The sequence below is a fragment of the Centroberyx gerrardi genome, chromosome 8, assembly GCF_048128805.1.
Source record: "Centroberyx gerrardi isolate f3 chromosome 8, fCenGer3.hap1.cur.20231027, whole genome shotgun sequence".
NCBI lineage: Eukaryota > Metazoa > Chordata > Actinopteri > Beryciformes > Berycidae > Centroberyx > Centroberyx gerrardi.
The window spans coordinates 15,911,489-16,039,456 of record NC_136004.1 but is presented as its reverse complement, the minus strand read 5'-3'; the positions used below and the strand labels follow the sequence as shown (position 1 = coordinate 16,039,456).

The 127,968-nt window shown below is 43.6% G+C and overlaps 7 protein-coding genes and 2 long non-coding RNA genes across 15 annotated transcripts; 7 read left to right on the top strand and 2 right to left on the bottom strand.

Moving 5' to 3' along the window:
• Nucleotides 1–10,888: 10,888 nt before the first annotated feature.
• Nucleotides 10,889–12,591, top strand: LOC144539642 (uncharacterized). The gene is made up of 7 exons (XM_078285414.1): nt 10,889–11,000; nt 11,098–11,127; nt 11,214–11,282; nt 11,625–11,679; nt 11,765–11,797; nt 11,903–11,962; nt 12,051–12,591. The coding sequence occupies exons 1-7, from the start codon at nt 10,901–10,903 to the stop codon at nt 12,106–12,108; spliced, it is 405 nt and encodes a 134-aa protein (XP_078141540.1). The 5' UTR covers nt 10,889–10,900; the 3' UTR covers nt 12,109–12,591.
• A 245-nt stretch (nt 12,592–12,836) lies between these two features.
• On the top strand, nt 12,837–18,053 carry LOC144539608 (uncharacterized). The gene is made up of 12 exons (XM_078285170.1): nt 12,837–12,921; nt 13,611–13,630; nt 13,780–13,893; nt 15,378–15,510; nt 15,612–15,839; nt 16,537–16,623; nt 16,887–16,919; nt 17,014–17,046; nt 17,416–17,470; nt 17,556–17,588; nt 17,694–17,753; nt 17,842–18,053. The coding sequence occupies exons 1-12, from the start codon at nt 12,837–12,839 to the stop codon at nt 17,906–17,908; spliced, it is 948 nt and encodes a 315-aa protein (XP_078141296.1). The 3' UTR covers nt 17,909–18,053.
• A 5,390-nt stretch (nt 18,054–23,443) lies between these two features.
• Nucleotides 23,444–24,078, top strand: LOC144539643 (uncharacterized). Its single transcript, XR_013505067.1, has 2 exons — nt 23,444–23,581; nt 23,930–24,078. It is a non-coding gene; the product is annotated as an uncharacterized LOC144539643 (long non-coding RNA).
• A 4,410-nt stretch (nt 24,079–28,488) lies between these two features.
• Nucleotides 28,489–28,971, top strand: LOC144539588 (uncharacterized). Its single transcript, XR_013505034.1, has 3 exons — nt 28,489–28,544; nt 28,650–28,709; nt 28,798–28,971. It is a non-coding gene; the product is annotated as an uncharacterized LOC144539588 (long non-coding RNA).
• A 1,265-nt stretch (nt 28,972–30,236) lies between these two features.
• Nucleotides 30,237–68,434, top strand: pip5k1bb (phosphatidylinositol-4-phosphate 5-kinase, type I, beta b). Its single transcript, XM_071899646.2, has 15 exons — nt 30,237–30,436; nt 42,772–42,874; nt 43,536–43,604; nt 44,281–44,411; nt 47,404–47,521; nt 49,869–50,021; nt 50,701–50,997; nt 59,242–59,444; nt 59,874–59,957; nt 61,069–61,117; nt 61,247–61,331; nt 62,819–62,980; nt 64,239–64,365; nt 66,508–66,631; nt 66,972–68,434. Exons 3-15 carry the CDS (start codon nt 43,536–43,538, stop codon nt 66,972–66,974), a joined length of 1,605 nt encoding a protein of 534 aa, XP_071755747.1. The 5' UTR covers nt 30,237–30,436; nt 42,772–42,874; the 3' UTR covers nt 66,975–68,434.
• A 171-nt stretch (nt 68,435–68,605) lies between these two features.
• Nucleotides 68,606–90,914, bottom strand: LOC139912029 (ceramide transfer protein). Of its 6 annotated transcripts, none has more exons than XR_013505043.1 (18): nt 90,253–90,914; nt 89,898–90,032; nt 87,086–87,202; nt 79,698–79,805; nt 79,279–79,417; nt 78,539–78,625; nt 78,189–78,346; nt 75,564–75,656; nt 75,323–75,409; nt 74,834–74,926; nt 74,322–74,399; nt 73,342–73,437; nt 72,802–72,934; nt 72,569–72,639; nt 72,327–72,455; nt 71,939–72,068; nt 70,557–70,776; nt 68,606–70,364 (listed from the first exon to the last, which is right to left on the bottom strand). XR_013505043.1 is itself a non-coding variant. In XM_071899706.2 (18 exons), the coding sequence occupies exons 1-17, from the start codon at nt 90,340–90,342 to the stop codon at nt 70,649–70,651; spliced, it is 1,872 nt and encodes a 623-aa protein (XP_071755807.1). In that variant the 5' UTR covers nt 90,343–90,914; the 3' UTR covers nt 68,606–70,364; nt 70,639–70,648. The 6 variants fall into 6 exon arrangements, 5 of the variants coding, with proteins under 5 accessions (XP_071755807.1, XP_078141219.1, XP_078141220.1 ...); XM_071899706.2 differs by having other exon boundaries at nt 70,639–70,776; XM_078285093.1 differs by having other exon boundaries at nt 70,639–70,776; nt 78,539–78,622.
• Nucleotides 90,915–92,697: 1,783 nt separating this feature from the next.
• polk (polymerase (DNA directed) kappa) lies at nt 92,698–102,323 on the top strand. 2 transcript variants are annotated; one of them, XM_071899730.2, is made up of 15 exons: nt 92,698–92,910; nt 93,307–93,443; nt 93,857–93,976; nt 94,078–94,230; nt 94,452–94,583; nt 94,955–95,105; nt 95,600–95,821; nt 96,181–96,305; nt 96,498–96,664; nt 96,875–96,907; nt 97,017–97,113; nt 97,887–98,058; nt 98,215–99,381; nt 100,001–100,049; nt 100,224–102,323. In XM_071899730.2, exons 2-15 carry the CDS (start codon nt 93,321–93,323, stop codon nt 100,303–100,305), a joined length of 2,793 nt encoding a protein of 930 aa, XP_071755831.2. In that variant the 5' UTR covers nt 92,698–92,910; nt 93,307–93,320; the 3' UTR covers nt 100,306–102,323. The 2 variants fall into 2 exon arrangements, with proteins under 2 accessions (XP_071755831.2, XP_078141475.1); XM_078285349.1 differs by having other exon boundaries at nt 92,698–92,922.
• Nucleotides 102,324–103,597: 1,274 nt separating this feature from the next.
• Nucleotides 103,598–109,523, top strand: ankdd1b (ankyrin repeat and death domain containing 1B). Its single transcript, XM_071899802.2, has 15 exons — nt 103,598–103,772; nt 104,343–104,443; nt 104,843–104,941; nt 105,044–105,142; nt 105,543–105,647; nt 105,824–105,928; nt 106,124–106,222; nt 106,793–106,891; nt 107,057–107,155; nt 107,355–107,453; nt 107,587–107,685; nt 108,019–108,114; nt 108,527–108,728; nt 109,059–109,190; nt 109,335–109,523. Exons 1-15 carry the CDS (start codon nt 103,598–103,600, stop codon nt 109,388–109,390), a joined length of 1,665 nt encoding a protein of 554 aa, XP_071755903.2. The 3' UTR covers nt 109,391–109,523.
• poc5 (POC5 centriolar protein homolog (Chlamydomonas)) lies at nt 109,489–121,722 on the bottom strand. Its single transcript, XM_078285234.1, has 14 exons — nt 121,669–121,722; nt 121,060–121,143; nt 120,404–120,553; nt 120,251–120,266; nt 119,575–119,664; nt 119,223–119,422; nt 115,835–116,011; nt 115,490–115,594; nt 114,562–114,741; nt 113,636–113,819; nt 111,977–112,104; nt 111,499–111,600; nt 111,079–111,249; nt 109,489–110,921 (listed from the first exon to the last, which is right to left on the bottom strand). The coding sequence occupies exons 2-14, from the start codon at nt 121,141–121,143 to the stop codon at nt 110,787–110,789; spliced, it is 1,722 nt and encodes a 573-aa protein (XP_078141360.1). The 5' UTR covers nt 121,669–121,722; the 3' UTR covers nt 109,489–110,786.
• Between the last annotated feature and the right edge of the window lie 6,246 nt (nt 121,723–127,968).

Genomic DNA, 127,968 nt, shown 5'->3' with positions numbered 1-127,968 from the left:
GCGTAACCCCTTGGTGTTTTGTGTTCCCCCTCTGTTGTCAGCCTGAATAACAGGTCTATGGGCAAATGCAGGTGACGGCCGAAAAGCAGGAAGAAGGGTGAGTACCCAGTTGCCTCATGACGTGTACAATTATACGCATGTACTATCTGGGGAAGGTGCTCTCCCCATCTGTCTTTCTCCTTTTCTTCAAGGGTCCTAAGCATCTGCAAGATGGTCCGGTTAAACCTCTCCGCTGGGTTACCCTGGGGGTGATAAGGGGTTGTCCTTGAGTGACCCACTCCGCTCAATTTTTGTAGTGTCCGGAAGAGTTCATTTTCAAACTCACGACCTTGGTCATGGTGCAGCTTTGAGGGGTACCCAAATCTTGGAATGTAGTCATTGAAAATCTTCTCTGCTGCCGTTTTTCCAGATTTATTGCAGGTTGGGTAGGCTTGGGCATACCTAGTAAAGTGGTCTACTACAACTAAGATATACTGGTAGCCTCCTCTGCTGGGCTCTAGGTGCAGATAGTTGATGGAGACAAGCTCCAGTGGTGAACTGGTGGTTATGTTGGACATTGGGGCTCTCACTTGTGTCACTGGCTTCTTTTGTTTTATGCATGGGCACTGTCTGGTAACATAAGCTTCAATCTCACGCTTCATGTAGGGCCAATAAAACCTTTCCCTTGCTAAGCTGAGAACTCTTTCAGTGCCAACATGGCCCATATCGTCATGTAGGTGTTTGAGGACCATTGGCCTGTAGCTGGCAGGTAAGACTAGCTGACGTCTCCCTGTTGTCCTGCGGTACAGAAGCCCATCTTCAAGCTGGAGTTTTCCCCATTCATGCATCATCTTTCTGACTATGCCAGTTGCATTTCGTCTCATCTCATCTGTAAGTGTTTTGCTTGATTCTTTCATTTTCAGAATCTCACCGATCACTGGATCTGTCCTCTGAGCCTTTTGAAGTTCAGCGAGGTCAATGGCTAGCCCTCCGCTACGTGGCTCAAGCTGGTCACCTTGTGATAGTGCCATGGCAGCAACCCAAGCAATGTCTTGGTTTTTGTCTGCTCTGCAGCCTCCCCATGTAGCAGTGACAGCTTCTCTGGGCAGCCCTTCTGTACACTCTGTTACATACTCGTTGATGTCAAGTGGGCATCACGAAAGGGTATCTGCATCGACCTTGACTTTACCAGGTCGGTACTGTATGTCAAATCTAAAATCAGATAACTCCCCAACCCATCTATGGCCCACTGCGTTCAACTTGGCAGTACACATGACTAGGGCTGGGTATTGGTACTCGATACCTTTAAGGTATCGACAGAAATACCAAAATGCCACCAAAACGTTAAAAAAAAAGTTATTGAATGAAGTACTCTATTGGTATCGGTATCACTTTAAGGGTACTGGTATTGGTACTGGTATCGTCATTTTTTAAACGATACCCAGCCCTACACATGACATACGTCAAGGGATTATTGTCCGTGTAGATGGTAAAATAAGGTGCGTAGAACAAGTAATCCCTGAATTTCTCACAGACTGCCCATTTCAGGGCGAGAAACTCAAGTTTCCCGGAGTGGAGTCTGTAATTCCTTTCTGCTGGTGTGAGGGTTCTCGAACCATACCCAATGACTCTGAGTTTACCATTCTGGCTCTGGTAAAAGACAGCTCCCAGTCCTTTGTCAGACGCATCGGTGTGGAGAACAAAAGGTAGGTCAAAATCCGGATAAGCGAGAACAGGTGGATTCGCCAGCACGTCAATCAGCTTACAGAGGGTCTCCTGATGTTCCCCAGTCCATTCTACTGGTGTTCTGGATGATAACTGTGCACCCTTTCCTTTCTCTCCCTTACGTTTCCTCTGTGACTGCTCGCCAGGTTTTGTCTTCAGTTGCAGGAGCTCGTAGATGGGTTTTGCAATTCTGGAGAAATCCTGGACATATGAGCGATAATAGCTCAGAAACCCAGCTATCCTCCGAACATCTCCAACAGTGGCTGGCGTTTTGTTCCTCAGGGCATACACAGCCTCCAGGTCTTTGGGATCAATGCGTACGCCATCAGCCGAGACCAATCGACCAACATATCTCACCTCCTGCTTAAAAAATTCACATTTGGTGGGTCTGAGCTTGACTCTATGACATTGCAGCGCTCTCAGGACTTTTCTCAGCCCTTCCACATGATCTTCAAAGGTCCGGGCATAGCACAGGATGTCATCCAAATATGGAATGCAACACTCGTCTCGAAGGGAAGTGAGCATTTCTTCCATGCTTTGTTGGAATGCAGCTGGTGCGTTGGTCAATCCAAAGGGTATCCGCACCCATTCGTAGAGACCCCAGGGGGTAACGAATGCGGTCAGGTGATGTGATCCCTCAACCATGAACCCCTGATGGTATGCCTTCCCTTGATCCAGAATTGAAAACCAACTGTTCCCACCTAGAGTATCGGTGAGGTCCTGGATTCTCGGGAGGGGGTGTCTATCGGGTACAGTTCGCTGGTTCAGCAATCTATAATCGATACAGAGTCTTAGTGTGCCATCCTTCTTACGCACACATACGACTGGTGCAGAGTAAGGTGATTTAGACTTCACAATCCATCCTTTCGCTAGAAGGTCCTCGATGTATTCCTTTACCTCCTTGTAGAGGGGTTTTGGAATGGAGGTGTATGACCTCTGGACAGGAGTTTTGTCCTTGAGAGTGATGGACATTTGCAAGGTAGGTACACACCCCATATCGTCATCGTTCCGGGCAAAAAAACCTCCCGCAGCATTTTCTTCACAACTTTCTGTTGCTCCTCATTTAAGTGGCTCACATTCGGATCACAGGGTTCTGCGCTGTTGACCTCCACACTAACTGATGGCTCCTCCGGGTTCAGCTGATCTGTCTGTACTATTTTGGCGATGGGCTCGATGCTCTCCAAGACGGTTCTGTGAGAACAGTGGTTACACATGCTCACACCCCTTTCAACACACCTAGGACAGCCATATTGTCTTGCTGTTTGTTTGGGGACAAGCTTGGTTAGGACGCATTGGCATGTGTGTTCTGGAGGTTTGGTTGCTTTAAAAGACTCAACCACTTTGGTCAGGGCATCAACCTTGGCGCTCAGTTCCTCTATGATTTTATGTTTACTCTTTGCTTTTAAGTCCGTGTGCTTGTCAGCCTCCCTATCAGACTCGAGTTGAGCACTGTGAGCATGTGTTATCTTTTGACGAGAGCAGTGGCCTAGTCTTCGCTGTTTTTCATTCTCTTCACTGGATATTTTGTTCACCTGCATCAATAGCATTTCATCCGACACAGTACAGTCAGACAAGAGTGGCTTGAGTTCATTACGGATATCGTTATACTTGGGGAGGAAGCCCTGATGAATTGTTCGCAAGAACACATTTTGGACTGTGTGGGGCTCATACTCAATATCTGTGCTACCTTGTCTTGATGCAAACATAACTTTCTGTTTCAGTCCTATCATCCGGTATAGGAACTGTTGGGGGCTCTTATGTTCATGCTGCTTGGTGCTCATCAGCTCCTGAAATAACTCGCTGCCGCTCTTTTCACCCAAATGCGAACACATGAAGCTTTTGAGCTCGGCGACGGTTAGGTCATCTTTATTAATGAGCATGTCCTTAAACTGTCCTGGTTTAGTGATGCAGAGCACGCCTTGGATTATCTCACTCTCTGTATGGTTGGCTTTGACACCCTCATCAATCTGCTTACACAAGCTGTTATAACCGATGTCTGATGTACTGTCCCCTACCTGACCCCCATGGATTTTGAATTCTCGCCGCTGCAGAAATGATAGGTCTCTTATGGAGACAACATTATCAGCCATCATGGGTGTGGAGCCTTTTCGTTTGAGGCTATGTACTCTGTCTGGTTCTGTGGCATTAGGTGGTTGAGCTGTCATTGCGGTATGTGTAGGTGGTGGAGGTGGTGCCATTGTAAACTCGACTAGCTTCTTACCCAATGCCTCATAGTTAGCAACTAGCTTTTGGTACTTAAGTGTCTGTTGTCCAGCCCAATCAGCATGAGATGCGTCATCACTAGTGTGTTCTACCATTTCCGGTTGAGTTACTGGGAAGGTATGTGAAGGAGCAGATGGAAATGTATTAACCTCACTCTCTGAGACAATAGGGTGACTCACTTCAGTGGCTACACAACTAGCAGCAAGCTCATTAATAATAATACAGTAACTGAGAAAGTCCCTGGTCCTCTAAATCAAGCAGTGCTTCACAATGTAAATAAGTACATATGTAATCAAAACAACTCTCCTCATCACCCTTAGTTACACTAGAAGAATCAAGATTCGGTACCGGTGTGATGCACTCAACGACTTGAAAGAGTTCATCTGCTGTCAGCGTGTGAATATTTATCTTTATCTTCCAAGTCAGTCTTTTTCTTTCACTGTCATCCATGTCTTTCTTCTCTTCGTTGACTGGAGCGCTTTCAAAAGTTGAGAAATGTTCAACTTTTCCCATAGCAACAACAAATATGGAGAAAGTGAAAGTGCCGGTGGAAATTGGACGTTGTAATAAGTGAATTTCCATTACCGCAACAGCGATCTTAAAGGCAGTATGGATTATACTGGACATGTATTGGACATATCTGGTAAGCCTTTGCTTGTTGCACAACACTGTTCTGTCTGCTAGAAGTGCTAACCAGCTGGTTAGTGAGCTAGCAGCTGCTCAGCTAACGTCAGGTGATGTTGCCGTGATCCGCTTTTTATTTCTCCTCACAAAAAGCTCTCCAGGCAGCGCTTTTTCCACATCAAAAAACGCTATGTGTGAACGCAGGGAGAGTGCAGGTAGGGAGAGACCGACTGAGCCAGTGAAGAAGAAAAAGTACTACTTTCAACCACAATGGCTAACGCAGTACCCATGCCGGAGGGGCACCAAAACAGGCTAATGATCATCATGCACTCGCATGAATGCGACCACGTGAAATTTTAACTCGCACACTCTCAAAAAATGGTCGCATATGCTCATTAGTCCATGGGCTCAGGCCCAAAATTTAATGTACTGGTACCATCTGGGTGGGCAAATTCTAGTTGTGATTTTTTAATTCCTATACATCCCTAGATTATGTTTTGATATGATAGACCTTGCAGACTGGCAGCTTATTAGTGGTTATCCCCTCTTAAAGTATGGACTGCTGTCGTTCAAAACCGAGAAAGTGCCTTCCCTGGAAATCATCTTCCTTTCATTATATCCTCCCTGGGGTGTGTCTGGACTACTGACTGTTAGTATTACATGTAGAAACATCTTCAACAGACATGTCTAGATATACTATACTACATAGTGTCTACTAAATTGGCACGTCTCAGTCAAAAAGAGTTTTATTTGTGTTAATGTGTATATGAACAGCTGCATTCAAAATGTGTTACGACTAGGGTTAGGGTTAGCGTAAAGGGTTAACCCTTTACGCTACAGTGGCTACACTCAGGTTTTCAGCTATAGAATATACAGCGTTGGGACCTGAGCTCTGCTCCCAAAAGCCAGTAATTTCTTCGGCCAATGTCGGTGGAGCAGGGGACCTAAGTCTTAGAGGGCTACGCCTATACTCATAGAATCTGGAGTTATGGTAACATAACTAACGTTCTATTTCGTATAGGCTTTGCCCTCTAAGAGCTGTCGCTATTGGGTTAAGGGCGAAGCTGATGTAGTCAATGCCCACTGAGACACCAAGGACCTCAAGCAGATAACATACACCAGTTCACAACCCTATAATGCGAAACGTAATAAGGCAGGAAAACACCGGCTGTCCCATGATTGACCTCATGTCAACCTTGTGTGGAAAAAAGGCGAGTGATAGAACACTTGCTCCACACAACACTGCCGTTGCAGAATGTGAGACGTTGATTACGTATCGTAATGATCCCTCATGCAGCCCACTAATCTGTGATAATTAGATTGGGGGCGCACCGTTTGGCATGTGCGTAAAAACGCCAGATCTGACAACGCGTCATCTGCGGTCTAGCACGTTTAAGACTGAATGAGTCAGGGAGGACTCAGACACATCGCGCAGATAGAAACGGATGAAAAGGCATGGAGAAGCCCAAGATGCCACTGCGCAGATGTCTGCCACTGCCATCCCTCTGAGAAGGGCTGTAGATGATGACAAGGCTCTCGTGGAGTGCGCCCGGACGCCCTGCGGCGGCTTGGCTCCCGCCACACTGTAGGCTTGTGTGATGGCATCACACAGCCAGTGCGACAGACGCTGTTTTGACAGAGCCGAGCCTTGTGAATGCCCTCTGTAATGAACAAACAGCTGCTGTGTCTGTCAGATGTTTGCTGTGCGCAAAACATACTGAGACAAAGCGCGCACTGGGCAGAGATGGTGAGACGCTTCCTCTGCCTCATTTCTGTGAGGCGGGGGGAAGAACCCCTCGAGGGAAATAATTCTCGACCGAAAGGAGTTTGTTAGGACTTTAGGTGTGAATGATGGATTTGGCTGTAAAGTTGCTGCGCTCCCGTCCTCTCTAATAGAAAGGCAGGACGGCGAGACCGACAGCGCGCATAAGTCACTCACTCTCTTAGCCGACGTCAGGGCTAGGAGGAGTGCTGTTTTCAGGGATAGCATCTTAAGAGAGATTTGGGCTATCGGCTCGAAAGGGGGACCCCCCAGAGCGCGCAACACCAGAGGTAAATCCCACTGCGGAGCTAGAGAGCGTACGACGTTCTGTCATCTGACTCCCTTTAAAAAGCGCTTCACCAAGGGATGCGCGAAAACTGATCTCTCTCCATAGCCCTCGTAGCAGGATGAAATGGCTGCAGCATACGCTTTGATTGTAGATGGAGCCAAATCGTTATCTACCAACGTCTGAAGGTAGGTTAACACGAGAGGCAGAGGACACAACGTGGGATCAGAGCCTCTCTCCACACACCAGCGCTGAAAAGCAGACCATCTACCCACGTAACACGCTGTAGTAGAAGGGGCTCTCGCACCTTGGATAGTGCGCACCACCGCAGGGGGCAGACCTAACCTTTCCAAGCGCTCCGGTTCAGCGGCCAGGCCCACAGTTGTTGGCCTATTACCGGGAGGTGGAGGATCGCACCGTCCAGCTGTGACAGTGCGTCTCTGTGCCATGGGAGCTGCCACGGTTTCCCCGCCAGCAGCTGCACCATGGTCGGGAACCAAGACGCGCTCGTGCGTTCTGGTGCCACCAGAATACCCGCTAGGTTCTCCTCCTGAACGTGCGCTAAGAGGCGAGAAATCAGGGGAACTGGGGGAAATGCATAAAGGAGAGCCAAAGCGGGGGACTTTTGACCGGCGGCTCCTCGACGTACACATCCCCGCCTAAGAGGCTGTGAGCAGGTGCCGGTTGCTCTGCCGGCATCGCTATGCCCCTCAAATCCGCCGCCTGCTTAATGATGTCCAGCAAGTCCAGGAGAAGTCCTTTGGCGGCCGGCATGTGGCTGGCAGATTGGAGCGGAGAAGGAGAGGACTGCAGTAGCGGAGCTCCTTGCCGCGGTGGGGAAGGGGAAAGCCGCAATTGCAGGGCCCCGCCCTCAAGATCAGGCTCCAGGTCTCCCGACGGGGAGACAGGAGAATCGGGAGGAGAGCCCGAGATGGAGGGAGCCGAGCCGGCTGACTCGTGCCCGCCATCGAGGATTTCCTCCGGAATATTCGGGAAGTCATTGCCGCAGAGGATCTTGTCCAGCTCATCGTCCGGAGAGACGGCGCCGCGGTCAGCCCAGCTACCATCGCCGCTTCCCTCCACCTGGAGCGCCGTGAATTGGCAGGAGGCCTGCGGAGTCAACGCTAACCCGGCGTGAAAGGCACCCAGGCAAGCCTCGCAGCGGGGGTGGAGGTCCGACGGCAGGATGTAGCCGATCCAGCAGGCGGTACACAAGCAGACAGCTCCTCTGGCGCGGTGAGATGACTTCTTCATCTTCTTCTTCTTCTTGACTGCTTGATCGCTGAAGAAATTTTGGGAGCAGAGCTCAGGTCCCGACGCTGTATATTCTATAGTTGAGGACCTGAGTGTAGCCACTGTAGCGTAAAGTGGAGGGAAAGAAAATTGCTAAAGAAAATTAGCTAGCTAGCTAAACTAGCTAACGTTACCTCTAAATATGGATCTGGCTGGGGATAAGTTAATTCACTTGAGGCGGTAAACAGTCTGGTTACGTTTTTAAACCTTTTATTCTGTTGATGGGTAGACTTTATCTTTGTTTGAAGTACTTTGAACAAAATTACTTACAAGGGCAAGGCATCTGTCACAGACTAGCCTATGGTCCTAGCAGTCACCAGTCACCAGCCACTAGACTCACTCACTGAACACGCAACTCACGTGCTACAGAGATGCTACAGAGATGGAATCTGGGAAACCTGGACATAAACAAAACCTTCAAAAAGTGTTGTGTTTATGTGTTAATTATTTCAAAAGTGGAGTCGGCTTCTATTAAATATACTGTATATTTTCAATTACATAATTTATTTAGAAATAATTTATATTGGGGGGAAAGAAAACAAGAATAGCAACAGGCAGTGGTGGCCTAAAGGTTAGAGAAGCGAGCTTGTGACCGGAAGGTCGTCGGTTCAGTCCCCCGGACTGGCAGGATAAATCTGGGTGGGGAAAGTGAAAAGCAGCGCTTGCCCCTCCCTCATTACCACCACTGAGGTGCCCTTGAGCAAGGCCCTTAACCCCAACCGCTCCAATGGAGCTGCTCAGTGGCCAGCAGATTAGACTGTGGTTGTACTGATCAGCTTCCAGGTGTGAATGTGTGTGAATGTGATCAGTGCGTTCCTGAAAAAGAGAGCATTGCTCTCAGTGAAACTCCCCTGAATAAATAAAGGTGAAAAAAAACAACAACAACAACAAAATCTCCTACAGGCGCTAATAGGGGAAAAAAACAAAATGTCCAATAAATATGAAAAGCTGCTCCTGTGGAAAGGCTATCATATATTAATTTACTTATATTGACCCTATAAACAATTTAGTATAGGTAAGGTTTTGCCCACTCAGATGGTACCGATATCTGGTCTGGCCCATGGACTACATGTGGGGATCCACCTGGAGCTCTTGCAGTTTGGCGCAGAGGATGTGGGGTTGCATGCAGTTAAAGGCCAAGGAGAAATCCACAAACAGGATCCTGGTATATGCGCACGGCTTTTCAAAGTGACTGTAGGTGGTATGTAATACAGTCATCACCGTGTCCTCCACTGAGCGGTTTTGCCTGCAGGCAAACCGCAGTGGATCGAGGGTGGGGCTTACTTGTGAGAGGAGGCGGGGTAGCACTAGTCTCTCCAGGCACTTTACCAAGACCAATGTGAGGGCCACAGGTCGGTAGTCGTTCGGTTCTTCCTCTTGAACCTCATCTGTTTCTTTCTATAGGTGGAATATCCATATTGAGCGCTGTTACCACAGTCCAATGGGATACTGGGAGAAAGAAACCTTCAGCTCAGAGCAGCAGGAAATGGGGTAAGTTTGTGTCTTGAGTTAAAAGTTAGTGGATGTAAACCTTTATCAGAGGCTGATGTGCTATCCAACATATGAAAGGCTGAGTTCCCTTCCAGGGATGGAACCGTATTTAAGTTTTGATTTAGTTTTGGAGGCAGCATCTGTCATATGTATTGCATTTTTGGACAACTAGTGCAACATATATGTATTTTAATTATTTTGTCCTATCATTAAATAATATACATTTTTAAAGTGTGGTGAATTCAACAGCCATATAATGCTTAGATTACAGTGGCACTAAATGTCCCTCTTCCCTCAGAAGAAAGACTGACAGAAGTGCAGCACCTTTACAACCCAGCTTTTGTCATTTGAACAGGTTTCAGTTTTGGTGGCATTCAAGAGTCATTAAAGCAAATTTCCCTTTCACAGATTTGTACAGGAAACACGCCTGGCAAACAGAGGCAGCGATCCTGTTGTTTTGGTGATAAGCTAACGGTTGTCCTCAAATGAGAAATACAAATGAGAGTCAGAGGTGTGGTAGGGTACAGGGGGGAGAAAGAGATAGTTACAGTTCTGTAATGAAGGTGGGGCGTGGCATTGTTAGTGTGGAGGAGGGAAAGGCTGTTGGTGTTACTGAAAAGTCAGAAAAGAAAGTAACTAGGATGATGACTGCTAAGAAAGTTGATGAATTGGCTTCTGAGAAAGCTGTTGAGATGGTTGCTCATAAAGCTTCCAAGTCAGATGGAGATGGAGTATGGATGGGGTGTAAAATCAAAGTGAGAAAAGATACTGTTACGGAGAGCACTGGAAGTATTGAAGAGGGAAGAGCTGTCTGGGGCAAGAACTGGAGAGAAGGAAGGGGGTGGTGTGAAGACTCAAGTTGATCAAGGTCAAGCAGAAGTAGAAAGAAAAGAGAAGAATGGATTGGTGCTTGAAGGATTGAGCAGATAAAGAGAGGAGGGTAACAAGGTAGAGAATAAAAAGCAAGACAGTGAGGATAATCAAGATGCAGAGAGAAGACTGAAAGTGTCTCCCAACAGGAAACATGGAAGGAAGCATAGACGTCAGCGACAGCAGAAGGCCGAGGGAAGCACAAGATGCTTTGGGAAGATCCAGAAAGTCTTCTCAACACTGATCTCTAACATAAACGGAAGTAGGTTTTTGACCTTATACCAGTTTTAAAATGTGCCCATGTCAACCATCAGAGCTTCTAATTTAGTTTACTTTTGTCTTGACAGCACAATTTTTCATCTTTCTTCTGATGTGTGCAATAAACCAATCTCCAGTCAGAGCAAGCCCAAGTAAGTCTTAATCTCATGTTTACACCAGTCTGAATAATGTATTGAAAAAAGGTTTTGCCTGTTATTTATGTGGCTTATTGATAGATGCATCATGTTGTAGGTGGAAATAGCCCTGCGCCCAAGGTCTTCGCCTGCATGAGTCCAGGATGTGCTGCTAATGTGACTCAAGTATACTGCAGCGATGAACCGATACTCAACAAAATTCACATTCCAGACTGCAAAAGCATTCTAGAGCCCATGAAGGTCTGCAAGTGTGGTGGTCGGGTGTTTGTGGTCCTGAATGCAACTGGTGATTGTGAGTTTGAAGGGGACAGCGGCCATATTGAGAAATATCCAGGTATTCACTTTTACAAGTAGATGCCTTAATTAACCTACAATGTGTGTTCTTTCTATTTAATATCACTTCGTAACTCTTCTCTTGTTTTGTTAACTAGACAGCAACACCACTTCTGCTACTCTCGACGGTGAGCTTTTCCTCTAGATACACATCACATCACACAGGTCATTGTTTTGACTGATCATTGACTGGGGTTTTGCCTTTTGCCTGCAGCCTGTATAACACCATCACCAACATCCAACAATGGTAAAGATTCAGTGGTAGTCATTCTCAGTGTTTTTGGTGAGTGTTTAACACCATTAAATCTGTTACTTTTTCTGCTTATGGCGCATTTCTTCTGCTTTTGGGTTAGCGACTGTTGTCAGTCAGTGGCACATCTTTAAAATCCATGTACTCTATGATATATGTTATATATGTTATATATATGTTATGTTATATACTTGCTTCTGCTCTGTCCTCTTCTGTGTCTTGGGAATGCTTCACCTTTCGCTCACGGCTGCAACGCTTGTCTTTCAAACACTATCCAAACTAAAGATAATAAAGGTGAGATTTAAATTTTATGATGTGGTGCGTGCATCGTGTATTTATACAGTTATCTGAAATATCCATCTCTTGGTTCCACAGGCGGAGTAGGCCTAGTAGTGCTTCTAGGTTGGATTACACACTTCTGTCTGAAAAGGTGCAGTTGACAAAGGTTTGCCACAGACATGTGCCCATGTTATATAATTCGATTAAAATTAAAATGTTTCCCACTTTCATTACAGGCGAAACAAGAGGCAGAGTAGAGAGCCAACAGAGTAAGTAAAATACATAATTATTCACTAAGTTCCATCACTGATAGATTAAACTATGTGAGATCACATTACCAACACTTCTTCATGTTAAATATGAACTTCTTTCAGTGAACCTGCTGAGACTGTAGCCCTAAGAGATGTGAGAACTGCTGGGGAAAACGGAGAGAGGTTTGTGAACATTGAATAAGCAGCATAGCCACAGTATGTGTGTCTGTAGACAAGAAACTCATTCTGGGATGTCATTTTACGCTTTTAGAGAAGCTGCTGGTGGTCCTGGACTGGATGATGCATGCATTCATAACATCCAGGCTTGATTACTGCAACAGCATCTTATATGGTTCATCAAACAATATCCTCAATAAACTCCAATACGTTCAAAACTCTGCTGCCCGCATGCTCACCTCCACCCACCGCACTGACCACATCACCCCTATCCTCCATGACCTCCACTGGCTCCTGATCAAATACAGGATGCATTTCAAAATACTACTCACCACCTTCAAAGCCATCAACAACCTGGCCCTCCCCCTACCTCTCTGACCTCCTCCACCACACCCCTACCCGTCGCCTCAGGTCCGCAGACGCAAACTTACTCCAAACCATCAGGACAAAGCACCAGACCTGGGGCGACAGGGCCTTTGCTGCAGCCGCCCCCTCCCTCTGGAACGCCCTCCCCAGCCACATCCGAAAGGCCAACACTTTGTCATCCTTCAAAAAAGCCCTCAAAACCCACCTTTTCACTCTTGCTTTTGACCTCTACCCTTCTACCCCTCCCTCTCCCTCTTTCCTCCCTCTCGTTTCACGGCTCACATTTTTATATTTCCCCTAATAAAATTGTTTTATCCTGTGCTTGTAAAGCGTCTTTGAGTACTGAGAAAAGCGCTGTAGAAATGTAATATAGTATTATTATTATTATTATTATTATTTAACACAGTCCAACCTCACCTAATGGGACAAATGCTGATCAAGATGGAGGTAAACCCATATCTCATTTTCTGGGTCCTGTTGTTCCTAACATACAGACACCAGCTGGTCAGCATCGATGGTCACTATTCTCTTCAGCCTGTACACTGATGCAGGAGCTCAGATCATCAAGTACTCAGATGACACAGCCATCGTGGATACCAGCAACTCGGAGGGGCGGCTCCGGACTGATTGCAAACTACTTGGACCTCAATGGCTCTAAAACCAAAGAACTGGTTGTGGATGTCCACCGTAATCAGCCTTCTAAAAGTTTCATTGACTGGCACAGACCAGGAGCCACTGACCAGCATCTACAACAGACAAATAGCTTTGGACATTACACACACACACACACACACACACACACTGCTCAACCAATAGTCTCCTCCACTCACGATGCAGGTACAGGGCACTAACACTAGGACTAAGTGAGCCATGTCTAGCTTTGTGACTTCTTCTATCCGGCTAATGAACTGTTACTTTGGCAACTTAGCAGGTACCTCTTATAAGACTTCTTTCTGTTTTGTGAACCCAGTTCTGGTTTCTACTTCCTGAGAATGCAACAACACCTAGAAATATTTGATTTGCTGCAACTGCTTTTTATTTTTTATCCTCAGGGTGTTGTCACCTTTGGCATTGTCAGAGGATGCAAAAGATTGTGGTATTATCATAGCCCAAGGTGGGGGAAAGGTGAGTCACAGATTTGGAAATTGATGCATATTAAACCAAGTTGAATAAAGACACACAGATTCTGAGGCCTTGCTGCAGTGAACTGTCCAGGCAGGTAAAGCCAGCAAAGGTCAGCAAGGCCAGGTGTTCAATATAATACATGATCCTTTCTCAACTTTCTCAGTCCTCACCCTGCGTGCCACGGTATGGCTTCTCAACCTGACTGATATACCAGCTCACGAAACCGGTGCTACCTTCACCTTGCTAACCACTGGTTGTTGCGGTATCCCCACTGCTTGACCGTGTGAGTCAGACGAGTGTAGAAAACAGCACCTGTCTGTCTCTGCCCTCAGGCTTTGATCCCTCTGGCTCTGGAAGGGACAAATGTTGGGAAAGTGAAGGCCTGCCACGCCCTTGCCAAGATCGCCGCTATCTCAAACCCAGAGATCGCCTTCCCCGGTGAGAGGGTAAGAACTACACGACTTCTTTGATTCATTTATCATCATACAGCCCCTGTTCCTATGACAGTGGGGAAAGGGCCACAGCTACAGCCTTCAGTGGAAATGTACTGAGTCTCATCTCTTTCTTCCTGACCTCCCTCTGTCTCTCCACACTTTCTTTCCTCCCTGTTTGTCTTCCTTGCTCTCTCTCTCACTCTCAGAGTCAAATGAGTTTTATGAAATACATGAAAGGTATGAAACACGACAGTATTTCTTGCCTAAGCGAAACACAAGTTAATATGGAGTAACAATAGCAACGATATGTGATTCTATATATAATTATCAGTCTATTAATGAGCAGAAAATGTAATCAATAGAGCAGTCAAATGAACATTAGCCACATCTTAATTTGTTGAAAACATTGTCTTTTTCTATGACCACATGTCATTCAACAGACTCTTGAACATTAAAACCCCCTAGCAGTCATTGCAAGTCATTGAAGTCTTCAGCACGTTCGAGTTAGCGGAGGATCACCCTCTGAGGAAGAAAACAATAATAAATCACCTCCGTTCCGAGAAAAAAGCGCACCACCACCACCGCAGCAGCAGGAAATGAACTAAAAACAACCACAACTCACCCTCCCCTATATAGGCAATCCCCTTCTTCTCATTTCATTCAATCTTTGACATTAAGCGACGAAAGAGCCTTTTTCTCAGCGCGGAATAGACTTGTTTCTTCGATCTTTCCAGGTAAGTAGCTTCTAAGATAAAACAGAAAGCCAGGTCCCGGTCACGCTGCACCTGTGTTTGTCGAGTACAAGTAGCCTAAACTAGGCTATTTACTAACCAGGCTTTTATTGCTTTTCTTGGATTGTAATCCGAGTGGAAATGTAACCTTTTTGGACTCAAACTCACAGCGTCGCAGTAGGTTAATGCTGTGATCCCAAGTGCTTCAAGAATGATCTTGTGTCATGTAGGCTAACTTGTAACTTTAATGCTGAACTTGTTTTAAACTTTAAGTTGGAAATGTAATTGCTTTTTGTTTGCCTGACTGGATTGAACTGGCACTTAGAACTGTTTTAAATGTAAGTTATCACTGTGCTAAGAGGATGGGATGTGACATGCCATGACATGCATGACATGTCATGGCATGTCATGATCTTACCGGACGCCACGGTAAGATCATGGCATGCCATACTAAAAAATATTTTTGAAAATAATTGTATTTTTGGCCGAAATGGTCTCCCTTGGTAGGCTAAGCTGCTGTTAGAACCAGTGTTTCTAGGCACCGCTGCTGAAAATGCGCCAGTTTTTCCACGCACAGAAAAGGAGAGAGAGGATTCCTCCCAGTTCTCCAGAGTTGCCACTCTGTTTGCTTGTGAATATGGTTTAAGCCTGCAGCTGACAATTATTTGTATGTGTTTTAACTCACTCACAGGACTTTTCCTGTGAGTGAGTTTTCCTTGGATAACGTTGAATGCATCATAATTTTATGCTGTGACTTGATGATAGGTGTCCTTCCTCCTGAACCTCATCTGTGTGGAAGAAGAGAGTCTTCATAACATCTCTAATATGAACAGAACAGTCTTTCTTCTGATGTGTGCAATAAGCCTCTCAGTGAGCTCTTCAATCAGAGCAAGCCAAAGTAAGTCTTAATCTCCTGTTTATATCGGTCTGAATAATTTATTGAAAAAAGGTTTTGTCTGTTATTTATGTGGCTTATTTCATAGATGCATCATGTTGCAGGTGGAAAGTCTGCACACAAGGTCTTGGCCTGCATGAATCTAGGATGTGCTGCGAATGTGACTCACGTATACTGCAACAATGAACTGATATTCAACAAAGCTGATATTCCGGACTGCAAAAGCATTCTAGAACCCATGAAGGTCTGCAAGAGCGGTGGTCGGGCATTTGTGAATACAACCGGTGATTGTGAATTTGAAGGGGACAGCGGCCATATTGACAAATATCCAGGTATTCAAACCATTCTTAAAACTTCTGTTTCAGCTGAGTGAGCTAATTCAGTAACTGATTTTAGTTTATAGAAAACAATCACACATTCAACAACTGCTGACACTGGTGATGTTGAGTTAGAACATTATACACAAGCGTCACACCCAGCCAGCCAGACTCACAGCAAGAAGGTCCTTTCTGTGTTGAGTTTGCATGTTCTCCCCATTTTTTTTACCACCCATAGGTGTGAATGTGAGTGTGTTTGAAGTGAGTGTGTATGATGTAGTAGGCTATGGTATATGGCATGTGTATCATGTAGCATGGTGTATGATATGATATGGTATGTAAAGCCTTTTTGAGACATACTTGTGATAAAGGGCTATATAAATAAAGTTGATGTGACCTCATTTTCCTCATCAAAGCTCAACAGCATCATATCCTGTATATTGGTAAATGTTTACCAATAACTCAGGTTATTGGATCTAATATCACTTCGTAACACTTCTCTTGTTTTCTGAACTAGACAGCAACAGTACTAGTGCTACTCTTTTCACTTCTACTCTGGCAGGCAGGTGAGCTTTTCCTGTCGAGTCACGTCACAGTTGTTGAAAGTGTGATTGTCACAGATTATATGAATAGAGGCTAAAGTGTGAGATGCATAAATAAACACCTGGAAACTATAGTGAAAGTAAAGAGCTATGTTTTTTTTTTCTCTAAGGTGGAGATGCTGCCAGCCTTTGTGCCTCTGAGATAGTCGAGCTCCAAAACCAGGAGCGGCCCAGGATCAGCTCTGAGGACATGACAGGTGCAGGGAAAACACTGCAAATGTGCACATGATCACATTGAAGTCATATGGATGTGTAGCTGATATTTTGAGAGTACTTTTGGATAGCTTTTGTAGCCAAGGCCCTGCTGGCCACACTGTAAATAGTTGATAACAGTGTTAGGTAATGTGACTCATATGAACTTGTAGTGAATGAAGCTGTGGCCTATGTGGAATAGAGTGCTGTTGGGACTTTGTAGGTCTCTTTCATTGATCATTGACTGAGTTTTTCCTTTTGCCTGTAGCTCATACAACATCATCACCAACATCAAGTGATGGTAAAGAAAATTCTAAGGTCCTAAAATCTTAACTTGTGTCTCTTTAACTAAATTGTTCCTGTTTGTATAATGAATTAAATATACTTTCTCCTAGATTTAGCAGGAAAAATTGTCGGTGGAGTTTTTGGTGAGTGTTTAACACCATTAAATCTGTTACTTTTTCTGCTTACGGCGCATTTCTTCTGCTTTTGGGTTAGCGACTGTTGTCAGTCAGTGGCACATCTTTAAAATCCATGCACTCTATGATTTATGTTATTCTTTCAATTCTGAAAAATAATATTTCTTGATACAGGTTCCTGCTACAAATCCTACTTGCTTCTGCTCTGTCCTCTTCTATGTCTTGGGAATGCTTCATCTTTCGCTCACGGCTGCAACGCTTGTCTTTCAAACACTATCCAAACTAAAGATAATAAAGGTGAGATTTAAATTTTATGATGTGGTGCGTGCATCATGTATTTATACAGTTATCTGAAATATCCATCTCTTGGTTCCACAGGTGGAGTAGGCCTAGTAGTGCTTCTAGGTTGGATTACACACTTCTGTCTGAAAAGGTGCAGTTGACAAAGGTTTGCCACAGACATGTGCCCATGTTATATAATTCGATTAAAATTAAAATGTTTCCCACTTTCATTACAGGCGAAACAAGAGGCAGAGTAGAGAGCCAACAGAGTAAGTAAAATACATAATTATTCACTAAGTTCCATCACTGATAGATTAAACTATGTGAGATCACATTACCAACACTTCTTCATGTTAAATATGAACTTCTTTCAGTGAACCTGCTGAGACTGTAGCCCTAAGAGATGTGAGAACTGCTGGGGAAAACGGAGAGAGGTTTGTGAACATTGAATAAGCAGCATAGCCACAGTATGTGTGACTGTAGACAAGATACTCATTCTGGGATGTCATTTTACGCTTTTAGAGAAGCTGCTGGTGGTCCTGGACTGGATGATGACAACCCTCCTCCTCAGCCTGACCATGGAAGATGAACCGCAGCAGCCTCACTGCAACGTCTTTACCTCTCTCTTTACTTTTCTTTTGTAACATAGAAGGCATAAGTCCCTGATTTAACAATCGGAGAATAGTAGTATTTATTGTTTGTAGTTAGGATTAATAGTTGTACTTTACAGTAGGTTATATTTATTTTTTCTTCTTTCCTTTTCCTCTCTTTCCTTTTGCCTTTATTACAAGTGCATATGTGTATACAAGTGTAAATGAAATGGTTTTACAATAAACATAACTGTGTGAAATCAAACATCTCTAAACTCTTGGATTCGACACTTTTGACACTTGGATTTTCTGCCTGAAAGCACATACCTCCACCACAACCCCACTGTCCCATGGGTGCCCAAATTTTCTCACCTCAAGGACCCCCAAACAGATACGCATTATGCTTATTTGGTAAGTTTTAGTTGTTGGGATCCCCTGTCCAAGAAGATTTTTTTGTTCTCAAATGATTTAGAGAACAATTAAACAACTCTTTGTTATAGTTTGGGGGAATAACAGTGAAGAGAGGGAAATCTATGATCAAAGTTGTAATAACCTTTAGTGAATTAAATAAAACTTACAATGAAATACAACTATCTTTCATTTTGCTGAGGAACATTTCAAAGCCTGGTGCAATCGGTGCACTGAATCTTCTCTGAGAATTTCTCCCCTGTTACCCAAGGAAATTCTTCTTACTCAGTCAAAACTAACTTAACATAAGCAGTAGTAAACATGTCCTTATGCTAACATAACATTACCAGGTAACTTGTGTCTCAAAGCTCAAGAACTTAATCTTCACAGTATGTTGGTACCTTCTTACAACAGTACTAACAGTATTAATGTAACTGGAACCATAGTACCCTTTAAGGAACCACACTTAGAAAGTAACAAATGCTGTACTTCAGAATAAGGCACATAGGTAGTACCATGGCAAAATATAAAGTGTCTATTCCTGCGATTTCTAACTTAAATTACCCAACCTATTTAACGTTGGTCTTAACAGATAGGTGCATCAATAAGTGTAACGAAAGTTTCTCTTACCCAACACAAAACACAAACACTGTAGGAAATACTGTAGTAACTGAAATTCACATTGTTTTTTTTGTTTTTTTTATAGGGCAGCGATCTGCCTACACCCCTTACATGTCTTCTTATCTTGGACTCAGACCTACTTCATCACATAGTCTTTAGTCCAAGCTGGTGGTTGTCTCTCTCTTTGACGCACAGTTCCTGTTGAAGTCTCTGTCGGGCTGAGGTTTTCCTCTGCTGTGTCAGCCCGTGGTGCTTCCTTAGATCTCTCTGGGCAGAGAGAGAGGCGTGCTGCATTCCACCTTTTTCCATCACTGACTGAGGATGAAGGAGCTCAGCCCAGTCTGTCGTTGCACAGACAAGGGGTCACTGTACTGTGTCTCCCCCTTTCCCACATGGAAAGGCTTGCGCACTCTGACTGTAGCACCAACAGTGACTTTGGGGGGTCTGGCACCTCTCTTGGTGTCCGTGCATTGTTTACTCTTGGCCTGCTGTAAGACAACTCTGGCCCTGACATGTTCATACTTCCCTCTGCCCTTGGGAGGCGGCAGTACATTCAGTTTTGTCCGCATCGGTCTCCCTCTCAGAAGCTGGAACAGAGATTCACCGGTTGTGGCATGGGCCGTTGCACGGTAGCTGTGAAGCATCTCAGTGACCGCAGGCTTCCAGGGTTGTTGGGTTGCTTGCGCAGCTTGAATACTGCCTTTTAGCACTCTGTTAAAGCGCTCAACACACCCGTTAGCCTGAGGGTGGTACACGCTCGTTCTGACGTGCTTGATGCCTCTTTCTCTTAGAAAATCAGCGATGGCAGAAGACGTGAACTGTGGCCCATTATCCGTTGTAATGGTACAGGGATTGCCTTCCCGTGCAAAGACAGAAGCTAGAAATGTCATGAACGTGGTAGTAGTTGCAGTGGGAGTGAAGGCTACTTCCGGCCATTTACTGAAGTAATCAGTGAGGGTGATGGCAAACCTGCAGTCGTAGGCTCCACGTTCAAACGGACCCACAATGTCGACAGCCACGTGTTGGAACGGGCCCCTGGGAAACTCAACAGGTTGCAATGGGGCAGGAGATGTTTTGGCTGTCTTGTCACATGCCTGACAGGTCGCACATGACAACAGAACTGTGTGGACAAGATCATCCATGCGTGGCCACCAGTACAGCTCTCTGAGGCGCTGCTTTGTGCGAACCAAGCCCTGGCGTCCTTCATGAGCCAGGTGTACTGTCCTCTCTCATAGGGACTTTGGAACCACCAGGCGTGTTCCACGGAAGATCAGTGGTGACTCTGCAGCAAGCTCATGTCGCACCAGGAAGTAAGGCTGAACCTCAGTTGGAAGAGACTTTTTCCCCTTAGGCCACCCTGAATGAATGACGTCGTAGTTGTGCAAGTTCAGGATAGTCCTCACATTCAGCTCTGAAATCTGCAAGTGGCAGTGCAGTCAGGAGAGGAGAGATCTCAGCTATCTCTGTGACCAAGTCCTGCTCAGGATCTGCGGCAGGACTGGAGTAGCTGAGGGGAACGCGTGAGAGGCAGTCTGCCATGACGTTCTGACTACCTGGACGGTACTGCATGTTGTACTGGAAGCACATTAGCCTAGCTGACCAACGTGCAATTCTCATGCCAGCTCTGTTCATCCCTTTGGTGCTGAGTAGAGTGGTGAGAGCTTGGTGATCAGTTCTGAGTGTGAATCTGTGTCCCCACACATAAGTCCTCCATCTTTCCACTGCCCATACATAGGCAAGGGCCTCCTTTTCTATTGTGGAGTACTTCCTCTCAGCAGCTGACAGGGTGCGGGAAGCGAAGGCAACAATACGTTCAGCATTGTCTGTATGCAGCTGCGTCAGGACAGCACCCAACCCGTAGTCTGAGGCGTCTGTAGTGATGAATGTGTCTATGTGTTTGTAAACATGAGTTAATTGGAGAGAACGGAGATGACGCAACTCTCTCTCTATATGGCGAAAGAGGATTGTTTTTTTTTTTCTTCCTCAGAGGGTGATCCTCCGCTAACTCGAACGTGTTGAAGACTTCAATGACTTGCAATGACTGCTAGGGGGTTTTAATGTTCAAGAGTCTGTTGAATGACAGGCGGTCATAGAAAAAGACAATGTTTTCAACAAATTAAGATGTGGCTAATGTTCATTTGACTGCTCTATTGATTACATTTTTTGCCTCAATTCTCAACCTCAGCCGTATGAATCTTTTAATGATTTTTTCTTGTACTCCACAGCATGACGGAAGCCTGCTGGAGAGTGCCTGAGCTTCTTTCTCCAAGACACCCACTGCGTTGGGGAGCTCCATGAGGAAGGAACCAGTCTTGGTCCTAAATAGTTCCTCAATTTTGTGAATGAAATCATAGGCTTCTTGGGAGGGATGACAAAGAGCACCTGCCTTGAACTCTTTTAAGTTCACTAAGATGCTGTTTTCTCCAGCAGGACTGTCATCATTGTGCTCTGTTGCAATTTTGCATTTTTCACAGATGCTGGCAAACCTGATGACTTTGTGGACGATGTAGCCTGCGAGATGGAAGAGAATACATTTCTCAGTTTTTGTGAGGTCAGGTGCTGCTCTGTTCACCGCCATCAGCTGTTCCACTCTGACTGACGGAGTGATATTTTGCTCCACTGTGTCCAGGAAGTCTGCCAAAAAGCTACTGTCGTCTTCCTGGTAGCTCCCAGACCTGATGGTGGTGAGGAACTGCCCCACAGATATGATTCTCAGTGCATGATGGAATTCCACTGGAGTTGGGACAGGATTTTTAGACCTCACACAGTTGAATGTATTTTCAAGGCAGTCTTGTGTGAACCTTGACGTTAACACAAACCTGTGTCCTCGTGTCAGCATCTCCTCCTGTATGGCCAAAATTGATGTCGTTGCCATTATCACCCCTGTTTGAACAGGCTTCCAACCTCCCTTTTGACCAATCTTCATCCCACGGAACAGATGGACGATGTCCTGGAGGAAGGTGATGGCCTTTTGGTACTCCTCCATCTTGAGCCTGCTCAGGGCTGTAATTGGATGGCGAGATGACATGAGATCAAACCAATGATCAACTTGCTCCAGGAACCACGCTGTAGTCATGTAGGACAGAGGGCGGTTTTCTTGCTGCACCATGTATTTCAGCCCAGCACTTGTTGCCTTACTGAATACATGTAGAGCAGGACCAACCTTCATCTTATCAAAGTGACTTGGCTCGATGGCTGCAGCTGATAGATGGGGAGCTATTTTTAATGCCATCCCTTCTTGAAAGGTCAATAAGTCCTTAATAGGGACCACTGAAACCTCGTTGGAGAGGAGGTTCTCTTTGTTCACAATATCCTCAGGAATTATGAACACCTGTCCACGGACAAGGGCACTTTTTAGATTTTTTACCAGATGTGGGACATCAGGCATGAAATAGAGCTGCCTGTCTGGTGTTGCCGGATGTGGCGCTGATGTTTTATTGTGGTCGACCCCAAAGGATTTCCACATGGCCCGGTTAGGGCTACCCATGTCGGTGGTGACATCAAGCACATGTAGCCCTATGGATGCTGCCCTCTGTATTATTTCAATAATTATTGGCCTGTACTCTGCTCCATTGGTAGAATTGCCACTGTAATGATATGCCACTACTTGCTTCCACCGTGTTGTGTTTCCAGCCAACATAAACACACAAGCATGTGTTGCTACTCCTGTGTGACCTGGTAAAGTCACATCACCATACAGTTTGCCGGAAAGCATGTGCAACTCCACACTTGGTGTGATTGCCATTTCATCCAAGGTCAACACACACTCCCTTTCAAGGTCTGTCAATCCATCTGCCTTCAGTTTTAGAAAATCAAAGACCTCTGTCAACACACCAGGCTCAACTTTAACACATTGCATCCTTCTTTGCAGGGTTCTTATTCCTGGCAGGGGAACCTGCAATTCCTGCAGGGTCTTGTAACCTGTTGGACCGGCAGCAAAGCGAATTTTTAACGCCTTCTTAATTGTGTCATTGCTCCATTTCGTCCCTTTTGTGGTTAGTCTGCCTAATGCCTTAATTTGGTCTTTTGAAAAAGTTTTCTTTAATTTTTTGTCACTAATTTTCATTGTCTTCTTGAGAGCTGCATTTTCCTTCCTTATTTTTCTTAGTGCCGCCTTTGCTTTTTTAGTGATTTTTTCTTGTCTCTTTAATTTTTTCAATAGATCCAATTGACTGGCTGCTGGCTGACTGGTATGCTGACTGGCTGCTGGCTGACTGGGTGGTGTCAGCTCTCCCTGTCTCTCCTCACTAGCCATGTCCTCTCTTTCTTCACTCTCACTTTCCCTTCTTTTCTCAATCTTTGAAACTGATGTAAGTAGAAGACATGGCACTGTTAATTTTTAAATATTCAAAATAGTATTATATCACTTCAAAATATGAAATATTACTAATTATTAAGAGTTCATACTTACTATACCTGTGTCACCTTTAACACTATAGCTGTGATCAGCAGCTATAGGCTCTATATTTACAGGTCCAGGGGTGCATCGTGGTGCAGGGGCCCTCCTCTTTTTGACCACAGGGCGATGCACAAAGATGGTGGTAACAGCATCTGCTCTCAGCCTAGTCTTGCCCTTTTTGGTCTTGACAAACTGGTCTGCCTCAAAATGTGCCTGTGTTTACTTCCCACACACAACAACTCAGGTTTGTCTACCCACATACACATCCCATAGTGGTTGAATGCACAGTATTAGGGAACACTTTATACTTACTGGACATGTATACACTCATTACATATATAAAAGACAACCAAGAACATGAGACAACTTTATACAAATTAATATCACATCAGTAACTGATGCCACTTGTCATACTTTGTTAAACATCAGCAGCAAAAGCTGTTGATGATCACAACTAATGAAGTTCCATAACTTAAGTTGAGGAACAAAGACCACACCTCATCTCCCAAGGCAATTTCCCATCCAAGCCTATATAGGTGTGTCTAACCCTTTCTCCTCTGTCTTTTTCTCCCTCTCTCACTCTCTCTTTCAGCACAAGAACCACAGGGGGATTCAATGGAGCCTGAAGACTCCCTGCAATGAGACAGCACCCTCACCCTGCACCCTGAGTCTCAACTCCCTGGGTTTTACAAGCCTTTCCCTGTTCCTTATTTTTAATAAACCAAACATTAAGCTTCCCAATGGTATGGTCTTTGTTTGTGAAAAAGTGCAAATGAAGTGTTTGAATATTATTACCTCGCATATTTTTTTGTTGTTGTGATCTTTAGTGATAGTAAGATTGCTCCTGCTGACTTGAGCCAACCATTTTTTTCTCCTCTCCTGTCAGTGGGGAAACCATACATTCGTACTCCTTTCTCCGTGCGATTGGAGCATCCCCATGCAGCACAGCAAACCATGGTGGAGACTATATGCAAGGACAACACGGAGGAAAGGGCACAGACAACCTGCTTGACATGCTATTCATGTTTCTGAGTTTATTAGAGATTTATTTAATAAATTCATTGCGGTAAATAAATGCATAGTAAAAAGACAAAAGATACATAAAACATATATATTTATATGTGTATAAATATGTGCTTTAATGTGTCCTGTCCTGTCTGGATGGGATGTGTTTTGTACCACTTTTTACCCTTTTTAATAAGCAGATTTCTGCTTAAATCATTAAGATTACTTAGGCCCTCAGTTACCATGGGATTACTGAAATCACCATGAATTAAAGAAATGGTAGAAAATTAATCTAATCTGAATTTTGAAACATTCCTTCCCTCCCCCGCCCTTTAAATATATCAATAAACATTAGGATGCGATTGCTCTTGACTACCATACAAGCTTTACTTTTTAAAAAAACATTGATGTAACTACATACACATGTCGGTGTGCTATATAAATATTGTATATAAATATTGTAAATCAATGCATTTATTGACTACTAATTACCAAAAATCGCAGTTCTGTCTCAGTTCAAATTGCCCGCCAAGTACCTTCTGGAACTATCTGAAGCTACGTGAATCACGTGACCATCAAGCATTTTGGACTTCCGTTAACGCAACTGGCTCTGATTGGTTTTACCGCCAGTGGGGTTGGTTTACACCCCACTGGCGGTAAACCAAAAACAACTACAACCTCACGTGTGGAGTGACGTGCCACGCCTCCGCTATATAAATAAGCAATCCCCTTCTTTTCATTTCATTCAATCTTTGACAATAAGCGACGGAAGAGCCGGTCTGTCTTCCCAATAAACTTTTTCTCAGCGCGGAAAAGACTTATTTTTTTGATCTTTCCAGGTAAGTAGCTTCGAAGATAAAACAGAAAGCCGGGTCCCGGTCACGCTGCATCTGTGTGTTTCCCTAGCTGTCGAGTACATTGTACAAGTAGCCTAAACTAGGCTATTTACTAACCAGGCTTTTATTGCTTTTCTTGGATTGTAATCCGAGTGGAAATGTAACCTTTTTGGACTCAAACTCACAGCGTCGCAGTAGGTTAATGCTGTGATCCCAAATGCTTCAAGAATGATCTTGTGTCATTTGTTTTAAACTTGAATTTAGAAATGTAATTGCTTTTTGTTTGCCTGACTGGATTGAACTGGCACTTAGAACTGTTTTAAATGTAAGTTATCACTATGGACTTGAGTATCCCGGTTATGATCGGGTTTTTGAAGTATCCCGTTTTTGTGTTTGCGCATGTAAACATCATATCCCGATTTCAGAAGGATAAGCCCTTATCCCGTGTTTGAGAAACCCGATTATGCTAGCTGGAGTACTCCGAAAGAAACCGGGATACTGTTGCATGTATACATCTTATCCCGGTTTCTGACCGCTGCCCACTACCAAATTATCAACAGTCATTTGACTGTTTTGTTTTGATGTTTGGCCACGTAGTAATGTTTCTTTAGTATTTTCCACCATGACCTGACTTGCTCCACTGTACGTGTTGGGAAACCGGCGTCCTGTAGTAGAATAGGTCAGCATTTTGATGCTTTCTCCCATCTAAACTGCCAAGTATATTTAATTCTTTCATCACCGAAAGACCGGGATACTCAAGTCCATGTAAACGCAGTCACTGTGCTAAGAGGATGGGATGTTAATGATGATATCCTGTCATGTCATGATCTTACCGGACGTCACGGTAAGATCATGGCATGCCATACTAAAAAATATTTTTGAAAATAATTGTATTTTTGGCCGAAATGGTCTCCCTTGGTAGGCTAAGCTGCTGTTAGAACCAGTGTTTCTAGGCACCGCTGCTGAAAATGCGCCAGTTTTTTCACGCACAGAAAAGGAGAGAGAGGATTCCTCCCAGTTCTCCAGAGTTGCCACTCTGTTTGCTTGTGAATATGGTTTAAGCCTGCAGCTGACAATTATTTGTATGTGTTTTAACTCACTCACAGGACGTTTTCCTTGGATAACGTTGAATGCATCATAATTTTATGCTGTGACTTGATGATAGGTGTCCTTCCTCCTGAACCTCATCTGTGTGGAAGAAGAGAGTCTTCATAACATCTCTAATATGAACAGAACAGTCTTTCTTCTGATGTGTGCAATAAGCCTCTCAGTGAGCTCTTCAATCAGAGCAAGCCAAAGTAAGTCTTAATCTCCTGTTTATATCGGTCTGAATAATTTATTGAAAAAAGGTTTTGTCTGTTATTTATGTGGCTTATTTCATAGATGCATCATGTTGCAGGTGGAAAGTCTGCACACAAGGTCTTGGCCTGCATGAATCTAGGATGTGCTGCGAATGTGACTCACGTATACTGCAACGATAAACTGATATTCAACAAAGCTGATATTCCGGACTGCAAAAGCATTCTAGAACCCATGAAGGTCTGCAAGAGCGGTGGTCGGGCATTTGTGAATACAACCGGTGATTGTGAATTTGAAGGGGACAGCGGCCATATTGACAAATATCCAGGTATTCAAACCATTCTTAAAACTTCTGTTTCAGCTGAGTGAGCTAATTCAGTAACTGATTTTAGTTTATAGAAAACAATCACACATTCAACAACTGCTGACACTGGTGATGTTGAGTTAGAACATTATACACAAGCGTCACACCCAGCCAGCCAGACTCGCAGCAAGAAGGTCCTTTCTGTGTTGAGTTTGCATGTTCTCCCCGTTTTTTTTACCACCCATAGGTGTGAATGTGAGTGTGTTTGAAGTGAGTGTGTATGATGTAGTAGGCTATGGTATATGGCATGTGTATCATGTAGCATGGTGTATGATATGATATGGTATGTAAAGCCTTTTTGAGACATACTTGTGATAAAGGGCTATATAAATAAAGTTGATGTGACCTCATTTTCCTCATCAAAGCTCAACAGCATCATATCCTGTATATTGGTAAATGTTTACCAATAACTCAGGTTATTGGATCTAATATCACTTCGTAACACTTCTCTTGTTTTCTGAACTAGACAGCAACAGTACTAGTGCTACTCTTTTCACTTCTACTCTGGCAGGCAGGTGAGCTTTTCCTGTCGAGTCACGTCACAGTTGTTGAAAGTGTGATTGTCACAGATTATATGAATAGAGGCTAAAGTGTGAGATGCATAAATAAACACCTGGAAACTATAGTGAAAGTAAAGAGCTATGTTTTTTTTTTCTGTAAGGTGGAGATGCTGCCAGCCTCTATGCCTCTGAGATAGTCGAGCTCCAAAACCAGGAGCGGCCCAGGATCAGCTCTGAGGACATGACAGGTGCAGGGAAAACACTGCAAATGTGCACATGATCACATTGAAGTCATATGGATGTGTAGCTGATATTTTGAGAGTACTTTTGGATAGCTTTTGTAGCCAAGGCCCTGCTGGCCACACTGTAAATAGTTGATAACAGTGTTAGGTAATGTGACTCATATGAACTTGTAGTGAATGAAGCTGTGGCCTATGTGGAATAGAGTGCTGTTGGGACTTTGTAGGTCTCTTTCATTGATCATTGACTGAGTTTTTCCTTTTGCCTGCAGCTCATACAACATCATCACCAACATCAAGTGATGGTAAAGAAAATTCTAAGGTCCTAAAATCTTAACTTGTGTCTCTTTAACTAAATTGTTCCTGTTTGTATAATGAATTAAATATACTTTCTCCTCGATTTAGCAGGAAAAATCGTCGGTGGAGTTTTTGGTGAGTGTTTAACACCATTAAATCTGTTACTTTTTCTGCTTACGCCGCGTTTTTTCTGCTTTTGGGATAGCGACTGTTGTCAGCAGCCAGTGGTACATCTTACTTTAAACTTTTATGATATATTATACTTTCAATTCTGAAAAATAATATTTCTTGATACAGGTTCCTGCTACAAATCCTACTTGCTTCTGCTCTGTCCTCTTCTGTGTCTTGGGAATGCTTCATCTTTCGCTCACGGCTGCAACGCTTGTCTTTCAAACACTATCCAAACTAAAGATAATAAAGGTGAGATTTAAATTTTATGATGTGGTGCGTGCATCATGTATTTATACAGTTATCTGAAATATCCATCTCTTGGTTCCACAGGTGGAGTAGGCCTAGTAGTGCTTCTAGGTTGGATTTCTGTCTGAAAAGGTGCAGTTGACAAAGGTTTGCCACAGACATGTGCCCATGTTATATAATTCGATTAAAATTAAAATGTTTCCCACATTCATTACAGGCGAAACAAGAGGCAGAGTAGAGAGCCAACAGAGTAAGTAAAATACATAATTATTCACTAAGTTCCATCACTGATAGATTAAACTATGTGAGATCACATTACCAACACTTCTTCATGTTAAATATGAACTTCTTTCAGTGAACCTGCTGAGACTGTAGCCCTAAGAGATGTGAGAACTGCTGGGGAAAACGGAGAGAGGTTTGTGAACATTGAATAAGCAGCATAGCCACAATATGTGTGACTGTAGACAAGATACTCATTCTGGGATGTCATTTTACGCTTTTAGAGAAGCTGCTGGTGGTCCTGGACTGGATGATGACAACCCTCCTCCTCAGCCTGACCATGGAAGATGAACCGCAGCAGCCTCACTGCAACGTCTTTACCTCTCTCTTTACTTTTCTTTTGTAACATAGAAGGCATAAGTCCCTGATTTAACAATCAGAGAATAGTAGTATTTATTGCTTGTAGTTAGGATTAATAGTTGTACTTTACAGTAGGTTTTATTTATTTTTATTTGTTTTTTAGATTTAACGCTCACTTTTTCTCTGTTTTCTTTTGCCTTTATTACGCTATTGCCTTTAGTACTTTAGTAAATGCAGTGATTTTACAATAAGCATGTAACAAATGTGTGAAATCAAATGTGTCTGTTATGCTTCATGAGACAACCTTGGATGTTCTGGTACATACCTCCAGAGATGGGCGGTATCTAAATTAAATGTATTTGAAATACATATGTAAATACATATGTATATTTTGTAATTTATATTTGACTACAGTGAAAAAAATACGATGTCATTTTTATGAAGATACTTTTGGTTGTGGTATTTTTGTGTGTTAAAATAATCAAATTACTTTTCTATAATATATCAGACCAAATGAAATGAGGACTTCTATAATATTCAGATTTCAAGGCACTTGTTTTTATGTAAGGCTTCCTGCCCTCATACTTGATTTCATACTATTTGGTTTTGTTTTTTGTTGCCATCCTCCAACAGGCAGAGATGCTTGTAGGTGAAGAAAATGTTACTGTTGAAACAATGTCAGTGTGTCTCAAATGCATTTTTGCATTTTGGAAATAAAAAATATTATATTTTAAATTAAATACATTTCTTGACACCAGGAATTTGTAATTTACTTTGATACATTTAATGAGCATGTATTTGTAATTTGTAACTAGATATATTTTCATGTATTTTTGCCCATCTGTGTATACCTCCACCACAAGATGAAGCTATTTTCCATTATGTCTAACGGTCCCGAGGCTGCCCAAACTTTCTCACCTCAAGGACCCCACACCCACAGACAGATACACATTATGCCTATTTGATAAGTTTTTGTCCTTTGGATCCCCTGTCTGAGAAGATTTGTGTTATTGTCAAATGATTCAGAAAACAATTAAACAACTCTTTATATTATAGTTGGGGGAGGGGATACCAGTGGAGAGAGGGAAATCTATGATCAAAGTTATAATAACCTTTAGAAGTGAAACAGTGAAACACACCTAACTTTTTATTCCTTTGTATAGCCCCCAGTGGGAGCCATTGCACTACCCAGTTCAGTGGCTCAGGCATGAAAAACAGCACAGTGCAGCGCCGCTTGTGGCCTGCAGGCGGCGTGTGTGAGTCGCCAGTAAATTGTCCCTCCAGGCCGTGTTGGTGCACTGAATGCCATGCTTGTATGTCAAGAGGCAGGGCAGCGAGAGAAACACACACGGCTATTGCTTTCAGTGGAGGAGGACCGTGTCTCTCCGGCAGTGCACAGTCCCAGCCTACGGTGGAAATACACACTGTACATTTTTCTGAGACGCGTTCATCTGCTGGGGATCGATTGCTGGGGGGAAAAGCCTTTCTGGAAGGACTGCAGCAGCCGCTCTGGGGAAACACATTTATTTCTACACGACCATCAGAAAAGAAGACGATTAGCTGGTAAGATTATTGTGAGTTTGACAGGCTGTTATAATAATTGGCTTATGTGATGTGCTCGGCAAAATTATGTTGGGAGTTTTCATGTTATGAGATATATATTTCATATCATGTTTGAAAGTGTCCGCTTACAGTTCCCAGTTCTGGTCGTGACAGGTGGAAAAACTGCAGGTGTGCGCTGAAATTGTTTTGGATCAAGTTGTCTGCTCACAGTCTCTGGTTGGATACAAAGGTGTCGCTCCGTGAAATTAATACAAATTAATTGTATCAGGCCTTCCTCTCTCTTCAACAGTTCTGCAATATTGTAGGGAGCATAGGAGGTGAGCTGTCTTCACCACAGTAGTTGCTCGAGGGACATACCGCTGTGCCTCAGCAAATATCAACTTTTTCATATTTGAATGTAATTGAAATGTTAAGCCATGCCTATAATCGAAATCAGGGTTTTAAATCAATAGAGGGGGACCGTTGAATTCCATCTTTTAAATTGACATGAATTGTGTCCTTGTTGTTATGGAATAGGCTGCTCGTACAACTTTGGTATTGCGCCAAGATGACTGCAGGGCTCTTTAGTGGTACCAGCTGCTGGACATCACTGTGTTGGTTACTTTCTATACCAAGTCTTACCACTGACCTACAAGGAACTGGTATTGCCCAACTGAAGAGGAAGTGTTTTGTTTGTGGTGTCTGCAACTCAGTGTGTTTGTGGTTTCACACGCAATAAGGTGAGAAACAGTGAAATTCTGTCCATAAATGATGGGAAATGAGGCAAGCATGTAAGAAGGTGTTGTGTAACACCGTTTCTGTCTGATATCAGTGTTAGAACAGTGTGAGACAATGGAAATCATTCATTGGCTCCGTGTGTAAAGAATTCCTAATGGAAATCTGACCTTCAGTACATTTTTGTTTGAGGTTATAATATTGTACCTGCTGTTTAAAACACTTGCAGCTGTAAACCTGGCAATAACTTCTTAATAAGTAAGCCTCTGTGCACCTGACCCACACTGAGAAGCTATGCGGACTAGATGTGTGTAGTCATACAGCTGTTGTATCCCTTTGGTACAGCATGTATCGCAGACTATTATCCCCCCAATTATCTACATTATTAGATGCTGCGTTGGACCAGCCTCGCATTTCCCGGCCTGAGCCTCAACACACCTATCACATCATCACAGTTCTTTACAGTAAAGTGCTACATTTCTGCTCCTGGCAGCCAGCAGCCAGGCTCTCCCTCTATCCCTCCATCCTGATCCATCCCTCCACCAAGCGAATCACTGGGCTGCTGCGGCTGTGGAATAGCTTCACCAGAACCGATGAGAAAAAGAGATAAATGGTCATCTTACATGCCGTGCTGGGAGACTGTGAGGTAGAGAGCTGAAAGCTGCTTGATGAAGCCCAACAAGGGTGGTGTCCAGGGAATGATCTGGACTCACTGGTAACCATTCAGTGGCAGCTCACCTGCTGGGCTCAGCGAGTAATTGTGTTTATCTGACATTCGATCATTGTTTTATCTACTGAAACTACTGAATTTTAATAGATAAAATTGTGTTTGTGTATGTGTGTCTGAGCTTGAGAGAGAGAGAGAGATTTACTACAAGTGCTTTGTCATAACGAAGGAAACAGATGACGTTGGTGACATTGGAACTGCTGTGATGTGGTTTTGTGACTGATGTGGGAGAGAGACTTGCATGTTTCTGTTGTTTTCATTTCCTCTTTCTGATGAACTTGCAGATTCAGGCAAGGATGGGAGAATTTGCCCATGAAGCACCATGGCGTATTCTTCCAGTTCAGCCTATTTCAGTATCAGTTAAAACGTCTCGTCACGGGGCGTCCTGGTGGCTCGGTTGACCAACGTGAATCCCATGTATCCGCAACGTACTGGGTTTGAATCCGGCCTGCAAACTGTCTAATAAAGCAAGTTATCCTTCAGAAAAAACTTGTTGTTGGTGTTTTGGTGATCGCTCTGAAAGTGTTTGATCATAGACGCCACTCACTGGTTTGGATCAAGGCGTCATGTCCAGATGATTGCAGAAAATGGATAATCACACAAGCCTGAGCCTCAGACTGGCAGGCTTTGGGACAAGGACAAGGTGTTACAGAGAAATATGAGCCCATGGTTTCCTTGTGAACTTCCTGTTTCCTCCTGATTTGCCTGGGAGGCCGTGGCGTTGGTCTGGCTGGAGCTAGGCTGGTCAGCTTGCCGCAGAGGATGTTTGAAAGGGAAAGCAGCCCATGCAAATCCCCTGCTCTCTCCTTGGGAATAATACCTGAGCTCCAGCGCTGTTCCGTCTGCTGTCCTTGCACTGATATGGTGCTCGCCAGAGTGAGCAGCGTCTGTGTATTATGTAATATTTTCCATCTGAGTAGCAACAGAAGTGCCATAGCACTGTAGAGCCCACACCTCGTCAATGCAAATCATATTCATTCTGTGACTCGTGTTTTTGTCTCCTCTCCTTCCTTGGGCTTTTATTGCTGTGTGATTTAATCAATCAGATTGTTTCTAAAATTAGTAATTGGAAAATTGATTGTGGCTATAAGCATTAGAGACTGGCACTGCTTGTAAGCAGAGGGCCACCTTTTTAATCCAACCTTAGGGCGTCATTTTCCTCCTGAGTTGTTCATGTTTAGCCTACTGTACGGGCTTTGTGTGGAGAGGTGGCCATGCAATCGACAGCCGGAGGGTTTTTTAGTACGATCTTGTGATCTTGGGTCAAAGAGCAGCCTGTGCACCGCGCTCGTGCTGCACTGTGGGATCCATGCAGTGAGAGGACCGTAACAGCCGTATGAGTCTCATTTAAGACAGTTACGCAAGTCAAGTCGGTTCTCTGTAGGTCTCCACTCTCTCTCTCTCTCTCTGACTGATTGACCGATGTGAATGTCCGGATTCCGGGGTGTGGACCCACGCTAGGTCTGGTTGCTTCAAGATGTTCTGATAAAAAGTACCTTACTGTGTTTTGATAATGAAATCAGGCACCTTGTAATGTTTGTGTGTTCAATGTGACCTCCCTTCATGCCGCGGCTGTTCTGATTCCTCTTTCCAAGGCTCCTCTCTCCCTACTGTTATGTTCTAGGTCCAAGTGCTAATGTGCTATGTTCTAGTTGTTATGGGTTGAAAGCATAAAAAAAAGAGTGTTTGTTTTCTTGCTTCCCTAAGCTCCTCATCTCAGGTTAATCAGCACCTTGTCAAACTTTTCATGTTTCCCTTCTCAGCTCATGTAATATTTATGATAACAAGCGTTGTAGTTGCTGCTGTCTTCAGACGAGCTTGATTTCAGTAAAGCAGCAGAATGAGTGACAGAGGAGGGCATTTCAGCGTAGAACGTGGTTAATGATTATTTGTAGGCTGTTTCCGTACAGATTGAAAAGAATATGTGAGAAAAAACTGTGGCACCTGTCTTGTTGGCGTCTGAGGACTTGGATCCCACTGCAACGATTTCTTTCTTTGAGATAATTATTTCAGTTTGTTGTGATTGAACCTGTTTTTACAGTAGCGTGAAGTTCTACAGTATATGCTGGGTTCAGAAGCACTGTTTACAAATCATTTCTGTGGGCAACAATATTAATTGGAGAAATGTTGATGCGGCATAAACCCTAGCTAGGTCAGTTGGGCCCTGTTGTTCCTCTCTGGCCTTGGAGGTTGTGGTCTGAGGTCTGGTTTTGCCTTGGGCCGGGCAATATGACCCACATACTCTACTGACCTGATGAGGTTTAGCCTGCACACCTCTGTTCTGATGTGTTGCACCTCTACCTTAGCACAGCATGGTCTGCTCTGCCTCTGTTATCTGTTCCATTGTGTTCATTCACTGGACAGGCTGCTCTCATGTCAGCACATACCATACAGCGTATACTGTAGATAGCAACCAGGACACAGTCAGGACCTCATAATCAAATGTCTTTTATTATCAGTATCATTATCTTTGCTCATCAGAGGCCATGAAATCAATTAGAAAATAAAAGCTAGAGAAATACCAGGGGCACGTGCGTAAACTGTATGTCAGTTGGAAGAAATGGGTTGGAAATCATCTCCTGAACTCAGTCAACCCCTCGATCCTGTGTTCATATGCTTCAGTAAAGTGATATATGTATGCATTAGCCCTAAAGTAGTCTCAAAATGTAAAAGCATGTGCAAAATTAGTGTTTTCTGTAGAAAAACAGCGATAGGCCTTGGTTGAAAGGCACTTGAAAACTGGTTTCGATGTGGTCTAGACGAAACAAGGCTAGATCAGATAAGGACACGGGTTGATAAATATACTCCACTGTTAAAATCCTTGAAATAAGCCAGTATTACTGTAAAAACGTTTATAGGCTCGGCTTTCCTCAGCAGACCACAACATTGCCCACAGCGTCGCCTGGCCATAGAGCCCTCCCTGTAAATAGACTGTGATGGCAGTGTAATTACGATTGGCCTTCTCTGGTGTGCTCATGCTGAGCGTGAAGAAAGCCCTTGATCACTCAGACTGAAGACGCACATCGACACAACAATCCACATTCGCGCCGCCTTATGTAATACTCAGTGACGTGACCTGACATGTAATTGTCACTCACAGCTCTTTTTCCTTCTGCTGCGCTGTCTGAATTCTTACATTCAGCTGTTTGCACAGAGATATGTTCATCTGGTGAAGGTTGTCAACGAATGCCAATGTCAGGGACTGTTAAAAATGTCCTTTAGTTACGTAACAGCAGCTGAATCTAGATGTAGAATTTCCCAGTTTTATCACTGTGATCTTAATGACCTCCAAAGGGGAGTTTCCCCCCTCCCTGGCCCCGCTGCACGTCGGCAACGGCTTTTCAGACGGTGAAAAATGTCCCAAAGGAGGCCGGCAACTGTGATTGGCTGCTGATGGGACTCCTCTGGATAAGGATTGGTTGGTTGGCGGTTGTTGGCGTCAGGACTAGTTAGTACACATTAGTCTCACAGGAATTCGGATTGGCCGGAGGTTACGATGTTTGTTGTTGTTGTTTGTTGTTGTTTTGGCCCAGCTGAGCAACCCCCCCCCCCCCCCCCTTTTCCTGCCCTGGAAAGGACAAGGCTTGGAGAGGCCCGCAGTGGGGACCCGAGGGTGTTAGAACGAGAGAGGAGGAAGGAAAGAGGACAGGGAATGAAAGCGTTCGACAGCAACAGAGGGAGGGGGAATGAAGACAAACAAGTGGGAGGAGAGAGAAAAAAACTGAAACAGTGGGCAAGATGAAAATGTCTGTCTGTAGAGCAAACAGCTTTTTCTTTCTCTCTCTCTCTCTTGCTCAGCAGCTACCCTCCCTTCTCTCAAGGTTCTGACCTCTGACCCCCATGCTTGTTCACTTCTGAGACTGACAAACATGGCCCAGGCCAGTCCGCAGAGATATGCATATTTAATAATCCCGGCCGTCACCCTTCTGGCTCCAAGGAGAACAAGGGGACCTTGGACTCCAGGGCAGGGCGGAGTAAAGCTGAACTGGGCTTGACTGGGATGGGCAAAGCTCTCTCTCTCTCTCTCTCTCTCTCTCTCTCTCTCTCTCTCTCTCTCGCTCTCTCTGTCATGTGATCATGTTTTCTGTGGGCAGTGATGTTGGGTGCGGAGCCTAGCTTGCGTAGACATAGTTGGTTGAATATAATAAGCCAAAGCCCTCCCTGTCCCTTCTGCTGTGGAGACACTGGTTGTGCTGTAGTATATCTTCCTTTCTGTAAGGGAGGTCTCTCCCTGCCTCCCTGTTTTAGAGACCATTGTCTCTGTTTTCTCTCTATATACTCATCTCTGTGTTTCTCTCTCTCTCTCGTTCCCCCCAGTTGAATCATGTGACTCTCTGGACACAGAGGGCGACCTGCTCCTCACTGCTTCTCATGCAGAGTGGAACTAGAGAGGGACACTCTCTGAATAACAAACACGCAGACCGACTTCTCTAACGCCTCTCTTTCTCTTGTTCCCTCTGGGTCTCTGGTATTCTCTTTCTCTAGTCTCTTCATCTTAGAAAACAACGTATCTTCACTCTGTTTCTGTACATCTACTTGTGATCATGCACAAGCTTTATTACTACAAACGTATTGTTTTGCGTTATTACAGAATCGAATTTGTTCTCTGCACAGGCTGTTCTGCAGAGGAAAAAGGGTTGCGTGATGGTTGCTGTACGTTGCAGAAATCGTAAGGGAAGAAGCCGACTAAATATTTAAAGGCATCACACCTTTTGTTGATATTCTCTTTCTCCCACTGTCTCCCTCCTCTGTCTCTGTCTCCCTTTCCCTGCCTCTGTCTACCTCATCTTTTCCGTTCTCTGTCTTCATGCCACATGTAAAAGGTCATTGCTATCTGTAGCGTAGTCATTAAGCAAACGACTTATAGCTGCGTTCTCAGCCCCGCTCTTCCCCTCCCACCTACTCTCTCACTCTATCTCCATTTGCCTTTGGCGAAAGGTCACATACAGTCCTCACATACGATGAGTTCAAATACGCGCGGAGCCAGTTGCCCAGCCCAGCAGTATATCTCACACATGCACGCCGTCGCACTTGAGACCATCCACACGAACCACTAAAACAGGTATTCAGATTTATGGAGATGTTGCGCTTTGAGCTCGGCACACTCTGTACGCTCTGCACTGTGTGTGACAGCCGGGGACAGTTGCCGTCCTCATTCCCAAGAGCTCCCATTCTTTATGCCTATGTCATGCTTCTCCTCAGAGCGTTGTGTTGTTAAGACATAGATCACTGTGTCCTTTAGACATATAGCCTAGCTCTGTGCACCCCCCCCCCCTCCTCCCTGCCAGCTCTGCAGTGCTGTGTAAGGCCCGGTGTACGCAGACAGGCACGAGGCTACTCTGAAGCTGCAGCACAGCTCGTCCCTCAGAGGGACGACGAAAACAAACACATCTCTTGAGGACGCAGCAAAATGTGGAACAGGACTCACCCAAAACAACCCAAAATAATACCTGCCTCCTTTTGGCGAAGGAACTTTAGAGAGAGAGGAAACAGCGAGGGTGTGAGCGCGTGTGCACATGTACGCGTGCGTGTATGCGTTGGTGGCTGTGTTTGCAAGCTTGCAAAACCTGTATGTGTGTGTGTGTGTGTGTGTGTTTTGACTGGATGCATTTTGGATTCTGTTTACTTTGTGTGTGTGTGTGTGTGTGTGTGTATTTTGTTTTATGAAAAGCTGGTTTAGTGCCTCAGGAGGGTTGGAGGTGCTGCCTTTTTGTCTCTTTGTCTCTTTGGTGGAATAAACATCTTAGAGAGTGATGTGCAGATATTTCAGTCTGACTGAAGCTCTCCTTACAAAGACAGCATCAGTCTCTTTTCGAGCCTCGTCCCTCTGTCCCCCCGCCCCCCCCCCCCCCCCCCCCCCCCATCTCTTCCTACTCCTCTGCCTGCCTGCCTCACTGTTTGTCTGTGAACGATACACAGACATTCTTGAAATATCCGCAACAGCCAGGGGATAAATCAGAATGTTTTGAGGTGGGGGAGGACTACATTTGATTTGGTTATCGCCGTCTATAGGGCTGATCAGTTCTGCCTGGCTTGGGTACGGGAGCCCACACCTTAGATGTTTCATAATGTCAACATGACAAATTTCACAGAAGCAACTATTTTACATGGCTGGGGTAACTGAGCCAATTGTGTAATCGCACTGTCAGTGGGCCCAATTAGGGGAGCGTCGCACCAACACCAAGCAGGGAACAGAGAGTGTTTACACAAGGGTGTCAGCAGGAGAAGGACCGGTGCCCCACAACCTTGGCTGGCTGCTGACACAATTCTAGCCTTACATATGGTTTTGAGACAGTTGACCTATTGTGTACTTTATTAGTACACACACCTACACCCAAAGGACCACAATGGAAATAAGCTCTTGGGCTTTATTGTGTTTTATCCTTTTGACAAATATTGTACAAAGATATGATGCCTTCTGGTGAGGCTGTGCATATATTATTTATGTATATATGTCATATATTTTTTATATTGTCAATAAAAAATTTCAATTCAATTCAATTATTTCTGTATATCTGGCCGTGCCGACTGTGGTCCTGAAATGAGTTTTGATGAAAGAAAATAATAAAAACAACAGTATTAATGATCAGAATGTGTTATCTGACTTCAGTTTTCAGAGTGTTTGTGAGCCGTAGTGAAGGATCAGTGCAGTTAAGTTGATGAAGCAGATCCCCTGCAGGCCCAACTAAGCTGTCTCCCCATGCATCTTCTTGATTGTATCCATCCAAATCCAGATATCTGTGCTTATCTGACATCTCACAGTTGGGGGTTGTGAAGGTCATGAAAGCCCAGCAGTCCGGTCCTCAACCCTCTGCATCGCTGCAACCCGCTATTGATTCTCCATTATGTCTCCAATCTGCTGCAGTAATCCAATAGTATCTGGGGACTGAAACAAAGCAGAGCTGGCCAAAGGAACCTATATGTAGTACTTGGGTCTTCTTTGCCTATCTGCTGCTGATAGAAACTGTATGAGCTGCTGTGGCTGAGATTCATTTTGAATGGCTCACACCCCTGATGTTATGATCAGATGATTGATCCTACATTGTTTTGGTCATTCGTGGGAACTGTCATTTAGAAAACAATTGTGTGCCGTGGCCATCGGGCGGATGGTGATGTGTTTTTTGTTGTTATTACCGCTACACTACCGGATGGGATCAATGAAGAAATACTATCGCTACTACTAAAAATTGAAAATCATTGGACTTGTATTTTCATCGTACGGGGGGACTCAGTTCTGCTTTCAGCAACATCGTTTCCTTGCCAAGACTGCTTGGCTACAGTCTGGCTACGGTTTGACTGGCACCCTTGTTAATATCGCCGAAGCCATGGAGGAGGCATGGCATGAGAGCCGGTGTTTGATCTGCACTCAAGTGTGTTTGTTTGAAGGGTGGTAGAGTTTCTGACTAGGGGGTGGGGAGGAGAGAGGGAAGAGGGTGGTTGAGGAATGGAGAGAGAGGAGGGGAGAAATATGTGAGCATGTGACGATGTGCGAGATTGTACCAAGCCGCGATGAGTTTGCCAAGAAACTTTTGCTGTTGCAACGGTTTTCTCTTGTACCCTTTTACTGGACAGCTACTGTGCTTGTGTGCATGTGTGTGTGCGTGTGTGTGTGTGTGTGTGTGCGTGTGTGTGTGTGTGTGTGTGTGTGTGTGTGTGTGTGTGTGTAAATTCCAAGCTTGACAATTGTGTGAAACGGAGATTGAGCCAGAGTGCTGCCTCATCTTTTTAATACATTCCCCACTCCAGGGAAATTCTCCACTGCTGTGCAGACATAGTGTTGCAGTTTCAACACTCACTTTTTCCATGTTACATTTCACTAATGATGCAGGCAATATTTCTGTCACTTTGCTTCACTTTCACACAGGCACAGAAGCACACACACACACACACACACACACACACACACACACACACACACACACAAATAAATGATATTATTTACATTTAGGTCATTGCTAGGCTGGTTCTGTGCGGTTGTTGTCCAGATCCACGTCGTATTATTGATCGGTTGTATCATTTTGCCCATTTGGTTCTCATCCAGACCACAGCACATCCCCTATCTGCTCCATCTATCATTCAGAGTTATTGGCTTGACAAGATGCATGTTAGAATTTGTAGCACCTAGTAATGTAATTCTGCAAAAAGTGAAAGGTCTCTTTCTAAATAAATTACAGGTTTCATTTTTTATGTGTGTACCTGTGTACAAGTGTTTTCATTTTTCCCTTGTTATGCCATCCTCTTGTGCTAGTGGCATTTGGTATGAGTGTGCTTAACAGTGATAAGACAAGGGACTGATTAGGATGAGTGTCACGTATGAACGAGGGCCATCTGTCTATCCATCCATCCATCCATCTATCCATCCATCCATCCATCCATCCATCCATCCACCAGTCTGTCTGTCTGTCTGTCTGCCTCTCTTTGTTGAGAGGTGAACAACAGTCCTGCAGCTGTGGGCCTCTCATGGATTGTTCTGGAAACGGTCTGTTGGAGCACCGGCTGGGTTGTGGGGTCAGGTGAGAAAGAGACAGAGAGAGAGAGAGAAAGAGAGAGAGAGAGAGAAAAAAGAGAGAGAGAGAGAGAGATAGAGAGAGAGAGGGACCAGCCCTAAACAATCCCCTTCACAATTGACACTCAGACCGGAGCTGAGCAGAGAGCCAGACAGGCCTTCCAGGCTTATTAACATTCCTCAGGTTCAGAGCACACAGCCAGTCTACAGTGTAATGGCTCAGGTGGATAAACACTTCATTACTCAGTTGAGAAGAAAAGCATTCAGATTAATTTCTGATGAAATAGCTCATGGTTGACAACAGGATAGTTCAGTGTAATCAGCAAAGATTCATTTGTTACTAAATGAAACTCTACTCTTGTTTTGTTATGACAATCCTGGCTAAAAACCGTGGCGGCTCTGTATTAGTTATTCATAGTTATTATGCCGTAACCATAATATTTTCATTCCGGGTGAGTCAACAAGTATTGCATGAGCATGTTCTGTGCTTGTTTTACTCCCTTAGAGGGAAACACTAAAGACTGGATATTCTGTTGAAGGTGATAGAGAAGGTATAAATAATGCATACAGGCAAACAAAAAAGACAAATAGCTGCAGCTTCTGCTTTAAGCCCTTGTATGCAGGGAGATGTGCTTTCAGTCAAACAGCATTTGTATTGCTGTTGTCTCTGTGTTTATAGCAACTGAAGAGCATGTGCGCAGATAAGGACTCAGTCGGGAGATAAGAGCTTGGTGTCTGCTACATTCTTTTAATGTCTGTCTCAGTGTGTGTGTGTGTGTGCATGTATCCATCTAAAGATGCATTTGTGGTTTAGAAGGTTACTGTTACATGGCTTCGACATGTTTGGTGCTTTTAGCTCACTGCCCATCTGATAATCCATGAATAATTTAGCTCTCTCTTAGAACATACAGTATTATAATGTAGTTTCCTGGCTGTAGCTGATAGGTCGACGTTCTAAATCAAAGTGCTTGAGACTTTCTCACAGCTACCCACCATTGGCAACAGGTCGCTGACGCCATCACTCTAAATTTAGCTCTTTGTCTCGACACGTGCCGTCGCGCAGTGATGACTTTCCTTCACTTGAGAGGCAGGTGTGTGGACTCAGTACAATAGATCCTGATTGGATTGTGAACGTTATCATGAACATAGCAGCGACTCTAGACTCGCTGGACACGGAGCTGATGATTGGCTCCTGGAGGAGGACATGGAGCTGCAAGCAGGAAGTCGTTGTGTAATACTCAAGGCTCTGAGGCTTGCAGGTGCATTTATATGCAGGTGGTGGGGCTGCTGCAGGCTCGCCACAGCTTACCACACTAACTCCAAATTTTGCCAGTATTTCTCTTAAGCCTCAACTCCTTACTCACCCTCTGTGTCCCTGCTTTTCTCTCTCTCTCTCCCTCTCTCTGTCTCTGTCTCTCTTGCATTCTCGCTCACACACCGTGTCACTCATATTTTATCTGCAGCAACATGGAGAGAAACGGGGAGAGAGCAGGAGAAAACAAGAGGGGGGGAGAGAGATAAGGAGAGGGAGGGAGAGAGAGAGAGAGAGAGAGAGAGAGAGAGGGAGGGAGTAGTGCGGTAAGATTGGTGGAGCGCAGGAGAGGCAGGGAGAGACAGACTGGTGTTTTTGTGGCTCCATAAGGACTTGGTTGTGTGTGAGCTGAGCGGCAACAGCAGGTCACTTTCAGCCCCGGGGCTTTGGGCCCATTACACCTCATTCACACACACTCTGAGGACCTGCAGCCTTCCTGTGTGCTTTATGAGGTGTCATTTATCCCACACACACACACACACACACACACACACAAGAACAGAGCTCTACAATACAGAGAAAGAAGAGTGCTGGAGAGAAGTGAGAAATGAGGAGGGAGAGGAGGAGGAGGAGGAGGAAGGTTCAAGTAAGTTTAAGCAGTGAGCTTGTAACGTCTGCACAGGGTGATTTGTGAAGCGCTGAAGTGACAGTCAGGAGGGGATTGTTTCTCCAAAACAAGACTCTAATAAGGAGAGGTGGGATGGTTACATACACACGGCGGGTGGGAATGTGCAACATACACACACGTGCACTCTAACACACGCACACACACATTCCATGAGTCATGAGTAGCTGTCAAAGCCGAGATCTCTTGCTGCAAGCCAATTCATCAGTGAGGGTTTAGAAATAGACCAAATTGCCTTTCCTATCAGGCGGAGATTAACAGGAGAGAGATGGAATTAAAGTGGCCTCAAAATGAAAACACACAAGCGTATCTCAGTTAATTAAGGCATCATTACCGGTGGACATTTTCGCCTACGTTTTCAACTCGTCACACCGGAGCTTCTGAGCAGCCCCACGCACTTTTTTTGTCCCGTTCCTTCCCTGTGTAACTTTCTGTGTCTGTTGTCTTCCAGAAGTCCCCCGACTGATCCCGACCTCCTGATGTTTAATCAACCTGATGACCAAGCGATGAGGCCCTGATCTCTGTTGTTCTGGCACAGCTTTTCATTAAGCAAGGCAAGTTTAAGCTCTTTTCTTCTTAACCAATCATATAATCTGTTTGGGCATTGCGGTCACCATATTCGTAATGGAAATAGTAATTCTAAGTTTTGCGATTAATAACTGACAGCTGTGCACGACCACACAAAGTTTTGCAATATCACTGAAGTCGTCTTCACGTTTCCCGTCACTATCCAGTACATACCACACATGACCGTGACAGATATTAGCAAGAAAAATGCATATTCCACAGTTGCGCATGGTTAATACGTTGAGACCAGAGACAAAAAGGACTCTGTGGTTTCTATGAATCGAACTGCATTCCTCTTATAACGATAAGGCTGTGATGCAGACTTTGTGATTATGCGTTTTTGCACAAATCAAATTCAAGCTGGTAGTTATTTGGAATTTCCCAAGAATTACTTTGGTGTTTAATGATAGCAGATGAGACCAGATGCACAGACTGACCCGCAGCTTAGTGTTGTTGCACATGGTAAAGTTCTTTATAGAACTGGTGTTAGGGCTTGGGTTATTGCAGAGGGGAGATTAATGAAAGTTAAAGAAACAAGGTGTAGTTGTGTTCATATTGGGAAAACACTGTCTCAATGCAACTACTCATAATCTTTGACTTTATCATAGTAATTTTGGTCTTTATTCCATTACTTTGTCCCTCCGTCAGATGTCAACTACAACGGAAAATGGGATGGGAGGGTCCTGGAACTCGAGCAGAGAGAAAACCTACAAGAAGGTAAAAGTTTAACCACTCATACAAGCGCCTCACTGTACTCTGGCTTGGTTTTATTTGCCTCCTTATGACGACCGTGAAGCTGCCTCCATAACGTTTGCTTTGGAATGCTTCTGTCTAGAGCCAACAAGTCCAAAAGGACTTTACTTTGGAGCCCCCGAGTCACATGAGTCCTTATAAATGTCCGTCCACAGAACATTATGTCCTGACCCCTGCCAAGGCCGGCTGCCAGAGATCAGTCAAGTGCTTGTCACATTTGTTTTCTGGAGTCATTTTATTTTACTTCGGACGTCATTGCTTAAGACAGTTTTTCTTAAACTACAGATGTAACCACTGTTAGGACCCAAAATTGGCTGGATGTCTGTTTCTGGTGTCTTCCCACATGACAACAGTACTAGTATGTTTGTGTCCCGGCCTGTAGAAGCTCTGGGTTTGATGTGCACACAGTGTCACAGGGTTTTTATTAAAATGAGCTGAAATTTACACTGCACAGAAGTCATGTTCTGTATAAATGTCTAGATATATCATTTGTTTTCTCAATTTCGATGCCATCTGATAGGTCTGAAATGTGTAAATAACTTGTCAAATTCCCGTCCAGTCTGCAAATCCTCTTGATTAAGACTTGAATTAGAAGAAGGGCTCATACAGTATTGATGTTCCCCTCTGTTCCCCCGTCCAGACCACGTCTACAGCCCTGAAGGGGTCCATCCAGCTGGGTATCGGCTACACGGTGGGCAACCTGACCTCCAAGCCTGACAGAGATGTCCTCATGCAAGACTTCTATGTGGTGGAGAGCGTCTTCCTGCCCAGGTCAGTGCTCATTTTCATTATTTCCATGGTCATACTTAAGCATACGGCTGTGGATTTCATATAAAATGTGATTATACATTTTCTGAAATATTCAGCACTCTTACAAACTGTCAGTTATTTGTGTAGTGTACGCAGTGTCATCGACATAAAAGTTAGACTTTTACATAAACCCAAGGTCAGTGGACTACAAGAGGCAGTGAGTCAGAGAGCTGCTTCATAAAAACACATTACGTGTAGGTGGCAACTAGCTGCTCTTGCGCTGCTACAATTCCCTGACTCTGCAATGCAAATGAATGGAGAGGGAACAAAGACTAAGCTCGGGCTGTCTGTCTGCTCCAACAGGAGCTGCGCAAATATTGTACGTCTGGATCTTGTATGGAAAAAAAAAAAAGGTTAAAACTGTTTTCTTTGTTTTATCCTCAATGGCATTGGACATGAACTGTAATATCCGGTCCAAAGAAATGACGCTGCTACCAGAAACCGGCACCATCATCACTCATCATCGATGTGAATTTGCTAGTCTTGCTAGTCATGGTGCGTGGATAAAACTATTCTAGTGGATTATCCTTCCAAGAACCTTGAAATCAGCTTACTGAGCGCCTCTTACTGCCAGAGTGCAAAACATACGTCAGTCTGTCAGCGGCCCGTCATCTCCGCTGACTTCATAATTACATCATCAGCTTTACGTAACCCAAAGCACACCCGGGAATTCTTTGAAAGCGTGTGACTTATATACTTATATACATAAATAAACGTACGGCTAATGCTCAGACGCATACTGTATTAATGAGTTCATGCAAATGTCACCCAGATGATGCAGGGTTATCTGTCATTTGGTGTCTGCTGTATGAATGGTTTTGATGTCACGGTAAATATCTCCGCATCTACTTAAAAAATGCCTCATGTTTGGCATAGTTTGAAAAACAAACATCAAGGAAATCAGTGACAATCAAGAAAAAGGTCTTGACTTTCTTTTTCTATATGGACTGCATTCATGGATCATTCCAGTCCGTCGTTAACTCAGAAAGAGAATGGCAGAGTCCTATCGGGGGAAATGCTGTATGTGGTTTAGCTTTGAGATGGAGCAGCAGAATATGCAAACTCTGTATGGTTTATGCAAACCTGGTCCCGGCACGTACATACGAACATTGACCTTTCACCACCATGTTCCTCAGCAACAGCTTAATACTGCGCCTGTCTTGGCGGAGGCCTTACATTGATGCATGTTACTGACCTGCAATAGCTTGTCGAGTCAGTGAAGTATAGGTGGAAGCGAGCTTGTTACATAATCCGCAATCAATGCTCAATGTCAAGTCTTTTCACATAATGTTGAATTAAAAAGAGTTGTTGTTTTCTCCATGGGCGCCTTTTCACTGGGGAAAGACAGCTGAAATCCACTGAGCAAGGCCGCTTGTCACTAGAAATCCGTCACTAGAAACAAGAAAATCACACAAGACACAACAAACAAAACATAATCAGTAGGGGAGGAGAATTGAATGTTTTATGCCTGGCGTCTGATATAACCATTCCCCTCTCTTTCCCGCTGGTTTCTGTAAGTGTTCTGTCATGTTCTGTAATAGCACACAAACACAACCTCCTCTCTGTCTTTTCCCAGACGAGAGCGAGAGAGAGTATCCCGAGAGCGCGGCTTGTGTGACGGAGGGCTCTCAGATGCTTTTATTACCTCCCTCCCTCCCTCCCTCTCCTCCTCCTCTTCTTGATGTTCCTCTCCAGAGGTTTTTCCAGCGTTGTTTGTCCTGTCAGTCTAGTTTTGGACGGCTGGAGATCTCAGAGAGCGCTGAGACTCCCACGCCTGCACTCTGCTGTTTCCTAGCGCAAATATCTCTGACAGCGAGCACGCATCCTCATGTAGGCAGGCACGCACACACACACATAAACACACACATGCCTGTCTGATTAAATTGAATGAAGCATTTCCAGGTGCTGTGTGTCATTAAATGGCTCCCATGTGAGGCCTATTTTACCATCATGGACCGTGGGTCAAGGACTGCAGCGCTGTGCGGCTGTAGATAATTGTTCTCGCCCACACACACTAAACAGAGCAGTCGGATTTCATTCAGGAGTAATCACAGGTATAGTGTTACGCAGCAGGGCCAGACTGTTGCCTGTATCCCATTACTGAACACAACGCCGGTACATAACAACAACACGGTCGCCTCCTTCCCCCCCAAAACAATCCAGAACAATATTAACTAGATTTGGAGTTGCCCTGGAAAACAAAAAAACCTTCATTAACCCACTTCTGATAGGCTTAGGGGCCAATGAGCTTGATTCGAATGTGATGTTATGTGATGAAAGACTTAACAGCTGACTGGCGCTAACCTTGTCAGACGCTCTTACTCCTGTGTCCTGACGCCCGGCCGGGACACAGGTGGGTTACAAAACAGGGTCAGTCTGTGTGAGAGCCGCGCCAGTCTGAGAATGTCAGGTCCCACGGGACAATCGAGCCAACAAAAATGTGGGTTATTGTTTTGTTTTTTTGTTTTTTTTGCTGTTCCCTTTTTCTCTCCCCAGAGCGCCGGGCTCATGTGTTGCAGTGGTGCTGTTTGGTATTGTTTAGAACCAGTAATCAGAGCCAACTTCTGTCTCCAGGCGCGGAACTCAATACAGGCCAGTTTGTCACTACAACACTGGTTGATGCGGGTTCCCATAGATGACTTTACTAACGTCTGTTCACGCCTAGCTGGGTCACATTACGAGGGCCCACTGATGCACTTAATGGAAGTCAATAGCCTAGATGCCCGGGCACGAAGATTAGGTGTTAGGGTTCAGTTTTTCCCCTATTGAGGTGTGTATGTGATCCTTGCTTGGAGAACAACTGTCTGTGTCAGTGACATTGATATCACATGTTTCACTTACATAATGTTGAAGGTTTCCCTCATTTCAGTTAGTGCTGTAATAGTGTATCTAATGTACTATTCTGTGTTTTTGTTTGTCCCGGTTCGGCCTGGTTCTTCATCACGGACATCAGTGAGGGGAGCAACTTGACGCCAGCTCATCACTATCCAGACTTCCGCTTCAAAACCTACGCCCCGCTGGCTTTCCGCTACTTCAGGGACCTGTTCGGGATCAAACCGGACGACTACCTGGTAAAACTGAACCCGTCGGGTCTAGCTGAGACGTGACCAGGTGCTACTAGGGGACAATCATGGTGCTTACCTGTTCCACCTGCACACGTCTACCCAACCTGCACTCTAATAATCTGAATTTAACCTGATTAAGTCAATACTCATGGTAACACCTTAGTCTGATTTATCTTAATCAGAGTAAGGTCTAAGGACTAAGGCACTTAGATTTCTGCTCAGTCAATTTATTTATTTGGCCATGTAAACACCTTAGTCTGATTTCTTTTTTTTTTAAATGTGCCAAAAACGTCACGGAGGAAGTTGACCCAGATGCAACACCAATGTGTTTGTTACATAAATAATAATGCACAGTATATAAAATAATAGTAAACAAGGTATTCTGTAAGCACGTCAATATGATTAACAAAGAATAGCAAAAATATCTGACAAAGATTCTCTGAGATTGAGAAAGCAGCCCGCTCTCTCCCATATTCTATTTAACTCTTTTATTTAATCAAGAAGACCAAACTCTTATTTAAACGAATTGCAGAAATATGGCAGACATAAAATAATGCTCAGGAGGTAATGACCTGAGATGCCGGTTGTCTTCCTCATGAATTAGTTCCCACCGACTGGCTTCTAGTATTCCAACTCGGTGCGTACTTAATCGTGAAGGAATTCAACCGTGGTTTTTATAGAGCGGCGGGCTGGCAACGCCACAACCCAGCTGAGGGGATGGGAGGATGAAAAGGAGGCATAACACTGGGGAGGTGGAGGTATTGGAGGTAATGATTGAGCTAACTGAGCATGCCCTCATTACGAGGGCTTTAATTGGCTCCCATGCTGAATGAAATCAGCAGATGATTCTGTGATTTCCCAGCAGAAAGAAAGATGCAGAGAGAGAGAGAGAGAAAGAAAAAGAGAGAGGGAGAGCACTGTTTGAAGAGATTCATTCAGACCCTGCTGTGTGATTATGTGCAAAGACTTTGTGTACAGAGGCATTTTGGTGATTTGTTTGTTTGTTTGTGTGTGTGTGTTTCTGTCCGTGTCTGGGAATGTTCTATCATTGAACTCCATGTCTAATGCCACTCAGGAGGAATTACTCAAAGAACCCGGTTAGGGCAAATACACTCATTGTCATTGCTAACACATGTACTTAGATGCATACACACGCCTGTAAGTGCTATTCACTGGAGTATACCTCGCCATCATACTCATCCCTGTCCTACGCTTAAGCTTTTTGCTTGGAACAAAAATTAGATTTTGTTTAATCTTGTTATGGCTTCATCATGTCATGTTGCCGTTTTCCTATTTTCCATCCGCCTCCAAGGCATTCAAAATCCCACCAGCTGCATTTTTGTTTTCGAATGCCAAATTCGCTTCTGCATAACTGAGAGACAAAAGGCTCCAGAAGAGAGACGGAGATAAAATGCAACTTCAAGGCAGTAGAGGGGGGATGACATAAGACACAGCAGCTTAGAGGATGTACTCTTGATTGATGTCCTTGAGGTGATTATGAATTCACTCAGACAGAGGCCACAGCAGAGTCTAATTAAAAGAGAGAACACACACACACACACTATCCCGCAGGGTTTCCTGAATGCAAATGCAAATAAACTGCGGATGTGTTTGTGCTGGCAGCTCAACGTGACTGCAGACGGCCATCAGTCAGAGAGTCTCTGGGGGAGTGAGAGCAAATGCCTCCAGTCTCGCTCCTATCCTGCGACCATGTTGCTCTCATAACGCACTGATTAACATCTGAAACCTGCTATTCGCTCCGCTACTCTCAGTCACACTTTGAATCCCACGCTGGGACGATTCAAAGACTTGTATTTATGAAGCTTGCTCTTCATCTGTTCTCTGTTTTTCTCCAGATACACTGCAAAAAATAATCGCTCTTATTGCCTTCGCCAAGGAGGTTATGTTTTTCGCCCCTGTTAGGTAGCTTGTTTGTCTGTCTGTCAGCAGGATATGCCAAAAACCTATGAAGAGATTTCAATGAAATTTGGTGGACAGATAGGCCTTGAGCCAAGGAACACTTGATTCGATTTTGATGGTGATGCGGATCAGGGAATTCCACCATTAGATTATTTTTTTTTAACCATTTTTTTTAACCATCTCTCAACACAGAATATACAACAGATGTCTGTGGTGTCGTTTATTGTGTTTTCCAAATAAACCTGTAGCCATTAGTGTTTTCATGTTGTTTTGGCACATTAGGGCTTCTTGTGTGTCATACATGAGTTTGTGTGTTTTGAGCTGTTGATGTTTTGGATAAGATCTGAGTCTAGTTGTTTGCGAGTGTTTTGACCTCTGCGTCATGTTGTTTGTGTAATGTTGAAGCAGTTTGTTTACGGTTCTCCTCCCTCAGTACTCCCTGGTCAACGAGCCTCTGATCGAGCTGTCCAACCCGGGGGCCAGCGGCTCGCTCTTCTACCTGACCAGTGATGACGAGTTCATCATTAAAACCGTCCAGCACAAAGAGGCCAAATTTCTCCAGAGACTACTACCTGGATACTACATGGTGAGGCGTACTTGAAATCACTTAATACTATCTCTAGGAGTGAGGAGGAGAGGTGGAAAAACTCAAAATAGACTGGATCCCACTGATGAGTAAAAGATGGATGGCTAAAAGTGAAGGAAAGCCTTCCCACCATCCCCATTGTTAAATGTTATTTTTTTTAACATACATAACACACATAACTATAACTTCTGCAATATTTTGACACCCCCATCACCTGTATTGGCTTTATTTTGACATTCTCTGTGTTCATTCTCTAGTGGTAGAATTAAGCTATAAGCCACAAGACGCAAAGCGCTTTATGTTTATTAAACAGCAGTAAAACATAATTGTAATAAAAACATAGCACTAACATTCCATAAGTCTTTTATTTTGAATCAATGCTAATTAAATTATAATAATGATTAAATGGTGTTCTCCGGCCGAGCAATGTAGTCCTCAGACAGTAGCTAAACAAAGTGGTTGCTAAGCGACATGTAAGTATGGGTATGAGTATGGTTTCCAGTTAGCACATTAATATTTAAATACACAGTCATGTTTATCAGGCATTTTACAACGTCTACAAACATGACGCAAATCTCTTTTTCTCTGGAGATTTCCACTGAAGAGAATTTATTAGGAAGAAGCCTAATCCATGTGAATGACACTATCTCTATGTATTTTGATGCTGTTCACCCCACAGAATCTGAACCAGAACCCACGAACGCTGCTGCCCAAGTTCTACGGCCTGTACTGCATCCAGTCCGGAGGCATCAACATCCGGCTGGTGGTGATGAACAACGTGCTGCCGCGCTCGGTCAAGATGCACTACAAGTACGACCTGAAGGGATCCACCTACAAGAGGCGAGCGTCCAGGAAAGAGAGAGAGAAGGCCTGTCCCACCTACAAAGATCTGGACTTCCAGGATATGCACGAAGGCCTGTACTTCGACGCAGAGACGTACAACAACCTGATGAAGACCCTGCAGAGAGACTGTCGGGTAGGTGGAGCCGAGGCTGGATCGGGACGGTGTGTGTGTGTACGTGTGTGTGTGTGTACGTCAATAAATATGTAGACATCCTGTCGACATATTCATTGACGTCTCTGAGGCCTCTGAAACAGCAAGGTCATGTTAGAACAATGAAATGACTGTCATCTCGTAAAGGATAAACACAATAGAGGAAACAAACAACAAACAAGAAATTCTAGATTCCTTAGATGCGGATATAACCGGGTTTGTTGGCTCTGATCTTTTCATTTATTTTAAAACCAGATCAAGTATTAGTAAACATTATCAGATTAGACATGATTCCTCTCTGTTGAAGTCCCATGCCTTCATTCCTTCCCTAAAAAAGCCGATCTGAGCACACACACATTGACATTAGGTCATGTGCCATATCAGAAGTCAGGAAGGGAGACAGATTGCATTTGGCTTGGGAACACAGCAAAGTGAAGGGATTTTAGCGGCCTATGGGAAATCAGCAACCTCGCCCCTTCATTCATGTAACCGATTGTGGAAACACACACACACACACACACATGCGACTCCACAAGCTCACCACATTGTACACACTGGTCCAGGAGAGTGTGCCGCGCATCTTAGACTGGACAAAATGATTGGAGAAAAGGGAACTTTCCGTTTGTCTGCCTGTGTGTCGGTGGGACTGCAGAGTGTTTCCACTGTGTGTTCAGTCGAAGCTCTCAGCCTCCAGCTCCTCGCTGCCCTGCTCCCCGCTCTGCGCTGCTGTGTTTCACTGCATGACAGCTCTCCAAACACTGAATGTGACTCAGACACGGTCCTGGTAGCGTGAGAGACTCGGAGCTCGGTCCAAAGATAGGCCTCCAATCTAAGGCTCGCATTCCTCTCTATTTCAGAGCAGAGGCCGGGAGATTGTCCCGTGGCTCGTCTCGCGGAGCAGGACAGCTATTGTTAAACAGCAGAGACGAGCCGTGCTCTCGTGATCCACCGGGGCTTCATTGCTTTTACAAGATACGTGAAAACGAATAAAAAAGTTACCTGACATGGCACAGAGACTTCAGCATTAGGTATCTATTTTGTCCATCACTATTTTGTCATCAAATTTGACATGAGTGTGTCAGAGAGCCTGTTGAATGATGAGTATATGATGCTGGAGACTGGAAAAACCCTCCCAGGTGATGAAGGATACTGTGACTTTTTTGATTTGTTGACATGATTGCAGACCGCATCATAGGCAAGGAAAAAGTGTCTAGACTTTAAAAAGAGAAAAGAAACTATTTATCTGATTTAACCTCATTTCTACCAGCGATTGATGTGTGATGTGTGCTAGAAAACTAAAAAACATCCCTGAGCTGGAACCATTGAGCCAGTAAAGAGTAGCACAACTGGTTACATTAATAATGGATTGATAACCAGTGAAACATTAGGTAAATAAGATGGCATGGCCACTGTGAAACTGTACAGTAAATGTTTTAGTGATCTAATGTCTTTTTGCCCTGGTAGTGGCTGGTTGATGATGGGCTTTAGAGCAGTCCAGTGGAATACTTCATACCCAAAGCCCCCTGTGTTGTAATCCGGTTTGTTCCGCTTGACATACAGTTACTGCACACAACGCACACACACATGGACACACACCAAAACACACCCAAGGGTCCTCCACTCTGACATTCAATCTGGGATCCGGCCCGCATGTGGCTGGATGTGTGGATCAGTGCACCCGAGAGCAGAGGCGAGGCCCGGAGACCAGGAAGGAAGACTTCCTGCCAGAGTTCCTGCTGGGCCTGCCAACCTGTCAGACCTGGCAACCCTGCATGGGACCATTCAGCTAACAACCTAATGACTTCCATTACACCAGCCTCGGCTTAATTGTTTCGATTTGTAGTGTGTGGGAATAGAAGAATCTTGATGGTTTTATCGCCAAACTGCGATTGATAGCGCATGTAATGGAGTTAGCTGTAATGAACAGCGTGATGCTGTGGGTATATTTAGGCCTGTTAGGTAACAATCCACTCTTTGTGTGTGTGTGTGTGTGTGTGTGTGTGTGTGTCTCTGTTTGTTTTCATGGTGATTCGTCTTTGGGAGACCACTGACACTCATGCAACTAGCTCCTCTCCTCTCCTCTCCTCTCCTCTTCACTCCACTACTCTTTCGTTTGTTTACAAAACTAACTTGCTCTTCAGCTGGAGACTTGTCAGTGGAGAGGCAGCGATGAAGAGGGGATTAAAATGGCCCCGCTGTTTGAAGCCTGAAGGGCCGGCCTCGCTCTTCCCTCTCTCTCTCTCTCTCCTGCTCTCCCAGCCTCTCGCTCACTCATACCTTCCCCTTTTCTCGGTACGTCAGAATGATTCCAGTCAAGGGATAACATCAACTTCCAAGAACAGACTGCAACCACTATCATTTTTGCATATGTTTTTATATGGACTAAATCAAAAGCATTTTCATGAATTACCAGCATTCCACTCTATTAGATGATTTGCATTCCCACCTGTTAAGTCAGACAGTCAGCGGTTAATGCTGGTCACAAGTGTGTCGGCCTCTGGGAGAACCTGGGTCTTGTGTGACAGTGGATTAAGATATGGTCACAAGGGCCGAGAAATGGTAGCTGAGGTCCCTGCGAGGAGCCGTACGTTCAGAAATTCAGACAAACGTAGAATGATCTCCTCGGGATTTGGCCTCTCTCTCTCATCATTAACCATCATGCTGACTCTGTGCATGTTTTCTCAGCGACTTCTTCTTTAAATGTTTTCTTTTTAATGTTTTGTTAAGCAGATTACAGCCAGAATGACATCCTCTCCTCTTGCTAACTCAGTGCTTCTTTAATGTTTAAGCTGGCAACACACACACACACACACACACACACACGCGCACACACACACACACACACACACGTTTACCCTTGCACAAACATGCACAAACATGCACACACATACCACAGTCGTGCAGTGCCTGAAAAGCATGTACCGCGTGTGTGTGTGCCTCTGTGTGTGTGCATGTATATGTGTGTGTATGCATTGTGGGTATGTGTGTGTCTGTACATATGGAAGTGAGACTGTTGAGCAGCAGCTGTTAGCGACTCTGTGCTCTTTAGTTTGTTATTGTCATGGCTTCCTGCCCTCCTGCCTCCTGAGCGGGAAACAAAGTGCCCTCTAAGCAGAATCTCTGTCCATTTCCATGAGTAAGCAGCTAACCCCTCGCCCCAGGAGAGCGCTGCAGGACCAAAACACACGAGAGGGGGGCAACAGAAGGGAGGCGACGGGGGGGGTGAGGGGGTGAGGGGGTGAGGGGGCGCAGGGGGCGAGGAAGTGGAGGGGGGGGGGGGCTGAGGAAGGAGGGAAGGGGATGTGAAAAGGGGGCAGTGTTGTTCCCAGAAAAGTGTATTTAGTGGGGTGGCAAGGCCTCTGAAACATCATTTTTGACTATTATTTGACACTAAAACGCTCAACCGTTACAAATTCATTTCCTTTTGCTGGCCCATCCCACCCAGTCACTGCAAGGGGAAACACTGTGGAAGAGCGTGAGGGGTTATAAGAAACCGAGGGGTTCAGAAGGAGGTTGGAAGGTAATTCGGGATGGTATCTCTGCTATGTGGGTCGCTTGTAGGGGAAATGTAGGGTACGCTCTCTTCCTTTTTGGTGTCCTCTCTCCTTTCCCCTCTCTGTCACTCTGCAGCTCCCCTGATACTCTCCGAATGCCAAAACAACTGAAGACATTAATAATCCATGTAGAGCTCTACTGTAAATCTAGAGAGAGAGAGAGAGAGAGAGAGAGAGAGAGAGTTCATTGTAGAGAGAGTGTGTGTGTGTGTTTGTGTACTGTTTCTGGTATTCTCACTGGCTCTGTGCTGTGTGTGTGTGTGTGTGTGTGTATGTTTGTAACAGAGAACAACATCATGTCCCTGCTGTATTACTGTTACTGTGCAGCAGCTGTCTGACAGACTGACATACAGTAATGATGATAGTGATGCTGATGATGATGTCAAGCTGTTGTGACAGTTTTGCTCACAGCACGTTTGGCAGCGGAGATCTCAACGCCGCGGGGACAGCCCAAGCCGAACTACGTCAAGATACTTTCAGAGCTCCGTTTGAGTGTTCTCGGGAATAATCTCACATCCAGACAAGAACATAAATAAGAAGATTCAGCCAGGCGCACACACGCACACACTTGGTAGGTGGAAAATAATGTGTTGCATAATGGGCATGGAGCAGGCGGTGTGGCCGAACATAAACAACCATTTACTGTATGGTTCCCCCTCCTCAGCCATGTGATCCTCTGAAAACAATGGCTTCTCTCACTTAGTCAATCAACATCGCAAAAGTCAGCCAAGGCTCCAGCAGGTTTCCTAACCACATCCACTACAGTGTATTGTTCCAGTAATGGCTAAAAGCTGAATGTCACACAGAAAGGCTATATCTAACTGTCTAACTGTCATTGTTGTAAAATTTTATGAGTGTGCAGTTATTACGCTATTAAATGTGAAGAGGGTTATATTATTAATATAATCTCTGGTTTTGCTGTAACCGTCTTAGATTCTCTCTGACAACAATATGCAGACAGGAGGTTATCCATTGGAAGTGAGCATGCTAAAGATTCGCCAATGACTTTCCAATATGAATACAGTTGCTACTGTACAAGAGGACAATAAGAGTGCAGCACAATACAGTGCAGTAAGACTACCAGAGAGTTTCTCAAAAGCACTCTGGGAAAGGACAGAGAGTGATTATCAGATCCATGAATGCCAAGTCGATACTTGTGACCTTGTGCAGATTTTCTCATGAAAGTAAGCAGAGACGCTTCCTTACAGTTTGACATGGACAGTGTGCTTGATGTGGCGCACGCGATCCATTAAGACACACAGGTGTTCATTTCCCCAGCTGCTTCAACTGGCTCTATACCAAAGATGCATTGTTTTTTGCAATGAATCTTGGGGTTTCCCATTCGCTCTGTTAGGTCAAGTCACTATCCGATGCATCCTTGGCTGGCAAGTAAACTTCCAGGATCTTTATCTGTCCTCCATCCTCACATTCTTTTGTTTTGGAATCGTGTTTTGGTGGTTAGATGTTACATAAAATGCATCATGGAGGACACAAGAATGCATAAAATCGCATATTGAGAAAGAGCCAGAGAGAAACTAGCGATTGCTGAACATTGATTTAAAGCAGTCGTTTTCAATGCTGGTCTTGGGACCCAGAGTGCTGCTGGTTTTCTATCCTACCAGCTAGTTAATTGCAGTTAATTACATTCACCTGACACATCCCATGTGTAAATCACACCCTGATTAGATGGCTGGAATGAAAACCAGCAGGGCTCTTGATCCTGAGGACCAGGATGAAAAAAACTGATTTAAATGACATATTATCCGTAGTTGTTACAAGCAAAGAGGGGAGTTTTATTTTGGAGTGTTAGCAAATCCTTTATAAGAGGGACAGAAGAAGAAGGGGAAAAAAAAGAAGAGAACTAATCCTGGAAGTAATGTGGTTCTGTTCTGCTTAATTGAAGATAGAGACTGTCATTCATAAAAGCATCTGAATAAGTGATAAAGTTCAAGAGCACACATCCCAAAATTATTATCTCATGAATTATCAATGCATGCTTTTGAGGAATCTCTCCCCAGATGCTTACATGTTTGTGTGGGGTGCGTGTGTGTGTGTGTGTGTCTCTGTGTAACCACACAGGATGGATAATTGTTCCAGCAGTAATCTGGATATAGGCTCACTTCTTTTAAGCTTTGCAGGGAGTGTGATTGTAACTGGAGTCAGCATATAACTGCTATCAGTGCTTAAGCAGAGCCAAAAAAGAAGTGTGAAGAGGCTCTCTGTTCTGTCTTTTCAGCAGACAGACTCCGTTTTCAAAAGCTCCCAGTGTATTAGTGTCACTGCAAAGTGGGCCATGCCAGCCAGCACTAGCGGGGCGCTCTACAGCCCCACTGGCACACAGAGAGAGATGGGTGTGAGTGTGTAGGGGGGGTGGGGTGGGGTGGGCTGGAGCGGGGGGTGCTTTGGGGTGGAATATGCTGAAAAACATCAAAGATTTTGTTTAAGAACAGAGGCTACTGTGAAAAATCTGCCTTCCTGTTAGGATTATCCTTTCCCATTCACTCAGAGTTGTTAAGATGTGAGCATAGTGCGCTGTGTTTGAAATGAGACCAGAGGACAGTGTGCTCAGGTTAGAGTGGGACAATCACATCCAAATATCCTGCTGTTATGCTTCTGAGGAGTATCATAATAGTATTCCACTCCTGAACATAAAGTCACACACGGTTGTTATCTTTGTGACTGCCATTTCTCTTTACTTTACTCTTTATTACAGTGGCAAAGCACTCTGCAGTAATTTTCAGAATCCCGTGAAAAAGGGAATGCTTTCTGTCTTATGGCTTGATGCACAAACAGCCAGATAAATGCAGCCGTTTTCTTTGCGCTGTGATTGTTTGCCTGGGAAAGCTGGGGCCAGGACAGCCAGTAATGGCCTTCTGTAGGCAGCCTGGTGTGTGTGGCTCTATTCAAAATGGCTGCTGTTTGAATAAGCTGGGGGAGTTAGAGTGAAGGGATGCAAATCGTCAATATGGAAAAGGCAAAGCTCGAACAAAAGCCCAAGTGTTTGTTTGAGTCAGTCATTATGTCTGTTTTGTGTGTGTGTGTGTGTGTGTGTGTGTGTGTTTCTGTTGGTCATACAAGAGCACCAAAGCACCACACCATTAAAATGAGTCAATTTCTGCAGAACTACAAGTTAATGCGTGAACAGTTTCTGCTACAGATGCAAACTAGATTTACAACTAATACTATTACTCTTGGGAATGAGTCTCTTTTGACCGCGTGTTGCAAATGAGTTCTAGAGAACGAAGGGAGGAAGATGTAGGTCATGGTTTCTGACCTACAGCGTATTAGCTCTGGTCCTCGCTTCGTAACACTATCCTCACGCCTCACATTCTCCACAAAAACGGGTCAGTTTTCTCTGGATTCTGGGTCACAGCTCTCTTTGATTATATCTGAAGTGTAATGCTGATTTATTTTTTGTTTTCATTGCCTCTAATACCGTGGAGCATGGAAACACATTATTTATGGGTGTAAAGTGAGAGGAACCTGGAGGGGTTTCCATGACGATGATGATGAACATTCCAGCGGTTTTAGTCACCTCGTTGTGTTTGAGTGTTTCTCTTTAGGGCAGACTTTCCTTAACCTCTTAACTTCCTCCTCCCTCCGGTTTATCAACCTGGTTGCAGTTGAGGATATCTGGTCAAACCGACACACACACACACACACGCACGCACGCACACAGAGGGAGCTTGCTGACAGAGGATTTGATTGGAGTGTTGATTCTTGTTTTCCACTTAAAGGGAATTAGGGAACTTAACTGTCAGATTTTCATCAAAAATAGCAGATTGGTAGAAGTAAACAGCCCCCCCCTCCTCTCCCTTTCTATTGACTCTTGTTCTCTCTCTCTCTCTTTCTCCACCCCTCTCATAAACACAAACATTCCCATCTGAGTCAAAAACACCTGAGAATCAAAAACAGACATCTAAAGAAAAACAAATCGCTTTTTCCAGTCATGGCCATAAGATAAGCACCGACCAGTAGAGGCCTGACTACCTGACTGTAACCCTGACCCCATTCCCAGATCCAGCTCCCGCCTTCATAAGACACCTCTCTCTCTCTCTGGCCATGGGACTGCTCTGAGCGCTAAAGAGGAGGAGACATGAAGTCGGAGAGACCCTGGGAAACTGGGCGAAAGGCTCCTCAGACAGGTCAATGTGTAACACTTGGCTCACTGTGGAGAAACACCTTGTTTATTTAGCTCAAGAGAGAGATTTCCGTTTGCCAACTTCTCTGGTCTTTGAGGCGCCGAAGCGTGTTGGGTGATGAAAGTGTCTAGCAGAAAAAAAGGTGTCTTTCATAACATTTCATAACGTTGCCGTATTTACCGTAGGTGAGCTAAAGGTAAGGCGTCCGGTCTGGTGGTGGAACCGGTTGGAGGAGAATAATCCCTTCAGTATTCACTCCCCAAACAGCTCTCAAGTGCAGGTCACAGAAAACATGAAATTACCCTTTCCTATTAGTACAATCGGAATGTTTTCAGCCTCTGCAGTTAATTAGCGGTGGAATGTTGTGCTTTTTTACAGTGATAGTCACTGCAATAATGTTGGATTTTCAGTGGTGGAGCAGCAGCGCAGCAAGCTTGTAAAAATCTGCGAATTTCATGATCGCTCCCTCTGTGCAAAACTGGCCTCGCTCTAAAGAGAGAGAATCCTGATCCGTGTGCGATTTCCTGTAGGTGCTGGAGAGCTTTAAGATCATGGACTACAGCCTGCTGCTGGGGGTGCATGTCCTGGACCACAGCCAGAGAGAGGGGGGCGAGCCGGGCCAGGCGGGGGGCGACGGCAGGAGGCCCGTGGGCCAGAGGGTCCTCTACTCCACAGCCATGGAGTCCATCCAGGGAGACGGCAAGGCTGCCGAAGCCCTCACCACAGACGACACGTGAGTCGGCTCAGCTGGGGCAAAACACATATTATGCACACCTATTTGGGCATACACACTCTCTCTCTGTCTCTCTCTCTCTCTGTCTCTCTCACACACGCACAGTCATACAATCATGTGCTTATACCTTGCACAGGACGCTCAAACAGTGTAAACAGTAGGCTAATGCTCTCGTATAACCATAGCTACACAAATACAAACACAGTCACTGTTCTGCGTGTTTACAGCAATACGCATGAATGCAAATATTGTAAGTGCTACTCTTACAAACACTTATAAATGCGAGGAGGTGCAACGCCTTTATTTGAACAGCTTTTCAAGCATTGCAGTGAGTAGTGGCAGGACGACAGTGACTTACAGATATTCCTGACTACATTCATAAGGTATATATTCTATAACTGTAGGAATATGTTGTTTACTCTGTTTCAGGATGGGTGGCATCCCTGCCAAAACACACAAAGAAGAAAAGCTGCTCATCTTCCTGGGCATTATAGATATACTGCAGTCATACAGGTATGTGAAATGAGATGATATAATCCTGCTGTCATTTGAAAACCTTATATGTCCAACACTGGTGCTGTCATATTATTATTAAATGGAAAATGTATTTACATGGTCCTTTATGCATTGAGCATGCATTGACCCATGAGACCATTCTGTTCTCTCAATCTCTCATTCTGTTTTTTCAATTCCTGAAAAGTGAAATATCTGAAGATATCCAATAACCAATACAGTATGTGACAACAGACAGAGAGGGAGAGAATGTGTGGTAGTCAAGGATACAGTGTGACAGCATGGCATGATTCTTACAGATTAACTGCTTACACTTGACACTTTTGCTAGGACCAGACCTTTTATGTTGAATTATCACCCTACACTGACGGAAAGAGCAGCAACAAGCCACTCTAGCGAGCTCCTAAAAGGACTCAAGAATCGCTTTCTCTCCAACACCATTTAAGTGGACACAGCGGTCTATCAGTCTTCTTTATTCACACATTGATTTTGTGTCCTGAGAGAGAGAGAGAGAGAGAGAGAGGGGGAGAGAGAGGGGGAGAGAGAGGGGGAGAGAGAGAGAGAGAGAGAGAGAGAGAGAGAGAGAGAGAGAGAGAGAGAGAGAGAGAGAGAGAGAGAGAGAGAGAGAGAGAGAGAGAGAGAGAGAGAGAGAGAGAGAGAGATGATTTTGTGTCCTGAGAGAGAGAGGGAGAAGAGAGAGAAGGTCAAGTAAAAGAGGAGGAAGCCTTTGGCTCATCGGCTTTTCAAACTTGTGGACGTTTTAAAAGGTTCACATAAATCATTGTCAGCCTGGTTGGTCAAGGCACAACAGACTCAAACACACACAGAGTGGGTGGGGTTGGGTGGGGGGTGAACAGGCCCGATTTCTCCCCTACTCATCCTATCTTATTTCTAGTAGCTTGTCTGACTCAGAGACCGACCATAAGGGCTAAATGTTATCACACTTAAATCGTGGAAGTATTTTCTGTTAAAAAGCTGAAAAGTAAATTTAGTCTGTGCTGTGCCAAGGGGGAAGGAGGAAGCATCTCAAGTTTGATCAGGCAGAGCGGGGGGAGTTGTTTGCGTAAGCGAACATGTTTGTCACAAGGCCTTTTGTTTTATTTCTCCCCAGGTTCATTAAAAAGTTGGAACACTCATGGAAAGCCCTGGTGTACGATGGCGTAAGTTGATAGGCCGCACCAATCTGATACCAGTGCCTTTATGAATGCGCTATTCATTTGGTCACATTCTCTTTAATCTCCTGTGACTGTCTGGTAACAGCTTGGCATTTTCTCCCTGTCTGTCCTCAGGACTCCGTCTCGGTGCACCGGCCCGGCTTTTATGCCAACCGCTTCCTCAAGTTCATGAGCACGAGGGTCTTCAGGAAGACTCAGCGTAAGTTGGCGGGTTGATAATCATCACGCATGACGGAGTCAAACTGGCACGCATGCCAAGTATGTTAAAAGGAAGAGAAGGGGCGGGAGAGAGTGGGAAAAAAAAGAGGTTGTGCCGGCTGCCAAAGTGGGTAAATCTGTAATCACTTCAGTGTGGCACAGTTTAGCTGACACCATAAATAACCTAGGTGGGAATCACGTGGACGTGAGCAGGATATGCTTGCCTCAGAGTTTTTATTGTCTTCCATAGACGCACTGTTGGGGGATTCGTGTGTCACTGCAAATACATGAGGTTGATGGTAATTCATTTGTTACGTGAGTTGGAATATTGTTTCACGGTATTGTCCTCCTGATCACCCAGGTTGTTTTGTTTTCTTCCTTATTATCAAAGGAGTTGTCCTCTTTTAACTAGCTGTTGTGTAAGCAGTCGAGACACACAGAGCATTGTTGGCAGTTATGTGGAGTTTGATTGAATTTTAGGTCTTTTGTTCGGGGGAATTAAGGGCGTCAGTGATGAGGGTTATGCGTAACTGATTGTGAGGCATTCAGAATAGAATGGGTTTGTTATGTGGAGATCCAGTAAATCAAACATATATAACCCTAACCCTTAAGCACACAGACACACACACAGAAATACACACTTACACACCACTGAGGTGGATAAATTAGGTCAAATCAACAAGCTCCTAGTAATAATGGCACATTGATTCTTCTAATCATTCCTCTGACTCTGCTCAACGGCCCTCTAACCGCACAGCAGTCAGGCGTTGCAGATGAATGTACGGCAGATCGATTTTGCTCCTCCGTCACGTTTACCATGACACCTCGGCGAAACCGTCAGGATAAAATGAGCTTTAAACTGTGGCGGAAATGAGTTCATGTTCGCCCGCTGAGTCTGTTTGGAGAGCGGTGGGCTTTGGCTGTAGGAGAAGCCAAGAAGCCAGTATGTGAGCGCAGCCTGGTGAGATCACACATCCGACAGTCTTGGCCCCTCGCCGCTACACGCTGCTCTGCTGTTTTGGAACTTCGCGTCAAGATCAAATAAAGTAACACTGTTACGCAACCGCGCGGACCCCCCTGTGAAAATGAACATGGCTGCGGCGATGATTCGAGGATTTAGCCGAGCTATTAGCCGCCGCCAAGTCCCGTCAGAGGGAGATGACGGGAAAGGATTTCATTTCATGCCCTGCTTGGGAGGCAGAATGAGGATGGCTTGGGGGACAGTTGTGTAATCACCATTATGCGTTTTAACAGATCATTTTACTGCTAATTTTAGGGACAGAGGATTGGAGCTTCATTGTCTCCCCCTATCTCTTCCAATTATCGGCCTCCTTTTCCTCCTCTGTTCCTCTCTTACTCTTCTTTGCCCCCCCCCCCCCCCCCCCCCCTTCACCACTTCACTCTTTCTGCGACTGTCAACATCCCAGAATCCCCCCTGTCTTGCTCTTTCCTTTATTCTCCCGACTTACACACTCGTTTGCTCCGCAGCTCTTCGATTCTCCCCTTCAAAGAGGACCCGCACGTCCATCCCAGCTCTGAAGTCGTCCTCTCAGGAGATCCTTTCATCGCAGGCAGATGAGAAGAATGAGGAGCAGGAGAGGAGGGACCGGCTGGGAGGGGCTCGCAGCCTGGCCAGCCTGGACGGACAAGGTACACTTCAGTTCACACGGCTTACTGAAAACCTCAGTCTGTGATTCATTGGGAATCTAGTGTTTTTTCATGAAGGTATATCTTGGATGTCCGACGACGTTCAGGGATGTTTGTAGAGGTTCCTGAATTATTAATCAAGTTGTTTGAAACAGAGACTTGAAGTGACTTTATCATCTTATGTGTATAGTAAATGGACTCACTTGCCATTTTAAAGTTTCCCTCACCATTTCTCTATTGCTTCCTAATCTGCCAGGTCAGCCCCGGCCGTTTTTCTAGTTTTTGTGGCTTGATGGGGCTTTTTAGAAGCACTCGGGGCCCATAAACAGGCACTTAGGCCGTAAAATGCTGTCGTCCCAACGACTGCCATCGAGGAGAACCTGTCACTGGTTGATATGTGGCCGGACCGGAAAGAAAACAGAGGCTGTCCTGTTATTAACAGCCCTTCTGATACAGTATTTCTGTGTGTGTGTTATCGCTGACCCTACCAGCAAGGTTATATGACAGAGTATGAATCAGGCCTTTGACAAAGTGTGAAAGTGGCAGCAGTTCTGACCTTTCTGTTTGATATGACAGATGAACATTGGCCAATAGCACAGCGGAAGAGACGAGGGTGTGGACCTGTGGAGCAGAAAGAGAAGTCTTGGGTCAAATTACCACGTCCTCTTTCTCCTCGCAGCCTCGTCCTCCCACACCACTATCTCCAGCTGTGACATAACCCGCAATAAAGCAATTTGGATTCTTTCATTTCCTAATAGCTTACTCTTTAAGGTTATTAAATCAGGCTTGCTGAGTACAAAGAAAATCAGTTTTACTCTGAAGTAAGAGGACAATACAGAGAAATATGGCAGTTTCATTTGAACTGTGTAAACCATTTAGTCAACTGACTTAAATCAAATTCACATGCCCTACTTTGTCTCAGACATTAGGCCTATTTCAGTTTGAACACTTTCCACAATGGAAAGCACAATGGAATTACAAGGGAAGCCTTCAACCTGTTTCTCCTGTGGAGGTTTAACTCAGTGATCTATACATTTTGAGCAGCCATACAATGCTGTATTGATCATACTGATCACTAGTGGAGGTTTTGTTTTCCAATAAAAAATGGCTAAGGGTGTATTTTGTCAGTGAAGGTCTGTGTGTGTGTTTGTGTGTGTGTGCTCTTTTCTCAGTGAAGTCATGGGCATTCCTGTAAGTGTGTGTGTGTGTGTGTGTGTTTTCTCACTGACATCATAGGCTTGTGTGTGTGTTTCTCTCTCAGCAGTGTTCGGTTCGTACCTGCGTCCCGATCTGGTCCCTGCCACCCCGTCCTTCTACGAGGGCTCTTCCATGGGAACCATCTCCACCTCCTCCATCTTTGTAAACATGGACAACCAAACTGAGGAGAGGTACAGTACAAATATCTGCCTGTTTGTCTTTGGACTGTCTCTCTGTGTGACTGATTGCGTGTCTTTCCGGCTGCTCTTATTATATCATGACAGGTTATGTTGAGTCGGGGGTAGCAGAACACATAAATTACCACCTTAAACCCATGATTCAGGTGTTCACACTGTGGCTTTGAAGACCAGGTGGGAAGCATGTACATCTGCCCCTCCCAACACACACACCTGTCCACTCCCACGCTTTTGTCACCTGTGCTCCCACATGACATGGCCTTATTGATGACATGCGTCATGGAGCAGGTGACTCAGCTGGCTTGGCAACATACATACACGCACTTCCTACACACAGCATACATACAGTCAGTACTTGAGTATTTGGACACTGGGCTAAAGTTAGTCTCTCTGGCTGTTGACTAACCCATGGTGTAATATGGGTTTCACATTAACTTCTGAGTGAGCGGCAAAAGAACAAACTGTCAGCTTCTGATTGCCTTCCATGTTGTAAGACAGGAGAAAAAAACTCCTGTACTTCTACTGTACTTTGGCCATAACGTGTAGATTGACAATAATTTAGTACAGTAGATACTGTGTCTAAAGACCTATTACCATGCAGGTCATCCTTCCACTATAATATAATATGATAATGTGATAACTGCAGGATAGTGTAATAACCTGTCAAAATATAAATTGGTCGAAAACCTAATGAAACCTGTTAATGCAATAAATTGGTGGATACTGTAATAACATATTAACCAGCAATTATTACTTCATAACAGTTTTAATGATGATGTAATAATATTGCCTAATGTAGTATGGTCTTGTTCTTCTGAGTTACTACATTATGAATAAATATTATCAGATAAAATGTCACACCCCTTATGACGTGGTAATAGCCATCTAATTTAATGATGCTTTTATTACATTGTCCCAGACTTTATGACATGAACAAGTTTCATTGCACCTTTAACCCATATAGAGGGGCATTTTATCACATTTGGCAAGTTGTTACTTATCTGGCAGTTTCTACATTACAGCTGCTACATGCCTTCTTGCTCGGACCTTCATGTCACCTGTTCTCTGTCCCGCCCGTGTTTCCGTCTTCCTCCTCCCCTGCTCCTGTGCGGTGTGTCCAGCAGTGTCAGGTTTAGCAGGCTTTCTGAGGCTCCATTGTGAGGCTCGCCTGGTCTCGTCCCCTCATCAGTCACCTGCCTGCTGCCCTGACATTGTTCTGTCAACTGTTTTCATGAATATTTAAACGGTGGCTTTGACAAGGTCTTACTTAGTGCCATTGTGCTAAAGAAAGAGTGTGTGACAAAAGAGGACATGTGGTGCAGTGGAGACTGAATATCTAGCGACAATAATCCCTGTCTGTCAGCCGGTCAGCCAGCCACAGTAATAACACATTGTGCTGTGATGTTTCAGGGCAGGAAATAAACATTTTTTAATCAAAGGCCATTTTCTATCTCTTTCTATCTATATATCCATCCGTCTCTCTGTCTAGCTCTAGGACTGTAATTTACTCTGCCGTCTCTCTCTACCTTTCTATGGCATTTTCACCTTGCTTTTCTGCATAGAAAGCAGGCAATCACATGTCATAAAATGGTAAAAACACATTCCTGAATTTAGTCAGGAGTCACCTGATGCAGGAAGGAAATATGCTCTCATGCTGCCCCCTGCTGTTTGAAACCAATCCCCCCTCCTATTTAAATCAATAGTGTATTATTTTCAAAGATATTTTCTTCCTTGTGCATATGCTACATGACCCAGTGAGGGTCTCAGCAACACCATATCAGAGAGACGTGGGTCTGTGAAACTGTGGTCAAATGAAGCCAGTCTTGTCTAGATTTTGTTCATTTCCTGAGAGACAGTTCAGAGAACACGAGCCTCTCAGCAGAGACCTCCACTGGCCAGACATCAGACAGGTTTCCTGTCCTTCTAGCAGGAGGTTCATCTGTCTGCCTCTTTGATGTCAGATTCTTTGGATCCAGCTGCAGTAGTGTGTGATTAGTTTCTGTGCCTTATCATTTCATCAGTTTTTCCAAGTGCAGTTGTGGTTTAAGCCTTCACTTTAACTGCTTTTGACCCCCTAATATACTCGGGCAACTCTGACTCCGTAGATTGATGTGCAAACTTCTTTCCCTGTGTTAGAGAGGACATGGCGTCCAGCTCCACATTCACTCTGGAGGACAGTGCCATCTGCCTCACCTCGGAGCAGAGCACTATGGACGTGGACATAGACCGCGACGATGGATCTGTTCTCGATGTCTACTTGGTGAGTTGTCGTTCCCTTTGTGCCGCTCTATTTGTGGTCTCAGCTGACCATCACACTGGTCTAGGTGTAGGTGTTGGGAAGTCCAGTTTCTCTGTTTAAATATTAGTTAGTATCATCTGTGCCTATGCATATTTAGCTTCCACAAATTTTGGAATCATCTCATCTCCTACTTCCACACTGTACCTTTTGTCTGTTTTCCTGTTAGGGTCGTGTTCACATTACTCTTAGCAACAACTTTTTACTTCTCTCAGATGTCATCTTCTGGTACATACGGTACCACCACATTCTGCGTTTGCTGAGATTGATCCTTTCCTCCCCTTTCCTTTCTTCTGCCCTGCAGTGAAAAGAGCAGCTTTACGACCTTCATTTCCTCCTGCGTTTTACTCCTGCCAATCATCAGACAATCGCCGCACTCCACTGGACAGGCCGCACTGGCCTTTTGACTCCACTTCCAGCGCTGCTAGATCCACTTTGCCACTTGTATTGCCAAAACATAAAAAGGACCGAGAGGCTCCACTGGGTGATGGACTAAAAAAGAAGACACCAACAGAATCACAGCGATGGACATCCGCAGGAATCACGACATTCCATCGTACTGTAATAATGTGATGAACATTAGGCTGAATTGAGTGCCGCTTCTTAGAGCATGTGTCAGCGCAGTGCCATTAAGTTTTATATATGTAGAGCATACTATTTTCATGGCCTACACAAAGATATAAACATTTAGAATAAAGTATATATGAAGAGAAAATAGATACGCAGCATACATTTCTTTTAAACGTTTCTTTCTGCTGACCAGAAAGAAATGACTGATGATTTCAAAATTTGCAGCTGCTTTTTAGTTGCTGGTTGGATGAAAAATGTTTACAGTGAATTTACGGTGGCACCCCGGTCCCCGATGACGCAGGACGGGACGGCGTCACGGGAGCGGACGCGAGCCAGCTTGTAGCCGCAGCCGGGCGCGGACGAGGACGAGGAGAGATTCATATGAACGGACTGATTCAGTGAACAGACTCTTTGATGGTTTCACAAGTCACCGAGGCCGAAGGCAGACTGTGACGCGGTGAAGGTGGCCGCCTCACCCTGGCTGCGGCCGGCTGTCTGCGCTGCTCTGAGAGGAACCCGAAACTTCAGACGCACTGGCAGAGGAGCTGCTGTAAAAGTGCAGTGAGAGACGAAAGCCCGAGTTACTGGATCACGGATGAAGCAGAGAGCAGAAGGACGACGCACTCGCTCTTGATAAAACGGCACTTTCGATGTTGGTTATGATTACTGTAAGAAATATTTTTCTCTGAGGACGTTTGGTTTTTAGGTGGGTGGGCTACCTGACGTAAGCACAGATTTGGATGAGTGAATATGCACATTTTTTTTTTTTTTTTACATATGCACACCTCTGTAAGTCATTGCTAGTACATGTACACAGAGACAATGAAGGACTATTGTAGATCATTTTGATGTGGAGCTACTAGTTTCGTGAGGTTTGTGTCATGACTGAAGATGCTTTTACTCAGGATATCCTTTGATACTGAATAAGCGTGTCCTCTTGAAGAAGTTATGAGACCCGACTTGGACACTTTGAAGCTGTCTGATAGCTCTTCATCAAGACCACATCCAAACTTGTATTGTTGAATTCCAAGATCACACCTGTGTCAGTTGAGACCATAATTTATTATATAAATCTCAATAACTTTACCATTTGCTGAAAAAAAATATTTTAATCGCTGAATGTAAAGACAATGTGTATTTATATATAGAGACTCCTATAAATAAACTGCTGAAATTCAGTGTCTGTCTTTGCTTAGTCATACTAAAGGTGTTGAACTGTACCATCTCTTTATGAGTAATCCCAAGAATCGAGAGTTTTATCAAGCTGCATATCAGTGCTAGTTTGCTAATTTGTCAGTCTTGAATACAGAAATGACCCACAGTTTCAGGGTGGCGTCGCTCTAAGAAAGTACACCGTGCTCCTTTCTGTTGTGTAACAATTTTAATTTACAGAACATTGTCAAATTGCATTACATTTAGTGCAAATAATAACACTTCTGATGTACAACTTAGAAATATACAAAGTGTGTAGATTCCTTGACAAAATATCAAAATTAAAAACGCTAAATGCATTCTTCAGCTGATGTTGCTTATAGATCTTCTCTCTTCTAAATCATCAGCAAAACAATTATCCAGATCCTTTCTAACCTCTGACCCCTTAGACTAAGAATCTGATTGGAGGATTCTCAACCATACACATCTACTGATTGCAAAACTCCCAACTTTAGATGACAGAAAACACAATCTAGAGTAAATAAAAATCTTGAGGTAAGATGATGTGAAATGCTGACCCTTACCCCCACTTCATTTCAGTGTCTGTTGATAAATGCACATCTGGTGGCTGTACAGTAGAGATGGCCAGGATTTTTAGGGTCCATCCCGGTGTCTAAGGCATTTTTGGGGGGCGATTTATCAGTCAAAGGGCAGGGAGGGCACTGCTTTGTACTGTACGGCATGTGAAATGTAATGTTACAGTATGACTGAGGGCGTGGGGGTGTAGATGATATCCCAATCAACATCTGTTTGCCTTATCCTGAAAAGCAGCAGCAGGACTCGTGCTAGCCCTGGGCACACACTGTAGTGAGGCATTTAATTTACAAAACTTACACTCCTGATTTGGACAGAACAGTTCCTCACTGCTTCATCAGGGGCTAACATGGGGGAAAAAAAGAGAACCTGGGGCATAGAAAATTCACCCACCGATCTCTCAATGAAAGATAGGTTAACCTTGTATCAGACGCTATGGTCGGTCGATTGAAAATGTCTGTCAAAGACCATGTGACACATGGGGGGAACAGACAGGTACACGCTAACAAAGGACCACAACTTAGCGTCTATAGACCACAATCACCTACATCACACAGATATCCAATTATCGATGTTCAATTCAACTGTCAAAAATATCGCCCAACGAGTAAATTAGACTTATCGACTGCTATTTATCGCCCGCTAATTTCCTACGCCCGTTATTGTCATCAAATTCAAGCACATTTCTCACACTGGCAAACTCAAACTCAAAACCTATTCTGTTCTTCTCTGTACAATACGTTGTGTCCATAGTGCTCTCTGAAAGTTACTTTATAACAATCTAGAAATATAAAGATTTCCGAGAAAAACATGTTCAAAGCTTTAGGCTCTGCCCTCCATCAAACTACAAAGGGAGTCATCACTAGAGGGACAGGAGAAGGCAAGAAAGAGGAGATACTGTACCACACCTCATCACTGCTTTCCCTGTCAGTATGATCTGTTTTCCTCTCTCATGGTAGCAACTTTAGCAGCAAGACAAGAAGCTGTGATACTAGTGATTAAAGCAAACCCAAGTCAAGAAGTATGTAATCATAAGAAATGTACAAAACAATTTACAAAAAAAAGCAAATAATTGGTAACAACGATTCAAAAACCACTTAAGAAATCCTTGAATTTACATACAAATGTATATCCATGGCCAGCAGATGATGTTAAAGTCATTAATGTGGCTGGGATGACAACTACTGATGGGTTAAAGACGTAAGCCAGTCTTTTCTATACATCAGTGTCCTCGGGGACATCCTGGATGGCATGGTATCCTGGGTAATGTAGTCTGAATACGCATTCTAATTGACAGGTGAATGGGTCATGTAGTCAATGAGAGCCTGTTCAATGTTGAGAAAAGTAGTCTCTCCAAAGGGCAATCTCCGCCCTCCACACACTTGAAACAAGAAGAGGGATGATAAAAAGTTAATATCACTAACATTAAGAAAACAAAAATTTAAAAGACTTTAAAAGCCCATATGCTAACTGTTTTTACAGCTCCATGTGACAGATAAAGCAACAGCCAAGGATTTTATTGTCCATTAACAGTGCATTGAATGTTTCAGCCTTTCAGTACCTATCTACCTACCATGCAACAGAGGATGCAATAGACTTGGGAGGTTAGTTGCTTGTGAAGTTGTAAAAGAGGATGTGTTGGCATTGTTGGTTACCTCTTTATGTTTAGAAGAGGATGGGCTTCCCAACAGTTTTCTCCTGGACGTAGGAGGTGAAGCGTTTGAGGAACTTGGGGTACTCCCTCTTGGCCACGGCTCTGAGGACCGAGGCTGGGGCCCAGCCACCCGGGTTCACTGCAGCCAGACACAGAAATGATCAGAAAACAATGCATGTAAGTGCTGGCATATGATAAAACAGTGATCCCACAGCATACAGGTTCAGTACCTGGACACTCTGTTCTTACTTTGTCAACACGGGACACGGGAAATAATGTTTAGGTATCTGCAGTGGAGGCCAGTGGCATAAGAGATACAGGCAGCAGTTTGGGCGCCCTCTAGTGAGAGGCAGGGATGGAAAACTTTTCCCCCCTCAAACTCCCATGACCTTCCCTCAGGCTCCACTAACACTACAGTCTACAGCTGGCTCAGGGAGCCTTCAGCAGCACCGCCCCACGTCTCAGCCTGCTGGCCCACAGGAGGTCTAGACTGAGTTCAACATAACCGGCACCATAAAGGCAGGCACACACACACACACACACACACAGTGTTACCCAGGTTAATAGTTCAGACAGCTGCAAGTTGTTCGATATGCACAAAGACAGCATGATATAACATGGTTGTAATTCATAATTTGAGAATTAGTTTTGGGACATGACCCGTGTTGAGTGCCAAGGGCGGATGCGTGATCGGTGATTGGTAAACAAACTATTTTTTCTTTCACTTTGACTTGCGGCTATTTCAAGATGGGTTCAGCAGCTCCAGTTTTCACATTTAAATAAGTCATAAGAATTTTATTGTCCACCTAGCTAACTTCATCCAACACTATAGACTTCATGTTTGCTAACTCAGGTAAAAGTCTGGGCCTTGTTTATTTGAGCTGACATGAGCTGAGCTCTCTAAGGGCTTTGCAGTAAAAATCTTTTTTTATACCGGTAATTTTCATAAATGTAAAGTTTCTTATCCAGTTTGCCAATGCGCTGGTTTTAATATTTGCATTCAGATTGAAAGTGTAAATTAGAGTGTCCAGGGATATCATTACCGCTCTCTGTCTCCTCCATAGCTGCAGGGAAAAATTCAGCGGGTCTTACTTGTATGGGTAGGTTATGGCTTGGGTAAAGTGAGATTTAGTTTTGGCATTTAGTTTTGATGTCAATAGTAAGGCCCGATATGATCAGACTGATGATGTTACAGAGGCTTTGTGCTGCGGCCCACTGCATGATCTCGCCTCGGGCAACAATGACAGGACCAACACTGCTTATATGAGGTTGATCAATGATTAGGTTAGAGCAGCACTTACCGTTGGCAACGTAGGTGATCTTACAGAGGATGTTGTCTCTGCTGATCTCCTTATCGCCCTCTGGTGGGCTGACCAGCGTCTGGCAGATCATAGCAACATTGATTTTGGCACGAACACACCGGTTGGTGGGCTGGAGGTTAAACAAAGTTGAGGTTAGTGGGAAGCTCAGTGAAGAGTTAAGAGGTTCCTAATGCAAATCATGCCCACACCCGCCCCACAGCTCATTACCGCCAATTTGCCATAGAGTGACAGAGATTGCAATGTTTAAAACCTCCCATGCTTTTTCCCTATTGGAATATTTGAGGTTAAGGCTTTATTTGGAGAGCTGAGAAAAATCAGTACAAAGTACTGTAGTTATGTGCTGCTAATACAGTTACAGTAAACTTACAAGGGCGTTGTCATGGTCCACAGAGAAGTTGCAGACCAGCCACGTGTCGGGATCGTTCTCATTGGTTGCCAGGATCTTCCTGATGGCTGATAGATAGAGCACGTCTCTTTGAGAGGCAGGCCACACTCTCTGAAACACAACCACTGGCAGTCAGGTGCAAATCAAGTAGGCAGCAGAATTTTATTGGGTCACATTTACAGCAACTTTTCAGCATCGTTTCAACCACTGTGAAGTCAACTTACCTTGTGCGTCTGGTAGACTATGACGGCATTATCTGAGAGCGTTTCCACTACGTTGAAGTTTTCAATGGTGGCTGTGGGAGGAAAAGTTTAGTCAGGTTCATGACATGCAGACAGAAAGATCAAAATATCTAAAACAACAGCTTTGTATCAGTGGTGTAGTTTTAACAATATGAGAACACTGATATTTGATGACTGGCAATGCCTCATGGTGATGGATGAAGCCGTAGACTTACTCTCCCAGTCCAATCGAACAGCCGTGTCCCAGAAGTAGTGGCAGACCTCGTGTCCCGTCACCCCTTTTACAGCGTGTGTAGCTTTGAGAGGGTCCAGGACGATACCATTCTCCTCCACCTCCCTCCTGTACACCTGTTACACACACACACAGACACGTGCATAGAGTTTGAGACAGAGCAACAACTTGACAAATCATATTAGTAATATGAACATAATTACAAAGTCTCTACATAACATGGGGGACGAAAATATTGCTATATATATACAAAAAAAAATCAATCAAGAAAAACACTATGTTTCAGACCCTCTTAATTCTGCTAGGCACAGAGGTTGATCATTTGAGTTTCCATTTTAAAAAAGTACTTTGCTACACTTCTAAGTAAAATTTCAAGTAACTTTGCAAATGGTCCCTGCCTCTGATCCATCAGCGCTACTGCTGCAAACAAAGTAACTTATAAAAAGTTAGCAGTGAACAAGCCATAAATATTCACAGCTAACAACCAAGGGCAATGAATCATGTGAATAGTTTCTCTCCTCACCTTCATCTCTCCCTCCTCTATTACCAGCTGCCAGTTGGCATCTCCACCCATATCCTGAAGAGAGTAGGTCATGTGATTCTGCACCATCTCCTCCACCTAAGAGACAGACAGATATTCGTTAACTTAGGGCGTTAGTGTTTCAAACGTTTATCTTTTTGCACCAGCCTCAGCCAGAACATGTTTTGCACGGGATACATGGTTGGGGAGAGAAAGAGTGTGAATACCATGCAGTAGGGATGATACGCTCAAGGCAAATGTGTTTTTTATAGTCTTGAGCTATCAGCACACCTAGGTGCTGATATTACATTTCAGAGGTTTTGATTATGCAACTGGAGTCATAGAAACACTTTTTTTTTGCCTCAGAATATTCTGAATTTCCTAAGAAAATGCATCTGAAACAACTGAGCAGTGACCAAATATGGCACTCAGTGAAACTATGGAAGTTGCATAACAATAACGATAAAAGACCTGAGCCTGCTTGAGGGTTTTATTCAACATCCCCACAACGCGTCAAGGACACAGTGCATAGCCTGCTTGGATACATGCCTACTCATGCTGACGAAGACACAGAGGGAAGGTGTTAGAAAGGGTGGAGGCGTAAGTAAAGAGGCTTCACTAGAATCCAGTCATGCAGCATCTGCTGAGCTCAGCATCAACTGTTTTCCCCACACCGGTGGTATGAAACCCATTATGTGATGAAGACAGTTAGTTAGTCAAGTCACTCCAGGAACTTCACATTTTGCCCTTTTAATGTTTTTTTTCTTGGTGTGTTAAAAAAATTCACCAAGGGCTCCAATATAAAGAAAAAGACATCGGTTTAACAGTCTATACAACTCGCAGGAAAACTTTTAGTGAAATCCTGGAGAGACTGGTTAGTAGTCATTCGCATGCTATCTGCTCTGTCTGGACAGCAGCGGGCGTTAGCATCCCGCTGCAGATACGGTAGGTAGGTGGTGCTCTCTGATGACCAAGTACAGTACCTGGGCGCTGAATCTGTGAATGTCATCTGAGGCACTGACTAGTTCAACGGAGGACAGGGAGGAGGAATGGCTATGGGGCTGTACAGCAGAGAGGAGGATTGAAAGAGAAGGGAATGAGAAACAAAAGAAACAGAGAGGCGTGCCACCGCAGGAGTGACAGTCCAGAAGACAGCACCGTCACCTGTTAAAGCACCACTGCATGTGAAGACGTTACATATCTAGAAGCTCTCAAAATAGTACAAGCTGAAAAATGTTTGAATGGGATAAAAGGCGATGCATGCACACATTATGATTACAAGTTATTGTCAGTGCAGATAAGTTTCAAGGCTTAATAGACATGTAACACTGCTTGTTGATTGATTGGTTGATTGGTTACAGTATAAAGACTTCAGAGCAAGAATGATGGAAACGTCAGAGACAACATATCAACCAGCTGAGTAGTCACAAGTTAGGATGAAACAAGATGGAAATAAGATCCATACTAAAGAGAAAATGAGAAATGAGTGGAGTACCTTGGTGGCAAATCGGTGTGTGCCGATGGTGGAGTAGACGTCTCCAGGAGGAACGGGAGTTAGTCGAGGTATCCTGACCTTCTCTGACTGGCACTGAGGGACAGAGAATAAGAGTTTGGTGAGAGTGAAAACATAAGAAGGTGAAGAGACACTGAGATACACGTCTGTGTATTTATGTCATTACACAAAACTCTGTCTGTCTTATTGAGAGAGAGAGAGAGAGAGAGAGAGAGAGAGAGAGAGAGAGAGAGAGAGAGAGAGAGAGAGAGAGAGAGAGAGAGAGAGAGAGAGAGAGAGAGAGAGAGAGAGAGAGAGAGAGAGAGAGAGAGAGAGAGAGAGAGAGAGAGAGAGAGAGAGAGAGAGAGAGAGAGAGAGATTTTAGTATGGTTTATGGACTTATTGTGTCTTAATAAAACTCATGTGTAATGCCTATACCCATCCAAACAGAACAGGATGGTTTGAGTGTGCAGATAAAGGTCTTGACCACACCTGCTCCTCTATCTTGTCCTGTCTGTCCAGAGCAGCTTCCACAGCATCGAAGAACTCATCCTCGTTGATCAGGCTGTTGGGCCCCTCCTGTGGAAAGGCAAATGTCAGCAACACAGGAATGCTGGGTAAACAACCTTGACCAAGGTGCAGCCCGATGATATAAATGGACTCTCTTGGACAGTCAAGACATGAGACTATCTAGCTGTTTATAATCCATTTAGTTTATCTAATTTCATCTTGCCTCGTAGTCTGGGCCTCCGTAGTGTGACTTTTTCTTCAGTTCGTTCATGGCAGATTTGTAGGCATCCTCCACCCTTCTCCTCTTCTCCAGCTCCTGAAAACGCAGAGAGAGCAGCACAGTCATTATGAGTCCAAAACTTTTACTGTACTTAAAGAACGAATAACAGCAACAGCACATGTGAATAGACACACCTAGTAAAACATCTGTGTTGCGTCTAAAACTAATCCTCTACATTCAGATAATGAACACCAGGATGGTGTTATAGAGTTGGAGAATATTTCAACCCCAGTGACGATGCTCCTTCCATCAGAACTCAGATTACTGCTGATAAAGAGTCTGCTATAAAAAGGGGAAGACCAGAGGTTCAATCCTGACCCTGTTCTGGCAGTCTGATTCCTACTTATTCATGTTCAGGGCTGTTCATCTGTACACAGTGAACTATGGGCTCACACGTCACAAACAATCAAACAAACCCGCCACACCATTGGGCTGTGTCTGCCACTCAAACAGGTTTAACCTCACAATGTCTCATACGCGGCCAGAGGCAAATACACACACTTCAGACAACTGAAGCTGGGAACAACAGGCTGCTCCTATACAATGGTGAACTATAGAAGCTGGATTATCTTCCAGTGCCAGATCTGCTCGCCATGCCCCACTTTGGAGCACAGAAACCTGGCCAACCAGCCAGAGAACTTGCCCTCTTATCAAGATAGTGACAGAAAGCAAGAGCAAAGAAATCCTAATACAATAGAATCTGTAATGCAGACTTAATTCAACTGAAACCAACAGCAACTCAGCACAAGAAGCATCTTACATTTCAGATGATATTCATTCATTCATTAATTCACACTCCAATAAGATAAAGCCTGTGACTTGAAGCAATTGTGGCTGAGGAGTATGTTAAAATACAAAACAATAGTGTTTTCTAGAAAATAACTACTTGGAGGGAAAAAGGGAACAGGAGGAGCCAATGAAGTAAAACGAAGTGTAAAGGAAGCTCCAGACGCACAAGACTAGGGACAAAAAAAAAAAACATGAGGAGGTCCTGTTGCCAGCTGTGTCTAACCGGCAGACAGACAGACAGACAGACAGGCAGGCAGACAGACACCTACTGTGAAGAAGAGGCTGCAGGTCTGTAGTGGGATCCAGCTCTTCTGTGTTTGCTGTTTGAGCACCTCTCTCCTCCACTGTAGCGAAGGCTTCCAGAAACTGTACCAAGAGGTCCGGGCACTCATTTTCTAATTCACTCTCTGTACGAGTACGCTTGTGTCTGTCTTCTTCAGCTGAATGTGTGTCGCTCGACTCTTTTCTCTCTCCCTAATCCACATCAGCAGCTAAACTGCAGACACATAACTACACACACATGAAGCCTGGATAGTTGCAATCTAAACAAACTGAAAGCTCTTCCTGACTTTTGTACATTTTAGGGTTGGGCAGAAAGGCTTGACAACAGAAAAAAAAAACTGGTTTGGCAACATCAGCTTATCAGGATAAGCATGCAGAGCTTTCAAGCCCAAAGAGAGGCACACCACTCTCTGGATAGAGAGCACAATCAATGAATGACAGAGTGCTGTGGGAATTCCAATCATTCTGACTAAAAAAAACAAGAGATCAATAAACCACGGTTAAGAAGTCGTGTCTGATTTTCATTCTGTTGGACTAGGGGGATTTAGGGGGGTGTGGACTCCCTGAGAGTTGACTGAGCACACATGCTCTTTTTCAACAACGCCCTGCTTTAGATTCACACCTGGGAGCTGCCCAGTTCAACCACAGTCTTCCATTGTTGACCAGTAGGCAGCTCTACTGGAGCAGCTGGGGGTTAAATGCCTTGCTAATGGCCTCCTTCACTTTCCTTGCTAAAACAACAAAATTGTGTAAAAATAAAGCAGAAAAAGCAGAAAACATTTACTAATACACGGGATGTGATGTAATAATCCTTTGTGCCATAAACAATGGCAAGCGTCCATACAGAAGCTCAAGAATAATGACTAAAAAAAGCATGTCTGAATTGCCACCTAAAGGAGAAAGGCTTAGCTAAGCGAACCATTTCATTCATACAATTACAACTATTCAGTTGGTACAGATATTGTGTATTTGAGCTGTAATTCAGTTTGAGAGCCAACACCGAGAGATCACCAACTACCCTTTATAACACACTCCCTCGCCTTTTCAGTAATAAAGTGCCCATCATCTAGACTAGTATGAGTAGCTGACTGTTTGTATATAAGCGATCATGTCTAGGCCATTCAGTGTGTGTGTTGTGCCACAGCTTCATCGCCTGGAGGACGTACACTGAAACTCTAACCAACCTCTATCCAACCAACTCCATCAAGACAATGGAACGGGTGACACTTTATTTTCCCGGTCCGCAATTTCCTAATAATTTCCTTGAAAGAAACTGTTAATTTCTTAGGTTTCCAACAACTTCCTTTCTAGGAAGTTGTGGACACGGAAAGTAAAGCGTTACCACGGAACACAACAATTAGCTTGACGAGATAAGTGACGTTTCCACACGGCAGTGGCTGCTGACACGCCCACTGAGCAAACTGCCTGCCATTCACAGAGAGTGTCACCGTGTGAGTGACATTTATTTTGATCCGTGTGTGTGGAGTGAGCACATACCTTGTCCAGTCTCTTCTGCCAGCTGTCCTCTCGTTTGACCATCAGTTCGATGCAGTGGGACAGAGTGGACAGGATGCCTGCTGTGGTGGCCTTGAATGTAATGGCCTCGCCCTTGAAGTCAATACCGTTGATACCTTTGGGACTGGCAGGGGGAAACACTGGCACAAATACAAAGAAAGAATTAACTGAGGGAGACAGCTGCCTCAAAAATACAGTTTTTAATATTCAAATTGTACTCGACTAGTATCTTTCCCAGGCCTGGCTGCCGAATCGATGTTTTTCACAGATGTTTTCAAATAGAGTAAACTATTGGTCATACAGTATCTGTGGGTCGATGGTGATAAACTCACATTTCTCTTTGCTGCCATTGTTGTTGTGAAGGTAGTCGCCGTCGGGCCGTGTAGTGGTGGGGAAGTCATCTTCGTCCTCCTCCACTACTGGAAATAAAACAACAGCAATCTTTCATCCGTCTCAATCGATCTACCTCTTCACTGGTAAACCCAATTATATATTAGACAGCTGTGATTTATTTAGACCTTTTATTGGAGGTACAGCTCATAGTGCAGAACTCAAAATCATTTATTTTTTTGCTACTTTTCCTCAGCAGGACAGGTGCAGAGGGCACAATACCAAATTTCCAGCACAAGAGCAACATTCAGATTAAACTGTAAGTTGATTTAAGCTACATAAGACAGCAAGTTCAATATGAAAGTGATTTTGAACGCTACAGAGAGGTTATGCCTCTGAAATTAAACACCCTACAAAGTGCCTTGTAAGTGGATATTGATTTGAGTTTCCTTTCCAATGGGTCTTACCAACCACTCTCCCTCAACTCTCATACCAAGTGAAACAGGTAAAGAGGTCCTCATCTATAAGCCCTTTCCTTTGTCAATGAACATCAAGACAAATTCCTTCTTCCTTCCACACCGCTCCTAAAAATCTGATGTTCTTTTTTTTACATCAGGGTGCCATAGAACTGAGCACCAGATTAGATTGAAAAATGCAACCTTTTTGGCAAATAAATGTGTTTCTTACAGTATGTAAGCAGTGTAATATTGCATTATTAGTATAGTATGTTGCAACAGGCTACCTCTGTCTCTCTGAAACTCATCTTTGGAGACAGCGTCAGCGCAGGAGTCAAAGTATTTCTGCAGGGTGTCCACTTGTCTGCACAGAATGTCCCGGAAGGTCTCCATTTCCGCCAGCTTCTCACGCAAGCTGTGGCCCTTCTGAGCAGAGACAAATACAAATAAAGACATTGCGAAGAAACAAAAAGGGAAAGAGATTGACTGGGAATCATGCATGTCACGTATTTTTCTGATTCAGTTCTACAAAAATGAATGCACAACACAGTCAAGAAAATGACTACACAAAAGTTATTACTGACAGATATACTGAACTTTGACGGGGGGTAGTAAGGGCATGCTGGGTTCCAACTCAACTTGGTCAGAGTTTGAATGTATATTGATGGAAATACTTCAGAGATGGCAATGAGTTATGCAGTTTTACCTTGAAGGACGACGTGGATGTGGCAGACAAGGCACTGGCCGCTGAGGTGAGGGACAACATGGAACCATGACGCCTCAGACTGGTTTCTGAACCATAACCCGACTCAGCCTGCACACAGAGAGAGGGATGGAAGGAGGGGGAGGGGGGGGGGGGGGGAAGAGAGAGAGAGAGTGAGAGAGAGAGAGAGAGAGAGAGAGAGAGAGAGAGAGAGAGAGAGAGAGAGAGAGAGAGAGAGAGAGAGAGAGAGAGAGAGAGAGAGAGTGGGAGTGTGTAAAGTGACGCAGATGGAGGGAGAAATAGTGAAAGATGATGGTGGAAAAAAGTAACGGGGAAAGAGAAGATACATGAGGAAAGGAGCAGGAAGGAGGGAGGAGAGAGGAGGTGATAGATGATGGGGGAAGTGTGAGAGGAGAAAAATACACCAAGCAGTCAGCAATATAATTACTAATTCTGTATCTCATAAAAACCAGTGAGAGAGACAGAGAGAGGGGAATCATTTCTAGCAGTTAGGCCAAACTAAATCAGAGTAGCACCAAAACCTAGACAGACAAACAGCCTGTAGAGAGGGACTGGGACTGACGAATAGGCAAATACATCAACCCAGCAAGTAGGCCCGTCACTAGGGTACATGGGGCGCAGTGGAAATAAATCACACTGCATCCATAAGTGAACAGATCTAGGCTTGATTGTGACTTTATGAAGGCACACATGGGCCTAATAGGACATGCAGTGTGCCGTCTCCCTTGGCATTATAAAACAGATCTACGACCAGCCAGGCACTAGGGAGTGGCGAGGACTTCATTTGTTCCTTTAAAAGGCCAACTTACGACTGTGCAACGCTCGAGACTGCCAACTCACAGAACTACAGATGTGTGTATGTGCACTCACACCCACCCATCCACACACACACACACAAACAAAGCAAGTTATTCCTGTTTTTTCCACTTCCAACTGTTAGCAATCATGTCATTGCGTCAGAGAGACAGTAAATTCATGACGCAACATCTGAGCTCCAGACTCCTTATTCAAACACTGGAAAGATTCATGTGAAACAAGTAGCAGGGGCAATAGTCTGGCATTCTTTTAACTGTGAATGAGGACCCTAACATGTTTGTAGTACGTGTTATTCAGTCTAAACTTACTCAGTGCTGGTCCTGGCCCTGGCCTCTAAGCTCCCTCCTAATTATAAAATATACACTAAAACACGGGCTATTCCACTTAGCTTAGTTAGCGCGCAGAGTAATTTCTGAGATCAACAATTGAGTATTGAGTAACAGTGAGCAGAGTGAGGAGGAAGTCGGGTGACAGACACGGGAGAACACACACACACACACACACACACACACACACACACTCCTCTGGTGGAGGATCTTACGACACAACAGAGCATGTACACTAACTGGTGGATAGCCAGAGGGCTGAGGGGTAGGAGTGTAAAGGTCCAGGTCCATAAACATAAAAAATCTTCCTGGTTTGATGTTAATCTATTTTTCATAGCTTGCCCCTTTGTAATTTCTAAAAGTGTCAACAATGGGTGTGTTTACATGCACACAACACTTTGTTACTGTGATAATCAGATTAAAGAGATCATTAGATTAAAGCATTTACATGGTTCAAAGCAATGCGTTTTCCCAAAATAACCAATTATCAAATAAATCCATGTAAAGCCGGGTTAAGTTAAGAATGTGACATGTTGAGATTCAGCCAACGGCCATTTTGAGATGTCGGATAAAACGAGTGGAGATTCTGTACAGTCCCATAGCAGAGTCGTGATTTTGCAAGCTTCAGCTAGCTAGCTAAAAATGATCACAAAACACACTGTAAAAATACTATTATCAGACAAATTCCCTGTCAGACAGGGTATAAATTCCTTACATTTGGTAGATAAGATATACATATTGACCATAGTATACATCTTTCTGAATACAAGAAGAGGAGTGTGGTAATTGTGTTAAAGTTTGCAGCTAAGGTGTGAAGATTCATAGTTAAGTTTATACTCCAACAACAAACAATAAAAAGATTATACTTCCTTTTCTTAAGTAGATACTACTGCTCAATAAACAACAGACATGATTTGTAGAAGATGATGAATGAACTCAAGTGTCATACCCCTAACTGACCAGTATTTGTGCCTTGATGAAAAAAAACATGCTCATTCACTTTGTCAATTTTTTTCTTTGCCGATGAGCTCACAGGACACCTTGATTCAAGCTGTATTAGCCTCAGTGTTAACATAATCTACTCTTTCCTGCCACCACTACTCATCAAGTGTGTAAACAAACACACACACTGCACCAGATCATCTACTCCTGTGACCTTTTTTTGACACATACACATTTTAAAAAACTGAATGAATTCAGAATGTAAGGTGTGTACATGGCTAAATAAATAATAGTTTGACCAGAAGTGTGTTAACCAAGTCATGCTTACACTGCTTTTAACTCTTACTGTTTAAGATAATTAAGTAATTGATTTACATAACAATTGCTGTAATCGCAGTATTGCATTAATCAGATTAAGATTATTAGCATGCATGCTAATTAAATCATTTGTTGCTAGTTTGGACAGAGACGAAGAAGCAAAGCAACGCTGGAACTGCAATGAACTGATGGGACGAGAGGACATATTTATGACAATCCCAGAGGCTGCCATCTTTATGCACCTGGTCCACACAGCCATGCAAACTAAACACCCACTCAAACACAACACATAAAATGGCTTTGGCTTTGTGATGGTAATGAGGTTGTGCACGGTTGCTGACCATAACAACCACTATGTAGGCTAGGATATTATTATTGCTGAAGAAATTAGCTCTAGCTAGTCCAGCGCACAGTCATACAGCCTCAGTTCAATTTCTGAAAGAGTGACTGATTTCTGACAAGGAGTGGCATGCAGCAGAGTACAATGCTAAAGCTAGTCCATCCAGTGCTTCTAATGTGAACAACAGCAAGCATGCAAATGAAAAATCCATTGACGCATGAAATGGAAAAGGGCTAAGATGGGTCATGTACAACCATCACTCATGTCCCATCACTAGCATACTAATTGAAGACTGGTGAGTGACTGAGTGTGAGCTAGCAGCATGCCAACGTGCTAGAAGCCCACCATTCGGCCATTCCAGCAGCCAAAGCAGAACAGGGCACTGCTGCAGTCCTGACGGCTCGCTGGCCCCAGCATGGCCCGGACGCTCCCCCAACACTCTGACAATACAGAGGTTTAAATCCAGTACTCCCGTTTCCCTGGACACACCTCACTGAGGAACAAAAGGGAAGAAGAGGAGGTGGAGAAGAAAAGCCATACAGGCTCAGCTCAGCCCGTGAAGAAAAAGAAAGCAGAAATAAGAGGGGAAAGGGAGGAAGAAAAATGCTAAGCAGTCATTTGGTCCGGAGGAGTCGGAGGAAAGGAAGGCACTGGCTGCTCTGCGAATCAGGAGAGACAGAGACGGAGACTGAGCCGAACGCAAGAGTCCTGCCGTTCCTCGGCAGAGCGAAGCAGGTCTGCTCTCAGTCAGTTCTCGCGCAGGCACACATACAGAGTCAGACACACACACATACACACACTCCATCTTGCTGCGTACATATATCAACGGACCACACACCCTGATATGTGAAACCTTTTCATCTTGTTGTCCATCTTTATGTCCGGCATCCATAATTGATGTTAGCAAAGAACCGTGGCGCTGCGTGTGTGTGAGAGAGAGAAATAATGGGTGCACGCATGTATTAGAGACAGCCACTGTCTATGTCCAGGGCTGTTTGTGTAATAAAGCAGCAAAGTGCCAACTGGGTGGGTGAGTGAAGCAGGCTAGCTTGTGAAAATAACAGAACAGATGAGAGAGAGAGAGAAACAGAGAGAGAGAACAGATGAGAGAGAGAAACAGAGAGAGAGAGAGAGAGCGAGAGAGAGAGACAGGGAGAGAGACAGGGAGAGAGTGTGAAAGATAGACAGTGGGAGGGAGAGAGCAACATTTGTCTGGATCTTCTGCTTTTCTTCTATATCTCTGTCTCTCTTCTTATCGTTTCTTATTCTGATTTGCTGAAATTCACCTGTAAAGCATGATCTGGGTCAATACAGTGTGCAGGCTGAGCCAACAACCAGCCAGACGAAGGGGTGGAAATACTCAGAGAATATATGTGGGGACTTCCCCCTATCCTTCACATATCACCCCTCTTTCGGGACTGAATGGAACAGTCCTCTCGGTATCAGCAAGAGTTTATGTGTCCCCCTTGATTTTTGCTGCTGTGTGGAATGGCTGATAAAAAAAACATGCATTATTCATCAAGAGCTGCTCTGTCCCCATCTAGCACGACTTATTCCACCGACACAAACACTCCCACACACAGACTCACACAAAAAGTGTTTTGCGCCTAAACAATGACAACCGGAGTTCATATTAACGATATGCAAATGATGGTTGTTGGCCTTTGCAATGTTGCTCATAAGAGAGGTTTAAAAGCTGTCATCATGACTTGTTTGACCCAGATTAAATCAAATTTAAAGTGGTTAGACACCAACTCATCCACTTCAACTCAGTTTGAACAAAGTATGACACTGGTACTGAAAATGTCACCGCCATCCCGCCTCCAAAAGTAATTTACCCAAGTTAAATGAAGTTACACAATCTACATTTGACTTAATCACCCACTAGGGTTTGGCGATTAGACAAATAAATCAGGGATTGGTGATAGGCTGAATCCATCAACGTTGGAAAGTCTCTTGCCGATTTAAATTACTTACTATTTGGTAATTTAAGCTACATGCTATTTAGGCAAAAAGTTGTACATTTAGATTTAGAATTATCTGTCCAAAGAATCAGAGATGATAACACTTTCCACCCTGTGTTTCTGATGGGATTATTCAGCATTTGGAGTGGAAACAACAACAACTACAACTGATGTGTAGATCAATGTTTACAGACCAAGTAGGCCTCCAGAGCACACAAACATACTACTTCTACAAAGGGTCTACCAGTCCAAATAACACCACACACATGCACACACACACACACACACACACACACAGACACACACACACACACACACACACACACACACACAATTGTAAGTTTATACTAAGCAGCAGAAAGGTGATGCTAGATCCTATCCTAAGCTACACTGGTTCATGTCTTCTTACGTTCTTACAAAATCATTACAACAGAATCTAAGCGATGGACATCTAGGCCAACTAACATGCAAGTCCCTCTCTGTCCAGATGGGAGCAGTGCAGACACACTCACCTAACCCAGTGCTGCAGGTAGTGCTGCATTAGCCTCTAGCTTTCTGAGGAGGTTACTGTAGGACAGAGTCCAGACATAACCCTGAAATTATCACACACTGCCGTTAATGGGCTAGAGACCTGCGGTCACTCACACGCAGCTCACAGGCCAACACCCAGTGCCACTAACAAAACTAACTTCAGCGCTGGAGAGGAGCAATGGATCGAAATTCACAGAAAAGCGTTTAATTCTTCAAGGATCGTGCATTTGTGTAGGTCTCTCAGACATACACAAAAGAAAAATACAATTTTAGCTTGTCTGGGCCCGCAAGCTTCTGGATTTTTTTCAGAATTTGGATCCCATGATAGTCAAATTAGACAGGAATTCATCACTTTGCATATCCACCTGTAGTGCACAGTCTGCACACATATTTCTTACTCTCTCCCACACAGATTTCACCACAAGACCCAGATATCAAGCAATTACGCAGTGTATTGGCATCACCAATTCACCCACAATCACAGTTAATCACACCTGTGTACTGTCTGTAGAGTTTTCTCTAACAGTATAAGCACTGCAAGAAGAATAAAATCAGGACTAGATAAATGGATAATTAGTTCAATAGTTACCAAAGCCACCACTTGACAAAGCACAGCTAGTTGTTCTATGGGGGTGCAAGACAATACAAGGCTGGTACAACCTCTTTAATCAGACTGTTTGCCTCGAACCATAGGCCAAGATCACACTTAATACACTGAATGTGTTCATCTCTGATGGAAGTTCATTCATTGCAAACGCGAGAATGTGTTGTTGCTGCATCATGTTGCATGAGTTGGGTTTATTCTACAGATACGTTGATAATGCACACACAAACTAAAGCAGATCTTAACATGTTTGAGTCATGGGATCCTTGCATGGAATTCTGCACATATTTTGCAGCAACATAAATGCATTACGGATTAAGCGTGATCCCGGCCTTAGTGTAATGCACTTCTGACTGAAAAGACAAAAGCTCTGACTAACAATTATACATACAGACACACAAACTATCACAGCAAACGCATTAGCCTAAATATGACCTATGCCACAGTAGCTATCTAAACTAAAGCACTTCTCTAGTAAGCCAGGAAGACAAAGCCAACGCATTTTGCAGACTTTATGTTGGGACACCACACATCATCGACTAGATGTTTACATAGAGTGTGCAGCTGCTGGGTATCTGATGACGAGGGATACCCCCACCTCAACTTCTCACTCCTCAGATTCCCCACATTCCCAGGGTGAGGGGTTGAGACCTTGTCACATTCCCGAATCCCCGTCCCACCCCACCCAACTCACTGAAACATACCAGATATCTCCCTGTCTAGTCCAAGCAACACCCTGGCCCCCCACATCACCCTTGGAAACAGAATACCTAACAAGGTGAATAATGTAGCAAATAATATGGTTTCAATCCCGCCTAATGGATAATAAGGTAAACTTACGACTCAAGACCCTCTAAATTGACATTACATGGCACAAGACAGTGGGTGTTGATTCCAGATAGATACCAAACAAACCAAAAAATCCATGACCATGTCTGGGAATGGATTCAGACAAACTGAGGGTCTGTAGTTGGGCTGAACGATTTTGAAAAAATATCTAATTGCGATTATTTTGACTGATATTGCAATTACGATATGATTTGCAATATTAGAGGGAATGATAATTTTTACATCATTATTCTCATTTTCATTGAAAAACATATTAAAATGATTATGGTGTGATTTTTACGGGGATCTGTACCAAACAAAGATGTTTTCTTAAGTCTGTAGAATATGATGTGTAGGCCAGGACATCTCTGCAGCACGACAATATTTAATTTAAAATGGTATTTTGACACACATTTCACCTTTAACAAATATTGCGCCTCCTGCGATTTGAAAATTGCAGTAGGCCATATTGCGATTTCAATAAAATTTTGATTAATTGTTCAGCCCTAGTCTGTAGTATACATTTATTTATCAGGCCTATTCAGTTCACTTACCTGCAGCTAGGCACAATTCCTGTGTAACTTGAGCTAACAGAGAGCACGAGAAAGTCTGTATAACAGGCAAAACCAGGGGGGACAAGGAAGCCGGTGAGACAGATCCAGATAATCTCCGATGAAGAAAGAGAGCCCTCTCACACTCACCCTGTGCAGCTCTATCGACTCAATCCACTGGAGTCTGTGCTCGGGGTCTTCGGCTCTGAGGTACCAAACGCTGTCGTTCACACTGATGTCAAAACGACACTCGTCAAACTCGTGAGGCTGCAGAGAGAGAAGACAGGGTTCATGAATAGTAATGAAGCAGAATATGGGAGCAATGTCAGCATGTAATATTGACAACCACAATCTGATGAGGCAAATATCTGTATGTGCATGCTAAAATACAAGAAACTCAATGTAACATTCTCTCCATTTCAGAATGAAAACATTGAGGAATCAGAGTAATAAGCCGGCTATAAAGCCTCTATAGTCCTCTGTCTGTTCATGACGTTGGCTGAACTAGCAATGACACATTCTTGACACACATGGATTCCATCAGTCACAGAAAAGCCTCTGCCACACAATAAACAGGAATTTTAATTAGAAACTGATGTCTATATGTCTGCAGACGCAACCTCCAGCAACTCCCACAGAGCTGTGGAAAAGACCAAAGATTCTTCCAGCGTGCCTTCCCCTGAACCTGGGTTGTCTTAACCCATCCTCCTACTACTGAGCCAAATGTCCCTCCCCCATTCTGCACTGTACCCCACCCAGCTCCCACTACTGACCGCCTTAGGAATCCAAGCACGTGCACCAAGAATTCCCCTGTTTCCTCTGAGATTGGAATTTGACCACAGCACTGAGGAGAGGTCTGCTCTGCTCTGCAGTGAAGTAAGACAGCGTTGCTTCTCCTCCTCGTTTTCCTCTCCAGTAGCACCAAGCTGCTCTGTCAGCTGACATAACCTCATGCTGCCAGAGTTTAATTAGATTTGCTGAATGACACTCATGCACTGTTTTATTTGTTGCCACTGACAACAGCAACACACACTCCCCAGCTCTAAACACCAACTGCTAGCCTGCATAATTTAATGCAACATTAACTTTACACACCAACGCTAGTTTTCGATTTCACAAGCTGAGTAATATCTGGGATGCTGGTGAGGGCAAGTGGTTTTCTCCAACCCTTTAGTAGTGCTTTCTATTACAGTCACCAACAACCTCAGAGTACAAGTTTCACTTCAGAGACAGGTGTAACATTTGCATCTCCCTCCAAACTTTCACTATTAGGAGGGCCGTACACACTAACCTCAGGTCCAACCGGACATTACGCCCTAAATACATAGGCTACTGTTCACTCAGAGAATCCTATTCTATCCAACTGTGCTGTATCAGACACGGCCCATAAACCTTCGCTTTACAATCCAGTTTATAACTCTTCCTTTCTGCCTGGAATGTTCTCCTTCTCCTTGAGTAAGCACTACTTCAGACTGATACTGTACACGCCAATGCTGCGGCGGCTGTCTTCTGTGCCTAAGACTAACGCATCATCGGTGTTATGGAAAGAGTTGGTTATCCCTCAAAGACTTGGGTGTGTCAGTTGAAATAAGGGACATCATGGACTCTATCTTTCCACTACCTAAGATCTATCTTGAGACTTGCGTGTATGTGCATGTGCATTTCTGTTTTTTTGCGCAACAATGTAGTATTTACAACTGGAACAAAGTTGGTCTAGTAGTTTACTAACACAACTGATATGTGCATCGAAATATAACTGAAGGAGTTGGTCAACAACAAAACATCAAAGCATAGACAGAAGCTTGCACTGATGTGACAGTTTGATACTGTTTGATTTCCTTCTTGGCCCAAGGTAAGAATTTTCAGACAGTTACATTTCCTACATATTTATCAATCATAAGAGGACAGTCTGGTGTGTGTCTGCAGCCACACAGCGAATAACAGACTGATGTTAAGCAAGAGGAGAAGCAGGGGCTTGTTTCCGCATTCCTGAGCCCTCATACCACAGTCTCCTTAGACAGCATTGGCTTTAGATATTTGGGAAGAAGGGAGAGGCAGTGAGCCGTGGCTGTGTGGGTCATACTGCTCTGATTATTAGTAAGGGAGTGCAATCAAACTGGGTGTGTTGTTAGTTAGGCTGCTATAACAAAATTACAAAACACCCTGGCTTTCATGGAGCTCCACTTAGGCCTGCACAAACACAGGAACTGGCGTAATACTCTCTCAAAAGACCACGTTCACTTCAGGGAACTAACTTATTGCAACCTCTCGTGTTGTGATTTTAATCCAATTCTGGGTCATTTAATCCTATTGCACAAATCACAGTAAAACCATTTGTTTGGCCTCTGTACTGGGTGGCGGCATGCTTAGAGAGAATGGTGAATATTTAACCAGGGTGTGGGATTTCAGCTTATCTGCCCAACAGGAGAGGCCTGCATGGGGAGAATACAGGTCCAATCGCCAGAAACAGAAGCACAGAACAAAGACTAACAGTATGCGGTCCGAGCTTAAATTACAACAAGAGGAAACAAACGATTTCAAGTATCCTGTGAAATAACTATCATGGGGCAAGACTTTTCAGTGTGTGCTCAAAAGACTACTGACGCAAGAATGCCCTGGTCTGCTAAACTACAGGTCTCTATCCTAACTGTGATCTAAATAACCAGCTCATTACTGGTTAATGTTTACCTTTCTATCTTTGAGAAACATGGTTTCAAGGAATACAAGTCCACCTTCATGCTAATAACAGGGAAAGAGAAGATCAAAACACTGTGTGACCTGCTGGAGAGGTAACTCGACTCCCAAAGCACTGATGCAGAAAATGAAGGCTTTCACAGTGCCCCGTCTCATTTGCCCTGACTCACTGAAATGCTGAAAAGGCATTCAACTCACTCTGCTTTCTATTAGTGCATTACATATCAGTAGAGTGATAGCCTTTCCTCATTCTGTGGCAAATACTTACTGTGATGACAGCCTTGCTGAGGCAGAGAGAGCCCCTGCAGCCGTACTCCCGTTCATCCTCTGACTTGTAGTAGCTCAAAGTGTTATTTTTCAGCACCACCCATCGGTCCTGCCATCCGTGTATATAGTTTGTCCACTGTAAACACAGAAGATGTAGGACAAACAATTAGCCGGACTGCACTGGGCAATTTGTTTCTCTGCTGGGAATTACTTCAAATAAATGGTGCAGCTCAACAGCAGTGATGTTCACCTGGAAATTGTCGTAAATGAATGGTAGTGGTGGTAGTAGTTGGTAGCTAAAACAGTAATTTCTAGCATCACACAACCTCATTAAACAAGCAAATTGGTTCACCGACCTTGCTTAGGACGCCTCCGAGCTCCACAGGCTGCCCAGATTCTGGATCCACATCCTCATCTGACCCGGACGATGAACTCTTTTCAGACATTTAGTTGCAAACGCTTCAAAGCAAACTTTAACGAGCTGTAATCAGTGAACCGAGCAAGTTAGCGTAGAATAGATCAAATGCGTCACGGTCGAACCCGTTATTACCGTTTTAAACGAACTAATTGTGCATAAACAGTGCAGCAAACATTAGCTGGATAACGTAATCAATCTTTGGTCGTTTGATGGACTTCAACCTAGCTGTCTTGTAGCTAGCTAGTCTGTAGGTGACAGGTTGAGTCTCAACTTCTCGATTTTGCGGGCTTTGTTTTGAAACTGATGGCGATTACGAATCAGACTAGCTAGCTAGCGTTAGCTGTCAAACGACGCAACTGGCTAACTTAAACAAGCAACTTGCGATTGTAACATTGTTAACGTTAGCTAACTTAGCAGTCGATTACGCAAAATAGTCGGTGATAGGGAAGGCCTTCGTATTAACACTGCATCCTCAACTTCAAGCCACGAATGACGACAAACGCATTGTATCGGTGATCTGGTTCCGCAGTTTAGTTAGCACTAGCGAATGAGCTGACTAGCTTGTCTTCATTCGGGTCGGAGGAGGAGCCGCAGCCACGCTTCAATGTATATCAGGGATTTTGACTGAGCTGCGTCAAGCCAACAGCACATAACCCGAATGAGAACGGAAGTCGGACGATTTTGCCTTCAAAACAAAAGCGTAAAATTTGTCACTTGGTGAAAAAGGATTAAGCAAATAATTACGAGTGGAAATCGACTAAAACATGTTAAAATTAAGGATATTTATTTAAGGATAATTTTCTACATATTTCTCCGTAAATACATTATTTATTTTCACTCTGATATTTTGAATAATTCAGAAAACATAAGGGATAAAGGATTTATTTTGGACAAAATTACCGGAAGTAGTAGTTTTTATTCTGGCTAACTTGACACTAATGCCGTTCTCAAAAAGCAGCTGGCTAAATGGGTTCTTATAACCTCATTGAGCATAAACAAGTGAATACTCGCCCAGTGCTACTTACATATTTGCCAGCTGCAGAGCGTCTTGGCAAATAATGTAAAAAGTGTAAGTGTTTTTCTCCCTATGACAGTCATGGATACAGACAACAATCTTTTAACAACACCACTCACTGAGACTACTAGGGTTTGAAGTAGAAAAAATTTACAGGTAATTTGTTTACCGTTTTAGACAATATTATGACTGCTGAGTGAAATTGGGATAGTCATATCATGCAATTGAAATGTAGTGAGTACGCCTATAGCCTAAATAAGTTTAATAAAATGTGTGTAGGTGCATACTATTTAAGTGTGCTTGAGTTGTTGTGTGGGTCAATTTTCATTCTAAAAGTGTTTTAATAACTGATTGTGCATAGTAGGTGAGAAGATTTGATGCGTGGTGTTAAATAGGCTATTTTATTTAGAATTATGTGATAATTCTGCCTACCTTGAGTTTCTATGTTTTCTTTTTCTTCTGTTGCATTGGCTCTATATGAATTTGTTAGGTGAGCATATTTTACATCTACTTGCATGCTGTTTATGCAACTCAAACTATGGCATGTAGAGCAGGAATACTTACCACGAAATACTACAATACAAGCCCATGAGGGACGACCTGCCCGGGGAGATCAGGCTTGCCTAGGCCTTAATTATAAATTGCCTAATCTCCCAAATTTACTTGATCAGACAGGAATTAAGGCAATATTTCCGTTATTAATGGCAGGTTGTTGTTTTTTTTAGCATATGAGGAAGGACAGTACAACTCGGAACTGGGAAGTTGATACGAGGGGTCTAAGAGAAAACTATAGCCTATATGTAAAATAAAATGAAAATAAGAAAATATATGTATAGCCTATCAAATACAGCAACTTGTTTTGAATGCGTGACAGTTTACAGTAACTGTGTTTGACCAGCTGGGGGGCGCTGCAGGGCAGTTGGACATTTTTTCATAGGCCAGCCGATGTCAATCTACTTGATGTCAACCCCAACCACAGCAGTCAAGTACAGCTTTACCTCACATGCTCTCCAGGACCATGCGTCCACACCCCGATCTGTCTGTCTGTCTGTCTGTCTGTCTGTCTGCCTGCCTGCCTGCCTGCCTGCCTGTCTATCTATCTATCTATCTATCTATCTATCTATCTATCTATCTATCTATTTTAATGTTTAACACGCTGCTCAGTTGTATTCAACGAGCGTGCATTTTGTGATGCCTTTTTGATTATGGATCTACAAACTAAAATTGGGGGTGGGGGGTGGGCAGTTGGGATTACATCCGTAAACAAAGTAAGCCACGCCCCTCCTGGTGGTGACGCAGATACGCGGAAGCGCCGCCGATAAACGTCAAGACCATCGTCACTGTTTCAAAACTTGTACGAACGTTAGACAGCCAAATGGTTTCGATGTGTTCGACTGTGGGCTTGTTCCCGGGGTTTTAAGGTTTGAAGAGGTGGGTCGCTGCATTATTACTGATAATCTGATATAGACAAAGATAGACGTGGCAGCGAAAGACACAGTGATGATCTGATGTTGATGTAAAGTGGGACACATAATGCTCGGATAGATTGGCTACGGCGCTATCAGCTCGGTTTAGATCACAGTTGAGAACATAGTGAGTATGTTATTTGACACATTGCTATGGCTGCCTATACATGAACACTGAATTCATAGCTGAATGTTTTCTCCATGCTGTGGGTCTTAATTCAATTACAATCAGCTTTATTGGCATGACATGAGTAATTGCAGCCAAAGCTTACATAAATAATGGTAACAAAAAATAATAATCATAAGCAAACAATAATTAATACTTATAACAAACTGTAAAGAATAACTGTAAACGAATGCAGATCAAACAGATCATGTAACATAAAACACACATTCACATTAATTCTCATCTTGGTTCCACTGGCTGTCCCTCAGCTTATGGCAGGCTGTAACATAATTTGCAGATATAATGGAAATCTGTCTGGAATTTCACCTAAGGGTCCATTCTTAGGCCAGAGCTTCAGGATGGAGACTGGATCCGCCAAAGGGGAGGGCTTCCTCTCCAGAATGGCCCTCAATGACAACAAGGCAGGGATGGAGGGTCTTGACAGGGACAAGATCAACAAGATCATCATGGAGTCATCCAAGGTAGACGCTAACAACCGAAACACACTTGTTCCGGGCACGCCGAGCTCTTTGCAGCGTGGAAATTCACCACACACACACTCACTGGAGTCCTCAGTACAACCTTACAGACCCACAGATCCATTCTCTCAAATGTGAGGATGATGTGAATCATCGCTCACTTGAATAGCCAGCAAGAATCTTCACAAAGACAAAGGGTGTGTGGGGAAAGTACAAATGGGGCTGTACAGCGCTCACTGGACCATAGGAAATGTGAGGTACATTGGCTGTGTCCAGCCTAGTGTGAAAGTCTCATATCCCCAAGTTAACGGCATACATTTGTACAGTACTGAAAAGGAGGTGTGCTATTATAGCTGATCATTATAGATGTGCTAAAGGATCCATCAGTCTTCATCGTCCATGTCCCGCTCCTGCAGGGTTCCCGGTTCTACGAGAACGAGCTGAAGAGAGAGCAGCAGGTGAACCAGCGCATTGAGAAGATGATGCTGCAGAAGGCCCAGATCACAGAGCAGCAGCTGAAAAAAGCACAAGCTCAGGTTGAGACAGACGCAATAAGCGCCATTCCCTGTTCAGACGTCACCGGAGTAGATCACGCTAACTTTTGCGATGACATGTTTCACCAAATCTCTCCGTGCAGGTGGAGAGGGCGGCCTCCGAGCTGGAGAGGAGTCGTGATCTGAGCCGTGTGATCGTACACGTGGACATGGATGCTTTCTATGCTGCTGTGGAGATGAGGGACTGTCCTGAGCTGAAGGACAAGCCCATGGCTGTAGGATCCATGAGCATGCTGGTGAGTTAAAACGTCATCTGGGCTCATTAGATAATCCCTGCATGGTGTGTGTGTGTGTGTGTGTGGCTGCATCAGATATATGTCAGATCCCAGGGGATTCCCACGTAAGCAAGCAAATCCTGTTCTCAATCACCACTCTTTATAGACTTCTGTAGTTTTGAGTAAAACAAAGGCATTATGTATGACATGCACATCTTCTTTTGGCCTCCTTTTTTTTTCAGTCAACATCAAACTACCATGCAAGGAAGTACGGGGTTCGAGCCGCCATGCCGGGCTTCATTGCGAAGAAACTCTGCCCCAACTTGGTCATTGTTCCAACCAACTTTGACAAGTACAGAGCAGTGAGTGACGAGGTAAGAGTGCCAACAACACACACACACTGTACACAAGCTGTACACAATTATTGTAATTTATAGTTCTGCTCCTCAGTTCTGATTGGCGGAGCCAGGTTCTAAAATGCTGTTATTTTAAATATCAATGTTCTAACCAAAAAAACACCATCCATACTGGTGCTAGAACTGAATGTACTATAAAAAAAAGTATTTATTACATAACATTTCCATCCTTTTTTATTACAGTAGCGTATTATTGCCCTTTTAAAAAGCAATAAACCACTTGAGAGTGTGCTTTCCAGTGATATTAGGACAGCTAAGATTTTTAGGCCTCTCGTGGCTTATTGCTTAAAACAAACAGCTGACCATAAGTCCTTGTCCCCCTGCGTTAGATCCGGGAGATCTTTGCAGACTACGACCCTCACTTCCAGCCGCTGAGCCTGGATGAAGCCTATCTGGATTTCACAGAGCACCTGGAGCAGAGGAAGAGCTGGCCTGAGTCCTCACGCACACATCGCTTCCGCACCAGCAGCACCGGAACAGGTAGGACTCAGTTATACTGAAAAGCACAATGATTACATGGTGCGGTGCGTTTCTTTATAATAACCACAGTTTTAGTCACATTAACTGTTTTAATAATGCATCATATTGGAGGTATTTATCCTGACAAGCATTTCTATTGTATGAATTACTAGTTGCATACACTAGAATTTTATCTTTATAGCAGCATTACATTCATTATGTTCTTGCATTTCAGTATGTGTTTATGCATTAGATTTGAAGGCAGACTGAAATGTGTGGGAGATGAAACAAATGGTGTAAGGAGGTTATAAACAACAGAGTAAGCAAATTAGTGAACATCAGAACTATCAGTATCTCTGATCTGCATCGTATTTTCCTCGTCTCAAGCATATCAAATGGCATTGGTAGCATGAGATTAAATATATAAACGTCTGTTATCATGTCCTATCTGTCTGTCTCCATTTTTCCTGTTTCTCTTCCTGTGTCCTAACCCCCCCACTCTTGTCTATGTGAAGGTGAAGGGCAGAGCGAGCTCCCCCAGCAGACAGTGGCGGAGGTGGAAGACCTCTCTCCTGTCCTGTTTGAGGACAGTCCCGGCTCCTCTCCCTGCTCGCTGGGCTCTGGAGGTGCAGGTGTCGCCGGCGGGGCTTTTGAGGTGTTTGGAGCGTCTGTGGAGGAAGCTGTGAGAGAGATGCGCTTCCGCATCGAGCAGAAAACCACGCTGACTGCCAGCGCAGGTGAGGAGCAGAAGGCTGCAGGCCTGAATACTTGAGTTTTACAGCATAAGTATGATAACAAGTGTCTAGTGATAGTAAAGTGGTTCAGTCCATGTGTGTGATTGAGTCCCGCCAGAGCTTTCTAGTCTGTGTCTCCCCCTCCTGTCTCCCTCGCTACTTTATACTGTCTGAAATGTGAGAGGACTGGTCACTCTCCTTTTAAAAAAATGATAACATTCTCATTATAATAACAAAACTGTTCAATGCTAATAATAAAAATCTGCCAAGTCTTTCCTGGACATTGTGTTTGTCTGTATGATTAACATTATGCGTGTGTTTTACCAGCCGTTGGTTTACAATTACAGTATTCGCTCCCCTAGGCATTGCTCCAAACATGATGCTTGCCAAGGTGTGCAGTGACAAGAACAAGCCCAACGGCCAATACAGACTCCCCTCCAACAGAGAGGCAGTCATGGACTTCATCCAGAACCTGCCAGTTCGCAAAGTACAGTACACACTGCTCAAGCTAAAACACAAACAGAGCCTTCGGGGTCTCGTCGGCGAATAATTATAGAAAGATCTCAGAATGTAATAATGAGGTCTTGTGTTGTGAAAGGCTGAAAGATGCAGTGTGAAGAGGCTAATAATGCGAAAGGAAAAGATGGATGACGGGAATTCTGCGTTGCTCTTTTCCCAGGTTTTTGGCATAGGGAAGGTGAGTGAGAAGATGCTGAGCGCTCTGGGCATCAGTAGCTGTGCTCATCTTGGCCAGCAGATGGCGCTGCTGACCTTGTTGTTCTCTGAGACGGCCTGGCATCACTTCATGCGGATTTCCCTGGGTTTAGGCTCTACACACATACAAAGGTACCCAGCTGTCTGTTGCATTAACGTTTTAATGAAGCTCGCTGCAACTGATGGGAAACTTCTTTTTCGGTTATACAGCGTTGATTTTCTGAGGAATAATAACTGACGGTGTGACAAATCAGGACAAAAACAGTAAAATCCAGCGATATGTGCCATTTGAACAGTATGACACATTAAAGATAATTTTGACATGTCTGTGTTTTCATTCAGGGGTGAAGAAAGAAAAAGCATGAGCACAGAAAGGTATGTTTTTCATTATGCTGAAAGAGAACCTGATATATTTTAGTTTGATTGCTCAAAGTTCCCTAACTTGGCACTGAAGTCTCCCTCATTTCCTCTCAATGACACTCAGGACATTTAGAGAAATGAGTACAGCCGAGGAGCAGTTGTCTTTATGCCGAGAGCTTTGCCAAGACCTGGCCGAAGACGTGAAGAAGGAAGGGCTGAAGGTACATGAACATGTATAAACTGTATAACCGTCCTCCTGGTTACATCAACCATGCATGGGTTTATATTATGTTCATAGTTTCAGTTTTTATAACCGCTGTGAGCAGCCATCGCTTGGCTGGGTCGTGCCTTGCAGCTCTGGGAGATTGCCTCAGACCGAGCGTTCCTCGGGGGAACGGGAGGGAAAGAAAGCAGAAAGGGTATTTGAACAGAAATGGACAATACCACAAAGATGGATTGAGAGAGAGGGGCTATATTTGTAAAGAAAATCACAAATGTTATTCTTGGCCTTCCTAGAATCGTTGTGACTCCAGACAGAATCTCATACAATTACCTCAACCTGTTCATTCCTGTCCCAATCGATAGAGAGGGGACTGGATGGCTTGGCACAGCCATCACCCCCTGCCTGGGTCCCGATGTGGTCTTGATAGCTGGAGGAAATGGAGGGCCATTAAGGAGACAGCAGGGGACTACTATCAGCCTTGGAAATGTCTCCCTGGGAGATGATCACATTACCATGGAAGCGCTTTGTGGCCCGTTACTCACCAAGTGCATTCTGACAAATCAATCAGTGATATGACAGATTATACAGATATGCATCTGTGTGCTATTTATGGTCTTTCCATGTGGTGAACCTATCATTGATTATTTCTGTAATTAAGAGGTTGTTAGATAGCCGTGCTGGAGTGTTCCATACAGAAATGGCCTTTTCCCATTTTCCCATGCTAACCTGAATTTAATGTATGAATTCTATGCATTTTATTTCTTCCTGAAGGGTAAAACGGTAACACTGAAGCTTAAGAACGTCAACTTTGAGGTGAAAACCAGGGCATGGACGCTGCCATGTGCTGTTGCCACTGTGGATGAGATCTTTGCTGTGGCGAAGGACCTACTGAAGACTGAAATAGAAAATGTCAGCCCCCAGCCACTCAGACTGAGGCTCATGGGTAATTAGATCTTGCATTATAACTAACATATCAATAACTATAACTATTCTGAAACGTATTTGAATAGATCAGTGATACACTGCATGTTGAAATAATAATCCAGTTGGCTATGTCATCATTCATTTTATGTTGTGTCTGTATCATTTGTGTTTGTAGGTGTTCGAATCTCTGCCTTTGTCAGTTCAGATGACAAGAAGCCTCTGCAGAGGAGCATCGTCGGCTTCCTTCAGCAAGGCAAGACAGACTCTGGTCAAAAGCCTGGGAGAGAGCTTCTCTTCAGTTCCTCCATCCAGACCCCGCCCCTTGCTTGTGTTCCCGCAGCCCAGAAGGGCCAGAGGCAGGGGGAAGTTCCCTGGCTGGCTAACCAGAGGGGGGCAGAGGTGAACCGGGTCAGTGAGCAGCAGCAGCAGTCTTTCTTCCAAAGGGCCCATGCCCAGAGACTGAGACTCCAGGCTGAGAACACATCAGAGGAAGGACATGGGGGCGATTCCTCTGTGATTACTTCCACAGGCACTCACGCTCAAAAGAGTGAGGACTCACCAACAAAGCTGCATGAGTCAAAGAGTAACTTTACAGCCTCAGGTAGAAGATCAGCTCGCCCTAACACAGAAAATGTCAGTGTTTTCCCCCTGGAGGCCCAGGCATCCACATCAGGCTGGGGAGGCACACACTCAGAGAGCCTCACCTGTCCTGTGTGCTTTAGGCAGGTGGAGACCACCGACTTGAATGTCTTCAACAGACACATAGACCAGTGTCTCAGTGATGTCTCCACAAAGCCAGACCAAAGCATAGATATTGACTCAGAGTCAGATGTGGAACTAGAGAAAGGCCACAAAGGATGGGAGGTGATGGACAATGAGAGGGAGGAGTTTGAGTTTAAAGAGCAGAGGGAGAAGGCAGAGCAAAGTAAAGACTCACATGTTGTTAAAATGTCTAAACCAATACATAGATTGACATACTCAAATGCAAGAATAAATCAGGACACCTCAGAGCAGGGGCCATTTGAACCAAACAGAAAGGATCCTCAGCCAGACCGTGACAGCTTGAAAAATGACGACATCGATTCATTTCAAAGGGTTTCTTCGGTGCACAGCGGTTGCCCTGGAACTGTGACCTCGCAGCAGCCTCAGTCACATTATGATCGTAAAGGTCCCGTCCTCATCTGCCCAGTGTGTCAGGTGACGCAGGACACTGATGATCTCAGGGTCTTCAACTGCCATGTTGACCTCTGCCTGAACCAGGAAGTGCTGCACGAGCTGCGGGGACAGACGTCACCTCCCATGCATCCACCTTCAATTACTGTTACAAAGAGCAAGGTCATAGGTGAGTGTAATGAATCAGGAAGTGTGATACTCCTTCAGGAAACCCATGCATTGCACCGAGATGAATCAAGCACTTTTTTCATTGTGCGTGTCATCGTGAATCATGCGTTTTCATTCGTTGCTTACTATTGTGATGCCAGTTTTATTCAGTATTTCCCTGCATGGATCTGAAATCTGAGAATGCATCCAATACTATGCCATTCAGAATAGCTCTAAACTGTGGCTTACGTGACGTCTTTGGAATAAATAAAAAGCATGTATATGTGGGTGGGTGTGGGTGGCCTGTGACCTTGTTATTTACTGACGGTGGCATTGTGTGGGATGTGTGTATTGATTCCCACAGAGAAGAGACATCTCATTTCACCCCATGGGGCTTCCTTTGCCCTGCTCTTGGAAATGGCTAAATCACTTTCTCACCTATTCACTTTCCACAATAGACTGTCTGTCCACCCCGGTTTCCTCTTAAACAAGCCGGCCTCAGAAATTGCACTCTTTATACCCCTGAAGAGGTGGTGCAATCCCCCCCCCCTCATAGATAGTTGTCTTTTTTTTTTTTTTTGTGAGGGAGGAGATAAGGATGGAGGTTTTCCGTATCCATGAGTGTCTATTTCTGTTCACAGAGAGAGACCTGCCCTTGCCCAGGCAATTGAACAAAGGCAAAAGCAAAAGGTGAGCTCAGTTACAGATTGTCAAAGCAGGCGATTGTGCATGTCTGTAAGCATATTCCATGTAGGTAAAGTGACATGAATTTGATTATGGTGATGTTTTAATAAAACAAGTCAGAAAGTTTTTATTTTCTATATAATGTTTTGTTTTTTTGTTTTTTTTTCTCATGGCTTTTAGACGAGACTCACCTTCCTCTCCTCCGTCTAAGAAGGCCAAAGCCCTCGGCCCTCGCAACACCATCGACAAGTTCTTCAGGTGACAGACATCATGCACACAGACTGTCCATCATGTAGAGGAGGTGAGAGGCTTCGCTGAAGACAGGTGGTGAAAAACACTGGTGTCTTGTCTCCACTGGTCAGGTTTTAGCCATGCTGTGATCTGTCGGTGTCTCCTGGCCTAAACAGGCTGGACCACGGCTGAGCCACAACGTCCCAGATAAAGGATACGTTTATTATTTTCAAAACCCAGTGTTCTTTGGTTAGCTGGCTGATCAAGAGAGGAAAACTGCATTTAGTAAATAAATACTCTAGCAGCATTATTTTCAGTGGTGTATGATAATTAACTGAAAGCACACAGCCAACATGTGGTTTGGCGATTAGCCTAGCTATTTTTTCACTAGCTATGCATAAACCAAATGTTATTCATTCATTGGTGCGTCCGTGGCCTAGTGTGGCAGTGAATGGGTCAGGTTGTTGTCACCATCTTGGTCAGTTTAAATCCAGTCAGGCCGTAAAACCAGCTGCAGATGGATAAAATGGAGGCAGAGTGGAAGAAGCAGGAGGAAGAAGTTTGGCTTGCATCTCTGTTGATTAGCCAAAAGAACAGAAGAATTTGAAAATAACAAACATCTTGTGTACCTTTAATCAACATTTAGTTTCAGCAATTGAGTCTGAGGACAGCAAAACAAACAGCAGACAATTGAGACTTTCATGGTGATTCTTCTCTTAATTATTTTGTAAAACAGATATTCTAGTGATTGCAACATTGTACAAGAAATGTTCTATAAAGAATCAATAACCATTCCTCTTTTATACTGGAACTAGTAGCCCGTCCTGACCAAGTTAGGACATGCAGCTGGCTCAGCCTTGGCCCAGCCAGGTTCGAATCAGGATTTGGAATGGTTTAATATGGTCACATTAAAATCTGACTTGTGAGATTAGGTTTAGCCAGCTACTCTGAAAACAGCTGGCTGTGAGTCAGGCGGGTCACAGCACAGCTGACACCTGATCAGTGGAGACTAGACTCTGGAGTTTCGTGCTTATTATCTTCCCTCCACCTTTTCGGTGTTGGATTGCACAGCACTCTTGAAGTGTCAGACATTTGCACACAATTGTTGCAGACAGCCATATTTAAAATCTGCAATTAGAATGCTGATGATAAGGAATGTCATTTTGGCAGTAATGCTGTTATATTTGTTTTCTTTTGATGAGCCATGTAGAAGAAATAATAGATGACAAAAAGCTTTAGGCTATTGTGCATTTATTGTATATTTTAATTCTGGCAAATACCTGTAAACACTGCTGTTAATCACTCTATTGTCTATCAGTGCCAGTCTGCTTTCTGTTGCTCAATGAAGAATAAGCCTCAAGTTTTTATTTGACTGCACTGTACGCTAAATGGGCCATGAAGCTATTTATTACATGCCAGGCTAGTTTTGATATTATATTTTTTTTACATTGACTTAATGAAGATATTTCATCCAGATATTTCAATAGAATACATACACCGCTTCTGCAATTTTATTTATTGCTTTAAAATGGTAATGTATGTTTAATAATGAAGAGAAGAGAGTCTTATCATAATGTAAACCTGAGTTGTAATAAATTATCCTGTTGAAATTTCAGTTTGAGCAATGAGGTTTTTTTTTTTATTAAAATCTATCTATACTCCATTATCTGAATTCCACCTGTTGCATGCTCAGCCGTCCCAGTAGGGGATCCTTCTTCGGCCCCCGCAAAGTTTCTTCCCTTCTTTTTGGAAGTTTTTCCTTGTATGCTGGTGCCGGGGAGGTTAGGCTGTGTAGAATAGGTAGGCTTGCTATGTCTTGTGCTTTGTTCTCCTTGTGTTTGTCCTACATCATTCTGTTCTATGATTGATTGTTGGTCAGTTAGATCTAGGTAGGCGTATTCTCTGTAAAGTCTTTTGACACATGCTTGTGATAAAGGGCTATATAAATAAATGAATTGAACTTGAATTAACAAGATCGGTTCACTGAACAACAGGCCGGCCTGTGACTGGAGGGTTGCTGGTTTGAATCCTCGACCAGCTGAGGAAACAGTGTGAGCAAAGCGACTGCTCCAGCGGTGCTGCACAGCGGCCGGCAGCAGGAGACTGTAGTTGCTTTGGGTTGTGTGAATGTTTGCAACTGAGTGTGAAGTAGAGCGCTGCTGAAAAAGAGCATGCGTGCTCAGCTAAACTTCCCTGGATAAATAAAGGTTAATAGTAAACATGTTGTCCCCCACCAGTGATGTAGTTCCACCCTTGGGTCAGTCAGTGATTGCTGAGTGTACTTGAAATATGAGTGAAATTGTATAAGCATTTTGGTATGGGACAATGAAAGGACAGATTGACCATATATTTCTGTTGCCTACTCTCCTCAGAATTAGGCTTACAAGTTATATCTTGAAATGTAGTAACTGTAATTGTCCTGTTTTTACTCAATACAGTACAAAATATAAGAACTACAATACGCAATAAATACAATCCGTACATTACACAATGTATACTACAATACAATTTATAATACAATATACAATATAACATACAACACCAGGAGCGTGAGTGTTATGAATAATATAAATGCTAAATGATAAGTGATATATGGTATATGATATAAGTAGTCAACACTGACGGCACAGTGGTAGTGCAGTGATGAGTGCAATAACAGTACAACAGTCCAACAACTGTACAATAACTACAGTGTCTTGTGGTTAGAGGTTTGCCCAAAAATTCTCCATTGACTCTCACTTCAACACATCAACCCAGTCTGATGTCTCCAAGTGTGTAGCGTGTGTAGACTATTATGTTACCTATGATAGCTTATGTTAATCCCCCTCAACACTGCATTGTGTTCACAGAAATAAAATAAAATAAACAAAAAGAGCCTCATGTTAATCAGTTCATGATAAATGAATCCATACTCATACTGCTTGTCTTGTAATGCAGGTGGAGTGTGACATGTTGAATATACTCTGTTACTATCAACGAGTTTCTGAAGGGTGTGAGCAGCTAGAGTAAACAAGGACCAGCCCTCCAGGCATGAGAATATAGTTGGAGAGTAGACTGCTTCTCCATTTCAAGGCTAACTTGTTCACTGTTTGAAGAAAGGAACTACATCAGAGTGGATTAAGCGGGGTTTAGTTTAGGGTTTTTCTCCATCTTACATGGTTTAATTGTTTGGTCTTGGTTGGTTATTTAGTGTTACTAGTGTTAAGTGCTGAGAGTATTCAGATACTCTTTAGCATCACAAACCTTCAGCACTTTGGATGAAAGCACCAGGTTAGCCCGAGCCAACTCTGACTACAGCAAGAGACCACTTACAGAGCTTCCCAATGGAGAGTGGAGCTGTGACGTTGAGGGAAAGGATGAAGAAGCATGCGCCGAAGAAGGAGAATCTGGACCCGAGAACGTGGGTGAGACCTGAGACGGTGAGGGGGTTCACTGACTTCATACTGCACAAGCACTCGGACAAAGAGACGGACAACAGCTTTGACAACAAAGAGATGTGTGAGTACAAAAGACTGAGAGGACACTGAAGAGAGAAAAAAGTGTGAAAGAAAGAGAGTCTGTGTGGCTTAACAGGATAGTACAAAATAAATACATAGTAGCCTACCTCACAGAGTGAATTATGTTAAATTTCAATATCAAGACTAATAGCCTGAAGCAACTGAAGTTTCCCTTGTTGAACGGGCTTTTACAGCCCTGGAGAACTATTGCCATTCCTGGGAATGAACAGTGGAATTAAAATTAAAGGGGTGTAGTAGGCCTTTCCCTAGTTAATCATTAGTTATTCATGGTAGACTGACTAACTGTATGCCTGTAGCATCACAGCTTGTATCCAAGAACTACAGTATGTTTGCACATGGCTGAAGCACAGACTCAGCACAGACACGCACGCATCTCAGTTCACCTTTGTTATGTTACTGTTGACTTTTTTTTATCGCAAACACCTCACACATCATCTGGTATGTACTGCATACATTTGACATATTTCAATGTCATATATGATGAGATAGTAAAAATATTTGAATAGTGCTTAACCAAATATGAAGCCATTCCATCTGCTGTGTTGTGCAGTGCTTGAGACAGAGAAGCAGTATATTGAAGCCGCTAAGAGGAATGACGTGGAGACCATGAAGACTCTTGGGAAGGGGGTGAATGCCAATGCAAAAAACGTGGTGAGTCTACAAAGACAAGTCATCTGTCTACAATAGAAACTCTAGAATCTCACCACACTACATATAATAGAATCTCCTCACACTACATATAATAGAATGTCATCACAGTACATAGAATAGAATCTCATCATGCTACATAGAATATAATGTAATCACACTACATAGAGTAGAATCTAATCACACTACATAGAGTAGAATCTCATCACACTACATAGAATAGAATGTAATTACACTACATAGAATCTCTCCACACTACATTCTATGTGTAGTGTAGACTACTCAGTTTCTAGACTACTCAGAACAGAGTGTAATCACTGTACACAAGATGGAATTGGCACCTTATTTTGGGGTTTTGGATCAACCCCTGTGTAAATGGATAATGTATCTTTTTTACCTCAGCAAAATAGAACTGCCCTTCACTATGCAGTAGCTGGCAAAAACACGGAAGCTGTGCAACTTCTTCTAAAACGCAGAGTCAAGGTGGATCAAAAGGACAAGGTGAGAGGGAATTTGAAAACTTGTACAGTAGACAATAGCTTATGTCATATTGTTTAAGTAATCCAAAAAGTCTATTTCCATTTTCTTGTTTTTCCCCAACAGCATGGTGTGGTACCCATTCATTTGGCCGCCTGGTTTGGCAGTTTGGACATCCTGAAACTATTAGTGCAGGCTGGAGCTGAACAGAAGATTGAGAACGAGGTAAAGAGCTTGCAGAAACGTGTCTGTCCGACTGGATCTCAGTGACTGCAAGTGAAAAGTCTCCACGGATTGGGCCAGTGTTCCTTTTACTCTGTGCAACATTTCAACAAAACATGGTCCTCCACAGGCATATGTTGGTGCTTGATTTTCATTTTTCTGCAACTCAAATCCAACACTTGCATGCTCTTTGTGCAACCAATGTCTCAGAAACTACATTTTCTACATGCTGGTCAGATATCCTCTCGTTTCATCGTGAGTTCAAAGAACTCAGTGTGTCATGTTAAATTTCCTTGACAATAGTAGATACATATCCTACATATATGCATATTTCCTCTCTTGATTAGTCAAAGAGAGAATCTATTATTTTCCCTTTTTATTTAGTTGATTTTTTTCCCCTCAGGAAGGACTGAACATCATGCACTGTGCTGTTATCAACAACCACACTGACATTGTACAGTACATCGTTGACGACCTGCAGATGAAAGAACTAGACAAGGAGGACCAGGTATCTACAGTGCTGTTCACTCCAACCATTCTCAGATAAACCAATCTACTATATAATTCACATTCTGTGAGGATTGTTTAGGGCTAATTTGCCTGTATGCCCTTAGCACTACACCTACCACTACCAAAATACTGCCAAGTGTGGTCGGTGTGTTCCTTAATTCCCGTACTTTTCAGTCGGGACACCGGGTATTTGCGCTGGCTGCAGAGCATGGCTGTGTCCAAATGCTGGAGATGCTGATGGAGCCGTCTTACCACATGGCCACCGTGAAGCCCAACAAGGTGGGTGTGCGAACTCATTAGCGTGGATGTGTGTTTATGTGTCTGTTTTTGGTGAGGGCATCTATTTATATGTATTTTTTTACTTATTACATCTATTTACGTGTTTGTGCTCACTGTTGGGTGTCACACCTGCAAGAAAGCTCAAAGTCAAACCCCTCTTTGATGTGAGTCATTTCCCTCCCTCCCTTCTGGCAGAGCGGTGACACGCCCCTGCACTTAGCTGCCAAGAACGGCCACCTGGACGCCGTCCAACTGCTGCTGCAGAGCTTTGATACTCGGGATGAAGTCAATATGGTAGACAATCAGCGTAAACATTGTCTCTATCACAGTTTGGTTCATATGCTCTGTGACAGTGTTGGCTCAGTGGCTAGTCCACTTCTGCATGGTGGCTTCTCTTTGGTTTATTAAGTATGTATGAAACAACTAGTGGTTACTATTATATAAGTGTGTCCTGGTTTTAACTTCAAATCTTTCACTGACAAATTGTATTTGATAATGTTTACACGGTGCTTCAGGCTGAGCGTTTTCAAAGCTGGGATTGGGACTCAACAGTGGATTGCAATGACAGCAGTTCCCTGTCTTCCCCAAATAATAAAAAAAGATTAAAAAGGCTCCACAGATAATTCTGAATAAATCAATATCAAGAGTTATTAGCTATGACATTGGAGTTGCTGACGTCTTTCCAAGTCCCATCACTGTAAGGTAGGGTGATGATTCTCAATGGTAGTCAGTTAGAGGAAGATAAAAGCAGATTTTTTTTGTCAACACAGTAAAAAAAATTGAAAATGTGGACCATCTGAGTTTGTTCTGTTATGGTTAGCAAGTGCCACTCTATTTTATGGATGGTTCTTCTCTGTGTTGCAGGCTGGTGAGACAGCGCTGTACCAGGCTGCAGACAGCGCACATGAGGAGTGTGTCCTGGTCCTGCTGGAGGCTGGCTGTGACCCCAACATCCTCACCACGGTACAGTAAGGCACTACTGACTCCGATAATTAAATCACTGCACTATTCCCCTATTGTTAATGACACTACTACATAATGCGTTAATGGGGTTAATCCTTTGGGCAGCATGTGCTTAAATAGATCTTCCTTTACACTTCCAGTACATCTGAACGCTCTCTCTTGTAGGACAAATGCAGCGCTCTCCATCCAGTTTCAGAGAGAGGCGACACATCACTGGTGATACTCCTCCTAGACCACCAAGCCCAGACGGACTTTCAGAATCAGGTTAGCGGAAACAAACCAGGTGGCAATTGCACATTCTTTGCAATGTCACAGAACACACATACGCACCTACGTACGTATGCACAAACAAACACAGACACACAAACACACACATTACTTCCACTGTATTGCTGACACACTCCTCATCGTACATAGTTCATTTTTGGGTTTGTGTTGTGTAACAGGATATTTTTGCTCTCAGCACCTAGAGGCTGCTCTCCACCTGGCAGTGAAGAACTGTCACCTCCCTGTCATCCATACTCTACTGGGGGCGGGCTGCAACATCAATGTCGCTGATCAGGTTTGCTCTGCACAGTAACACACTCTCAAAATAAGGACTCGGCTTGAACATTTTTAAAAAACCTGACTGTGAAAATGTTGTGTTGTCTTTGCTGTTCTGCATTGCGCTGTGCTATGCTGTGAACTGCTGTTAGAGATCCCAGACTGCTATGCATCTTGCTGCAGAACTGGCCAGAGTGGATGTGGTGGAAATGCTTCTCAAAGCTGGGCTGGATCTGACACTCCAGGATAGGGTAAGAGTGCTCACAAACACTATTTCTGGAGCTAATTTAACAACAAAGTTACTACACCAGAAGTAAAGGATGCTCTGAGAAAGCCTCTGGGAAAATTCACAGCATGAGATTTTTACAACAATCTTTAAAATTGACATGTGTATGCTTTTCTTGGGATTTAATCTGGCCAAAATCTCATTTTTGGTCGTCCAAAGAGGAAGGGTTGAATCACTACTCTTGATGCATTTAAGCCATAACAATAGCACAATACATTGGGATGATGTAAGGAAAGTGTAATTCTGAACCCTACAGTTCTAATTCATGTGTATGTTGTTGGACATGTCCTCTGAGCAGCAGGGTAAGAGCGCGCTGGGTGTGGCAGCCAGAGCGGACGAGGTGATCGTTGTGGACATGATCATCAAAGCAGAAAGATACTACGCATGGAGTAAGGTGAGGCGATAGTGACACGATGCTTGGAACGTCTGCTGCTTTCTTGAGCCCTATAATCCATCCCCGAGGCCCGGAAATCAATAATTACATTCATCACAGATGATTCATTTCCTCACGTCACTCTTCTAGATTAGCTGAATCCCTTCTAATACTATTAAAGCGGCCATGCTAAAAAATGACTAACAAACCAGAAATACTTATGGCCAATTTTACCGCCAATTTGATTAAGCATGTGTGTGGTTCCCTACCCTTCTTGATACTCCAAATGTGTAGCTTTGGCATTCAGATTACTAATCGTGAGTGTGTGTGTGTGTGTGTGTGCGTCCTTCCAATCAGCTCTCACCATGCCCCTGTAGACTCTGAGGCTTGTGGCCTTTCTCAAGATGCTGACATGATTTGATTGCCCTTTCAGGCCAACACTGAGATTAATGAGAGTCTTCACAGCCAGTTTCCGCTAACATTTAAATTGGACCACCGCTTTGAGACCAAGCAGTTTCGTTCCGTGGCCTGGCGCCTGTCGTACCAGCTCCTGAAACCAGGGGACTGGAAAAGACTGGCAGAATACTGGAGCTTCACGAAGGAGCAAGTGGCCGCCATCGAGGAGCAGTGGACAGGTGCTAACACTCTCACCGGACAGGCTTCTGACTATGTATTTGGCAGTTCTTTATATGAGACTACATAGAACATATGCCTCTTGCAGCCTCCAAATATAAGGTTACTGGTTCAAATCCCTGAACTCTTTAAGAAAATCTGGACTGGAAAAATACCACTCTGCCCAACTCTTCCTTAGATAAATAACTTAATAATAGAATGCTCTTTTTTCCCCCAAGTAATCTGGCTATATTATTCGCTCTACTTTAGCTTTAGCTATCTCTAACAGTTTATTTCTGCTGATTGAAATGTATTTCTGACTGGACTGTGCTGTGTGTATTTTCTGTCCACAGGTCAGCAGAGCTACCAGGAGCATGGGAACAGGATGCTGCTGATCTGGCTCCATGGGGTGGAGCTGGCTCAGAAAAGCCCTGCTAAAGAGCTCTACCAGGGCCTCATCCACACAGGCAATAGGAAGGTGGCAGGTACGTTTGGTTAACAAATACTCTCAGTAGGACAAAAATACAAGTGACAAATCTAGAAGTGTGTAGCTGTGCTGACTGGGAGAGGGTGCCAATTTGAGTTGAGCAGTATTTTATCACAGAAACTGTTGATTTGTTATCTTACAGACAAGATCCGGATGGAGGCGGAGAGCGGCAGCAGTAAGAGCTGCAGCATTTCATGAGGATGAACATCATAGCGTATGGACAAACACAAAAATAACTTCAAGTTTACATCACTTTCAGTCAAACTAATGATCTGTACAGACGGTCAACAGTAAAATAATTTATTATAAAAATGCTGATTTTTGTCAGGTCATTGACATGTGACGGAGGTTTAGTACTGTACACTTCATCTGTGATGTTTGACATTTGTGTCTCAATGTAAAAAAAATCAACAATGCAATAATTTAAAATATGTGATTTCACACATGATAGCACAGCACAGTCTTCACTTTTCATAATTTAAAGTAATAATCCGCAACTATTTCATATAAATAAAATGTCTGTTTTGCTACACTCTATTGCCGATTGATACCATAGAATAACCTATACCCACTTCAGCCACTATGGCTGAACAGACAAAGAAAAGACTAGTACCTACAGAAACTCAAACTTTAGACACACAAACAGAAAATCCAAGGAAAAAGAAAAGGTGCTAAAAAGGGAAAGCAACCGTCTCCGCGTCAAAACTAGAGTGTATATTGGCATTGCCTTTCAAAAATGAAAAGCACTCCAGGATGAGAAGGGACGATGAGGAGCGACGCAGATATGGCATTTTCTTTGGACTAGTAGGTTTTGCTATTATTTATTAGCCGCAGTCTACATTCAGTGTCTTTATAATCAAGTTAATCAAATACTAATGTACTGTATATCTAATGCTAATCTTACTGTAAGCAATCATTGTCTTTTGTCAATATAACATTATTATTGGTATCTGCTTGTGGCTACTGACAGTAATAGATATGCAGTAATAACATAACTAAACAGTAATCACATTGTTTTATAAAATATGTTTAATATATTTTTTATAGATATTACCGTCTCTGAAAATGATGTTGTTCTGTTATTTGCAGTCGCAGTGTTAGTCTCAGTGGGACAGTTTGTTTGTTTTGGGGTTTGGGAGCTGCTGTCAGTCCAGTGATGGCGAAGTACTGATGACACTGCTGCAAAGTGATCGCTGGGAAATGCAGCGCAAAACACCAAAGCAATGACCGCTTCACCAAAGGTCAAAAATCAAGAAAAACAAGAATCTTGCGGATTATCACTTTAAAGGCAAATTTAAGAAACAATTCAGTCTTTCAAACTGAGCTAAAATGTAAAAAGAAATCATAATCGAAATGCAGAGGGCAAGGACAATTTCATTCCAGAATGTCAGAATAAAATTCATTTGAAAACAGTGCCACCATATTCTGAACAAAATCCCCTGAATAGCTGTCCAAGTTGTCTTCATAGTCTCTACTTGATAAGTGGCTGCATTAGGAGAATATAACAGCTGCATTTTTATGATGGTTGCATAGTACAGTGAACACTCAAATCTAGAGTAGGTGTGTAACAGTTTGATGAGATATGTGCATGTGATCATTCGACTACTTTGATGGAATGTATGTGGCACGTGTTGGAGTGTGTTCTGGATGAGCTCTTGCCTCCGGTGGAGCCATGACTTTGTTGAGAGGAGCGAGGAAACTTAGCAGCCGTGGCCTGGCCAATGGTGAGCTAAAGGAAGGAAACAGAAAAAAAATTATGTATGTATGTGCACTATAATTTGCGTGTTCACAAACTGAAATCAGATTTTCAAGTTCAGTCTCAACCCCACATTGATAAAGATGGTTATACATCAGAGTAACCATAAGTGATGCGCCCTGTCCCATACCTGTGTAACCGGATGATGGCGTTCAACGATGACAGAGCTCATGGGCGGAGCCACACCCATCACCTGGAGGTTGCCGCGTGTAGTCTTACCAACATCGGGGCGTGCAGTGATGCGAGCCGTTACCGTCTTTGAGGGTTTTTGTTGACTGGCTGTGACGACACGCCCACTGACCTGAAACAATATTTATAACACCGTGTGTCATTACATCATGCAGCAATGTGATTATTTTAAGAGACACTTTCTTCATTTAACTTGAGCCAATCAGAGTTGGGGCAAATAGTTACTGATCTGGGAACAATTTTAAAATTTTTCCCATGATACAGTTACAGGTAACAGATTTGAAGGTGGACATTTTGATTGATTGTATGTCCTCAAAGGAACCTTGAACACAGAGCCAATAGCTTTATGGGTAATGCTAACCTGTTTGTGGGTGCTTGCAGTGCCCCCTAGTGGGAGGGAGCTGTGGACAACTGTAGTGGAAGGCAGCACTTCTGCCCTGGACACCGGGACACTGGAGCCCACCTGAGGAAAAGGGGATGAGGGGAAAGAGGGACAGGAGTGGGAGACAGATGAGGAGGGTGACAGTGCAGCAAATAAAATCGGATTGAAGGAGTTAAGAAAGCTGATTGTCCTTTTGTTTTTGTGTCAGCAACATGAAAGTAGTTGATGAAAAATCCATAATTTGTGATGATGTATACTAATGACATACAATAGAATTTAAGAAAAGAAAAATGTAAATGCAGCAGCAAATTCGGAGACTATTTTCCATGAAAGATTGTTTGTATTTAATGAGACTCACAGAGGAATTCAAGTGTAGCTGTGATTATAATTGTGGCACAAAGAACCGTGGAATGCAGATAAATGTATGTTTTAATTTTAATTAGAAATTAATTCTCACCGTCTCCTCTACTTCGCTGTGGGAGGGAGGGTCAAAGTGGATTGGGCTGAACCGCGTGGAAGAGACGGGATGTGCATGGAGCTGAGCCAGCGAACTAGAGCCAGGCTCATCTCGGGGGGGCAGAGCATCTACAGAGGGAAAGAAAATATCAGTAGAATGAGACTGACAGAATATAGTCTCAATACAGGTTTGTTACAGCCACAGCAAATCACTTATCGTCAAAGCTGAGTGTTGGACTGGTTTTAGACAAGATTTATCAAGGTATGTGTACTTGGAAGAAAAAGACAGAAGATAGCATTAACCTACACTCAGTATCCACTTTAAGTAGGCTACATCTCCCCGTTTATGCAAACAGCTCGCAGTGAGTCACACAAATTAAGCACAAGTATAAAGCATGCAGAAGTTCAGTTACTGCTCAACTAAACATGAGAACAGGCATGACACATAACTTAAGCGACTTAGAACATGGTATGATTGTTGGCACCAGACACACAGGTTGTAGCATCCCAGATATGGATGTTCCCCTGGAGTTTTCTCACACTACTCCCTAGAGTTAACCACGAATGGTGTGATAAACAAAAAAATCCATTTAGTGTCAGAAGCAGGCCACAAGTATTCAAATAATAGCTTAGTACAACAGTGATGTGCTGAAGGGCGTTTCAGCTCGCACAGCTCATCAAACCTTGAAGCAGATGGGCGACAGCAGCAGAAGACATTACTGGGTTTCACTCCTCCTCTTAAAAACAACAAGATAAGGCAGCAGTGGGCATGCGATCACCAAAAATGGAAAACTGAAGAGTGGAAAAACATCGCCTAGTCTGATGAGTCCTGGTTTCTGTTGCAACATGCTGATGGCAGGGTCTGAATTAGGTGTTAACAGCCTGAATCTATGGATCTGTCCTGGCTGGAGTCAACGGGACGGGCTGGTGATGATGATGTAATGGTTAGGGAAATGGTTTTTTGGCATTCATTAGGCCCCTTAGTACCAATGGAGCATCGTCTAACAAGATTCATAAGCTGCTTAAGATGGTGCCTGCTTCTTCTTTATTGAGGGTCTCTGTTGTCCTATGCCTGGACAAGTACAGAAGCCAATACTTTAATCATATAGGTCAATTAATTAATCAAATTGAACCAATATAATGTCCTTCAATGATTTGCTGAGTGTAAAAACAATAAAGAAAATAGTATCTGTTTTAATGAGGCCACAGACGCACACAGAAAAAATCTGGAGAGGTACTTGCCAATCTTTCAATGCCACATCAAGGTTATATCCTCTGCAGAGTGCCATTCAGTCAGCACTCAGCACATTCACTGACTCATCACTCCATCAGATGAACCAGTGAATGACTTCAAGAAAATAACAAAGACCCCCTTCACTCCACTCATTCATAAATCTACGCAATTGCCAATAGCACAAGGCTGCACTCTGTTGGACAAATGGTGTCTTAGTTTCTATCCTGAAAGCAGTGCTGGATCAATAGAGCACAGAGGCTTCAAGGTTGGTTGTTAGTTATAGCGCAGGGGACTAGTTATGGGACTGGTGATGAGGATGTGACTGTCTCTTAAAGGCTGTGTGCAGGTGTCAGTGTTGCCGTTTGTCCAAAAGATAAAGATTCTCTATTAACAGGAATAGGTCTATGTGGTTATTACGTAACTCACCACGCTGATCATGAGCTGCATGTTGGTCTGGCCGTCCCTCTGTGGTGTGGAACATGGTGAGAGCCTCCATGTTGAGGGCACACACACCCCGCATGAAGGCTTTCTTCATAGATTCCTCATAGCGCTCTCGCTCGAGTCGCAGTCTGTGGATCTCAGCCTGGGACTTCTCCATAGCCTCATAGTGCTGCAGAGACAGGTGGCAGAGGACAGAAAGAATCAGTCATTAACATAATGCTGAGAACAAAATCTGGATAGCTGTAAACTGAGTTCTCTCTCTTTGCCCATCCATGTTGCCTTGCCAATGTGCAATTTCTCTCTCTGTCCATGTGCTGCACCCTCACTGCAGGTCTCTAGCATTGACAATAACTCTTCTTTCCCTATCTCTCTTTCACTCTCGTGGCTACATCCCTTTATTTCTGTCACTTCCTGCCGCACCCTCTCTCTCTCTCTCTGCATGCTCTGCCTGTCTTGCTCCACTGTTCTTTTACTGCAACCTCCATCAATCAAGCTGTGACTGCTTTAGTGCAGCTATTATTTACTAAAATTATCAAATTTTACATATGAAACTGATTTATAGAAAAGAACCTTAGAAAAAATACATTTACCTGTAAATGTATTTTAACAAACCATGGTAACAAAGTGGTACTTTAGGTCTATTCTATGACTCAGCTCTGGTTAAGTATAATGTATCTTACTGGCTACAGAATGGAGTGATTATTGTGGTATAAAACACCTCAATAAATCAAAACAAACAACTGCTGATATGAGATTATAGAGATCAGATTATATTCCCCTGTATTCTCTGCGTCCAACACAGTATGTATTCAGTTGAAACCCACATGCAGCACCACCATGCCCACAATCCAAATTTCTGCACAATTTGTACACATCTGCCTATTTTTTAGTTCCTGTGCCCACTTATTTACCTCGGCCAGCTTGGCCTCGTACTGCGCAGACAGGCGAACGCAGACCTCCTCGGCCCTGATGCGGCAAGCCCGCTCCACCTTGTCCTTCCAGTGTCTCTCGACCAGAGAGTGCCATCCTAACCACACTTTCTTCTTCAGCTGCAAATTGTAGTGCTGTTGCGCCATCCGAGCAGCATGGGCCTAGCAGGGAACCACAAGACCATGAAAATATTCACAAGAAAATAATTACACCCATAATTCATTCTTGTGCAGGTGCAGTACATTTTCTGTTGTGGTACACTTTCTGTGTTATGGCTTAGATAAAAATGTGAGTCATCTCCACTTCATTTGCCCTTTTGAAGAAACAGCAAAAAAATACATTTCATGAAATGAACAGGTAGTTTATTAAATATTTTCTGCTATCCATTTCTTAGTTTGCTATGTAGTATGGGATAAAAAGGAACAGATTGTTTATCAGTACACTGACAATATTTCAAGTATGTAAATTTCATGCGAGGAGATATCTGTGTGAAAATGTGGCATATGCATGTTAACTGTGCAGTGACATAGTGATGTATGGGTCGGTAAGTCATGCAGAGACTGAGGATTTGCATAAAACATTAAACTGCATTGACAGTAATCTAGCAACGTTAAGACACAGTTCACTACCACTAATTTGACATTCATTTCTCCAAAAATGTAAATGATACTATGCGGTTTAAACAGACAGACTCCTCAGATCACAGTAAAGGACGGAGTGAACTGATGATTCAAAGAAGACAGAAGATGTTGATATATCACATGTGGTGGCTGCACCTCTAGACACACACCTCATCATTTTAACTGTGTCTGTACAATCAAAACAGTTTGTTTGTGCTGTTTGTTAAAATCAAGTATCAGGACATTTCCAGTGTCCTATAAACCCTCATCTCTTCTCCCTTCTGTGTACCTCCTCTTTGGCATCGATGTGCTGAAGTCTCCAGTGGGTGAGGGCCCTCATCTTCTCAAGCTTCTCTTTTTGTCTGTCCAGCACCTGGCTCAGGTTCACTATCACCTGAGGGAGGACAGGAGAGACACCACACAACAAGCTCATTACTCTAAAGAGCAGATCAAGGACCTGCTTGCCAAGGAGTGCTACATATTCTTTTCCATCTTTAGCTAGCTCCAATCCCAGTCATGTAGGTGAGGTGTTCCCCATCCTTTCTTTCAAGCGTAAAACGTATATGAGAGATAGGAAGTGCAAAGGAGCGAAAGACAGAGACGTGCATTAGAGAAATGATTTGCATTTACACACCTCGTCTTTCCTCTGGTTGGAGGTCTCATAGGTGTGCAGCAGCTCCTTCAGGCTGCCTAGTTGTGCCTTGAGGCCAGCTGTCTGCGCCGCATACTTCTCCCTCTCCTTCCTCAACTCCAACTTGTGTTGCTCCATGAAGACCAGCTTCCACTTCCTCAGCTCTATCAGCACATTGGACTGATTGAGGAATAGAGAGTGGGACAGAGATAATCACAACGTGTTCATTACACTACATTAGCAAATATGGAAATGTGCATCCATCAGCCTTTTTTTGTGATGATACGAACAGGTGCACCAGAGGATTTGGCAAATGACAAAGTTTGCAGATGACAGGAGCCTGGTAAACCTCATCTTCAACCACAATTAGTCCCTATACAGAAATGAGGATTGATTTCTGGAGAAATTTGCCAACTCATAACCCCTTAGAAATCATCTTAACATCCTCCACTGCAGTCTGGTTCTCCTCTGCCTCCTCCTACTCCTAGGACAAGCTCCATCCTATTATCGGCACAACTGAGCAGGTGATTGGCTGTCAGCTGCCCTCCATGAAGGCGCTACTGTACATGACATCAGGGAGACAGCATTAAGATCAAGACCACTCGTTACCTCAACAGCGTCTTCCAAGTGCTGTCAGCCTACTCAATGAGCCCTCCTAAGACTCAACCCCTGTACACCCACATAAATCTCTGGTCTCTCCCTCGCCGCCTCATATGGATCTCACTGTAATCCCACTACTGTGACTATTTTATCCTTCCTATTTATTACCTTGCATTGTTTGCACAATCTTGCACTACTCATGTCTTCGTACAGTACACCACTTTGGCCTCAGGAATTGCCTGCATGCTCCACATTGCAAACATTTTTTGTTATTTCATGCATTTAATCCATCTCAGTCTTATGCATTGGTGGACTCTCACCATCCCTCTCTACACCTACAAAACAGTGAAATAATGCTGACTGTATATATGGACAGTGATGAGGCTTCCTTTATAAAGATTGTATATGCTAAAAATATGCCATGAGTTAAAATTTATAGAACATGCCTGTATTTTCATCAAGTGAAGTCACTGATGTGGAATATGACATCATATTGAGTCACTTTAAAAAGGCACTTGAACTGCCATAATCACCATGATTTATTTAACATAACCAATTATGCCAATGTTGTCATTAATTAAGCAAATTAATGCATTAATAACAAATATTTCTATGTCAACATGCATTTCTTCACATGACGCATGGGTGGTATTAATATGAAGTTGTAGGGGTTATAGTAGTTTCAAGAAAATACGTTTTCCTTATTAATATGCAAATGTATGCAGCAAGTTGCTCCAAAATCTATTCAGATCATCTACTCTGTTTCTATCATGTATTGTCTTCAGTTATTGTTCACAAGAATGTGTCTACACATTCAGACAGACACACAGACAGCACCATGGCGACATGATGTCCCACACACAGTGTACCATGGTGGTGGAACATAATAAAAAGGATTAAGTTATACAGCAAAAGAGAAAGCAAAGAGGGGCAATACGCATAAATTCTCAGTTATGGTGAGCCTCATTTAAGACTATTTACACTGCAGGCTCAGGTACCAGTATTACAATGTATTTTCAGCATCAGTACAACTTGTCTAATGTCTATCTTCATTTGACATCTTTTCCTTACACTGAGCATCACCGTGTTGTGTAGCTTACACTGTATATTTTTTCTCTACATATCAAAAATAAAAACTGACCCATAAAAAGAAAATCTCAACAAGAGATTAATAGATTACATTCTTGCCCTGCTGCCTTATAAACCTAGGTCAGTCTGTAAGCTTTTTATGGTCTTTTTTTTTTTTTAAGATTTAATTTAGGCATTTTATGGTTTTATTGACAGAGATAGTGTGAGAGAGAGACAGGAAGGTATGGGAGAGAGAGAGGGGAGGACATGCAGCAAACGACCGCGGGCTGGACCCGAACCCGGGTCGCTGCGGGAAGGACCGAGCCCTATATGGTACGCGCTCTACTCGGTGAGCCACCTGGGCGCCCCAGCTTTTTATGGTCTTAAACTTTAATTCCTTGGTCCCTCTCTTAGAAAGGTGGAAAATACAACAGTTTTGTATTAACACTATATAGCCTTAAGTGTTGCTCCTCCGTACATTTCCGAAATGCTGTGTCCACACCGTACATCTAGATCCCTTAGGTCCACTGGTCAAGGTCTCTTAACTGTCCCACATAGTAAATCAAAATCAAAAGGTTAATCGAGCCTTTGTTGTAGCTGCCTCAAATCAGTGGAATCACCTTCCCCAACATCTGATCAGCTGGATCCATTGACTCCTAAAAACTAATTTTTACTCTGGCTGTATTTAACTAGCTGTATTGTGCCTGAATTGTGTTTGTCTATGTGTGTATGTTGCCCTGTTTTTTCTGTTTTGTTACTATTTCTGGAAAGCACTTTGGACCACACTTGTTTTGTGTAAAAACACACATAAATAAAGTTGACTTGACGAACACCCAGGCCACTTCAGCACAACAAATAAAGCTCTCATATTTTGGAACGGAAATTGTGTATTTGTGGTGCATTATGTGCGTGCATAATGGTGCACAATGATTGCTTTGGCACTGGAAGTCAAAGGCAGATATCAGCAAAAGAGTATTTTGAGAGATCTCATGATTTGATTTTCTGTCCCTTGATCATGTGTTCACTTCTGAAAGTTTTTGTATTAGCCCACTCCTGTCATAACTGTTTGGGCTTTACGCTTATTTGTTTTTTGCATCTTCTTCTTATTGTCATTTTTTTTGAGAAATCATATGTAGGACAGGTTAATATGGGGCATTTCAATATGAACCACATATGCAGATTTTTATGATGATTGTGATTTATAATTAGAAACATGCAGTGTTAGTGACATAAACAAGATTTATAGTCACTTTGTAGTATAACCAGTTTATAGCTTTTCTCCCTTATGCAGTCATTTAGGTTTTGTAAATGAGAGGCAGTAACACTAAAATTTCAACAGCAGAAACAGCATAATGTGCTTTCTCCATTGCTTTACAAAGGCTCCACTGGCACTCTCTGTTAACACTGCAACGCTGATTTAACCACTTATGCAAAACTCTACATTATCATTAAAAATACCACATTTCTTACAGTCAGTGAACAATTCAAATAATTGTTTTTCTTATCATGGGTGCCTCTGCCAGTGAGGGCCTGTTTCATTGTGAATCTGCTGAAGCTCAAACCACAACACCGCTGTCACATATAAAGCAGGCACTATTGTAGGAACCTGTGTCAGAGCTCTATATATAGACTGGTCAGCTCTCAAGCAGACAGCAAATAAGAGCCATTAACCTGATTAATTACGGAAGGACAGTGCTACAATCCTGAAGAGATGCGGGCTAACCTTGAGGTTGTAGCTCCACGTGTCCAGGATGTTCTCCATCTTGCTTATGTTCTCCTCTGAGATGAACAACTCTGTTGCAACGGCTACCAGGGGGTCTGGACTGCTCTGTCTGAACCTCTCCGACGCCATCTGCAACCTGTCTGAAGGAGTGTCTGAGAGCACAGACGCTCTGCCAGATGACCGACCTGCCGTCTCCTCAACTGGAGGGCAAGGAGAAACAGGTAGGATTATCCGACATCATCGCACATGATGATCTCTGCTTTTTTATCCTTATTAAATAAAGTGGAATGAATACATAATCACATCTCATACCGTCCAATTTTGGCTTCTTTATATTCATAATTCAATTTACCAGAGGCTCTTGAGTGTGTGCGGGGTTCAGCTATCAAGGGGGAGGCCTGTGTTGATCTCACACTCCTGTTGGAATGCCTCCCATCGTCAGCTTCAGGGGCGAGAGAGGAGAGAGAGAGAGAGAGAGAGAGAGAGAGAGAGAGAGAGAGAGAGAGAGAGAGAGAGACAAGGTTGAATAGACAAAAGGTGAGTAATGGGGAAATCAATTTTAACATGGAATGAGTAAGTGAGTAAAATTAAAAGTGAAATGTAGAAGAATAAGCCAGAGAACAAAAAAAAAGAGTGTTTAAGAGCAGAGAAGGTGATGGTGGGAATGCTGAATAAGAAGACCGCGGCTCCTCGTCCAGGAATGCATTTATGTCAATATCTTAATTAAATCCTGCAGGGGGAAGAGAAAGCCTGCACTCTAAAGAGCAGTATGGGCAGAGTGCCAGGAGATCATTACCAATCAGGATGCCTGCTTTCTACATCCCTGTGCACTACTCCATGACAGTTAAAGCACTAAACCTCTAGTGCGAGAGCTGCAGCTGGGGGGAAAAGACTGATGGACTGTTTAAGATGTGGCTATCGTAGGGGATAGGGGGTACGATCTGACAGACTGATATATGTATCTTCACTAGACTGGTTTACAAGCTGAAAACATGAAGCAGATAAACGCACACCTCATTTTTTTTAACATTCTGATGCCAAATCCTTTATGACAGTTGATCATTTGATGGGAGCAGCGCCTGGAAGGGCTCAAGCTGCGTCTCTGTCGGAAAGGCTCAGTGAAATGAGCGTGTGTAAATGTGGCCTGTGTATGAGGAAAAAAATAAAAACGAGATACCTGCTAGGCGCTGTGATTTTGCATCATCTTTTCCCTGGGAACTCCGACCCGCTGCAGACAGATGTGAGTTGCTCAGCAGCTGCAAGTGAGAACCGGTGTGTGCCTCAAACTTGGGTGCGACCACAGCGTAGCGGAGGAGCTCCTCATACTCATCCTGTTGGATGAAAGAAAAGAGCAAAAAGAGATCAGAGGTCAGACGTGTCCGTCAATGATGAGTCTCTTAAAGGAATAGTTCACCCAAAAATGAAAATTCTGTCATTGTCTTCTCACCATCATGCTAGTTGAAACACAGGTGAAGTTTGTTAGTCCAACACACAGCTCTGTACTCTGTAGCAGCCTTCTCCAAAACAACTGAAGTCAGTGGGGATGCTGCACAAGCTGTATGCTGTTTTGGAGAAACCTGCTATGGAGTTGTGCTGGCAACCTCCCTGTGTGTTATGTGGACAAAGAAACTTCACCTGTGTTTGAAATGGCATAAGGGCGAGTAGATAATGACAGAAACATTTTTGGGTGAACTATTCCTTTAAAATTCACCATGCCATTTTTATTGTTTGATGTTAAAGTGTAATTAAACCCTAAATTACATTTTTTAGATGTAAACTTAATTTATATAGTGTAACACATCAATCCTGGGCATAAGTTTTGTGGGTTTTTTTTTACCTGTAGCTCAGAGGAGACAGAGCTGCCCCGGTCAGAGTCCATTGGCAGAACAGGACTGGTCGGCTCCTCTTCGTCTGAGGACATCTAGACAAAAGACAAGATACACAGGTGGAGGTGTGTTTGTTTCATGAACAGACTACCAGCAGCACAAGCTAATTAAGTCATACCACAGCGAAAACGAGTCAAAGTCTCAACTGTAACGTTAGCTAAACAAATCTAATATAATCTTATAACAAAGTCAATAAAATAGCATCAAAATAAATGCGAATATGGATGTTTAACGTTAAAGTTTCCCCTGTCCTGATACTGCTTTTCCAGATAACTTATATGTTTAGGTAAGTTAGATTTCTATACGCTGTCCGCTAGCTAACAGTTAAATAAGCGAATATGTCTGTCGGGACCGCACGTTTCCTTTTACTTGTAAATCTGGCTGCTAAAAACACTCTCACACACTCTGGAGCGAGCTGAGAAGACATTATATCAACAAGTAGTGTTGGCAACATTAATCTGGCCAGTTTACAGTTCCTCATCAACACAAGCTAACCTAACAACGCAGACAAGGAATACAACGTTACAGTAACGAGAATCAGTGTTTTAGGAAAGTTTTACCTCTTTTATTAAATGTTGCAGACTATCCACGACTTCCTTGCCATGTATTCGCAAGATTTTGTATGTCAGTTGGAAAATGCTTGGTTTGCGTTTCAAACCAACTGACTCTTGAACAAGAGACGATCTGATTGGCTACTGCTACTAAAGCGTCCTGCCAAAGCTCCTCTGATTGGATATTATGTTTCTGTGGTAACAGTAAGCGGAACAACGCTGATCTCACCAAGTATTATCTCACCAGCCGCTCCGACTCTGCTCCTACCATACTAGGCTGTCTCTTTGATTTTGTTTCGCGTCTAATAGCCTTTTAATGGAAAATACCAGTCAGCTAGTTAGTTAGTTTACCAATATTTTCAGCAGTCTTGGTGATAGTACTTTTTGGTGATTTTGAACTAGACCCGAACAGCTGTCCTAGATCAAATAAATCGTTAAACTGTAGTAATTCATGGTAATCCTCCAATCCCAGGGAATCATCTGAGGACTTGCAGTCAGTATTCAGCTGTAGAGAGCAGGCTAGGCTAGGCTAGGCTACACACTATTATGTTTAGGCAACTACTGCCTTGTATCACATATTCACTCAACCTCAATCAACTTGTCACATTCAAACAGAGTTTCTATTTGAATGACCCTCGCGTTTACTAGGCTACATTATTATATAATGATTGTCCGATTCTCAATGGGCATTTGTTTTATCTTGTTATCTAAATTAACTGATAATGTTATCCCATATGCATTTTAACAAGAAAGAAGTTAGTTCTGTGTGTGGTTGAAACAGATTCAGGCAAATCATTTAGTGAGCAGCTGTGCCCATTCAAAGAGCAAAACATGGCTTCCGGAGTGCTTAGTAGTTTTATCATTAGTCTGAGATATTGTATAGAGATTAGCTGATTAAATGGGTTGTCACAAAGAAGCAAACCTACCCGCCTTAAGAAGGTATAAGTCCTTGGGGAATACCACCACCCTGAGAACTTCCCTGTTGCCATTACTGTGTTGGACAACCACATCAGACAAAGGTGCACACACTGAATGACAGCAATGCCTTCACCCTCTGTGGACCTGATGCTTAATGGCATTAAGACACACATATGTGAAGTAGCGGCTTGGCAGTCTTGTGCTGGGACAGACTCCAGAGAGAGGAGACATATGGTCCTCCTCAGCCGTGGCAGAGCTGCCAGCGATACGGTTGGACTGGGGCCTCCTTGCCACCTGGCTGAGCGCTGAGAGTACTGCACTGTCTGGAGGCGTCCCATCAGCGCTGTCATGAGGCCCGCAGCCTGACTTTGAGTTAGAGAGATGAAGGGGGGACACAAGGCTACGGTGCTATTGGTGTCAGTGCGATGATCTCCACTGAGCTCTGTCTGACAAAGCACCTGGGCTTTTGATTTTTCAAGAATACCAAAAAAAAGGCAGCTGATTTAGCAAGTGTTGAGGTCTGACTGAGAAATCAAGTCTTTGAGGCTGAGGAATATAGGAAAAATATGTGTTCCAAAGAGGTTGTAGTTGTGTAAATTATATAGCTGTGAAATATTGCTTATCTCTATGGCATTTCATTTAGGATTGAGCAATCTAAATATTAATAAATAGATAAAGAAATAAATAAATATTTTACTTTGTGTAAACAAGGCCTGACACAGCCCCCATCCACCCCCTACCACACACACACACACACACACGCACACACACACACATTTCAGTATTACATGTCTTGACAGTTGACGCAGCATATGAATTTGAACCAGAACCGTGAGGCGCAGAGAGGATAATCCTCGCTGCTCGGAGGGGAGTGGAGGTTTCCTGTTGAATGACAGGAAGCTGTAGCTCCCACAGATTACTCATTTCCATTTTAGAGCAGATGATGCACATGTTTTGAAAGCTTTCGGTGATGTGTTCATCACGATTTCTCTTTGAAGGTGATTTTTGTCATCCCAACTTGGCTTGTTAGGTTCCCTGCTTTTTTTATCAAGGCATTGATGTTGAATTGCAAATTTGCTATGCTTGTCTGCTTTTGTGTAAGATATTATAACAAGGATTGGCGAGGCATAGACATGTGCTGTGTTTGTGTGTTCTTTGTGGAAGGCCAGACGTTTTTAGGCATATGTATCTGCCTTGGCCTATATCACATCCGTATGGTTACTCTCATCATATTTTTAATTACAATAAGAATCAAAGAAATGTATCACCAACTCTCAGCCGTACACACTATATGTTTTACTGTATTGAGAATTGCTGATATTATAGCTTTTTTTTAGACACATCCATGGTTGAAATGATGGAAAATGGTCTAGAACTGAGTTACGATACAGACAGAAGATACAAACAGAAAATAATTCCACTCTGTACCCTGTAAACCGGTTCCCTTTTGTTGCAGAAAAAGGTAATAAGCTACTGTTGATAGTGGTTAGATTAAAGCCTGTATTACTGCCTCTAACCCTTCTTTAGATCCCTTTGTAAATTTCACCTTCCTTTCAGCAAAAGAAATGCACCTGGGCTTGTGTGTTGAAATGGGATTCAGTTCACATTCTTCTCTCATAGCCTGTTCAATCTGTTCCAGGACAATAATCACAATCCATTTGACTTTCTTCCCCCTGGTATTTTAGCTCAGGTACGTTAGACTATTCAGGACCTTGCAATGGTAGACAGAACTGAAATTAGGAAATAATGTCCTGTGGTTAGACGGGTGGACTTTGTAAAGGAACTTTGCATTATAATACTTTTACGTTTCTTCTACATTGTATATGTTGTAGACTTTGGTTTGAACAGATTCCAATAAATTATATTACATCCCATTCTATTGTTTTGGGTATGTGTAATTTAGTCTTTTGCATTCCAATTGTGAAGCCGCAAATTGCAAACTTGGTGTAAAATTGTTTCTGCCCTCAATCGATTTTCAGTCAGACGTATTTACAGACAGCCATAACTCCTGAAGACAACAGCAAATGTGCCATCATCAATCGTAATGTTATCAACCCATTTTTCTCTTGTATGAGGCAATGGTAACCACGCACTGCACACAATGTTGCTAGCACTCATCTAACAGTTATTCACAGCGGCCTGCTGTTTTCAAATTAGTTTTCATTACATTTTGATGGACCAGGACTTCCCCCTTGGGCCACTCTAATCCATCACATCTCTCCATCAGTGACACCGATGTCCTTTTGTTTTGCTTTCAGAATGCTTGGGCGCCAAACAACCAGCACTTGTAAATACATTGTGGTTGCACTGTACCCATTCAGACGATATGAATAACAGTATTACCGACAGGGCGGCATCGTTTCTGTCGTGACTATGTAACACATCTATGCATTATGGCAAAGATATGCTGACTTGGACATAAAGAGGCTGACCAGATGAGTGCAGACGAGGAGTGGAGGCTGAGAGGAAAGACGGAAGCTAAATCAGTTAGCCTGCGCTTCTATCTCCACAAGGCAAAAACAATTACCATCAATGTCCACATCCTTTTGTTATAATCTGGATGAAGATAAACAGCAGGCAGCTGCTCCAGTCCACCTCTACCTCTCTATTCATTTTTTAAGGAAAGTGGGCACTGCAGGGCTTTATATAGCTTACATTTCAGTTCTTGGGACAGTATGGGAGGGAGACACAGGGAGGTAAGGAGAGAAGGGGCTGAATTCCTTTGGGTGTATGTGGAGCTAACACTGTTTTATTTTTTACCATCCACCACCAATAACAGCTGAAATCCATTGTGTGTGGCCAGCGAATCCATTTATTTGAATGCCTGTGCAATTCTCCATGCATTTCAGTATCCAAGCAACACTCTACGTGCAATACAGTGCATACTATATTTATTGTATTTCCATATTAGTGAGAAAAAAAAACTGTACACCCTCCAGTATCTATCTTGTGTGTGTTTTATTTGTGTATGTGTGTGTGTGTATGTACTTGTGTTTATGTGACAAATAGAATGGGAAAGGCAGTCTCACAAGAGGGAGAGAGAGAGAGAGAGAGAGAGAGAGAGGGAGAGAGAGAGAGAGAGAGAGAGAGAGAGAGAAAGAAAGTATTGGCATGCGCTGTGTGCGTGTGAGGGTCATTCTACTGTCCTGTACATTAAGCTAAGTGCTCCTCGGCTCTCCAGCAGTAGTAAATGGAGTCTTGTGGCTCGAGGGGCGTTTGTCTCCCAACTCCCAACTCCCGACTGAATGAAAAGCAGAGAGTGTCCCCAGCCCCAGGTCACTGCTTCTGTGAATCATCAAATTCAGAGGACAAAGAGAGATGCCTTTTCTTTTGTAAGTGTGTTTGTGTGTGTGTGTGTGTGTGTCTGTCTATGTGCACACTGTATACACCATTTAGTGTCCTATCCGGTATTCTTTACGATGAATATAATGCATGACCAGTGTCAGCACCATGTCTTGGTGTTTGAACACAATACAGCAATGCGTAATCAAAATGCACAGTGTGCTTTGGGATACTGTAAACACAACCAGGCACTGCATTTTTCCCACATGTGAAATATCTATTTTAAACTGATGTTATATAGATTTTCTATTTCTAAATATGAGAATAAGGAGTCAGATGGAGAGGGTATAGTACATCAAAGAGCTTGCCTTTTTGCTGGTAGTCATTTCTGCAGTGGACCAAGTCTCACTGGTGCTGCTGGTATAGTTTGCAGTCTTTAATGACGTGAATACTGAGAGGCTTGAGTGTCCCTGCGCTTGCATCAGTCCGTCATCCCTTTTTTTCCCCCTCACCATCTCCAGCAACAACTCGTGGGCTGGAGAAGCGTCAGGATCTGACATAGCAGGCGCGCAGGCATTCACTCACATCTAAAGAGCCTACTTATCTCTGAGAGCCTGGGTTAGGTTATGCAATTATTGTAACATTATTGTATAATCTTTGTGTGGCATTACTCGGTAGTATTACGGCCTCTGCGGTGATCAGTTTTGGGCATATGAAGGATGAAAACAAAACGAGTGTTTTAGTGGTGCTCAATTTGCATCTGAGAATCATAGCCTTTACTTAATGCAGATGGGAAGGCTACTTAGCTCTCTCTCTCATACTGATAAATGAATGAATCTCACATGGACTCAAAAGGGAGGCACTGGACTGGAAGGTGGAGGAATACATGCAATCAGTGGGAAAGCAACCCCAAGGTTTCTTGTTCTAGTTACATGAATCACTATGTACTCCAGCTTTGTGAGAAAATAATAAAATTGTGCCATGGGTTCCTCATATTGTAGGCATGTGGACAATAGTCATGCACTGCACTCAGTATATAATTATCAGCATGGTGCTGATGGTTCCTGCAGTATTCCAGGCCAGGTCCTAGCCTTTTTTATAGTGGCCTGATTGTACTTTATGTTTTTTTTTTTCTTCTCCTATGGTATCACTATAATTTTCCTATAGGGACTTTGCTCGTTTGCTCTGTTATTTGAATACTATCTAAAAGTTATTATAGTATTGCTTATTGTAACGGTCAGCATATGGACCACACCACAATTAGCGGATATGGAGGGACTTGCATGCACGCATACGTTTGCAATTAACTTAAAGGGGGTCGAGCCTGGTTTCTCACAGAAATTCTGCACAGAAATTCAAATTTGCTCCATTGTTTTCACGGAATTGGCAAATGGTCACGAAAAGTGTGATCGTCTGGCATCAGCATCCAAACCTGCCGGCCCAGATGTCCACACTGTGGTTCAAACGCTCAGGTTTCAGCACCACGAGGCAGGGGACAGAGGCAGTCGTTGACATGCACTGTGCTGCTGCGAGAGTCGCCTCTGCATTGCCAGGTAGCTCGACTTTTATGAAAGCGTTTATAGTCCAAGTTGAAAACAGTCGAGTGAATGCACTGAATTGCAAAAAGAAAAATCACTCCGTTTGCAGAATTTAGATCTTAGATCAACACTGCAGCCCACATGCAAAGAAGTCAGAAACTTTTCAACTGAACGGCAGAATACCATTGCTTACACAGACAACTTTCAGCCATTAAAGAAGCGTATATGCGCTATATGAGCGCAATATCCATTCCCCTATATTGAAGCTAATAGTCTTTGTTCGCATTCATAGAAAATTGTGGGTTTCGTAGATGGTGAATGGAAGAACGCACAGACTCGCAGACTGTAACCTGCTGCTGAAATGTGAAACCTTTGATTTCCTATCTGTTTAGTATTCACTGTAAAGGCTTCGGCATCATACGTCGCAGTGTTTCGCGTCACTCAGTCACCTAACAAGATTGTTCCATTAGACGGAATTGCCCGCATCACTCAATGAAATACAATTATTGATTGCACTGCCTTTCTCCGTCAGTCCAGACTGCTCTCTCTCTCTCTCTCTCTCTCTCTCTCT

Excerpts from the sequence above, each read along its gene's own strand:
- LOC144539642 (XM_078285414.1), top strand. The coding sequence starts at position 10,901 with ATGAAGGTCTGCAAGTGTGGTGGTCGGGTGTTTGTGGTCCTGAATGCA. Across the intron at positions 11,001-11,097 it reads CCATATTGAGAAATATCCAG|ACAGCAACACCACTTCTGCT; the intron begins GTATTCACTTTT and ends TTTGTTAACTAG. Across the intron at positions 11,798-11,902 it reads CAGAGTAGAGAGCCAACAGA|TGAACCTGCTGAGACTGTAG; the intron begins GTAAGTAAAATA and ends AACTTCTTTCAG.
- LOC144539608 (XM_078285170.1), top strand. The coding sequence starts at position 12,837 with ATGGTCACTATTCTCTTCAGCCTGTACACTGATGCAGGAGCTCAGATC. Across the intron at positions 13,894-15,377 it reads TCGCCTTCCCCGGTGAGAGG|GTGTCCTTCCTCCTGAACCT; the intron begins GTAAGAACTACA and ends ACTTGATGATAG. Across the intron at positions 17,754-17,841 it reads GCTGGGGAAAACGGAGAGAG|AGAAGCTGCTGGTGGTCCTG; the intron begins GTTTGTGAACAT and ends TTACGCTTTTAG.
- pip5k1bb (XM_071899646.2), top strand. The coding sequence starts at position 43,536 with ATGTCAACTACAACGGAAAATGGGATGGGAGGGTCCTGGAACTCGAGC. Across the intron at positions 61,118-61,246 it reads AAGCCCTGGTGTACGATGGC|GACTCCGTCTCGGTGCACCG; the intron begins GTAAGTTGATAG and ends GTCTGTCCTCAG. Across the intron at positions 64,366-66,507 it reads GACAACCAAACTGAGGAGAG|AGAGGACATGGCGTCCAGCT; the intron begins GTACAGTACAAA and ends TCCCTGTGTTAG.
- LOC139912029 (XM_071899706.2), bottom strand. The coding sequence starts at position 90,342 with ATGTCTGAAAAGAGTTCATCGTCCGGGTCAGATGAGGATGTGGATCCA. Across the intron at positions 79,806-87,085 it reads AGTCGATAGAGCTGCACAGG|GCTGAGTCGGGTTATGGTTC; the intron begins GTGAGTGTGAGA and ends CTCTGTGTGCAG. Across the intron at positions 79,418-79,697 it reads CATCCACGTCGTCCTTCAAG|AAGGGCCACAGCTTGCGTGA; the intron begins GTAAAACTGCAT and ends GTCTCTGCTCAG.
- polk (XM_071899730.2), top strand. The coding sequence starts at position 93,321 with ATGGAGACTGGATCCGCCAAAGGGGAGGGCTTCCTCTCCAGAATGGCC. Across the intron at positions 96,306-96,497 it reads AGAACCTGCCAGTTCGCAAA|GTTTTTGGCATAGGGAAGGT; the intron begins GTACAGTACACA and ends CTCTTTTCCCAG. Across the intron at positions 98,059-98,214 it reads ACTCAGACTGAGGCTCATGG|GTGTTCGAATCTCTGCCTTT; the intron begins GTAATTAGATCT and ends TTGTGTTTGTAG.
- ankdd1b (XM_071899802.2), top strand. The coding sequence starts at position 103,598 with ATGGAGAGTGGAGCTGTGACGTTGAGGGAAAGGATGAAGAAGCATGCG. Across the intron at positions 103,773-104,342 it reads CTTTGACAACAAAGAGATGT|TGCTTGAGACAGAGAAGCAG; the intron begins GTGAGTACAAAA and ends TGTGTTGTGCAG. Across the intron at positions 108,729-109,058 it reads CATCGAGGAGCAGTGGACAG|GTCAGCAGAGCTACCAGGAG; the intron begins GTGCTAACACTC and ends TTCTGTCCACAG.
- poc5 (XM_078285234.1), bottom strand. The coding sequence starts at position 121,143 with ATGTCCTCAGACGAAGAGGAGCCGACCAGTCCTGTTCTGCCAATGGAC. Across the intron at positions 114,742-115,489 it reads ACATCGATGCCAAAGAGGAG|GCCCATGCTGCTCGGATGGC; the intron begins GTACACAGAAGG and ends GTTCCCTGCTAG. Across the intron at positions 111,250-111,498 it reads CTGCAAGCACCCACAAACAG|GTCAGTGGGCGTGTCGTCAC; the intron begins GTTAGCATTACC and ends ATATTGTTTCAG.